At 38.9% G+C, this 123747-nt stretch overlaps 6 protein-coding genes across 6 annotated transcripts; 3 read left to right on the top strand and 3 right to left on the bottom strand.

The window, feature by feature from the left end:
* Nucleotides 1-3671: 3671 nt before the first annotated feature.
* On the top strand, nt 3672-14313 carry LOC139735667 (scavenger receptor cysteine-rich domain-containing group B protein-like). Its single transcript, XM_071646418.1, has 9 exons — nt 3672-3762; nt 6006-6326; nt 6845-7186; nt 7397-7705; nt 8497-8820; nt 10585-10914; nt 11617-11747; nt 12259-12508; nt 13976-14313. The coding sequence occupies exons 1-9, from the start codon at nt 3672-3674 to the stop codon at nt 14311-14313; spliced, it is 2436 nt and encodes an 811-aa protein (XP_071502519.1).
* An 11907-nt stretch (nt 14314-26220) lies between these two features.
* On the top strand, nt 26221-47283 carry LOC139735666 (scavenger receptor cysteine-rich domain-containing group B protein-like). The gene is made up of 9 exons (XM_071646417.1): nt 26221-26230; nt 32999-33328; nt 34181-34519; nt 35736-36044; nt 38501-38824; nt 41189-41518; nt 44637-44767; nt 45185-45440; nt 46946-47283. The coding sequence occupies exons 1-9, from the start codon at nt 26221-26223 to the stop codon at nt 47281-47283; spliced, it is 2367 nt and encodes a 788-aa protein (XP_071502518.1).
* A 5842-nt stretch (nt 47284-53125) lies between these two features.
* Nucleotides 53126-94330, top strand: LOC139735675 (scavenger receptor cysteine-rich domain-containing group B protein-like). Its single transcript, XM_071646423.1, has 9 exons — nt 53126-53506; nt 56387-56707; nt 57296-57637; nt 87298-87606; nt 88152-88475; nt 89376-89705; nt 90212-90342; nt 90557-90803; nt 92233-94330. The coding sequence occupies exons 1-9, from the start codon at nt 53416-53418 to the stop codon at nt 92568-92570; spliced, it is 2433 nt and encodes an 810-aa protein (XP_071502524.1). The 5' UTR covers nt 53126-53415; the 3' UTR covers nt 92571-94330.
* A 14940-nt stretch (nt 94331-109270) lies between these two features.
* On the bottom strand, nt 109271-110884 carry LOC139735665 (uncharacterized). Its single transcript, XM_071646415.1, has 2 exons — nt 110216-110884; nt 109271-109540 (listed from the first exon to the last, which is right to left on the bottom strand). The coding sequence occupies exons 1-2, from the start codon at nt 110882-110884 to the stop codon at nt 109271-109273; spliced, it is 939 nt and encodes a 312-aa protein (XP_071502516.1).
* A 3392-nt stretch (nt 110885-114276) lies between these two features.
* LOC139735664 (uncharacterized) lies at nt 114277-114987 on the bottom strand. The gene has a single exon (XM_071646414.1). It carries the CDS (start codon nt 114985-114987, stop codon nt 114277-114279), a length of 711 nt encoding a protein of 236 aa, XP_071502515.1.
* Nucleotides 114988-115179: 192 nt separating this feature from the next.
* LOC139735663 (uncharacterized) lies at nt 115180-117579 on the bottom strand. Its single transcript, XM_071646413.1, has one exon. It carries the CDS (start codon nt 117577-117579, stop codon nt 115180-115182), a length of 2400 nt encoding a protein of 799 aa, XP_071502514.1.
* Nucleotides 117580-123747: the final 6168 nt, after the last annotated feature.

The following is a 123747-nucleotide window of genomic DNA, read 5'->3' as shown; positions in this document are numbered from 1 at the left end:
AGTGGTCCCACCTCAAATCCAACTGGACCCCATGGAAGACCAGCTTAACGTAGCTGAATATGGGCCATCCAGCCATCTTCTCAGATGGAAAATGAACAAGCAAACAAACAGACTCCTATCGACCCGTGTCAACCCGCTTCGACCCGTACCGACCCGGATGTAAACCTTGTCATCATCCGTAGCATGAAGGCAATGCGGTATTTTGCAAGGGTCCATACGGTTTTACGCTGCGTGTTGCAGCGGGTCGATGCGAGTCAATGCGGTTCGAACCGGGTCAATTCGGATATCAATACGGAATTGAAATTCGTGAGAAAATTTTGAACATGACCAAAAATTTTTCTCCGCCGTATCGTAGCCCCCGGAATCCACCTGGATTTGACACGGGTTACGATGCGGGTCAATGCTAGGGTCTCAACGGCTAGAACCGGGACGATACAGTTTTAATTCCTTATGGACCCGGTACGAAATCCGGCCGTGTGTGACTCTAGCATTAGGCCTACATTGTATACCTCGGGAATAATAAACGGACTAACAGAACTGTGTCAGGACTCCAGGAGACTCCAATTTAAAGAGAAACGTGTCTTAATTATGCGTGTGAGTCTACGTTCTAGTTACATATATTTAGTATTTCAGGTCAAGTAGTAGTTAATTGGTGATTATAGAAATGTTAAATAGATGTTAAAAGTAATACGTCATGAGCATAACATTATATTCCAACAGGTATTGTCATCACGTTTTCACTAGTGTCCCCACCGTGGTTTAATTGAATATTTTTTTGATATACAGTGCATAATATATTAGTACCGGTAATTTTACATAGTTCTATAACAGAATACACCTCATCTATCCATGAGGATGTGTAACTCCGTAAAAACGACCATCCATAATTTGTGTTTTCTGAAAAGTCTTTCATGTAACTGCTATGCTCTTATACAACCCAAATGTGAACAGTATAACAGAGAATCGAAGATGGCTGAGTAAAAAAAAAAGGCCTTGCAGGTTATAAATCGTGCACATTTTTTAAAATCACACTAATGAATTGTTTGTTTCAAGTACATTGTTAAAAATTTCTGATTTGTTATTGTATCATGTTGGAATTTTTATGTATAAGTTGAATATTGACGATCTTCCTAGTATACTTTCCTCATGGTTTGTTTAAAACGGTAATATCCATACTTACCCTACAAGACACAGTGAATCCTATCATTTTCCACGTTCGTACAGTTTTAGCCCTTAAGACAATTACTTCGACCGGCCCTTCTTTCTGATGAGTTGTATTCTGTTCGGTTGCAATAAATTTCTCTAAGTTCCTTGAAGCCAATTTTCTAAAATCCTACGTTTAATTATTTTGCCGTGATCACGTGAAAAATTTCTGCATACTCACAATGATGCCTCGCTCCGTTGACTTTATTTGTTTGATCAATTTGCTACTTTTCTTAGCATTGATACCTTAAGTTTAATCATGAACATCATACAATACCTTGTACATTCCGCAAAACTTTATAGTATTCTCGACATGTTCTATTTTTGCATGTTACGTCATTTTTGACTTTGATATACTGTACTAAAAGCCTATTGTGTTTTTGGAACCTACTTCCTACAAGCTGTGCTTCTTAGTGGGTTCCTCATATTACACGTCAATTATATGTCCTTATACATTAATTGTGCAATTTTGTTTCAAAATGGCTGTTGTGTTAGAACATTTCTTTTTGAAAATGGCATACAACACACACATACTGAAGCTTTTCGACATGCACTCATCAGAGTAAAATCGCATGAATGAACAGAAAGCCAGAAACGAAACAATATAATAATATACAATATAATAATTTAACAGTATAATATGTTCATTAAGTGATATGAATGAAAAATAAAATGAAATATAAAATCAATATCCCCATCAACTAAGTTAATAATAAACAAAATAATAATACAACAATATATAATCTGTTCATTCATGCGATTTTACTCTGATGAGTGCATGTCGAAAAGCTTCAGTATGTGTGTGTTGTATGCCATTTTCAAGTTTTGTAGTACCAGACACTTATACATTTCTTTTTCTAAAATCTAATGGAATGTAAAACTTGTATGAAATGTGGAATATGGAACATAAAAAAGATGAAAAATAAATACTACGTGACGGTATGACACTGTCTGGAGTCCATTGCTATTTAGTCTCCAACATCTTCAACATCGTATATAGAAACGTTATGTCTGGTCGCATATAGTGCTATAGAAAGGAAGTATAGATACACCAATCACTAAACTGGAATGCATATGAAGGATTACACACACACACACACACACATATTATATACATATACGGGCACTAGCATTGGTATTCTATATTTTTTCCCAACCGGGGTGTATCTCAAAATAATTACATGTATATTGTTATAGAATAGCTGAATAGTATATCATTTACTCATTAGTTATCTAGCGATCCACGTCCGACAAGCTTTGCTTTTTAGTGGATTACTATTTTTCATAATCGAATTTATTTTCCGCTCGCCAACGAAGTATTTATACAGTGTTTTTCCTAAATATTGTACATGTTATATGTTGTTCGATAATTTGTCTCGTATATATATTACATGAATCTTTTGCAAACGTTTGAACAATATTATTTCTTCACATGTATACTTTGTACTATGTTTTTTTGATTTTCGATGATTGGAAATAAACTATGATTGAATTGAATAAAAATGTATATATATATATATATATATATATATATATATACATATACATACACACATACATACATACACTTATACCCATTATCATGTGTGCAATGATAGCGGCGCACCGAAAATGAAGACAATAAAAATTAGGGTATAGGCACCTACGCCTATTTATGTCAGTATTGATAGGGTTTGATTTTGTCCTTAGCAGGGCAGTAAGCTGGTTAAGTTTGACAATAATAGGAATGCTTTAACTTTGACTAAACGCACCGGTACCATGGATCTAGGTCAATTTGGTAAGATCTTTTTATGCAAGGTGTCTCTATATCTTACTCAAAAGGAAACGGGAACCATCATGACATGAAAAAAAAGAGGTTGATTTATACTTCGGGAGAGGAAAGTAAGGCGTAAAAGTGTTCATATCGCGCTTTATAGCGCCTCACGCTACATCGTAATTCAAAGGCCCAACTCAACTCGCCTCTCCGGAGTTTATTCCGCTCTCAATATATCAGGCCACACATGCAAGGTGTGCAATGTGCCAACGTATAGCAAACCTTTCGACCATACTCTCTTGCCAAAATAGAACCGGAACAATTAAAGCAAACCAACAAATAAAAATATAATACGCTCCCTCAAGGATACAACGCTGATATTGCGATTATTTGCCCTTGCCCCTTTTTCCCCCTTTTTGATACGTTGATGCGGTTGGGTGCCAGAAATGCATGGCGATGTCACAGCGAGGCAAAAGGCACGGTCATTCTTGTGTGATGAGCTGTACCAAGTCCTTTACAACACAGAAACACTGCTATCAAATACTGTACTAACGAGTTTGGATATTGAGGCTGGAAGAGGTGAGCATGCACAGTCGTGTTAAAGTCTGCTGAGTGACTTATGTTATCGGGTTCTATTTTCATCAGAATTAGTGTGATGCCGCCCACTACTTAGAGTGCCATTTTACCTTACACGAAAATCTTGACAGGAGCAAATATGTCAAGTGACACGACTTGGCTGCTGGTTTACTTTTGCATGTACCTGACGTGGTTGACGGTCAATGGAAATCAGGCTGAAAATACAACAGGTAAGTAACCCTGATTAAAATTGTATGCTCTCCTTCTCCGTCCTTCGACATTCTCGTCGCTTCGTCTGCTCCATCTAAAAACGAAAAATAAATATCCCCATCAACTTTGTTCCACTGTCATTAGAAGAGGGTTTTTTTTTTTCGATTGACGGCGACACATTTTGCAGAACTATCATAAAGAGTAACAGAACTGGTATTCAGAGCTTGATGACGATCAACTGACATAGCAAGAAAGAGCAACAAACTACGCTTTGCCCGTATTTGAGTCCATGCCCCCAAAGCGTCCACGCTCTTTATGCATGTATGTAATATACACATATTATGTAAATACATACTCATATGATTACATAGTATGCATATCGGTTTGCTACTATTGCCTTTTCGAGGAATAGTGTTAATTAACACGCGCACACACACACACACACACACACACACACAGACACACCCTCACAGGTCTGTAGTGTATGTTGTTTAATCATAAATGCAAACAGACATGATATAGATTATTGCAATGTGCTTCTGTATGTGTCTTAATTGGTTACTTGTGAGTACGAGTGTTTTATTTTCCAGTAAACATGGACACTCGCAAGGATTCACTTTGAACAGTCTTTGATGCGTTCGGAAAAAAAATCATGCCTGCATGTGTCAAGACTTCAGATGTCTCTGAAAGTCAGTTGCACGATGGGTGTTAACCGTCTCGTGTATGGGAGTCGACAAGGCAATATGCACAATCCTATGTGAAAACCATTGTTGTCCGTGTCAAATGTCAAAATGTTCGCACGATTTACCCTCAATCTGTCCAATGAGCATGATGAGTATCATAATAACGGTAAATGGTGTGTCGAATTGAATTTAAATCTGGCTTTTTGACGGAAGATAAACCTTTACAGATAGGTTAAAAGCACAGACGGGAAAGAGTAAGTGGAACGCTAGCTGATTAACTCATGCGCATTGTATGTACAGTATGCATATCAAACGGTGGTGTAGATAATGGTGATGAACTTAACGCACTTGACTCTGTGTCATGATAGTTCTGTAGGCGCAGGTACACGATGACGTACTCAATTAATATTCGGTATTGTGTGTCTGCGTGTATTTTCCGAGCGCTGCTCATCGATGTGTCACTTTGACCGTGAACCTGGTCGCTAAAGAGGTTGCAAGCCAACACTGTATCCGCTCTCTATTTCCTCGCTATAATGACCAGTGGATATTATACATAGTCAGTATGCCTATGGTTTTTTTAATGGTAAAATAAAAGACGGGACATGAAATAAATGTCAGAATATTGGCTGAAGTTGATGACATCGTGACGAAGCAGTTTAGATTGTCCTCGCGTGTGCTTACTGGATCTTCATAATACATTGTTGCTGAGAGAAGGGGAAATAAATGATATGAATCAATGGATGGGCCTACGTCATGTAACAACCATAATTCAATTCAATTCATATATTCATGTCGTTCGGAAATACAGCTAATGCAAAATGTTAGACCCATTAACCTTTTATATAATTTATATAGACTGTTTGGGCACACGTGCTGTTCGGAAACAAAATTTATAGATATCAGATTGATGTCACGTGTCTTTTGAGTTAATTTCATTTTGATGTTGTAGGTATTTCCTGAAAGCAGGTGTAGTAGCTAATTATGGTTTAACTAATTCCAGAAAATTCCTGTCTTATACGAAGCCTAATTAGGCAAAGCTAAAACTCAGAGGCGTCGAAATAGGTCATGCGTATATCACACAGTAATGCGAGCCCGTAGAAAGACAAACAACTTGCCTCTGCAACTGATCGACAAATTGCCCTACATTAACGTAAATATGGATAAACACTGTATTGATCAGTGTTTTAGTAGCAGCTATGACAAAAGTAATGGATGGGTTGTTCAGATCGTTTTATATCCGTCATTTTTTTTTTGGAGGGGGGGGGGTGCTATGTGCGTTTATATTTGTCTACCACCGTTTTCGCTTTTAAACATCAATTCATTTCAACATTTTCAAAACTAGGAATATCATTTCAGTCCAAACTAAGTTCCCAGAACCCGATTATGTTTTCTGCTATATTATCTGCTGTAAAGCAGCGACATGACACACGGATAATCGTTGCTGTATGGTGAGAAGAATTCAAATCTAAACCGACTTGACTTCATAAAAAATGTAATTGATAAATCAAAAAGATAACTATTCATTCTGTAAACATGACACATAGGATACAGTAGTCCTTAATTTTTCTCTTGAATTGTAGATCCCTGGTCGGTTCGACTAGTCGACGGCAGTGTTGACTCTGAGGGTCGTGTTGAAGTCTTCCTTGACGATACTTGGGGCGCGATATGTGACAACCTGTGGGGACCCGAGGATGCCGAGGTCATCTGCAAACAGCTCGGCTACGTCGGGGCGGACCTGGCTCTGGTAGCTTCTCCATTTGGGCGAGGAAATAACCCCGTACTCCTGGATAAAGTGCAATGTAATGGCCTTGAATCAAACATATCAACATGTCAGTATACCGGTGGAGGCGTCAAGAGTTGTCACGAATCTAAAATAGCCGCCGTAACGTGCACGACTCGAGGTAAAGAGCGAATTGGGTCTCAATTCTTGAATATAGTCATCTTCTTATTGATTTTACGTCTCCAAGTTTATGAAGGCATAATCATGATATTATGTAAACAGAAGCCAGTAGGTCTTTCGCCGCTACTATTCCAGCACCCCTGTCCACTTATGATGGACACGAATCTGCTTATTTTCGTATCTTGCAGTGATGTGTGTGTGTGTGTGTGTGACTCCAAAAGTGAAGAGGTAAATGAGACTTACTGACTCTCACAAACCTATGGGACATCTTAATTTGGCAGATTATCTGTAGAGTATGAATTTGATACATGATGTAACTTGATGCCCTTATTTTTATTTTTTTTTGGGGGGGGGGGGCTGTGACTTTTAAGTTGTGTATTTTGTATGCTACATATCGAGAGAGATATAAGCGATAACTTATTCAATCTTTCCAACACTCCCATCATACTGTAATCATCCATCATGTACGATTTTTTTTTTTCATTTGTGGGTTGTAATTTTATCCAATGTTATCCCTAGGAAGCCTTCGGCTGGTCAACGGCTCAGCACCTTCTGAGGGACGCATAGAAGTTCTCACCGAATCTGGAGAATGGGGAACTGTGTGTGACGACGGCTGGGATATCTCCGACGCTCGGGTCGCATGCCGAGAGTTGGGATATCCTGACGCGCTAGAGGCTCGTACAAATCCTTTTTTATCTCGCTTTGGACCACCTTTCGGTCAAGGAACAGGCCCGATTCTGCTTGATGAAGTCACGTGTGGCACCCGACAGAGACTTCTGAGAGATTGTCCTGTGGCAAAGGGGTGGGGCATCCATGATTGTTCTCACGAAGAAGACGCAGGAGTGGTGTGCGACGACACAAGTAAGCTTGGGAATTGTTTCTTACCCCTCTCCAGTCACAACTCCGATACGCAATGAGTCGCTTACCAATACAATTTATTGGTCCGTCGTTTAGTTATAATTATGTTCGTTTGCTCATGTTGGTCGCCTCATCCGTTTATTTCAATATCAATTACAGTTCTGTGCTAATATTTTCTTTGTCACTTTTATCGCTCAATTTATCGGTTCTTAGGAATTCGTATGGTGGACGGAGAGTACCCGGATGAGGGTCGAGTAGAAGTTTTCTACGGAGGCACGTGGGGGACGATCTGCACACACGAGTGGAGCATCGAAGACGCGCACGTATTCTGTAAACAGTTGGGACATCCACTAGGAGCTCGCTCGATAAAGTCTGTGCCGAGTAATGGTTTACCCGTGTTACTAGATGGTTTGCAATGTAACGGAAGTGAGGCTAGTCTTTTCGACTGTCCGTCAAGTGGATGGGCCAACAATGAAAACTGTGATCTGGAGTCATCTCAGTCGGCAGGGGTCGTATGTAACGGTAGGACGACCACACCTCCCCCTATATATTATCATAAACAATACACCTTTTATTCGCATAATAATGTGTAGGTCTCTCAATATCGTATTCGTCCTGTAAAGAGAATGACATTTTATTCAAAGACGAACTGACAAATACTATTCATTTTGTATATCAGTCCTCGATAACAGTTCATGTTGTATGACGTAGGCCACATAATGTAATTTACGGTACACAAGAACCCTGCGGCAAAGACTTAAAGGAATTAGATCAAAATGATAATTGTTTCACGTCTGGCCTGTTTGGGTTAAAGGTACTATCCGCTATTGGAATGGTGTAGTTCTGGTTAAGATGGGGCTTCGGGTTTTAACTTTTTGTGAGATAATAAGAAACCGCTTTATGTGAAAAGGTATGAAATATGAAAGTGTATACAATCGTAAGCATGGTAAGGGGGAAGTGTATTTGATGAAAATTGGCTTTGAAATGGCTGAGATATCTAGAAACAGAGAGATCCTAATAAAAGGTGAGACTCATCTGAGAACGAAATTTTGTTTTATCTTTTTTTGATATCTCAGATTCAGCTTTTTCAAAACAGATTTTCGTCAAATAATACTTTGATTACCTCTTAAAATTGTATGTTCTTTAATATTTCATAAGTGGTTTCTAATCATCTCGCAAAAAGTTAAAATCTGAATCCCCGTCTTAACCAAAAGTATACCATCTCTTTAAGTCTTATTAGGGACTTATCTATCTATACGTGTCCTATAACAATTTTTAGCGTTGCTTTGTTTGGTTTACCTTTTTATCCCCAGTGCCAACAATTGTCATAGACTTACTCAGTGGATCGAGCTCCTTTGAAGGGGTCGTGAGATATCGAGAAGACACTACTAGCGGTTTGATCTGTGACGAGGACTGGGGGGACAGGGAAGCAACCGTTGTCTGTCGCCAGCTGGGATACACGGAAGCTGCCAGCTCGAAACCAGTCTCGCTTGGGACTGTGAAGGGGACGATCTTTTACAGGGATTACCAATGTGAGGGAACGGAATCTCAATTAAGCGAGTGCGCCTACAGGACTTTAAATTTCGCGGAGTGTGATTCTGATCACATTGCACAAATCACGTGTGGACCTCCAAAAGGTAAAATCCAGTCTCCCTATTTAAGTGACAATAATAACTTAATCAACCAGTCTTCTATTGCTTTTTTGGTCTTTGGTAAGCCATAAATGGTATGCCTATGTTCATACTGCTTGTGTCGAAACATCGTACACAGCTGTATGTAAATCAGCACACCTGGCTGCAAAGTAGTTCATCTATTAACTTGCCGTTTTCTTAACTCTTATAGCACAACCATGGCAAAATCGAACCTCATCTTAATGCTGCAACAATCACCCAAAAATGCACAAATTTCATTACCTGCAATGACCGTTCTGTTTAAGTCATTGAAGTGATTCATTTTCGGCATGACTACTATATTCTCTATTGGAATCAAATATTTGTTTCGGATATACACGCTGACTCAGGGACCATGTTATAACAATGTTGTTCGTACCGGTGGATATCCCATAATACATCACGTTCCAATTTGCGTCTTCTATCACTGAATCCGTGATTGTCTAGTCCCTTTTATACCGGAAGTCTATTTGTCAAATTTGGCAATTGGATAATTCCGTATCCAATACAGTATCTAAAGCCGGAGTTGCGCACGCAGCCAGGATCAATACAGTCACTTCATAGCTATGAAATGCGTTTTACTCACACGATTCCAGATTCCCGTAATCTACAAATAAAACCGCCATGGAGGATCAGACAGGTTGGGAGAAAGCATGGACCTAATACACATGGACATTCATGGTATCGTTAATTAATTCATGCACCCGTCCATCTCAAAAGCGCCACAAAGACATTTTTAGCATGCTTCGCTGCTTTGATCCCATGATCGTCACCGCCAGCAAGCCGGGAGAAGAACAAGACGGAGATTCGAGAAATCTAAAACTAAATGCGCAGAAGAAAATAACTCACAAAAAAAAAAAATAAGTAAAGTGAACGTGCAGTTGTGGTGCATGTTAGGAAATCATACCTCAAACAATTTCGCTTGGGAGAAGCAGGCAGTGTTAAAAAGAAAGCTAACATTTTGGCAGAATGATTGTCATTTGTTATCTCAATATCTAACTTTTCTCCAGCTAATTCCAGAGCAAAAAGGGACGGTAATGGTAGAGAACAGATATGCCATTAGGCAACGTCTTATGCGTGTACGAAAATGTGCGAATCAGCAATTACCCATCTTTTGACACAAAATTTGTAATGATTTCAAGTTTGCTACTCCTCATCATCTGTATTTATTCAAAGACATTTCGGTCTGAAAAAGGCACATCATCGAAACAAGACTGAAATGAGGAAAAATATTCTTGTGTTAGTGACGATACATGATCACACAATTGTTACTGTCCAAACGCCTGAATGTACTCATTAAGATGCACATAATCAGGTGTCGGCGACGATTCTTACATCAAAGAAAGAACAGTCCATGTATATTAGGTCCATGGAGAAAGTAAACAGAATGGGACAGGTTGTCATTCAAGACATTTGTCGATAGTTCGTGATTTTCATTTCTACTGCTCATAGGTATTAAGTTGTCGACTTCAAACCGAGCTACTCAAAGTCGCTATCGTGGAGGTCATGTTAGAGCAAAATCAAAAAGACGAAGTGGTTGTTAACGATCTCATGAGGTGATTCTATTTGTCTTATTTGTTCCACGGTTGAAGTGATGAAATTACGAATGAGCCTCAAACTTATAAAGATATGTATTATGTTGAAAGAAGATGATCTCAGACACAACTCCAAAAGGCCTTCGAATTCTAATAATAATAATCTTTACTGTATTTCACGATGAATGATGTCTAGATTTCGATATTCGACTGGACGGCAGCGAGTTTCCCGAGCAGGGTCGTGTGGACGTCTTTCTGGACGGAGAGTGGGGCTTGCTCACCTCTTGGTCTTTGAGTGCCAGCATCCGCGAAGTTTGTTGCCGTCATCTGGGCTACGCCGGATCTACTGTTCGATATCTTGACGAAAACGCTTTTCAGCGAGGAGTTGGCAATATTCTTATCAGAAACATGGGATGTTTGGGCTCCGAAAAACGCATCCAGGATTGCTATAGGGTGGATCTGGTTAGTGACGGCTTTGGGTTTACTACCCCTGATGACGCCATCGAAGTGGTATGCTATCCATATGGTGAGTATATGAAGCAGTATACCATTCAACTTGATACTCCTGTGTATATGTCTACCCATTGCGGGTGGGAATGTAGGTTCATGCATAAGTATGCAGAGGTATCTTGTATGTTATGAATGACCAATGTGTTATTCTCCATCAATAAGCTACTTACACAAATATGTGCACAAGTGCGGGCTCGCACAAACTCTCAGCCACGTGCTGAAAGGCACATTAATAATCGTTTACTCATTTTTTAATGATAATTAACACGTCATCAGTCGTCCCGTCTAATCAACGGGGTCCGGCAGATTTCTTTCGTTATATCAAATTTTCGTTGTGCCACAACAGCAAAAGAAATAAAGGTGTATATAGATAAGAATGTTGGAACCTGAATTTTTACTTCATTGTAACTTGAATTTTGCTATAACCGCGTTTGTTATGACGGGAGTGCACTCTACAAATACTATAGTATAACAATTCATGTTTTTACTCGTTCAATCTATTTACTGACAATTACTAACATGAGCCTGTGGCTTATTCAAGTATATGTCCGTGTCTCAGAAACACATGCACATGTATCAATCAATTATACAAACTAGAATGAAAGCATACAATATAAACAATAAGAATGTCATATAAATTGAAAGTAAGATAACAAAACATGAAGAATGATATGGTCCTCTCTTTCTTCCCATTCCGTTTCATTGTTCCCTGTGGTAGAGTCTGTTGCGAATCATCCTGTGAGATTGATTGACGCCGATGGAAACAGTAATGTAAACTTCGGAATGGTTCAAATATTTAATGATGGCCACTGGGGTGCTGTATGTGACTCCACTTTCACCGGAACAGATGTGAGCATGTATTAGACTGGCTTATTGTTTTCATAAGCGGAAACCTAATTTATCTATACTAAAATGATGATATTATATATGTGCATATATATATATATATATATATATATATATATATATATATAATATTATTATTATTACATGACGGTCGAACAAATCCCTCCACACTTCAATAATTCAATAATGCTTCCCCTCCATCACTGTCCATTTTCATCATTTTCATCAACTTTCAGTAAATAACATATATCTATAGCCTTCTCATTTGATTGTATTTGCATTATATTTCGATCTATGTAGATTGTGTATACATGCATCTTGCTCTGTTCCATGCTATGTTATGTACACTGATACTCTTTGTTGAAAATGAAAATATATAAATGTAATGAAATGAAAATGTTCAGAAAATAAAATACCCTCCGTATCCTGGACGTCTGTACCATGTCAGACATGTTAATCAATTATCATTATTGTTCCAGATGAAAACATAATCTATCATGCATTGTTAACCTAGGTTTTGTGTAGGGAGCTTGGCCATCTCAACACAGATGACTCGAGGTACCTCTATAGCTACGAGTACGACTCAACGAAGTGGCGATACCCTAGGGTTTGGTTCGAATTTTCCTATTGCCAATCTAACGTCGACAAGATTTTCGAATGCTACCATGAGCCGTGGGGCCACACCAGTGGGTGCTCCGACATCAACTCCTTAGCCTTCGTTACGTGCGTCGCCAACACTGATCCTGTAACTAATCCTACCTCAGGTATGAAAGTTATATAGCAAGGGAAAAACTGTGCAAAAGATCTTGTCTTATTGACCAGTATAAGGTTGCAAAGACCTAAGGTTTCCTAATAAATGTTGTGCTCGATATGTTTGTGAAGATGTTAGTGTGAATGGATGGGAGGGATGAATATCAACATTACCTACGAACGGTCATCAAAACTTACATAATTATTGAAGTAAATGAAATCTCCAAACTATTTAACAGTGTTTAATATAGGATAGCATTATAAACACTGCCAATTACGTACAGATATTTCAGTTGGGAATCTACACTCAGAAAAAAATAAATAAGCGCCTTTTCCAGTGCATATTTTTCATAGAAGATTTTGACAAAAATCTTTGTGTCATATACAATATTAAATGTTATTCAACCGACCGGAAAGGTTAATACAAAGGGAAATTTTGATCATTATTGACCACGTTCGTTTTTGTCTTTCAAAGCGCAAAGTAAAAATTGCAGAATTTGCAAATTCCCTTCAAGATAACAATGATGACAAAAGGCCAATTTCACACAATGACAGACATAAATTAATGTTATGTGATTTTCACTCTGCTTTAACTGCAGTTGTAAAAATCACGTTTCTTTTAAACAGTATAGGAACGAAGTCAAATAAGACAATTGAACATGACTTCAAAATGTTGAAACAGGCTTGAGATAATGATTAAGTGGAGAGAACGAGAGAATAAAAAGAAAATGATGGATTGCTGGCATTGAATGTTGCATGGTGGATAAGACTCCTGACTACCGGTCGGATGATCCAAGTTGGAATTCAGTCCAGTATAGTATACGTCCTTGCACTATAAGTTCTATCAATCATTATGACCCTCTACACCAATATGAATAGATTAATTCCTGGCAACCCTAGGGTAATGATAATGACATGTCCTAGTAGAGTAATGACAACACTGTAGAGGCTACACCATGGAAAAGAAGACTATAATTTTTATCAGTGAGATAAGAAATTATTATTCCTTTGGTTTAATCTGCCTCTGCAATATTATCATTTTCCAGAGAGTGATTACTCCAGCATAATTATTGCAGACTTATACCCATGGATACGCCTTTGCCCAGTGGACACCCATGCATTCACCTTTGTTCAGTGGGACATTACAGATACACGCACGTGCGCTTTTGTCCGGTGGCACATAATGAGAGCAAACATGTTTTCCACGGGTTTCAGCACCAGGAACGGATACAACCAAAATTCCTTTGTTAAAGATATATTCGTATGATCCTTATCATCACAAAAATATGGGTTAAATAACCATACACACATTTGTCCAGTGGAAAGTGAGTGCAATGATATGTTTACGAAGGGTACTAGCGCCAGGCAAGGTTCTATCAAGAATCATCTATTTTCAAGTTCAAAGCCCATCGCTATATCATCATGTTTCCCCCTCAACTACGGACTTTGTCTTTTGATAGCTTTTGATTACCCGCACTCAGGTCCTGACCACTCGCGTAATCTCGGGGCGTGGCAGATAACTCTCATCACACTTGCAGTTATCGGGGTGCCACTCTTCTTCATCGCCTGCTGTTGCTGCTGCTGCCGAGAGGAAATGTCAAATCATCAGGCATCGTCCTCTGCTGTAAGAACCATCAGTGCTACATATCTGCACTCGCCGAATTCAACACAACTTGAAGTATCTCCGACGGAGGCCTCGTGTCCTCCACCAGCCTACGTGCCGCCCTCACCGGAACCGGTTGAACAGCCGCCAACGTACGAATCGGTGACACCGGAAAGTGTGCCCAAAGATACGGAAAATGACTCTTATAACGCGTAGCATCTACACGTAGATATTTCGGTTATATTACGGGTCTTTTTTTTCTTCCTGACGGATACATTTCTAGTGTAACAGCGACGTCGGTTTGAAATGATCAATTGATTATCTCGAAATATCTGCATGATCTGATTTATGACGACGTTATTTCATTATGGCTTGTTTACTATAAATGCAACGCAACACAGATTATTATGATTAGAAGTAAGCTTAGCTTTCATGGCATCAGATATAAAGTTGAAATCCCTGCGAAACACAGCCAGACGCACACACACATGCCCATATTCTAATATGCATGCATACAGACTCTGTACCGATGATTTAAATTTGTTAATGATTTAGCAGTCGTCGAATGCATGATCTTTTTTGTTCACAAACTGTGTGCTTACATAAAAAAATAATGCTGCATCAAACAGGAGATCGACATTACAATATTAAAGGATAAATATCTTTATCTCGTAAGGACCTCGAAATCGGTCCCCTTCATCGTTGTCGGCGGTCAAGACCTTAGGCAACATCTATTAGCCGACCCTACTCGAGAGGGTAAGAATGACTTTTAGTCCAAAACAAAACAAATCTAAAGTCAGACCGAATGTCATTACATATCTAATCTTATATACGCTTTCTATAGCCTCGACTCGAGGGCCAGCGCACGTTATTTTCAAGGTTATTGTAAAGCGTGATTTATATCGTTCCCTTTTCTATATTTTCTTTTTGTTATTTGTGTGTACTAATTGTAGTACGGGATTGTTGTTTCTTTCTTTTTTTTTAATTTATGAGTATTTCATAGTTGCATGTTGTGGTGTATTTGTAATTTTGTGGACCCCATGAGAGACCAGCGATATCACGCTGGCATCACTAAATATGGACTATCCAGCAGTTGTTGTTTTTTTTTATACGGAAAATGTCATCTATCGTTGAGACAATCAAATGTCTTTAAGAAGATTGATAATGAGAACATGCAATTTAACCTGAACCGACGATTACACAAAGATATGGCTGTTCATGCATTTATGTATTCACTAAATGCGGAATAAAGTACAGTTTACATTTTTTGAATATTCCTTGAATACTTCATGCAGGTCTACTAATTAGTACCACTGAATACAGAACGATAAAACTGCACCGGGATAAGCCCTACTTTCCCTCCTACACGAGGGAGATTCTGTATTCTGTAAACACTTTGGTGCACACTTTTTGTGGCATATTTGGAAAACTGTCTATGTTCAAAGTGTAGCCACCGTCTACTTGTATGCATGGGGGCGGGGGGGGGGGGCGAGCAGGGAGAAGGCGTAGGCGAGTGTTATCACCATCCTTCCCGTACGATTGAGCTTTAGCCTTTTTAAAGTTGAAATTGAGATATATCATTTACGCATATTTGATGGAATATTTGGGAAATTCTTTTAAAAAAACTGATCTGGGGGAGCTGAGCAAGGAAACGGTTGATTAAAAGGGGATATTCCCCTTGTACATGAAGGAACATTTGAGTTTTTGGAATATAAATTCTAAGTCTTGTGCACTCAGAATTATTCAGATTTTTTTTTTTTTAAATCTGAAAAATGTACTTAGGCTAGGGAAAGGGGCACAGAGGGGAGGGTTTTCGAGGGCGTATCCCCCTCCCAAGCACGAGAAATTTTGCATTTCTTAAGTGAAATTCACCGATCTGGTGCACACTTTGAGTGAAATGAGTTGAAAAAAAAATGATCTTGCTGGAGAGACTCGCTTCATCGTACATGCATACAGTATGCACGCATTTTTTTTTTCGCCTTCCAAATCCCCGGTCCAAATCTTATGGGGAGGGGGGGGGGGGGGGGGCGATTCTGGGCGGTCGCCCGTGGTACGCCAGTGGTATGAAGCAGCACAGTGGGCGACCAAAGCTCGCATCAGCTCGTACCAGCTTGCTTGAGCTCTCTTGAGTTCGCTTGAGGGCTCACGCCTGTAAATATAATGGAATGTCCCAGATCCCTTCATAAATTCGTACCAAATATACCAAAAAAATGAAGAAAAAAAATTAATTAAGAATCATAAATGCAGTTTGGCATAAAACTGAATAGCTGCAGATATTGAGTATGAATTCCGCTACAAACAGCATTTTGGTTTAAAGATGAAAGCTTTTCTCTTGGAATTTTAAGGGACTATTTATTTCATTGGGTGCACGTACAGAAAATATGTGAGTTTTTGAGTGAAAGGAACTCGTAGTCTGGCTTTGCGGACCCTTGGACAGAGTTCGAGCCGAAGAACCTGCCTTTGGAAATTTTATAGATGACAGGGTATAGCTCACTTATCCAGGTTAGTGAAGATGAAACATCTCATTTCTCCAAGCTATCTTACATTTTTTTTTGAATTTTAACACATGCCTCTATGGGGAATTATTTACCCGTGTGAGCCCTTGAGCTCGCAAGGTTTTGGACATGTTCAAAAAATCTTCTGACCTGCGGTTAGCTCGTACCAACTCGCCAGCAAGTTGCATAGTGGGCGACCCCAGCTTGCAACAGCTCGCAAGCCGGGCAAGCTCGCAAGCATTCCAGAATACCTGTTCGTCCTTCCAAAAAGGTAGAAAACTTAGACAATTCGTGCAAAAGCTGAGTTTTAAAGACAAATTCAAATACAGTTATGTACTTTAGTCTCATAAGAAAGACTAAACCCTTACAAGTATGCCTAGAACGGTGAAAATTTGATCAAAATCGGAAAAAATGGGAAATCATCATATGACATTGTGAAGTGTGACTAATTTCTGCAAAACAGTACTTATAGGCTCTAGTATCTATATGCAAATGAATTGATGATGTCAGAAGTAAAACAGTACAAAAGTAATGACAACCATTCAATTTTTCTGTTATCAAAGTGTAAAATATGATGTCATCCTTGTTAGATAACTTGAATAATGATTAGTTAGATATGCTATCAGGATTTGAGACCCAAGCAAAATTGCGCTTCAATGATAAACTCAAAATGTGAAAATCTATATACAACATAGTTGTAAAAAGAAGAAGAAGAAGTGCAAACAAAACTTTGCTTATTTGCCTATAGGCCTATACACACATATTACGCTATTTCCAGCCATATGGGAAAATAATATATACAGTGCGTATATAAAAAATGTGATCCAACTTTGGAAGGCTACCATTTCATAATTGTCAGCTATGGAGAGCTCAATGTTAGTTGTGTGTAAAGAATCACTCGTCCTCTTTCCATTTTGATCAAACGTCACGCATGACTGAGCACATGAACTTTAAAGACAATGACAAATTGCACTTTTTCCAAGTTTGAGTGTCATATGAAGGAAAATGAATGTCTCGCTGTACGAATGCAGGTTTGCGTTTAGAGTTTGTGTTTAGGGTTATGTTACATTTCTCATACTCCGGAAGGGGCTCAAACTACAACAACTTCAAACTTTAGGGTTTCTTGTGACATTTTACCATTGTTATGTTACTGTCCGATAACGTGGTCACTTCAAGTAAGGCCAACGGACATAGTAAGTTTTTCCTCTCCTCGTATTCAACACATAGCTCGCAGCAACAAACCATTTCTTGAATATAAAGAGAGAAAGTGGATGATGTGTTAGCCTTTGTGGGAGTGACGAAGTTATGCGGAAAATGCCAAAGTCAAACACAGCACAATAATACACGAACACACGTTTCACTCCAAAATGAGATATAAATCTTTTTAAAAGGTATTCAATTGAAAAGATATGTGTAAGTACTTTATTGTGGGTTAACTATTTTACATCATTCATGGACGACGTGTTCATGAGTTATTTTTCAACTCATGCTCATTTTGTTATTTTGTTCGAGTAGAAAATACGCTTGACACGTTTTGGATCATCTCCAACAGGAATAATGCCATGCCAATTAATGCATCAGGAATTAGGTACATGAGTTTTTGGTGAATGTAGTTGATAACAAAGATATCAACATCGCGTTGAGCCTGTAGGCCTACATATTAAGGCATTATTTTTCAAAAAGGGCAATATTTAAATTATTTTCTGAATATTTTGAAGGTTATGGACCATTGAAGGTTAGAAGGAAACCCTAAACATAATGATAACGAATATACGTCTGAAAACGAGGTATCTTAGGGGGAATTCGTTCCAAAGGGAATTTTTTGATTCCCTTTAAGGTATTGACAATGTTTTTCAAAGCCTTTTCATTGATCTGGGGCCTCAGTACTACTCCACAGTAGGGCATAGATGGCATAGTGCGTAAAGATTGAAGACTCTGTACCATCAATACAAATCAGGGGAGATTGGCAGGGATAAAAAAAAAATGGAGTGTGTATTGGATGTGCATAGAAAACGGGTCACTCGAGGCATTTAGGTACAGTATATATCTGCTTTTTCTATAAAAGAAAAAGAATTATATTTTCTCATTAACATACATAATTTAGTGGTATAAGATGCACTTCGTGCTGTTGTCAGTTCTATTCCGCGTTGAGCCCATACATATTAAGGCATTTCTCAAAAAGGGCAATATTTACATTTTTTCTGAATATTTTATTTTTTTAAATCTTATTTCTGAATTTCTTTCTCACACATAAATGAAATACAAAGTCAATTGACCAAACTAATTGAGCACAGTATAATTTGAATCTGACATTTAAAACAAATAAATGATTGATTCAAATATTCAACTTTTTTTCCCCTGACACAATGCAAAATGAAGCTAAACAAACTATTTTGTGCATACATTTATGCAAACATAAGTTACAGTATATTTATTGCTCAAAGACAATTTAGGCAAATCTTGATGTACAGAAATTCAGGAGACATCATCATAAGCAAACGCTTGACGAGGACAATGGCCTCAGAAATTATTGTCTGCAGAATACAACATTTTAAGAATATAACGTTTAGGTCACCATTCACTGAGTGGCGATGAAGAGAAAGGAGGGAAGAATGAATGGAAAAAGTGCAGCGGTGCATTGTACAATATGACGCATTGTGAAGCGTTTGCGTATAAATGAGTTGTGAATATGTTTTAATATTCATGTTTAATTTTCTTGCTTTTTATCAAAATTCCCCTAAACTATCATTAATTCCGCATTTCCCCTTATTGCTTCGGGGCAGACAATGAAATAGGGAAAGCCCATTTTCTTCGTGCGAATGGATCGGGTGTGAATTTGTCCTGGAATTCGTGTAAGCGCGACAATGAACTCTATGACTTTGACCAAACGCACGGGTATTACTCGGCACTGGTAGGTGTAAAAGTGTGTATATGGCGTGTGCATGTCCTTCATTCTTTACTTTTAGTTTGAGATCTACCAATAGCATCAAGTGACCAAACATATATTGATACGATTTGTTTATGATGTTTAAGGTAGATGCCAATGGAGGGTAACGTATCTTATCGTGACATGATTTTATGGAAAAGTGGCGATTGTGCGTCATGGATATGCGATTGATCATTTTTTTCCCCAGCATAACTGTGAAATTGCTATGACATCACTTGTGCTGTATTCTATTAGTGCTTTTTTTTCCTTCGTTTCGATCTTTTCTTTTCTGCACATTTTTATTTTCATTTTTATTTATTCATTTTTATTCTATTTCATTTATCTATTTATTTATTGTTATTTTATTTATTTATTTATTTATTTATTCATTTATTATTATTATTTTTTTTTTTGGGGGGGGGGGGGCTACATCACAAGTTCCATAAATGATTCCAATGTAATCTTACATGGTCATTGGTCACAGGCATTTCTATCCGAAATAAATTTTGTATTTTTTTTTTTCATAGAAATCACATCTGACGTCATCTGGGGCTTCGATTCCTGGTGAGCTTTATTTGCTAAATTTTGTGTTTGTATATACGTTTGTTTGTTCGTTTATTTTTTCAGCTTTCTTGTTTTCCTTTATACATCAAGTTTTCGATCGTGTGATTTCGTCTATGTTGAAATCATCTTGCCAAGAGTACAGTTATCACGCAATACTCTCTCTTTCTCTCTCTCTCTCTCTCTCTCTCTCACACACACACACACACACACACACGCACCAGAGGCAATATCCCTTTGTTTTGTATTTATGAATATTTTTTTAGGCATGTATACTATAGAACGTTACCAGCTGATCGTGATAATTATCGCAAGTTGATACACGGATATCTGGCCGGTCAAAGTTGATATTTTAAAAGCTACATTTGACCGTCGTAATGGACCATAAAACGCTCAGTGTCATGGTTTGAATTTTAGTTTGCCAAAGTCTTCTTGCCATACATACATTTTTTTTTATACTGAGCTTGTCACATCGACACACCCTCACACACGCAATTTCGCTGTATTTCGCCGCTAAAAAAAAAAATGTAGTGTTTGCTCAGGGAGGTGGGAAGAGTCTCTTCCCACCTCCCTGGTTTGCTCAAATGCGCATAATTTGCATTCGTGTGGAACTTGACAAGATAAACGTTCCTCAAGGTAAGTCTAAGTCAATGCCGCCTCCTTGGTCTTGCCAGGGAGTCAAATTTGACGTATAAAACAGTGCGATACTGTTTATTCTGATAACAGCATGCTGTTCTAAATGAATATGTACTGGTTCCACTGGTAGTTTCCCAGTTCCCCAGTTCCCAGTTTCCCAGGTGAAATTTAGTGCTTATTGAGCCCATCGAGGTTCTTCCAGACAGATAATGCCTCCGGCTCCATTCTGGTGTAATCATCTGTTTGGGTGCACCTGCAACAACAGTAGTCATGTAGTCATACAATACATGTTGGGTAAGTTTTTGTTTTGTTTTGTTTTACACAGATGTAAACAAATTTATAACCATTAAGTGTCTTTTAAACAGGAAATGAAATAAGGCATATTACAGTGTGTCGCTCAACACGTATTATAACATTATCATCTACGAGGATCACGGTAGGATTGTGAGAGCACCATTGTTACACGGAAGACTTTTCATCAAACACAAATCAATCCTGTTGCTTTGTCACACATCCTCACAGACAGATACGGTGTATTTCGTTGTGGAATTACGTGAATTTATTATCATATCAAATATTCTAGGCAAGCCACGTTATGCATATTTGTTTGGACATGACACTATAGGGTTTCCCGGCCAATTTCGCACTTTTGTCAGTCCATTTGATAGAAGGTTCATTCAATTTAGCAAAAATCCTCGTCACTGCACATTCTGTCATTCAAAATGGCAACTTGTTCGTTCAATTTAGCATTTCGATCAATGAAATTTGCACATGTGCTTTCCGAATTCGTAAAACGGGCTTTCAAATTGGCACGTGCTCTTCAGTCATGTTATTTTTTTTTTTTGAAAAGGTGAGAACATTTAAACTTGTATTTCTATGTGACTTTTTGTTTCATCCACGCACAGTTTAGCAATAAAGGTATCATATTTTGGACCCTATATAACTCGAGTTTGTTGCTCTGTAACGCCCCTTTTCTTTCATACATGTCATTATAGGCCTACATGTACCAATACTATGTAACAGATTAACTTCATCTTCGTACAGTCATGACAGCACAAGTTAGATACAAGCGTATTTCTCAAGAAGACAGAAAAAGAATTATTGGAACATTTTGATGATCATAACCTTGACTTCCTAGAACTGGCCGACAAACTCGGAATAAAGCGCTCGACGGCCAGATAAGTTGTGGCCACATGCACTATCTTCGGCAGGAAGACTCAATAAGCACATTGAAGAAAAAAAAATTAAGAAAGAACCAAAGCATAAAGCATGCGTGCTAAAATGACTGCAAAAGATGTTAAATTGGATGCCCAAAAATGAATTAGAATGAACGAGTGCAGCGTGTCCGTAATCACGTGACTATATCATTCTAAATTGAATGAACGAATAACGAAATGGTGCTTGTTTTACGAATTTTGATTGAAAAAAGTGTTGATTAGAATGAGGCTAAGGGTAATTTGAATGCTTCAAAATGAATTTGAATGAAAAGTTCATTAAACTGAAACACCGAACATGTCATCTACGCTACAGTTTGCTAAATTGAATGCAGCAATTAGGAATTGGACTGACAAAAGTGCGAAATTGGCCGGGAAAACCTATACTATACCCTGAGGGACGCCACATTATAGATAAATTTGAAACTTGAGTTATTCTCGTTCAGAGATATATATTGTTTTCGGTTTTGCAGGTAACTCCTTAACCACTCCAAGGCCTTCCCCCTTATGCCATAATGTGACAATTTGTGAAATAAACTGTCATGATTAATTGAATCGAAGGCCTTGAAGAAGTCCAGGGGTGGTAGTCTGTAAGGATCTGCAAGAATCTTCAGTCTATTGAAGGAGGCAGACTTAATCAGAAGAAGAAGGATCCTAGGACAGCTCTCGCTCCTAAATGCGCGATTGGTATTCTGTAACACCGCGCGTAGGAGGAGAAATAGGATAGTGACGTCAGGGATCCTTATTTCTCTCCCAGTTTAGGATAGGGGCGTAACTTGATATGTTAATTAGATGTAATTAGATGTTAATGAGATCTTAAGATAAGTGGTATTCTGTAAGCACAAGTAGGATCAAGTTTAGGAGCAAAAATAAGGATAGCCTCTAGGCAATCTTTCTCTGGCGATTATGCCGGGCTATTGCGTATATAGGCCTACTGACGACTTACTGTCTCTTATTTTGTATGTTCATGAACAAGAAAATAAATACATGAATCGTATAACAGAGTTATCTGTTCCTCTCATAATGAGGATTCTAAAACTGCAGTCTATAATGTTCGAAACAATTCTATTCTTTATCTAGCTGGTATGTGTTTATTTGTTTGTTGTTCGCCATTTTCAATTCAATTCACACTTCATTAATTCGGCACAAAATAAATCAAAAGTATATCATGTACACAATAACAACAAAAGCTATTATTATAATTATTAATATGGTAACAATGATAATCATTATTAATATCATTATTATTATCATTTTCATTATTATTGTTATTATTATTATTATTATTATTATCATCATTATTATTATTATTATTATTATTATTATTATTATTATTATTATCATTATTGTTGTTATCATTATCATTATGCTCAGCGTCGGCCTGAACGTCATGCGGACGCAGTGCAAGTAGCCTACCTTCGCCGCCCTCATTACGTGACCCTCGAAGTCGTTGCTATGAAGATCTAGTAACCAAAGAAAAAAGGTCGCGTGTAGAATATGAAAAGTACTAGTAACGCAACGATCCATACGCACACATTATTGTTAAGACGTATGTATAGTATGTGACGCAACCCGGTGACCTAACAGTCTATGTGCATGGGTTAACTTTTTTTTTCCAAAATGTAGTGAACTTACGTGTTTATACAAGGATATTATGGAGCTACAGTATAGTAGCTCCGTGTTTATATCTTTGTTTAATCTATCAGTATAAATCTCCTTTATTTATTCTGTTATCATTGCCCAGCATGTAAGTCTACTAAAATAAAGATAGGGAGAGCTAGCGGGGTGAATTAAATGGGACAACAAAAAAAATTGTGATTTGATGAATTTTCTCGAATAACTTTCTGATATTTAGAATGGGGCACACATGTTAAATCGGACCCAAAGACTTTTGATGCTAGCCACATGACGGGTTGCTACGCTATATTCCTGTAAGTGTCGTATTTGTGTTGTCTTTGTTATTTTTTTCCTGGGAGAAATGGAACATTGGTTTGGTTTAAGAGGGCAAACAGTAACTATAAGCAAGACATTATTATTACAAGCATATCGATCATAAAATAATGTGAGCGCATGTGTGTGTGTGTGTGTGTGTGTGTGTGTATGTGTGCATCTATTATTATTATTTTTTTTTTATATTTAAGAAAATCTTATATATTTTATAATAACTTTGAATTAAGGGCGAAGTTTGGCATGCAGTGATGATATCCCAGTTTACCCCAACATCCTCCAAAAGTTCAAAATTTGAGCTAATTTCTGCAAAAACTTTAAATGCAAATTAATGGAACTCGTAAGGTCTACATTTATTATGGTGGGCTAAGAGCGTGCTAAAGCTTTGATAATCGAAATTGTATTCTTAACTGTAAAATTAGACTGACAATACATTTTTAACTCCTTGCACACAGTAGAGCTGCGTGAAGCGCACTCTTGAGCAATGTAGATCTTGGGCGCGCATTGCGTAAAATTAGCCAGATGATTGGCTTATAGATACTGCGTCGGGCGTATCCTGTCTTTCCTCATTAATATTCATTATTCATAAATGACTGTCCTAGGATAGGCTTAGGACAGGCTTACAGAATACCGATTTTGCCTGTCCCAAGGGTATCCTATTTTCTGTCCTACGCGCGCTCCTAGGATCGAAATAAGGATCGCGCTTACAGAATACCACCCCTATACCAACAAGATGTGAATGATTATCTATTGTATGCGCGGCATTATCAATAAACTTCAATAAAGAGTGAATAGTGTCGTGCTTCCGACGAAACCCAAACTGAGAGTTAAGGAAATTAATTGTTCATGTGAATATTCATTTCTTCTAAAATTTTAGATAAGAATGAAATTAAAGAAATGGGTCTATAATTGCTTATATCAAGATCATTTCCTTTTTTAAATAAAGGGACAACCTTAGCAATTTTCATTTGATCAGGAAAAATACCATATAACATAGACTTATTGAAAATATGTGCAAGTTCGTCCACAATTGAAGATAATCATAATACCCTTTAGAATGAAATTACTTATGTCATCATAACCTGCACTGCGTTTGTTAGTCATTCCAGTAACGATATCCATTATTTCATGTTTCGTACTGGAATTAGATTGGCCTAAAAAATGAAAAATGTGTATTAGACGGTGGTACTTCTTTCGCCAAATTCTCTCTAATCATTGAAAAATAAGAATAAAAAATATTGGCCATATCGCTAGAATCTTCAAAAATTAAATCATCTAGTCGAATTTTTGTAATACTTGATTTCTTATATATTCATCAAAATTTCTACCAATCACGTAAAAAATTATCAAATGACATATCAACATCATCGTTGTCATGAACACAGACCAATCAGCTCTGTCTAAGCTGGCACCAAGGCTAGCTAAATTTTTTGGTGTGGCTCTTCGTCTGGTTAAAGGAACATGAAGCTTAATAAACGCATGCTTAAGATTAAACAGGGAAATGATCAGTCATATCGGTTAGAATTGTAGAAGAATCTAAAAATTGAAATGAATTACCAAAAAATGTTATCAATTGACAATTTATGTTAATTGATAGGGTTGGATTTTGTCCTGAGCAGTGCAATAAATTGGTGAAGTTTTCAAAAGTTTGAGTGTGGTAGGAAGGCTTTAACTTTGACTAAATGCACCGGTACCATGGATCTATTATAAGCGAAAAAAAGTGTTTATATCGCGCTTTATGATTCAAAGGTCCTACTTTTTTCCCCGACCCCAGACTTTATTCCTCCCTCAATATATCAGGCCAGACATGTCAGATGTGCAATGTGCCAATGTAGCAAACCGTTTCTTGTAACAGGTACTTACCATACTCTCTTACGTTGTAAACGGATGCCAAAATAGAACTGGAACAAAAAAAAAAAGAAACCAACAAGCTCCCTGAAGGATGCAACAATGATTGCGATTATTTGCTCTGGCCCATTTTTCCTTGTTTATATTCACACTGTTTGCAGTTGTGTGCCAGAAATGCAAAGCGATGTCACAGCAAGGCAAACAACACGCGTATTCTGGTGTGATGAGCTGTATCAAGAACATAGAAGCACTTATGAATTTGGATACGTGGCTGGAAGAGGTGGGCATGCAGAGTCGTGTTAAGACTGCCGAGTGAATTATGATGTAGGGTTCTTTCTTCAGCAGAATTCGTATGATTCCTCTCACTACTTAGAGTGCCATTTTACCTTACACGAAAATCCTGACAGGAACAGCTATGTCAAGAGACGTGACTTGGCTCTTGGTTTACTTGTCCATGTACTTTATGTGGTTGAAGGTCAATGGAAGTCAGGCAGAAATGACAAGGGGTAAGTAGCACTGATTGTTTGCCCCCCCCCCCCCATCATTTTTTCATTCATTTCATTTATTTTATTTCCATCAGTGCAAAACTTTGTCATACGCAAAGTAACACAATATCAATACAATGTAGTAACAAAGAAAAATACTTAACAATACTGCGCATAAGAAAAGCAGATGAAATTGAATTAAAATTGAAGTTGCAGGAAATGGAGGAGACATGGTTAAAAGCTAAGCTCGTGGACAAAATGTCCACGTCCCTGTCGCCTAGTCTGCTCCATCTATTTAAAACGAAAAGAAGTATATTCCAATATAATTTGTTCAACATTCATTGGAACAGTTTTCTCGATTGACGGCGACACATTTTGCACAACTGTCATGAAAAGTAACAGAGCTGGTATTCAGAAATGGTTGAGGATCAACATACTGAGCAAGAAAGAGAATCAAACTACGCTTTGCCCCTATTTGTGACCATGGCCCTCAAAGCGTCCACACTCTATTTGTGATTTGTATAGTTACGAATATCATGTATGCATATGAATGTATACAAAATGTATTTGATTTGTTTTGATTTGATATAATTTTATTTCCGCATTCGGTCCAATAAAAATCAAATACAAATTTCAAAAGCATTTAGACGAAGAACATTGAAGAATAACAAAAGCAGTGATTTAAAATAATAATATCACATTACACAAATATGTAAACATAAGTAAATGTATCGAACAGAATACATATACAGAAACGTGCAATAAGATTTATATTTTTTAAAGTAAATAACAGAGATAAGTGAATGCAGGAGACCACCATCGTGAACGAAAGCTCGAAATGGATGGGGCCTCATGAAAAGAATAACTCTCCTGGAGGAAATTAGGTGATCAGTTGGTTGCAGTGTAGTTGAATGAAATAAAATAGAGAGTGAAAAAAAAGGGAGGAAAAACTACAGCTTAGAAATAATCCCTATGTTTTTAGAAATACATAATGTATTTAACATATAACATTATGCAAATGCTAATTCCAAGTCAAAGTTTCGTCTATATTATCATATACGGCTCAAGATTTTAAATTTGTTTTCTTTTCTGATGGTATATCAATAATCGTAATATGTATTGCCGTATGTGTTATGAGAATGAAGTTTAAAATTGAAAATACAAATGACTATTCTTATATTGAAAGAAAGTTTATCAGACTTTTATTTTATTAAGTATTACTCAAAGTCTTGAAATCTTTATGAGAATGAAATATCTAAGTGTCACCAGCAAATAAAATAGAATAAAGAAAAGAGGGGAAGATGTATTAATGATTCATCGACATTAAGAAGGAATAATAGCGAGCCCGAGATTGAACCTTTCTAATGAACACCGCATTTGACATGTTTGATAAGAAGAGGATTGGAATAAAACCCATTTAAAGTAGCTTATTGTTTTCTATGGGTTGAATAATCTTTAAATCATAAAAGTGCTTGACCCCGAATACCCATAATGACTGAGTTTGGAGAGTAAACAGCGTGGTCAAGAGTGTCGAGTACCTGACTGAAAATCACAGAATGTATACCTACAGTAAAACATAATTTTATCATTCTTTATTAGTAAGAGCACTCGTGATTTTATCATAGATTTGTTTTAATGTTAAGGCAGTTGAATAATTCCTCCTGGAATCACATTGATTTGAAATAAGTATATCATGGTTTGTTTTTTTAAACAATAATCTATAATAAACTTTTTTTTTCTAAAATTTTGGATATGCTAGACAATCAAGGAATGGAACGATAATGGCTAATTTCATGGGGATGATTAGAAAAAAATACAAACTATGTAAATTATATAATAATAGGCCTATATGTCTATGGAAGTGGACCCCTATGGAAACCAGCTCTGCTGATCAGGGTGTTTCACCCCATGAAGTGGCAATAAATTCAATCAATCAATCAATCAACATAGATCTACATTCTTCATGAAATATTGTGTTTATATGCTAAATTACCTTTTCGAGTTGTATAGTATAACGCTTGACACAAGCGCACATGATAGAGTGTTTATTATGTTTATTCATAAATACAAATATTATAAATTATTGCATTGTGCGTGTGTATGTGTGTTGTTTGGTTACTTGCGAATACGACGATTTTTTCATTATGTTTTTCACTATGCATTGACAGTGAAACTCTGGCAAAGATTCACTTCGGTCTTTGATGCGTTCATGAATATTCCATTTCATTCAATTCAATTCAATTCAATTAAATTTTTTAATTAATTTTTCGACAAGAACATTTAGACATCACTTTTTTGGGTAACAGAAAATAAGGTGCATAAAACTTTGTAGGAGAAAAGAATGTACAATGATTGTAGTACCTTACGATAATTATACATTATCATATATTTATATATTACGATATAGTTATATATGTCTGTGTCACACTTCAGATGTCTCTACAAGTAATTTGTACGACAGCAATAAAGTTCTTGTGTCTTGGAGTCGATTAAACAATAGCACAGTCCTATAAATACAAGTGGTTGTTGCCTGCATCAAACTTCAAGCTGTTCGCATGATGTACCCCCAATCTGTGCAATAGTGTGTGAAATTGATTCAAAATAGGATTTTTGATGGAATGATGAACCTTTACAATAGGTGAAGAAGACTAGTAAGGGTAAGTGGAAAGCTGAGTCATTATGCACATTTATATCAAAAGGTGGTATGCAAATATACTTTGCCTTGAGAATTTCTTGGTTAAAAATGTGGTCAAAGGTTACTCCAAAAGAACTTATCACAAAGGGGCGTAGCCACGAAGTGAATAGTTTCTTAGTGGCACTGAAGACTACAATTCTAACCAAAAACTCGAAATTAGGAAAAGCATATTTGTTTTGCATTTTGGATAAAAAAATCAAACAAAAGAAGGGGAAATAGGAAAAAACGCGAGGCGGGAAGTCGTGCCTAGGATGCGATGCTGTGTATGAATAGAAATCCCACACTGACCCTTAGAAGCAGAGCACAATGTCACAACTGCTTTGTGATGTAACTTGATTGTTTTGTTAAAAATTGTTGCATTTCAGTGACTGTACAAATCTGTGCACAATTTCGGTGAATTGCTGTGTGACATCATTTTGCAAATAGTTTACTGTTTGCAAAACGTCGTCGTAGAAGTGACGTCAATTTGCAAAAAGTACTGCATGGAATGTCAAACATGCCAACATTCTGACATATCTGACAATACATATAATCACGTGAAGCTCTTTCAACCAATCACTAGAGGATATTTTTTTAATACAAAAGATAAAGTATTTAAGACAAATACACCGATAGTTTTATAGGCGTTGCTACACGATGATATGCTCCAGTTCATATCGGTGTACAGTGTGTTGGCGTGTATATATTTTACCATCATGATCGTTGATGTGTCAGTTTGAACATAAACCTCAAAATGTATACGGTCTCTATTTCCTCCTTTGATATTGACCAATCACAGCCGGCATGACTACGGATTTCATGGTAAATAAAACACGGGACATACAATAACTGTTAGAATATTAACTCAAATTACGTCATAGTTGATGGTGAGCAGTTCCAACTATCCTCGCGTTTGCTAACTCGTTCTTTCTCTGTCGCAGAGAGAATGGAAAATGTATTATATGAATCAATGGATAGACCTATGACATGTAGCAGTCATAATTCCATTCAATTCATACTTTACAATTCGTTGGAAATACAGCTAGTATATACTATTTAATAACATGTAACAGGTAGAAAAGAAATACGTATTGCAATTTATACATTAAAATACCAAACGATTAAAGTTACTTACAATAAAGAAACAAAACACGGAGAGAATAAAATGATTTATACTAAAATACACAAAAATCCTACAAATTGAAACACAACAATGTGAAGGATCTAATACAAAATAATATAACAATATGATTTTGATTTTCCCGTTAAACCTTGATGAAAGAGCAATGATCAAATTAATATATATAATTTTTTTAAAGCTCTGAAGAGGCAGCATTTTTTTTTTCATTTCCGTAAATCCAAGATTTCCAAATATGAGACACATTAACATGTCATAGACTGTTTGGGCACTCACTGTTTGGAAACGAGAGTGATAGATACATGTGTATTAGATTGATTCCCGGATTGATGTCCCGTGTTTTTACAGTGAATTCCATTGTGGCGGTGCAAGCATAATACCGAAAGCAGGTGGTAGCTTTATGGTTGAACTTATAAATTCTTGTTTCATACGATAGTAAAGTAGACAAAGTTAAAATGGTGGTCTACAAAGATTAAACCCTGCACTGGCTTTCGGGCGGAAGCTCGGTGGTCAGGTAGAGAAGACGCTTGCGCGGATTTCAGGGGGTCGTAGGTTCGAATCCTACTCCAATAAGTATGCCCATGATCAGTGGCGTAACTACGGAGGGGGGGGGGGGGGCACTGGGGGAGGCACGTGCGTGCCCCCAATCCTCTGGTTAAAAAAAAATACAAAATACAAAACAAAACAGAACAAAAACCAAAAACTTACCAAAATGGTAATTCAAGTGTTAGTAATCTGCTCTTGACATCGACATGAAAGGGTGATCAAGAAATAAGATATTTTTTCTCAGATTTCTTTTAGCCATAATTAAAGACGTATATAGTGTGAAACACAGTTCAAAAAGCCCAGAGCCGACAAAAGATTGTGATTCAGTGGGATTCCTGGTTGGCATTCTGAATATAAGCAGGATGTGTGCAGTGTACTCAGAACATCCGAACGGCAAAAAGAGTCGCTGCAATGTGATGTAAAATGTACACCGTTGTACCTTACGCTTCGTTATATCAAAGCTAGATTATTTATTTTGCAGTGTTGCTTTACATGCCAGTCTATATTAAAATGCCTTGCATTGCCAATAATAAGACTTGACCTGGATTATTTCCTAACTTTTCCATGTATATAAAACACACAAACACAAACAAGTAGGGGATGCCCTAAAGTGCAGATTTTGACATCCTTCCCCCGCTTGGTCACTTCGACGCCCCCTCACTGGTCATACCTCCCCAAATCATGAACATAAACCGACACCTCTGACTATCAGTAGTGGATCGGGGGAGGGGGTGAGGTTCCCTCTTAATTTCCGGCCAAAGCGAACAAAATAGCTAAAAACGGCAGTTTTTTGGACTGTAAAATGTCAAAATTTTCAAGCTCGCTTGCTCCGCTCGCTCGCATTTAATCGCTATTCCATTCTTTTGATGTTGTGCCAGTAATTGCCATCAGTTGCGCCCGGTGCCCCTCCCCTTAATTTCAAAAGCGAAAAGATATAGCTAAAAACAGCAGTTTTGGGACTGTAGAATGTCAAAATTTTCAAGCTCGCTCGCTTCGCTCGCTCGCATGTAATTGTTATGCAATTCTCCTGATGTTGTACCAGTAATTGCCAGCAATTGCGCCCGGTGCCCCCCCCCCCCTTAATTTCCAAAGTGAAAAGAGCTACAAACGGCAGTTCTGGGACTGTAAAATGTCAAAAATTTCAAGCTCGCTCGCTCCGCTCACTCGTATTTAATCGCTATGCCATTCTGATATTGCTGCCAATCATTGCCAGCAGTTGCGCCCGGTGCCCCCCCCCCCTTATTTTCTTAAAGCGAAAAAAGAATAGCTACCAACGGCAGTTTTTGGACTATACAGTGTCAAAATATTCAAGCTCGCTCGCTTCGCTCGCTCTCATTTAATCGTTATGCCATTCTCTTGATGTTGCTGCTAGTAATTGCCAGCAGTTGCGCCCGGTGCGCCCCCTTAAATTCCACAGCGAAAAAATATAGCTACAAACGGCAGTTTTTGGACTGTAAAATGTCGAAATTTTCAAGCTCGCTCGCATTCAATTGTTATGCAATTCTCCTGATGTTGCTGCAGGGAGGTGTTTTCTCTCTCACACCTCCCTGGTTGCTGCAAGTAATTTGTCGTTTCACACCGTCATTCCATAATCCATGTAAGGAAAACTTACAATGTTGCTCAATGACCGCGCTGTGGAATGTATCACATTTTACGTATTGTAGTCCCCATTAAGTTTGCAGACTGACAGCGCACACACACAGGACACACACGCACGCACAAGCATACACACCCTCAAAATTACTTTTCCACGAGGTGCCACCCCCCCCCCCCCCCCCCCCATTGTCTTGGCCCGCGGTACGCCACTGCCCATGATTGGAACTTTGAAATACAAAAAAATAACCATTGCACAGGTTTGCTCGTTTGATTAATTTATGTGAACATGAATAAGGATAACAGTTCATCTATTCAAAGGAAATAAAGGTTGACAAACACAGACTACAAATCGATACAGCTACGGGACTACAATTAGACCTAAACACACTTCATTTTTCATACCCCGTTTTGTCTATACTGAATGACAAATCCTATCTGTACAGGAATTTGACTGAGTTGTTCAGATCATCATTTTGATGAGAGGGCTGGGTGCTTTGTACGTTTACATTTGTCTACCACCGTTTTCGCTTTTAAAATCAATTCATTCAACAGCTTCATGACTACTGAGTAAGACCATTTCAGACCGAACTAAGTTCTCAGAACTTGATATGATTTCTGCCATAAAGTAGCTACGAGTTGTATATGCACACACGGATAATCATTATTGTTTAGCAACTCCTTGGTAAAAAAAAAAGAAAAGAAAAGAAAAAAGAGAATTCAAATTTAATGCCGCCTTGACTTCATGCAAATAACAAGAAGATAGCTATGCATTCTGTAAAAATGACATACAGATTACAGTCGTCCTATGTTCATTTAATTAACTCTTGAATTGTAGATCCCTGGTCTGTTCGACTAGTCGACGGCAGTGTTGACTCTGAGGGTCGTGTTGAAGTCTTCCTTGACGATACTTGGGGCGCGATATGCGACAACCTGTGGGGACCCGAGGATGCCGAGGTCGTCTGCAAACAACTCGGCTACGTCGGGGCGGACCTGGCCCTGGTAGCTTCGCCATTTCCTTTGTTTTGGCGAAGAATTCGTCCCGTACTCCTAGATAAAGTGCAATGTAATGGCCTTGAATCCAACCTATCAACCTGTCAGCATGTCGGTGTAGGCGTCAAGAGTTGTCACGAATCAAAATATGCTGCCGCAACGTGCACAACTCGAGGTAAAGGTGTTATCGTGTCTTAATTCACCCGCCCGTAATATACATCTTCCCACTTGATTTTTAGTCTTCAAGTTTATGAAGGCACAGTATGCATAAGCAGCCTGTAACCCTTTCCCCATGAGTATTCTAACACCCATGTCCACATGTGATGGACATGAATCTGCTTATTTTCGTATCCTATAGTGATGTGTGTGAGTCCGTGTGTGTGTGTGTGTGTGTGTGTGTGTATAAGTAAATTTGATGACATTGTAGGGGCGGTGAGTTAGTTCAGTCAGTAGCGCGTCTGCCTCACGATTGAAAGGACACGGGTTCGATTCCCGAGTCCCACTGAGGAATGTTGTGTGTAATCATACCGTTCCCTCTAGCAAGAGGCAAAACACACTATCCTTCTGATAGGACATATTAATGGAGGTTCCGTGTGTGAGACAGCCACAACTCATGCATGTAGAATATCCCGCTTTATCTATTCATCGCAAAGAGCAAGGTATTTAACCCGGTGAAGTGGTCCCGCCTAACATCCAACTGGATCCCCTGGAAGATCAGCTATTGCAGCTGGGCTGTATCCAGTCATCTCCTCAAATGGAAAGGAAACAAACAAATAATCACACGGAAGTAAAGAGGTACTAAAACAAATCTCATAATCCTATGGAACTTCTAATTTGGTACATGCTCTTAACTTGATGCCATTTTTAGCTATGCCAATTACAATAAGTTGTGTATTATATGCTACATATCAAGAGAGATATAAGCGATGAGGTATTCACTTTTTCTAACAATCCCATTATACTGTGATCATCCGTCAGGTACGATTTCTTCATTTGTGGGTTGTAATTTCTCCAATGTCATATCTAGGAAGCCTTCGGCTGGTCAACGGCTCGACACCTTCTGAGGGACGTATAGAAGTTCTCAGCGAGTCTGGAGAATGGGGAACTGTGTGTGATGACGGCTGGGATATAACCGATGCATGGGTCGCATGCAAAGAGCTGGGTTATCCCAAAGCGTTAGAAGCTCGTACAAACCCTTCTCCATCTCGTTCTGAACCACCTTTCGGTCAAGGAACAGGTCCAATTCTGCTTGATGGGGTTATGTGTATCGACCAGAAACTTCTGAGAGATTGTCGAGTGGAAAAGGCGTGGGGCATCCATGACTGTTCGCATAGGGAAGACGCGGGAGTGGTGTGCGGCGACACAAGTAAGCTTGAGAATTGTTTCTTATCCTCTCAAGCCACAACTCCTGGGGGCATTTCACGAAGCAATTTGGTCGGATATTTTTTTCTGGCAAACTGTTACAAGCTACTAAAATCCTTGCATCTGATTGGCTTTGTCGGACGAAATGCTGCATGAAATGCCCGCCTGTACTCAGTGAGTCGCTTGCATAAAATAATTGGCCTTTCTTTCTGTTAATGTCCTGTTCGTTTGCCCATGTCGGTCGCCTCATCCGTTTATTTCATTATCTATTATAGTACCGTATGTCCCAAAAAAAAAATTACAACGGGGCCCTACGCAATGATATCTTTAAAAATGTTGCATTAATCTAAATACAAATTCAGGGTGTGAAACTATAACTCATTGCCCACATCTTACAAAAAACCCCATTCGATTTGCTTCAGTGGTCAAAGAGAAATGAGGAATTTTGTAGAGGATGTCGGGAATCTCTTTTGTCCAAGTTCTGTTTATTGTTTACACACAAAATCATCGAAGTGCTAAACTTGGAAGAATCAGACTCATGACATGCTTTACTACAATCCCCATTTCTCTGTGACCACTTAACCAAATCGAATGGGGATTTCTGCAAAATAGAGCTAAGATGTTATGTTTTAAGACCCTGAAGTAGCATTGAAAAAAATAATCATATTGAATGTTATCAATGCGAAAATCTGATTGTAATTTTTATTGGACATACTGCAGTATGTCGCTCAAAAATTACAATCAAATTTTAGAATTGATAACATCCAAAATGATCGACCTGTCTAAGTGCTACTTCGGGGCCTTAAAATGTAACATCTTAGCTCTATTTTGCAGAAAACCTCATTCAGTTTGGTTAAGCGGTCACAGAGAAATGTAGATTGTTGTAAAGCATGTCATGAGTCTATTTTTTTCCAATTTTAGCAATTCAATGCTCTAGCGCGTGAATAATAGACAGAACTTGGACAAAAGAGATTCCCGACATCGTCTACAAAACTCCTCATTTCTCTTTGACCACTGAAGCAAATCGAATGGGGTTTTCTGTAAGATGTGGGCAATGAGTTATAGTTTCAAACCCTGAATTTGTATTTAGATTGATTCACCATTTTTAAAGATATCAGTGCGAGGGGTCCCGTTGTAATTTTTTTTTTGGGGACATACTGTACACCGTACTGTACTAACGTTTCTTTGTTGCTTTTATTATTCAATTTAACGGATCTTAGGAATTCGTATGGTGGACGGAAAGTACCCGGATGAGGGTCGAGTAGAAGTGTTCTACGGAGGCACATGGGGGACGATCTGTGCACACGAATGGAGCATCGAAGACGCGCACGTATTCTGTAGACAGTTGGGACATCCACTAGGAGCTCGCTCGATAAAGACTGTGCCGAGTGATGGTTTACCAGTGTTACTAGATGGTTTGCAATGTAACGGAAGTGAGGCTAGTCTTTTCGACTGTCCGTCAAGTGGATGGGCCAACAATGAGAACTGTGATTCCGAGTCAGCTCATGTGGCAGGTGTTGTATGTAACGGTAGGACGACCACACCTTCCCTAAATACATTCTCATAATCGTATACAACACCCCTTTAATTCGCATGTATGTAGACCTCTCAATATTTACCTCCGCCAAGGGAGGAGGCTATGTTTTCGTTACCGTTGGTTAGTTGGTTTGTTGGTTTGTTTGTCCGTGTGCAAAATAACTCAAAAATAGTTCACAGATTAGGATGAAACTTACAGAAAAGGTTGAGAATGACAAAAGTAACAAATGATTAAATTTTGGTAATGATCCGAGATTCTTTTTTTTTTTTATAGCCAAAACATAGTTCTGGTACGCCTGCAAAAGTTGTCAAATTTCGCTCCCAAATGTGAACGTATATGCCTAGGAAATGTGCGGAATAGCGCTCGATTAGCAAGATATTCGATGGGTAACGACGAAAATGCGAAATATTAACCAAAAAGGTTCAGTCTCAGAACTTACCCGAAAGGGGTCAGGCTAAACTCGGACTTGGGGATAACTCTGCCTCGCTTTGACGGCGGGCGCTGAGTTGTATCAGTTGTCCCTCTGGATTGTACAGTGTTGTACTATGGGAGCGGCCTGTATAAACTAGCGCTTCGCGTTCTGGCTACTCGCAGTAATGGTCCGAGTTGTAACAACGCGTGCATCAAAAAACCTCTTTGGAATAAAAGTCGGTTTTCCGACTTTTTTTTTCTCAAAATACTCCAAAACGGCTCATCATCCCGGCAAATCGCGTCAGCCAGGTAAGTTTCTTTGTAGACTTTTTCGATATATTGCAAGCAAATAATGTAATAGTGCCAGACGGGTTCTCAAACCCCTATACCAGAACTTTGTTTTCACTTTAATTTATGAATGATTTTTGATATTTTGACAGGTATGTCAATGAACTTGGGAGTTTAGGTTACACATTTGTGAGGTTTTCAAACGCGCACTAAAGTGCGTGCTCTACTTTCTGCTAGGGCGAGGCGGGCCGCGCAGCTGAGGGTTAATGACGTAACAAAGGCTTCTTGGGAAATCGGGCGATTTTCAGCATGTATACCAATGATCTCTATTAGTGGGGCAGATATGTGAAAAAGATGCTCACATCTGGCGGAAAGAATGAAATTTTGCACATACAGTAGGTGGATTTTGAGGCGCCGATTTCAAAAATTGCCGGATCCAAGAGATCTGCCCAAGGGGTCAGTCGCCATTTTGAATTCCAATATGGCCGCCGTCAAAGATCCCTATCTTCAGTTCTGGAGGACATAAGCCATTTGAATTTGATACATGAAAGCATGGTGATATGATGACTTCAATAGCAGACTTATTTGATATGTCAGACAAACTGCACGGCAGAAAAATTGAATTTTTATACATAATTACCATGTTGGAGTGTTGGAAATCTCTATCTCGTGTTTGTAAATTAGGTTCCCTGATTGAGCGCGCGTTTGTAACTGATTGAGTGCGCGCTGCTGTATTTACATTGTGACGTCAGTGAAAGGTGCATTATGCTTCATTTTTGCTGCACTTTTTGGCATGCCGGTGAATGTTAGTCGTGATGTTTGTCTTCGCAGCCACACTGGAATTCAAAATAGCGGGAATTGCGTTTGTCAGACACATTACATAAGTTAATATTTTAACTCAGTATGTTAAAGTACTTGTTTACACCTAATTTCAGCGTCACTCACCAGTTAGAAATCGAGATAGGGATTTTGAATATTTCATCGAGGTGGCCATATTGGAATTCAAAATGGCGGCTATTCGATGTTTGTCAGACACTTCAAATCAATCTGTCATCAAATTCAATATGTCAAAACGCGCATGTGTACCAAATTTTGGTGCCACAGGTCATTCAGAACTGAAGATAGGGATCGTTAAATTTGTTTTGTGATGGCGGCCATATTGGAATTCAAAATGGCGGCTGACCCCGTGGTCAGATCTCTTGGATCTGGCAATATTTGAAATCCGCACCCCAAAATACCCCTATATGCAAAATTTCACACTTTCCGCCGGATGTGAGCATCTCGACCAATTTTTGCTACGGTAGAGAGAAGAAAAACATTTCTTTGCAAGATCTTCGGTGGAAAATAACTGCTTGGCGGAGGTCTGCGCTCTCGGAGTGCTTTTCTAGTTTAATATGTATTCAGACTTTAAAGAGAATGTAGTTTTATTCGATGACAAACAAACAAATAAAATTAATTTAAAAAATCGGTCCTTAATACTAGTATGTTCCATGACGTAAGTTATGCAACATAGCAATAAAGAGATCTTTATAAAACGTGGGGCACACCTTTTATTTGGACAGCTTTGTTTTATTTTGTTCTTGGATATGACTGTCATTAATTGACAACCGCAAACAGTTAACATCAGAATTCCCCCATTTCAACCAAAACTATGCCATGGCTTTACATTGTAAGTTTCGTAAAGACTTATCTAAAGTGTCCCAGAACAATTTTAGTGTTTATTTGTTTGATGTTCTTTTTTATAACCAGTGCCAACGGTGGTCACAGAGTTACTCAGTGGATCGAGTTCCTTCGAAGGGGTAGTGAGATATCGAGAAGACTCTTCTAGCGGTTTGATCTGTGACGAGGACTGGGGAAACAGGGAGGCAACCGTTGTCTGTCGCCAGCTGGGATACGCTGAAGCTAACAGCTCCAAGCCTGTCTCACTTGGGACTGTGAAGGGGACGATATTTTACAGGGATTACCAATGTGAGGGAACGGAATCCCAGTTAAGCGAGTGTACCTACGTGACTTTGAATTTCACGGAGTGTGATTCTGATCACATTGCTCAAGTCACGTGTGGACCTCCAAAGGGTAAGACCCAAACCTGAATGGCATTGATAATTTTATACCCTTTTCGAAAATGCGATCTCGTAGTAGATTATGCGATAGAAGTATTCAGAGTTAGCCACAGGCATATACCAAGTGTTAATATATGAATCTGTCAACCCGTCTTCTACTGTTGCTCTTTGTCAAACCCTCACATGCCGTCATATTTTCATACGGCTTAATATGTTGAATCATCGTTCACTGTTGTAGGAAAAGCAGTTATACTTCCTAGCTGCAAAGCAGTAAATCAAGTATAGTGACATTGTGCATCCTGTTAACTTGCCTTCTTGAATTTTATAGCACATCCATGGTAAGCAAATCTTCATAATGCTACAACAGTCAGTCAAAAATGTTCAAAGTTTATTACCTGCAAAGAACATCCTATGTAGTTGAGTAATGTAAGTGATTTATTTCCGACGTGTTTAGAGTATATTCTCCGTTGAAATCAAACTTTTCTTTTGTATTTCCGGTAAGCACGTTGACTCAGGGATGGTGTTATAATCGTGTTGTTCGTATTGTTGGGGATCCCCAATACCTCCTGCTCAAATCAGGAGATTACGTCTTTCATCACTGAAGCCGTACTTGTACGGTCACTTTTATTCTGAAAGTCCATTTTGTCAAATTTGACAATATAATTTATCCGTATCTGAGGTAGAAATGTTCTGTATAAGCTGAGCACGCAGCCAAGACCAATACAGCCAATCCACAGCCATGAAATAAGTTTCCTCCACAGTCATAATTTCTGATCGCCGTCGTAAACAAGGCCAGTATAGAGGTTCATATGGGTATCTCCATAAAATAGGGACCCACTTTGTGACATGCCTATTTTGCCAATAAAATCAGAAAATCATATTTTTGTTCAACATAACTTTAAAAAACATTCATATTGAGTAAGTCCCTTGAAAACTGACTGAAAATTAACATTCTAAACTGAAATTGAAGGAAGTCAGCATACCAAATTGCAGTGTATGGGGAAAAACTGGTTCACCATGTTAAAGGGACACCATTGGTGTCCCCTTACACGGTGAACCATCCATTTTGACATCTTACCACATATTTCAAACTAGCTCTGTGTTTGTTTCAATAGAAGTGATTATTTTGAAGTAAGAAATTACCTATTCTATTGAAAAAAATGACACAACCCCTATTTTGCCAGGAAAAAGATTCTTCAATGTTTCTCGTGTAAGGGGGACACCAAATATTATTTTTGCTTTTTTTTTTCAAATTAATAGAGGTCATTTTTTGATACCTGTTACAAAGAAACCACAGCTACATTGTAAAACATGCCAATGAGGAGCAATTATTGTCGTGATAAGACACAAAAAATAAGCTATCACTAAGCCCCGACGTAATATTTAGGTTGACACCAAAGCCACGTGTGTGAAAATTATAATTTGGTCTTTTTTTTCTCAAATGTATTTATTTTACCCCAATTTTCTCTTGAAATTTTTAAAACTATGTGATTGCTACCAAAATAACAACAAACAGTTCAACACTGGTCTTCAATATGGATTCCACACTCATAAATTAAGGTTTCTCGTGTAAGCAATTATATGGGGACACCAAAACTTACACGTGAAACGTCTTTCTTGGGATTTACGTGCGGAAATGTGTATCAATTGATGCATAAATTATATTTATAGTGTTCAAAATTTGCTCGTCTCTTATCATTTTTGACCCCTTAAAATAGAGTTTAATCCACAAACAAGCTGTAAATCTGTCTAACTGGTGTTACAGTAAAATGTCACACAATTTTGCCCCCAAAAGTTGTGATTTTGCACTTTTTGTCAAAATTCATGTGGAACTTTGAAGAAGCAATTTCTATATTTTACTTTGAAAAGGAAGATACTTACCTGAATAAGAGTATTCAGAAGTAAAATTGATTTAGGGTATGTAATTTTTAAGCAATGACAATATGAAGCAAATAGAAGGGGCATTCAACAAGTGGGACCCTTTTTAATGGAATTACCCATATATGAAGACACAAGCAGAGTTGTATAGACAGTAAACAAAAGGGGACTGACTCTCATTAATAACCTGTCCCTGTTTTAGCTCGTAGTTTGCAATTTGCCACTTATAGGTTTCATAAAGGTGCATACCGTGCTACAAGAAGTTGCAATCGTGGAGTTAATGTCATGTCAAAAAGAAAAAAATGGAGAGGATTCGACTTTTGCGACATTACTGTCGGATAATATTTGTTCTTTGTTCTATTTGTTATACGGAAAAGTGATTGATTTAGATATTGGCCTCATAGCCAGAATAATGTTGTGAGTAAAATAATCTCACAAAGAACCCCTGGATACCTTCTAATAACCAAGTTTACTTAATTTTACAATGCATAATGACTAGATTTCGATATTCGACTGGACGGCAGCGAGTTTTCCGAGCAGGGTCGAGTGGACGTCTTTCTGGACGGAGAATGGGGTTTGCTGACCTTTCGGTTTAGCTTTCGGTCTGTGCAACAAGTTTGTTGCCGTCAACTGGGTTACGCCGGATCCACCCGCGTTGACGATTTGGAAGAAAAAGTTTTTCAGCGAGGAGTTGGCAATATCCTTATCACAGGCATCAGTTGCTCGTTCACAGAGAAACGCATCCAGGATTGCGATGTAGATCTGGCTAGTGACAGCTCTTGGTATGCTACCCCTGATGACGCCATCGAAGTGGTGTGCCATCCGTATGGTGGGTAGGAATCAGTATGGTTCACCTTATTACTCCTGAGTACTATGTGTGTACCGACTCCAGTTATTATGTAGGTTCAAGCATAATAATGACTATGTATGAGTGGTATATTGTACACTGTATGTTGAGTGGCCAATGTGTTATTCGCCATCCCTATGACATAAGCCACTGACGTAGATGTGTTCACAAGTGCTGGCTCACGCTAACTCTCAGACACACGGAATCATTAAATAATCGTTACTTGAATACCTTACTAAAGTACTTAGTTTATGGTTCTTTTTTATTTTGTTTTTATCTTTATCGTACATGGTTTTGTTGCTATCACGTCAATCATCGACAGTTTTCTGTCGTTACATCGACATTTCCTTGTAGTGGTACAGCCAAACAAAAAAGAAATGAAGATATACGGATGACAATATTTGGAACCTGAATTTTTACTTCATTGCAACATAGGGTTTTTTTTTAAAATTACCGTGTCTGTCTTAATATGATTGCACTCTACAAATACAATATACCAATTCATGTATTCTCTCATGCAATCAACATTTTACTGATGGTTGGTAACATCAGCCTGTGGATCATTGTTATAGGTCTGGGTGCATAAAAAGATGTATCATACAGTTGCAGACTAGAATGAAAGCATAGCAAAGTAATTAATTGATATCAAGATGATTAAATATGAAGAATGTATATTTATATGGTGCACGTCACGAGACCGATAAAAGCGAGTCATACAACCCACTACTTAAACAGCCCACGTGTTCGACATTAAGTAAGATAGGCCCACGAGTTATACAGCCCACAAGTTATACAGCTCACTGGTTATACAGCCCACGAATTTGACACTAGGCATATAAAGCCTACATTGCAAAAAGTCCGGTGTTAAATAGTGAACACCGAGCTGGTGTTAAATTTTCGGTGCTCATTCATGGTGTTAAATCAACACCTCCTGGTGTCGTTTCCAAATTTTAAACTGTTTTTTGAAGAGTTTCTTAGTAACTGCACTTCTTGTTGATTTTTAATTTAAACAAGACGATCAAAAATTTTACATTAAAATACTAGATTTTTGAAAAAATGTGAAAATAAATTTACACCACAGTAACACCAGCTGGTGTGGTCTCTTATTGAAGCTGGACGGGTGTTAAACCATTGGTATTAACACCAACAAATATCAAATCAACACCATGTGGTGTCATTTTTTAATTAACACCAGTACAGTGTCAAAATAACACCAGGTACAGTGTCAAATTAACACCACGAAGTGTCAGGTGAACACTTTTCAACACCATCACAGTGCATTTTCAACACCTGTGGGTGTGGTCCTCTATTGAAGTTTGATCGGTGTTAGATTTAACACCCGTGGTGTTTAATCTAACACCGATGTTTTTACAGTGTACTAGTCCGACACAACGCAAAAGAAGCTCATGAGACCGACATTATTGGCAAAGAAGGCCCACAAGACCGGCAGAAGAACAGCGCCATCCATAATTGTATAGAATGTCCCGTCCCGGCAGTGGTATAAGGAAGAATGATTGATGGGAAAGGGGAGTTTCTAGGATGCTACCGCGCCAGTTGCCCTCCCTCGCTCCCTGGAATTCTCAAGGCATTGAGTGTGCGTGTTTGAGTGTTTGTGCAAAACTTAATAAGTTCAATCTAAATGTGCACCAAATCTTTCCACTTCATTTCCAAAAATGCAAAATTATCCTCGTTTGCGTGTTTACTTCACGACTTTTTAAAGGTATGTTCCCCCCCCCCCCTTTAAAGGAAAGAAAATCTGCGTACAGATACGGCCATTGTTATTATAGTCCCATGGGACCTATTAATATCAAAGGTTTTCAATATTGCCTCAGTACAATAATTTTTTGGTGTGGCAGTTTATAGCAGTTCTTTATGAAATAAGATTTTACCTTCGCCGTCTATTTTAATTCTTTTTTTTTAGAACGTAGAGCAATTTATCCCCCGAACCCGTCCCGTCCCTTCCAGCAGAACACACATTCACTCAGAAACATGTGCACATTCAGGTCAGCCTACTTATAGAAAAACGTCATGTTGTGAAATTAAGTTTCCAAGGAAATATTTTACAAACTGGTTAATGCGCACACCTGCTTTACATGATCTTGAGGGGAGTAGTAATCTGCGAATGTGTGGATTTAGTGTGAATTCACAGCAAATAACTCAATCGTCTATCAAGGTATTTGTAATGATCTAGTAAAAGGAGATTCATCGGAGATCCATCCATGAAAGCAGATGTATTCCTTCAAAGATTTAGTGTTTTGAGGAGAATGATAATAACTATTTTATCCCTCATGACGTAACGTTTCTTGCATTATGATTGTACAGAGCACGAAAATGGGATAGTTTTACTAGCTATCTGCGAGCAGTTGAATGAGGTGCGAAGGTTTACTGTCTAGCGTGATATACTATAGTACATTTGGGAATCCACAATCTGCACGCAATCGTGATTGTGTGATCGATATCATTATCTAACTTTCCCACATTAGAATGTACGCAGTGCGCGTAGTAGCGATACTAGCTAGAGTGGCCAGCTAGCGCGGTGCCGATGACATGACAGAAATCATGGCCCCATTTCATAAAAGATGTTAGAATGACAACTCTTGCTGGAATGACAACTTCCCACAGCAAACAGCCAATCAGGAAGCTGGATTCTTGTCGTTGCCATGACAATTGTCATTCCAGCAAAGAGTTGTCACCAAATCAACTCTTTATGAAATGGGGCCCTGTGGTGCGATGGCGTGTGTGATCAATGCAATTCAGCTTTATTGACAGAGTGACTGCTTCAGGAAGTAACGAGGAATTTCGTAAAATGAAGCAGACGCACAACATATTAGGTATGGTTTATAGAAATTATCTTAGGAAACTAAAACCGATTTTGAAGATGATTTGGGTAACGAAGCCTTTTTTGCGTATTATGTGGAACTCATTATGGGCTGTATGACTCCGTGTCTGGGCTGTACTAACTCGTGGGCTGTATTACTCATGGACCAGTTTTTTATGTCGGTCTCGTGGGCCGTATGACTCGGTTTCGTGAGATGACCCCTATTAGTCATTGAATGGTCCTTATCTTTCTCCCCAATCCGTCTCATTGTTTCATGCGTAGAGTCTGTTGCGAATCACCCTGTGAGATTGATTGACGCCGAGGGAAACAGCAATCAAGACTTCGGAATGGTTCAAATATTCAAAGACAATTATTGGGGTGCTGTATGTGACTCCAGATTCATCTACACCAATGTGAGTATGTAGACTGCAACATTATTTCATAATCGGGAGCTTACCTTATCTGGTAAATGATTTTAAAAATGCTACTACTTGATAGTGGAACAAAATTTTAGGTATTGAAGTCAATAGTACATTTTCAACTTTTTCAACATTATTCAGTAAATAGCATGTAACTATAGCCTTTTCAATTTCAATGTAAATTACATTTCAATTTGTGTAGATTACGTATAATTAAATATTGTTGTTTTCACGCTATTTCTTGTACACTGATACTCTTTGTTGAAAATGAAAATCAATGAGATGTAATGAAATAAAAATGTTCACACGATGAAATGTGTTCTGTACATATTATGTGCCATGTCAGACATGCTAATCAAGAAGTGTTATCGTCCCTGACGGGAACACATTTATCGTGCATTGTTATCCTAGAATCTGTGTAGGGAGCTTGGCCACTCCAACACGGATGACTCGAGGCATCTCCACTCTTACGAGTACGACTCAACGAAGTGGCGATACCCTAGGGTTTGGTTCGAAATTTCCTATTGCACACCTTATGTCGATAAGATTTCCGAATGCTACCATGGGCCGTGGGGCAACACCAGTGGGTGCTCGGACATCGACTCCTTAGCCTTCGTTACTTGCGTGCCCTATGATCTTGCAACTAATCCAACCCCAAGCATGCCAAGTGAGCTATATTGCAAAGGAAGTTAAATTTATTGTTTAACTAAGTGTATACTTTCCAAAATAAGATCACAGGCTTCAAACTAAATGTTGCTCTTCACGTGCCTGTGAAAATGTATGTGTGCGAAGGAGATGGAGACATGAATATAACCAACGGTCATCAATGCTAGTATATTGAAGAAAAGAAAATATTAGCTTTTTAATGTAGAACAACACGATATACATCTAAGTCACGGTTACGTGCACATCAGTTAGAAATCTGTATCTATCTGTCACTTGATTTTCACACTGCTTTGACCGTAGTTGTAAAAAAAAAAAACTCTTCTTTCAAACCTTTCAGTGCCAGTGAGACAAATATGCACAAATTTTGCACACAAAGCTATGGACAGAAACAAACGAGGGTAAACAATAGATGACCGTTGCCAAAAGATAAACATTGAACCAATAGTATAGTTTTCTTTAAATGGGGCTTCGGGTTTCAAATTCTTTTTGTGAGATAATGAGGAACCTCCAATGAAATGTTAAGAAGCCTACAATTCTAAGGAAAATTCAAAGTTTATTTGATGAAAATTGGTTTTCAAATGGCTGAGCTATCCAAAACAAAATGATCCTTTGTTTTATTTTGTGGGGTTTTTTTTTGATATCCCAGCCATTTCAGATTCGATTTTCATTAAATAATCTTTGAATTTATCTGTATGTTTTTGACACTTCAAGAGTGGCTTGTAAGTAACTCACAAAAAGTTAGAAGCTGAATTCTCATCACAACCAATACTATACCATCCCTTTAAAAGGCATAAGGTAATGACAAAATATAAATGGAGAGTTAAAAAATACTGAGAGGATGGTAAATCATTGGGCACTATGGCATAAGACTCACTCCTGACGTCCAGTCGGATGATTCGATTTCAAATTCTGTCCAGTAATTATGTCCTTAGACAAGATGTTTTTACCAATTATGTCCCTTTACACCAAAATGAATAAAATCCGCGGTGCCTGGCAACCCTATAGTGTAATAATAATGACATGGCCCTCTGAAAGAATAGTGTCAATACCGAAGAGGCTACCCTGGATTAAGAAGACTGTATAATTTTTATCATGAGATAACAAAGTATTGTTCCTCTGGTCTAATTTGCTGAGGGTATACCAAATAAAGCCTCTACAGGATAGCCATTCTTCAGGAGGGTGATTCCATTACGATTACCCTCAGCACTTTGCTAGCTTGTATATCCAATCACACACCTTTGCCGAGTGGGCACCTTTACATTCACCTTTGTCAAGTGGGACATTATGAGTGCAACATGTTTTCTGAGGATTTCAGCCCCAGACAAGGATTAGAACCAAAATGGCATGTTTTAAAGTCCATAATCGTATGTTCACAAAGATATGAGATAATCAATCATACACACATTTTTGTCCTGAGGAAAGTTAGTGTAAATAAGGTCAAAAGCCTATCCAAAATTTACCAGCGTGTTATCACTCTCGCACGACTTTGTATGTCTTTTTCTCTAGATTACCCGCACTCAGTTCCTGACCAGTCGAGTGATTTCGAGGCTTGGGAGATATTTCTCTTGGCAACTGCGGCTCACATGCCACTCACTTCTCTCGCCTTGTACTGCTGCTGCCGATTGTGGAAGTCGAGGCAACAGCCATCGTCCTCTGCTTTAAATGCCATCAGTGCTGCATACGTGCACTCAACGGATTCAGTACACTTTGATGTATCTCTGACGGAGGCCCCATGTCCTCCACCACCCTACGAGCCGCCTTCACCGGAACCTGGCGAAGAGCCGCCAACGTATGAATCGGTAGCACTCGGGAGTGTGTCCAAAGATACGACAAATTGGTCTTAGGACATAATAATGACGGGTAGCCTCTACACTGCATATTTCGGTTATATTACGGGTCTTTTCTTTTTCTTTCTTTCTTTTTTTTTTTTTTGGGGGGGGGGGGGGTCATCCCACGAGACCGACACCCACGAGACATACGGTCCACGAGACTGACATCAGAAATAGGTCCATGAGTCATACAGCCCAAGAGTTATACGGCTCACGAGTCATACAGCTCATGAGTTCGACACTACGCACAAAAGGCTCACAAGACCGACACTAAGCAAAGAAAGCCCACGAGACCGACACTACACAATAAAGGCTCACGAGACCGACAGTACGCAAAAGAGCCTCACGAGACCGACATGAGGCAAAGAAGGCTCACGAGACCGACACTAGACAAAGAAGACCCACGAGACCGGCACGAGGCAAAGGAAGCCCACGAGACCGACACTAGTCAAAGAAAGTTCGCGAGACCGACAAGATGAACAGCGCCATCTACATGTGAATTACCTGTACAGGGTGTTCCATGAAGGGGAAAATTACATACTGGCGGGTGCAATTTTGTCACGCTATCGAACGAGAGATTGTAACTACTTGAACAGCACCATCTACATATCAACGATATCAAGTAACTATGTATTTCTGGTTTGATTTTTGATGCCATTGTGGCATTCTTAATAGGCTTTCCCAATTTCTAGGTAGACAGTGTACAGGATGTTTTTTTTTTTTCCCCGCTTTCTTTCTCGCTTCACTAGTTAAGTATTCCTTATTAGATACCCTATCCTCCTGCTTATACTGCATTGTATTGTTACAATTATTCTCCTCAACACGGTACATATTTCATGAAATTTACTGTCTTCATTGATGCATCTTCTTTTTCCAAATCCTTAAAGCTACCCTAATAGACGATTATATCATTTTCTGTGAATTTGTACTAAATCAGCACCTTTGCAGATGACTATACTCCCCTTCCATATCATGTAAAGCAAGTGTGCACTGCAACATTGATCATTTTGTGAAATATTTTTCTGTAAACTACATTTCACACCTTGGTATTATTCTAGTTGGTTGATCTGAAAGTCCACATCATTTTATTTCATTATCTACCTAAACAGGTGTATACCGGTATATGTTTAGCGGAAAGGGAAACGAGGGTGTTCTGGTAGTTTTCAAATTAATGTTGAAACATCTCATGCACTTTTACTGAGTTTCGTTTATTTTTTCACAAACACTCAAACGCGTAAAAACAATTAAAAAATCTTGAACAGTTCAGAGGGTGAGTGAGGGCAATTGACGGGGTAATCCCCTAGCCACTCTTCTTTTCCATCTCTCATATCTTCCTTATGCCATTATCTGGACACCCTATACAATTAATTGGTCTATAGGTGGCGCTGTTCATCCTGTCGGTCTCGTGGGCCTTCTTTGCCTAGTGTCGGTCTCGTGAGCCTCTTTTGCTTAGTGTCGGTCTCGTGAGCTTTGTTTGCCTAGTGTCGGTCTCGTGAGCCTTTTAAGCGTAGTGTCGGTCTCGTGGGCTTTGTTTGCTTAGTGTCGGGTTCGTGAGCCTTTTGTGTATAGTGTCGAACTCATGGGCTGTATAACTCATGGACTTATTTTACTTGATGTCAAACTCGTGGGCTTTATCTACTCAGTGTCAAACTCGTGGGCTGTATAACTAGTGGGCTGCATGACTTGTGAACTGTATGACTCGTGGGCTGTATGACTTGTGAGCTGTATGATTTGTGGGCTGTATGACTCGTGGGTGTCGGTCTCGTGACGTGCACTTTTTTTCCTGACGAATACAATATACCAGTGTAACAACGACGTGCGGTTTCGAAACGGTCAATTGAACATCTCAAAGGATATGATTGTATGATCAGACTTATGACGACGCTACTTCATATGGCTTGTTTACTAATGCAACGAAACACAGTCATTATATTTTCAAGTTTAGCGTATCTTTCAAGGGGATAAGATGTAAAGTTGAAATCCCCACGAAACACAGCCACAGCCACAGGTACACACACACACCCATACTCTAATACGCATGCATACAGACTCTGTTCCAAGGATTTAAATTTGTGAATGATGAAGTTAGCCGTTAAATGCATGATCATTTTTGTTTGCAAACAGTGCACATACCTAAACAAAGAATGCGGCATCAGCAGCTTGTTAGCATTATGAAAGGATAACCAGCATCTTTACGTAGTCAGGACCTCGAAATCGGTCCCCTTCATTGTTATGAAGACATTTTATCGGCGGTCAAGTCCGTATTAAGCAATATCACCTAGCGGACCCTTATACTCGAGAGTGCAAGAATGACTTTTAGTCCAAAACAAAACAAAAGTCAGACCAATTTCATTACATATCTAAGTTTATATTACGCTTTCCATACGCTCGGCTTGAGAGCCAGCATAAGTGAATTTCAAGATTATTATCTAAGCTAGGCCTATATGGTTTGTTATTTTCTCTCCTTGTCTTTCCCTTATATCTTTTATTTATGTTATTTGCATGTACCATTTAATTTTGCGATTATTGTTTCTTTTTCCAATTTATGTATTGCATAGTTTCATATTAGACACTGATTTTTTTTTTGTATCGTCCTAATATTATTTTTATAGTCTTTTTGCACGTAGAAACATCAGTAAATAGCGCCATATAAACGCAGTTATTATTATTATCATTATTATCGTTATTATATTGTGATGTATTTAGAATTCATACCTTCTGTAACCCATGAAAGAATCGCTGAATATGGGCTATCCAGCCGTCGTTGTTGTTGTTGTTGTTGTTGTTGTTTTGTTTATATGGAAAATAATATCAATGAATCAAAAGTCTTAAGAAATGATTATGAGGAAATGCAATTTAATGGTGGGCGTCATGTTTCCCGTTCTTACACCTAGTGTATGTCATATCTTACCATATACTTATTGTATCGCTATTGAATGAATGTCATGTTCTGCAATAAATAAAGCCAAAATGAAAAAAAAAAAGGTAATAAGAGAAATCGTGGCGCTGCAACGACATAAAAAACACAAAAACGACATTAAAAATGGGTATTTTGTTTTGAGTCCTCAATATCCCCCGTTCGTAGACATAGTAAATGTCATGTATCCATTTTTTTTCTGAACCGACTACTTAACCAAGACATGATTATGTCATCACAGTTCATGCATTTCAATACATGTCACTAACTGCGGAATAGAATCCAGCTTACATTGTATATACCTCCGAAATACTTGATATACATACAGAACGATACAATCGTATCAGGAAACTCCGATTCAAAGAGAGAACTGTTTTGAATACATGTGAGTCTATGTTTTTTTCCATCGAGTCTAGTGCACGTAAAGTAATTAATTGATAATGATTAAGAATGCTACATTTTAGATGATAATAAATAAACATTTCCATTTTGAGACTGAATAATACCATGTTTAAATGAATGTGCATTGCGTAGTTTGCCTAGAATATCTATTTGATAAAGTAGTAATTTTACGGAATTCCATAACAGAATTTATCTCATCTGTCTATGAGAATGCATGAGATCGCAACATCAATGATTTTGTGTTTGATTAAAAGTCTGATTCTTTCACTATTCTACTGTGGCCCGTGTAGAGGATCTAATCTCTTTATATATGCCTGTAGAGGGCCTCACATTATCTTGTTTTATTTCCTGTTTAAAAAAACACTAAATGGATGTAAATTTACCTACATCGGTATGAAATTAAATATCCAACATGGACTGCCTAATGCATTATGGTGACTGAGACAATGATTTGGTTTACACGACTGCAAAGGAAGCAACATATGTCTGTAAGCTCTGAAAGTAAGCAACTACGGAACTATAAGTGACTATACACACTAAAAAATAAAGGTTCAAATTTGCACCCTATTAATATTGTCTCTATAGTGGCACCCTGGGGTGCACAATTGCACCTTTTATCATGCAAGTAGAAAATTAAATCTCTTAACATTTTTATCCGTACCTACAAAGATGCAGACATATCCATCAGAGTGTAATTTTGATCTTACAAGTACAACCTTGGTGCTTGTGGTCCAGATTTTCAATTCACAATGTATTGATGTTTATGGTGCATGTTTGCACCCTTGATTAGCACAAAACTGAGGTTGCAAATTCGCACCCCTTTGGGTTCAAAATTCAGCGTATTGCACTTCTAAGGGTGCAAATTGCTTATTTGTATGCAAAGTTGCACCCTATAGGGTGGTTGTATAGCGACAATTTGAGGTTCATATTTGAACCCATATTTCCTAGTGTGTAGGGCCAAATCCGAACAAGTGGGCACTTAAGATAAATCTCGTTCCAATCAGGGTACAACCACTGCTGCCATGAGACTCGAACTAAAGACCTCGTGATTATTGGACAATGGTCTTATCCACCAGAATGACTTTGATAGCAAGTGAGGTTAAATGAAGAGAACAGTAGGTCCATTTACAATCGAACAGCACATACGAATGTGTTAACTTTCACAGTTTGTTATGTTATGGCGACACAGCAATATTGGCAAGAAAACATGGAAAAAGTATGATACATTTTTCGTATCATCAAATTTCACTGTCTTGTATTGAACCCCGTCCCTCCCCCTACCCTGGGGAAAATGCTTCTTGACCAAGAAGTTAAAATCCACGGGAGCTCGCTCACTGTGCAGGTATCATCATGATGGGTCACTGGTAATGTGATAGCTAGCTATATCAGCAGCCATAACAGAAGCGACAGAAGCAGGTGAAATGCATGCTCCGGACAGCTATAGAGCAAAATGTAGAAATGTAGAAAGTTAAATCAATGTGTGCACTTCTTTTTCATTTACTTTTTAAATAGACACCAGTCTAATAATTAATCAGTCTATTAGCAAACATTTGACGAATATAGACATCTTAGACAGCTTTTGCTTTCTATGTCAATAAAACATTTCGATGATAATAATATGTATCCCAGACTTGTATATGTGTGTATGGTGTGTGTGTGTGTGTGTGTGTGTGTGTGTGTGGATGTGTGTGTATGTGTGTGTGTCGGTTTTACAAGCGTAATGATCGTTCTCTTGACAAGGGGATTAAAGCAGAAGAAACCAAACGATCGTAAGCTTGATGCACCAAGAAAACAAAAAAAAAAGCTGAAAAATAGATAATCATACAAACAAACCTAAAGATTTAACGAATGGGATTCGCTGGGAATCGAACCCCAGATGACGTCAGGAACGAGTGATATCAACGAAAACATCTTATATCGGATAGAATAAATGATATGCCTATGCGAAATGATCATGTAAAATTTCATGTGAATTATTTTTTTTTTACTTCTGCGATATACCCTGCCTCTTTTAGAAATGTGAAGAAAATGAAAGACAATAAAAAAAGACGTAAATGATGTCACAGCGATTTCACACACGCACAAAAAAGGGATACCCATAACGTAAGATAAACGATATATCGTCACTGTACCATTAAATTACCTCATAGTCAAATACCTTCCCCTCCACTGGCATTTATCTTTATCAAAATATTCTATTATGTACGGTCACTTCAAGTCCAAGTGTAATTACTTTCATGCTTCTCATTTATCAATATCACATCAAGAGTAATAGCAAAAGTTAGGGCCTACATAGTATTTTATACAGCTCTTCACTATAATAAAATAATGTGTGTAAACATACTCCCGACATCGGAGTTTACTCCGCCACCGATGTATAACGAGCAAGACATACGCCAGATGTTCAATGTGCTAACACAGCGTACGGTTCGTAACAGGTACGGATCACACTCTCGTAATGAAACGCTGCCAAAATAGAACGGGGACAATACAAAAGCAACCTAACAAATATGACACGCTCTCTCGCCGGTGCAACAATGATCGGGATTACAACTCGCTCTTTTGCGGTTGTGTATTTAAAATGAATAGGGGAGTAGCAGCAGAGACCGCACGCTCATTCTCCACATACTCGGTATACCAAGGCCTGGCGGCACTGCTAAACAAGCTGTTCGGATATGAGGCATGAGGCCCTGAGCATGCATGCACAGCACAGTCGTGTTAGTTCTGAGTTTAGAATATACTGATCCATCTTTATCATAATGAGTATGATGCTGCTCACTACCTAGAGTGCCGTTTTACCTCGCACGAAAATCCTGACAGGAATAACTATGTCAAGTGACACGACCTCGCTCTTGGTTTACTTCTCCATGTACCTGCTGTGCTTAAAGGTAATTGGAAGTCAGGCTGAAAACACAACGGGTGAGTATAGTTGAATAAAACTGAAATTAAAAATCGGATTAAAATAGTTAGATTGCAGATTGATTGAAATTGTTAGATTGAAAACAGTTTATTTTCGAAATAATTATTATTGTCGGTGTACATCATGATCAGTTTTCCGGAGGAGTTCTTGCGTTCTCCTGCTTTTGATATTGTTGGGCTAACTCACTGATTACGAATTACTGAACATGTTCATATATATATATATATATATATATATATATATATATATATATATTGTCCTTACGACAAATCACAAATGCACACAGTGCATACAATATACATAAACACATAATACATACTCACGTAATACACACAGGCACACACACATTATGATAGTGTATGTTGATATAAACATGTTGATTATCTTTATGTGCATGTATGTGTGTGTGTGTGTATTTTTGTTACTTGTGAATACAAGTATTCAATTTCCAGCAAACATGATGAACCCTCTCGCAGCCATGATCTTCAGTCCTTGATGCATTCATGATAATATATTCGGTAAAATTATGCCTGACTTAGATGTCTCTACAAGTCAAGTTATACAACAGCGTTAACCGTCTTTTGTGGGGGAGTCGAATGGCAGTATTCACAGTCCTATGTAAAAAACATTTGTTGTTGCCTGCATTCAACTTTAGCATTATTGTTCACGATGTACCCCGGATCAGTATATCATTGCATGTGCATTACACCAGATATTGTGTGGAATAAAGGATTATTTAATTCAACGTTTGCTATAATGGAATGACAAACCCTTGTAATGGGTGAAGTGAATACTGGTACGTCTAAGTGGAGAGTAGAGTCCCAAAACGCATCATACATTAATATATATCAAACGACGGTAGATAGACAACTTGTGTATTGGTCTATATCACGCAGTGGATGTTAACTACACTGCAGGTCTACACGACGACTGCATGGTATGCTGAAATTCATGGGTATTATATCTGTGTGATAGTGTACAGCATTATTCGCAGAGGTCTCACTTTGACCATGGACCTACATGTATAATAAGGTCCATACTTTGACTAGTTCTACGCGCGAGTGGTTGCGGCCTAACATTGCACACACACACACACACACACACACACACACATACACATACACACACTTCTATTTGATTAAATATCTATGCATGTATATGCATGTATATAATAAATTTTACATATAGATGTATATATATATATATATATATATCCCCTCGTTAATTATCAGTCATACAACTTGTAGCCAGTATGTGCCTGTAGAGCCTAAGGGTGAAAGACAGAGCAATGCAATTTCAGTACGAGGAACTGAAGACTTCAATGGCAATATAAATATCAGAATATTGACTCATAATACGACGTCATATAGTGAGTAAGCAGTTTAGACCGGTCTCGTGTTTGCTTATCTCCTGTGCCTTTCTTTCTCTCGCATCACAGAGAGACTGAAAAGTGATTGATGTATAAATAAATGGACATATACCATGTAACGACTAGAAAGACCTGCAGTCCACAGTCCTCTTCTAATAATGGGATATTAAAGAATAATTATTGTAAACCTCTATTGATAAAGCATAATGATACATGTACATGACGTACATGTAGGGGTTCGACCTGACGCAAAGTACAAGCGAACTGTTTGCAATTGTGGCTAACACCCGTAAAGCCTTGCAGTATTCTTTCGTAGGGCTAACACATGAATATATATTACAAATCACAAAGTAAACAAAAAAGAAAAGAAAAAAAGGAGAACACACCTTTATTGTCTTGCCGTTCTATGGAAAAAAAATCCTTAGCTAAAAGAGATATTGAATGCCTACGTTTTTCTTTCCATGTATTGTATTAAGACATCTACGCAACGTGAACATGTGATTAAGGTTGAATAAACGCAGAATGATGTTTCGAAAATTACAATAAGTTGTGAACATTTGGCAATCAAACCAGCAGAATGACATTACAGTACATCCGCTTCGCTTCATATTCATCCTCCGAATCATTATTTTGATGACGTGTACATTTTGTATCACCGTAACCTTCAGTCTTTCAACCGTGACCCCACCCCCCCCCCCCCCCCTCCCCCTTCAGCGACAATATAGCTACTTCAGAATAATGCTAGCGCAAAGTAAAGATGACTCTTCAGGGCAAGAGTGCACAAAAAGTCGGGTCTACGGTGTAAAGTTGCAGTAGGATTCCAGTAACAACTCTAAATAGGGGCTGATACAGTGAAAAATATGAATAACAGTCAAGCTTTTATGAACATGATACGAACGCCGCAAGAACGATTCAGACCATTTCGTAAGACCTTTTTTTAAGAATTACGGACGTCGCAAAAACAATGTAAAAATGCAAGATTTTGGTAGATTTCCCATATAGGATCGCGAGACAATTCTAGAAGAGTGAAATTCTTAGGATGATCACTAGAACGTTAACAATACAAAAGAGATATGATCTCACCTATAGGCACTTGGATTTCAGTCACATGGTATTGCCTATAACAAAGCTTTTCTTAAACCAGCAGTTCGGGTGGGTGGTTCAGTTCATTCACGTGATTGTATTCCCTATTTTGTTTATGGGTGTTTTGTGATTTTATTTTATAGTCTATCACCGCTTTCGCTTAAAAAAGCGAACAAACACACACACAAAAAGTTCGAGACAACAGTTTGACCACCACTGAAGTGTACGGTATGAATGTTGCTGAAAAAAAATAGCTTACATGCACACAGGAATATTAATGCTTGCTAGAGAAACTCAAATCTGTGTCGTTCATTACATGGCGATGAATTAAAAAAAAAGAACTATGCTTATACTCTGAAATTGATAGTCTGATTATGGTCGTCATAATTCACAATTCATGTCTTTTCTCTCTTTCACTGAATTGCAGTTCCCTGGTCGGTTCGACTAGTCGACGGCAGAGTTGACTCTGAGGGTCGTGTTGAAGTCTTCCTTGACGATACTTGGGGCGCGATATGTGACAACCTGTGGGGACCCGATGATGCCGAGGTTGTCTGCAAACAGCTCGGCTACATCGGGGCGGACCTGGCTCTAGTAGCTTCGCCATTTGGGCGAGGAAATAACCCCGTACTCCTGGATAAAGTACAATGTAATGGTCTTGAATCAAACATATCAACTTGTCAGCATGCCGGTATAGGCGTCAAGGATTGTCACGAATCAAAAATTGCAGCCGTAACGTGCACAACTGAAGGTAAAGTGCCAATGGTGTCTCAATCCTCTCTTCAGTACATCTTCTTATTGATTCACATCTTCATAAGTTTATGAACTCATAATGATATGCATGAGCAGCAGAAACCATTCGCTGTGAGAATTTTATTTACCCCTATCCACTTGTGAGGCATGATGCTGGGCACAAATTTGCTTATTTTAGCATGCTTCGATGTGTGTGCACAAGTAAAACTGATAACTCCACAAAAGTAAAGATGTAAACGAGTCTTGTGACTCTCATAAACCTATGTGACTTCTGAATTATGCAGATATCAATAGGGTATAAGGTTATAAATACAAATCTATACATGGTGTTCCTGATGCTTCAGATATCAGTGGGATGTGATATTATTAAAGGTAAGTTAGGCCCTATATGTTGTAACCTCATGCTTGTTTTGTTAAGTCAATTCCTCACGCCAGTAACTTGTGAATCTGTAGATATCAGAAGATACAGTATACGATCCGGTACTCACAATAATCACTAATACCAAGGCTCCAACAATATAATGATCATCCGTCACGTGCAAGTTCTTCACCAGTAACTTGGCGTTTTCCCCAATGTTATCACTAGGAAGCCTTCGGCTGGTCAACGGTTCGACACCTTCTGAGGGACGCATAGAAGTTCTCAGCGAGTCTGGAGAATGGGGAACTGTGTGTGATGACGGCTGGGATATCTACGACGCTCGGGTCGCATGCCGAGAGCTGGGTTATCCCGGCGCGTTAGAAGCTCGTACAAACCCTTTTCCATCTTACTTTGAACCACCTTTCGGTCAAGGAACAGGCCCGATTCTGCTTGATGAAGTTGCATGTGCCTCACAACAGAGACTTCTGAGAGAATGTCCAGTAGAAAAGTCGTGGGGCATCCACGACTGTTCCCATAAGGAAGATGCAGGAGTGGTGTGCGACGACACAAGTAAGCTTCTTGAGAATTGTTTCTTACCCCTCTCAATCCACGGGTGATGTTCGTTATTCTGAAGGTTTGTTAATCCATAAATGAAATATGGTTCCCTACAGGGCTTGTATAGTTTTGGTTGTGATGCAGATTCAGCTTTTTACTTCGTGCGAAATAATTAGAAGCCACTCATGAAATATGAAAGAGCATATATTCTGAGTGGCATTCAAACTTGTTTTTTTTTCTTTGAAGAAAACCGTTTTGAAACAGCTGAATTACCTCAGGTGGATCCCACCTTTTATTATTCTATCATCACTTTTTTTACATATCTCAGCCATTTCAATACCAATTTTCATCAAATAACCTCTGAATCCCTCTTAGAATTATATACTCTTTCATATTTGAAAAGAAGTTTCTCATTATCTCACAAAAAAAGCTGGCAACATGAAACCCCATCTCAAGCAAACCTATACCATCCCTCTAACCTGAAGTTTTGTCATTTCGAAACACACCAATTTCCTATACCTAGATGTTCGTTAATCAGTGAAGGGGAAAAAGTTTCGTTAATCCGAACATTTGTGAAGTTATTTCAAAGCATCGCTATTCCAAGGATTTGTTTATCAGAAAATGAAATAACCAAGGGTTCGTTTCAAATCCAGTCACGAAAGCGGTGAATCAATGTGGTAATGATGTAACACAGTGCGGCTCAAGAGGATTCACTGGTGGGTGGGAACCACGAAAGGCAATCGAATCTAGCTGAATCCTCGACGATGACTGAGTATTGCTAGATCCATGTGAATTCCCCTCAAACCATCATACAAAATGCACTGTGCAAACATTTGCACTTCTCTCTGACCATCGAGGACTAAAGCTCTCATATACGGTCGACTTAAATTCACAGCACGATGAGTTGATTATCGTGGTTGACTGAAGTTAGAAAGCGTAAGGTCACACCTCAAAACCTAACCCGATGTCAAGAGTCCTTAATGAAAAGTTATTCGTCTTGAATATACATTCGGCGAGATGTAAATGTAGGTTATGATATTTCTATGAATAAAATTGTGACATTGTTAGATATTATGTTCCATTAACAGTGTTATAAACAGAATCAGAACTTCTTGTTTTTCGAAGTCGTTATTGCCTACTTTATCTAAAATATTAGAAAAATATACTTCCCAATTGTGGAATATTTTTGGATGATGATATTTTGTTGAAGAATCAAGTTGTATTTTGCAAAAACATAAGAGGGCCTTCATCATATTATGCAGTGTCATATTTTACTGAAAAAAAAAGTATCTCGAGGCATCGATAAGTTTCAACATACTGCCGGCGTCATCTGGGTGGTTGAGAAGTGATTCGAAAGACAGTTCAAACAATTCGTTTTCTTTTAAAAGAAACCTGTACTGACATTTTCTACTTGTCTGATAATTCTAATCTACATTTTTTTGATGCCTACAACTGGAAAGAGAGGATTCTAAAACCCAGGATAAGCCTGTAATGGATTTTTGAAAAAAATGAAAACGAGCATTCCCAGGAACGATCCACACAATTTGGCATACGTCACAGGTGCCAACTGTGCTTTCCGCAAGAAATACTACACAAGTCAATTTACTGAAGTAAACATTCATGCACTGATGATGCAGTATCAAAATAAAATTGTCATACGTATATGCATTTTATGAGTTTACAATAATTACGGAAACTATTCATATTGATATGTGAAGCATATCATATCAAATATTAATTACTTTGATCTGAAAACAATCAATTTTCTGAAAATATGTAAAACTAAATTGGCATGGTTAGCCGTACGTGCTCTCGTAGAGCATGCAGTAAGAGGAATCAACGCTGGCAGCATCGAGCGGCTCAACACAGGCGAACAGCTGTTCACTGTGATGTACCGAACTCGCGAGGTGTACGTGTGGCTAGCTCCAGAAATTTTACTTTTTATGGCGACTAGACGAGATACAAATGGCCCTTCCTTATGATTTTCAGCCAACCCGACGGCAAATCTGGCACAGGAAGAACGACCGCGATAAGGATATCCGTGACTTTCCCTGTAACCAGGCCGTTGCTGGTCCCGACCTGTTCGTTCGCAACTCAAAAGCTCCACCGTCCCGTTTAACGCAGGCTGTGGATGTGTGGTGCAGTTGCTCGCACTGCTTTGCAATGCCGAGTGAGAGAGAAAATATCTGTTGTAAAGAAGTACATTTTGCAAACATTACGGACTTCTCCTCAGTTAAATGCATAACACGACATAGAGACTTCGAGAAGGTTTGCCTCAGTACTGCTGTGCTGGAAGTCGCCAACGTGATGCGACGGCATGTTCAGGGAATAAGTGGAGCCGGTGCTATGTCGAACAAGTAAAATTTAACTCCCAGCCAAGACTTGCGCTTAAGATCCTATTTAACAAAGTTGATTTCTCAAATTCCGTATTACCAATTTTCATCAAAATCAAACGAAATACTTAACATCTTGTATCCCATCGATCATGAAAATTTGATATGCATCCGATTTCGGGAACTGTTGATATACCTGCGACTATTTGGATATTATCGCTCAAAAAAAGTCGCTTTGAAGCAAGGCATACAAGCGCGTATTCCGAAACTGAAGTTAGCGATCTCCTTGTAAGCGAATTTGCCAGCTTTTGCTTGTGGGCGTGTTCTTCGCATGTGCTATCATTTTTTATTAGGTAGCTAACTTTAGCTACACGTGTGCCGATACACGTCATGATCCGATCCCATACTAGTATCGCACTAACGATATATCGAGCTTCCTGGATGCTGGCGCGGCCCGGCACGTCAGTCTTGCGTGTATGTACTGTATGTATGTTGATGCAATGTTCTTTGGTTAATAAACGTTACATTGTACTAATGTTATATTCACACGTGTACACTACATTTGACCATGCTATGCGGAAGTAGGCCTATGCCATTCATTCCTAAGTAAAGGGCTATATTGAGTACTAACGTTTATCTTGCTATTTAATGTTTCCTTATGTCTGATTTCGATTAACATTTACAAAAGTAACGTTAGGCCTAACAGTTACTTGAAATTATTTAATCTAACGTTTAATACAGGGGCTGTAGCGTATTGTTACAGTACTGGTGAATAGGTGGGGATTCATTTTTTTTTTTTTTTTTTTTTTACATTCCAAAGTGAGATATCAAATGAGAAACTAGCTTACTTAAAATATGAAGAAAAACCATAAAATAGCCTGGCCCTGGGTTTATAATTTTAAGAAGGATTCAACTGTGTGTTTTTTTTTAATGAAAACTGATTTTCAAATGGCAGAGATAGCCCCCCCTCCCAAAAAAAAAGATGATAATATTAATAAAAGACTAGGTAGGGTCTAATATTACCTAGAGACTAGATCTAGACTCTAACGTTATATGTAGAAATATCTAGCGTTAGGAAGTTCTACCCCAACTTTATTGGGAAATCTTTGTTTCACCTCGTTTCAATTTTGGATATCTCGGCCACTTCAAAACCGAATTTCATCAAATAAACTTTTGACAGCCCTTTTAGATTGCATGCTCTTTGAGTTTGACATCTTATAGATCCTACTACGTCATAGAATTGGTTAGAGTGGTTTCTGAAGTGAATATCACGCAAAATATTAAAAGCTAGAAATCTAAATGATAATCCTCACGTCGACCAGAACTGTAACACTGTTCGAGTGTTACTGTCTGTAAAGTAGGCCTACACTACACTCCTTTTTTTTTTCAACTATTAGCATCTAACAGTTAAACCTATTAGAGTCTAGAATCTAATATGGTATTTTACTACTGACTAGGTCCTAGTCCTAAAAATTGCTAGGCCTAGTGTTAGGGCCTAACGTTCGTCGTTTGATAGATCTAGATTTCTAGACCAGTCTAATTGATGTTGTGCTGTGCGTCATCCAAGCAGGAACAAGGTCAAGGAACCCCCGGGCGCGAGTCCGAGTTCCTTAAAATCATAAATGGCAGGTTGTCCTAATATATTAGGCCTAAAGCTAGCCTAGAGCCCTAACACTAGATCTAACTCGTAACTGTTAACTCTAGTCGGAGTCTAGAGTCTAACGTTGGATTCTAGATCTACTAGACTGGTTCTAGACCTAGGTCTCCTAACAGTAACAGTTGAACATAGATTGTATGTCAAAACGTTAGATTGCCGAAAAAAAGAACACAATAGCCAAGCCTTCCGTGGTACTTAACGCTCTTAACACTATAACAGCAATGTTCAGACAGGAGCACGATGTAGGCTAGAGACAGTAGAGTAGACTGACTCTGTCTCTACTCTAGAGCTCTAGGTCGATGCCGATGGCATGGATGGTCGATATAAATCCCTCGAAGTCGAACATAATGTACTACTAGTATTAGTATTAACGGTTACTAATAAATACTAACCTTGGGGTACCGGGGGTAGTGGTGTGTCAGTGGAGTGCCTGCTAGGCCTACTAATTATCCGAGGTTCGGAATGTCCAACGAAGTGTAACGGTACTCGGTGTGGACGGTAGGGCATATAGTCCAATATATTATAATCCAACATGAAGATCAGTGGATAACTGCAGAACATGTGGTCTCCACAAGTAGGTACACAAAACTCGTCGATAGGCCTAGTATAGGCTATACACTTCGTAGACGGGGTAGATCCTACAGTAGACTCTAGCGTTACTCTGTAATCAGTAGAAACTGAGAGATAGAATCTCAAGAGTCAAACATCACTGACAATCCAAGTGTGAGTAAAGAGCCTGATAATCAAGCACTCGTCAGGTCTGAGCTAAATTGAGACAGATCAAGCAAGGTGTTCACTCCATGGCATGAAAGTTACACGAGCTGTTACAGCTAGCATGCATGCAGGATTCACTAAATTTGGGGCCGCGCATGTCGTTTATAGCGTTGCAAACTAGACTGTCTACCTCTGTACTAGTATGTAGGTCTATACTACAAACGTTATCGTAGTGGAGAAAGCTACTAGTAGCTAGCCAGCGCGCGCGGGAAGCTAGCTAGTTCTCATCAATGGCCACAAAGGCAAAAACTATTTTGATTGGTTGTAAAATACTGCATACATTAAGTAACTCTGAAATGATTGGCTGTCATACAGTAATTATTCGTAACTGCCTCATTTGCATGCAAACCAGACGTCACACGACTTTGCAAACAGGAAGTTCCAGTGTTTGTCTAACTTGCAATGTTTACACACGCAAAAGCAGCCATCTACAGTAGATGTTGAATAACTACAACTGTGTAATGTATACGGTGATAGTTTAAAAACCTTCAGCATGTACATACACACACACACACACACAAACATACACACACATATATCCATGCATAATGCATGTAAAGACAAATGTTGATCTACTACAACTCTAAAGACAAATGTTGATCTACTACAACTGTGAAGTTACCCATGTCTTGTGATTTGATGCAATTAATTTGGTATCGTGGAATTTGAGATAAATGTATGATCTATTAACATTAGGCCTACAAGGTTCTTCATTCTGTGATATAAATTGTAAACAGCAAAAGCTAGTAAACACAAAGGCCTCCTTCCTAGCGTTAGCTAAAAGCCTATAACCATACCTGAAGTGAATACGTTAGATCTGACAGAGTTTCTAGTACATGTAATTACTAGTAGTGGATCTACCTTCTCGAGTAGACATCTAGCTGATGTACTTAAATAACCTGATTAAGAATACTAAATTGCAAATTAGATCTTAAGACACTGGTCACACCAATTAGAGGGCCTATGGTTGGGTTTCCAACACATCGACACCATTGCTTTCAATAGAAATTGGAAAAATTCTAACAATTTTGTAGTAATTTACTCACATGTCAAGACATTATTTTGAATTCAGTACGGACAGCAAAACTTACACTTTCGCTAAATGCTCCAAGATAACATTGCCACCATTAATTCAAGAAAATTTTCAACTTGTTTTTTTTTTTTTTTTTTTTTTTTTTTTGAAGCAATATTACCCCAAAAAAAGATTGAATGGGGATTGGAACTCCCTACCATAGCCACTCCCCACATACACACACACACACACACACACACACACACATACACTCTTGTTATCTTCACTTTTTATGTTTCTAACGAAACTGTCATTTGGACAGTACCGGTATTTACATAAGTGAATTGAACTGCATATGCATGTTTGCAATCAAATTCATTGTGCCTAGGAAGAGTAGGCATTTTTGAAAGGACAGAAATGGAGAAAACTTTGTATTCCATTAATATATGCATATATATATATATATATATATATATACTAATATTGTATACATATATACATTAATGTCATAGTCTCCTCAACACTTTATTTAAAGGAATGTTTGCAAAGTTAATATCAGTGTATTGTAAATGGTGTCATATACTCGATTGTGTCTCATATTAATGTCGCAAATATGATTGTGACATAGTACCTGTAGCTCACCAAAGTTTTTCCATGTTTGCTTCTTGTTCTTGTTTTAATTACAGGAGGTACAGATTTACATCATACCAGGCCTTCACTGCATGGACGCATGGATACCTGGGAAAGGGAAAGCGAAGAGTGATCCCGGCTTGTGCGGTTTCTAAAATACGGGCAGTCTTTCCCGCAGAGGACAACATCTACACTGGCTTTCAAGGATCTTCCGAGATCGATGAGGCATTAAATATATAGTTTGATAATGAGGCCTACTGTGTTCACTAAACATATACTAGTACACTGTAGTGAGATGTAAAAAGACTGTTATGAAGTTAAATCTTGCTATTTATTTTCATGCTACATACAAGACTAATATCTTCTGGAACTGCTGTTGTGATAGAGTGCACTCACGTTATATCGAACACTGTTGTTGTATAACAAAATTTCAGCTGCAATGAGTTAAAATATCCGGCCACAACCTTGCCTGGTTTGTATTTTTTATTGCTTATTTGTTAGGATGTGAACAAATTTTGATACAAAGAAAGAAATCTGCAGGCCCGATAAATTTGTTATAACAACAGTCCACTGTTATTCTTTTTTATGTCAATCTGTTCATTCGTGTTCACTACTTTTTAGAATTCATTCATTCATTAAAAATGTCATCACATCACAGTGGCAAAATCCAAAACATTTTAACCATTTTTTGGCGGAATTTTCTGTAGTCTTTTCCAAATTCTACATCATAAATTATGCTATATATACTTGCAACAGTTAGTCTGTAATGTTAGCAAAAATCTTCTGCAATAAAAGCCTTCTCTTCAGTTTGGCATGACATAGCGATGAGGGCACAGACTGCACTAACGTACAGTCTAGCTTGCTAAGTCATCGGATCAGAAAGTGAAAGCGCTTCTCTCATTGTGTATACTTAAACATGTCATCCAATCACAGTGGCATCATCGACAACATGCTAACCTACAAGTATTTATTGACAGACTTTTCCAAAGTATTTTCCAAAGTCTGCCTGCATATAAATTGTGCTATGCCTGCATTAGTGAGTCTGGAATCTTGCGAATATTCTACAATAAATGCTTTCTCGTTTGTTTGGCATGACATAGCGAAAAGGGCACGGATTGCACTAAAGTATAGTCTAGCTTGCTAAGTCATTTGATAATTGGAATTTATTTTCGAGTCCTTTTCTCTTTGTATTGACTTTAAAACTTCACGAGTCAAATTTCGTCTTATGCTAAGCTGTTACCATCTTCATTTCAAATAGATTTAACTTCCTAGAATATGTTAACTGTGTTGACATATTTTAACTGGCATTACCACTAAAACTTGACTTGAGCAAGTGTAGGGTACTCCCGTTGAAATGAGCTGAAGACACCACAAAAAAAAAAAGCAGGTTACATGTTAATTGAAGTTTAATTTGACGTGGTTGCATTGCACTACATATCCTATTGTCAGTAACTTTACATGTTTAGCATAGTAACGGTTGTAGCTTAATTTATCGTATCATGTACATACTAGTAACCAGTTGCTTACGTACACATTAACAATGTACAATTCATGGCAAGTCTAATGCATGCTATGGGAATGAGTCTGTATCAAGTTAAATGGTAACTATATGTTCTGTGTTGATGTACTATCATAAGTTCGGTCACAACATTACATTCAATAAATGTCCCTTCTGCAGATATATCATAATAAAAAATGTCTTCAAATAGTGTGTAGTAACACAATTTTGGAAGACAGTCTTTTCCAATAGTTTCGTGCCTATACATTTTCACTCTTTGTTTCTTGATGTAAATGCCAAGTTTCATGTTGAGGGATTGGAAGCAAGGATTTATTTTCAGCACATTTTTATGCATGATTCCAACTCTTAACACACACACACATACACACACACACACACACACACACATCTGTGGCACTTATCTAAACTAAACTCTGATGTTTTGATGCATTACGGTTGCATGTCGAGTACATACATTTTGCATCACTGTACACGAAAATGTACTTGCACATACTGTAGATGCACAAGCACTCATAGAGCACTTCATGCAATTGTTATTTAATAAGATTGTTTTTGCATCTGTGTGTGTATTTTGGGTGAAATTTTCATGTATTATATGATATGTGAGACTCTTTGTAGATGAGAGTCATCTAATACATCTCGGTGAGATGAGAGTCATCTAATCATATCGGGTGTTATCAGTGCAAAAATTGGTTGGGGGGGGGGGGGGCATGCTGAAGTGGTGAGTTTTGCCAATGATATGGGTTACAACATTAATTGATACGTGCAAATTATGCAACAACAAAAAAACAAAACAGGTAATCTGTATATTAAAATAACATCTGAAATCAGGCATTCATTTCCAAATGCTTCAAATTTGAGGTTTATTTTTTTTTTTCGATACCTCCATATATAATGGATGTTACTGCACTCTGGAACTGCAAGCAATGCATGTCACAATTGAGATGAGAATCATTTGTGGATACAGAGTCATACATTTCACCACTGCTCTGACCATATATCCTTGCCATTTATTGAAAAAAAAAAGGATCTCAAATAAATACATGTAATTTCATACTTTCATCCCTGGGAAAGGTGCATGGAGGTACCGCTTTTTGTAGTTAAAATCAATACATATGTGTTTAATTACCTGAAGTGAACGAGAATTATCACTAAAGGTCCAGCAGCTGTGATTCCCCTATGAAAAAGAATTGAACCAAGGTCTGTCAGGTCTAAAAACAAAAGGCATTTTGCGCAAATACACCTCTAGATTTTAATACAATTGTGGTATTCATTCATTAAGATATTCAAGAAAGTATATGCAGTTACCATGGCCATGCCCTGTTTGGTACAAGCGGAAACAGTGTCTCAACGTAACGACATCTAAGATTAAACATCATGTATCATACAACAGTACATACCAAATTTGAAATAAAGTGTTTAAATACTAATACTGTGGAAGTAATTTCCTACGACAAGGTTTTGGTAAAACTGTGGTTGATCATGGTAATGTTTTTTCTGGCAAACACAAGATAAGTATCTATCACATCTATACCTCACTGTCATGCTCTCCATCAAGTTTGATTTCAAATGATTCAAAAATTTGGAATTCAATCCATAACATTTTAAAGGAAATATGCAGGTATCATGTCAATACCTTGTCCTTTATACTGTATATACACTTATCCTGGACAAATTTTCACCAAGAATTCATTGTGCTACAGCTTGTTGAATTGCCTTTGGTATGTATGCAACCTCAAATTTTAAACTGGATGACATTAATACCTTGTAAAAATGAACTGTAAATAGCATTAAAGATTCAATCTTTGTACATATTATCTCTATGACAATCCATTTGTTTCTTTAAATGCAAATTGACACAACAGTCTCCGTCGAACACTAGGTCACTCAACATTATTATGTGAATTTCTCCAAGGATTCAATTCGTTGCAGCCGATACTTTGCATTATCAGAGGTGTGCCCTCCATTTTTCTCATTAGATGCCAGGATGACATCAACATACTGGGTTAAAATTGAAACATAACTTCGACGTCAGGATATTTTTTTTTCTTTCTACAACTTTGTCTGTATTACCTTGATATATAAAGACCTTACTATATCTCTTATAATTTTCACAAGTTCAATCCATGTCACATATATTACTTCATAGTAAGATAATTAGGCCAACTTCACTAGACATCATATTGGCTGTGCAAATTACTCCCAAAGTCATGTTTCATCATGAATCTTGGAAAGCACATGTCCTATCTTCCCTATATTTTGGACCCTTAAAGTCTGTATGTGTTGCAAGCTTCACTTCACAAAGTAATAATTTTCTCCTTATTCACCACCTTGCATTTGCAAATGATGATCGAAATTACAAATTTTTTATTTTGCATCTTTGTTAGTATATACCCGATCAAATGATACATTTTATAGGTTTTTTACTCGTTTTGCTTTTTGTTTTTCATGAGAATCTGAAAAAATCACATGTATGTTTGTCCGCATTCAACGATATAACGGATAGGGTTATCTGAATTGGGGTAATGGCTTAAAACATGTCTGGTTAAATGTACCAAATCACCTTGTTTGTTGGCATTGACATATTTTCAAGTCTATAGTGACAATATGTGTCAATCTCACATTGAATTAAGATAAAATTCAGTGATGGCAGCACAATTCCACTATTTCCTTACACTAATTCACTGAAAGCTATTACTATTTGTGATCGATCTGGCATCACAACATAACCTACAAGTCACCACACATGTCCCCGTCGAAATTATAGTTCTGGTGTAAAGTTACCAAGTAAAATTGCCAAGCAAGAACTATAAGCATAGTTTAGTTGCCTCGATTCCACCATCAACTTTCTAACGCTGACCAAAACACATTTACAGGCATAAGGACAGACAGAAAACCTGAAAATGTAAGCCTCTGGTGATATTTAGGCCGGTACATATGCAATAATATGCAAAGCTGAAGCCACATCTAGAATATAAACATACAATTCGTAATAACTCCCTCTGGAATAAAATGTCATGTTAGTGTATTATATGTCACAATGTGAGCAAAAGCCACTGCAGCTGGTAGCATGCTGATATAAAAGCTCAACTCTACTGCAATTTTTTGACCATGTCAACATGACAAGAATACGGTTTGTTGTCAATGAATTCACACTTACTATCCACCAACATGCAAACTAGCAGGTTGCAAAGTGATAAGTTTCAATGACATTAGTCTTATCAAAAACTGTGGAATTGAATCCAGCTGGATTCATGACAACAAGTCCTCTTCAATGACAATTGACTGCTGGCAGAGAAATGCAAAACAACCTCTACATGTTGAATCACAAGAGGAGTCTAAGTCCGCAACTTCCCAACATACTTATCTTACATCTTGGACCCCTTAAATGTGATACCTTACTGAATTCTTAAGAACCCAGTATTTGTGATTTATTCAACGCTTCCACAAGTAATCTTTCACTTTGCTTTGAATTCTACTGGTCTGAAAAGATGCAACAAATAAATTCCGGTGACTAGGAAATATTCACTTGTCGCAAATGATCTCCTCCGCGATGAGGTTAAACACACAAGCCTTCAGCGATATCACAGCAAATATAACCGTTTTGATGATAAAATCACCTCTGAGAAAGGCTGAATGCTGAGTTTTTCATCCAAGGACTCAACTGATGTCATTTTATACTGCTATTATATCACAAATTATGCTCCAAACGACATTTTCATAAAGTACATCACAACTTGACCTTTACGTCATGCTTGTGCAACACGATATCATACTTTGACCTTCATTTCATACTTCCACACATGCGATTGTCTTTATGCTGCCATTATAGCACAAACTCACCACCACAACGTATTGTTGTAGGATGCATTTATCTTTATGCTGGAATTGTAGTTGAAGTAACAGCATCACACAATATCTCCCTCCTGCGACCATTGATTTCCACTTGACAATCACAAATGCTTCAACACATATGACACTTTTAAAAAAATGCTGTGTATCAGCTTTCATAAAATTTCACTGCTCCATTAATTCACTGATGCCATATGAGCTCCATGAAGTCATCTCCTTCCAAGATTTCACAAAAGATAATGCTGTTCATTGTCTTCCTTTCAGCGATATTGATGTAATGTCTGTCATCAGGCATTATAGTCTGTTTGTTATTTCCCGAGCAACCATGAACTATGCGGTATGTTAATTCCCATCATTGATTAGAACTAGGTCACCAAAATAAAGTTAGTATCACGATGACAAACACTTCTATCCTTCCTGTAGTTGCGTCACGTACTCTCTTATGTCCAGTGCCTCCAGAAGATATCAGCATTAAAAGCTTCATGAGCAGGGAATCTCGACTCAGGCCATTCAACTTAACCTCTCCATTTCTGGGCAAAGTATTCATGGGTACGTATATCTTTCCTGCTGTTTTGAGGGCAAAATCTCAGCAAGAGGCCATGATAATAATCCAGTCCTTTTGTGTGCAATGACATATTAATCTGACGAATGTCATTGAGCAGCAAGTAAAGACAACAGCATTCAAAGTTTCATGAGAAGGGGTTCTCGACCCAAGCCGTTCAACTTAACCTCTCCATTCTTAGGTAAAGTCTTCATGGGTATATCTTTCCTGCCGTTCAGGGCAAAATCTCAGCATGAGGCCATGATGATGATCCAGTTCTCTTGTGTGCAAAGACATAGTAATCTGACGACTATTGAGCAGCGAGTCTTGTTAAAGACAACAGCATTCAAAGCTTCATGAGCAGGCGGTCTCGATTCAAAGCTTCATGACCAGGGGATCTTGACTCGTACCATTCTGAATTGAACCTCGCCATTCTTGGGTAGCGTCATCATGGGTTTATCTTTCATGTTGTTATGAGGGAAAAATCTGAGTATGAGGCCATAATACTCCAGTCCTCTTTTATGCAATGACATAGTGATCTGACAAATGATCTTGAGCAGCGAGTCTTGTTAAGGACTGCAGCATTCAAAACTTCATGAGCAGGGGATCTCAACCCAAGCCATTCAACTGGACCTCTCCATTCTTGGGTAGTGTCATCATGGGTATAACTGTCATGATAAAATGAGGGCAAAGGGGAGAGCACGAGGCCATAATAATACTCAAGTCCTCTTGCGTGCAATGACACAGTGATCTGACGAATATCCTTGAGCAGAGTCTTGTTAAAGACAACAGCATTCAATGCTTCATGAACAGGTGATGTCGACTAAAGCAACTCAAGAGTTTATGTTTACTTCACTTCAATTAACAATTACAGTTCTTGAAAGCGAGTCCTACGTGTTGCAATCATTTCCTCCATTGGTGGGCAGGGAACTGGTGCTATGTTGTGTGGAAGATTGGGGATTTCTGGATCACCCAGCTCAATGTTGCCAAATTTCAGACCAAAGACATTTGTCATCATTCCTCTTAGATAGGAAAAGTCCTTCTTGGCATACCTTGCCCTCAGTACCCATCTTTTTGTCGCTTTTTGGTACACTGCTGAGTACTTCTTTCTCCCCTCACTGTCCCTCAGATGTTTCCTGTCACTGTTGTAATTATGGTCGATGACTGCCATTTGTGTTCTACCCAGCATGCAAGGGTAGTCAAATGCCTGGCGTTTGGGGCAATATCTGAGCATAAGGCCATGGTATTGCTCTAGCCCCCCCGTGTTCAATGCCATGGTGATTTGGCGGATGTCCTTCAAAATGGTGCGATTGAAAATCACGTCATTTAGAGCTTCATGAGCAGGAGATCCTGACTCGAGCCACTCCACTGAAGCTCTCTCTTCTGGGGTAAGTTGTTCGTGGGCACATTTCCTGAAGTGATCACCATGGCACCACTCATGGGAATCTGTGACGTGGTGTGTAATCGATGTCCACATTTCCACTAGTCTGTCAGGGTTTTGTTGACAATTGCATGCACACCACCACAAATGATTTGATATTGCTTGTATCCAACCACTCAGTGCTTCACATCCTCTGTGTCTGCTCTTTTCAAAGAGCTTCTTCCTAACACTCTTAGACAAGTGCCATACATCAAACTGATGTGTTACATCTGGAAAGTCCTTCCTGATAACAGCGCGTATGCCCATGTGTCTATCTGTAGTCATGATGTTAACATTGACGCTTTTACTGGCAAGTTCTTTCATGCACCTCAAGAACCCCTCCTTTTCCATAGCATTGGAACTAGATGCTTGTGTAACTTGCACCAGAGATGTGGCTATAATCTGATGAGTTGACGAGTTCATCATCGAATACGTACAGAATTTAGCGTTGTGACCTGGTGAGTCACACCTGCCATCTCCACAAACAACAAGTTTAGATCCATCACCGACACCTTTCTGGCTATTCTCTACAGCAGCCTTTATTGAAGCTTCATATTCTGCATTAATTACAGGCAAGAGCAAAGTTCGTTGATACTTGTAGAAGCTTGACTCACTGATGTATTCAATGCCTGCACAACTCATGAAGTCTTCCACTCTTTTGTGCGTCAGCCCAGTGAACAATGTGGCTGCAGCTAAGAGAAGATTACCCACAGCAGTTCTTTGTATTTGTGGCTGTGAATCCCAACTCACAACATAGTGTCCATTTGTGCAGAATGCCTGGACTCTCAGCATTGATCCTTGCGGAATCTGTTTGACTTCTCCCACAGCTCCCTTGCAAGTAGGGCATGATAACTTAAACACCAATGACAACAGATTTTCCTCAAACACCAGATATTTCTTGGAAGAAACATATTGTTCTTCTCCTGTTGTTTCTTCACTGTCAGGTGATACAGAATCAGTGCCCGGCTCATATGGGGGATCTTCGTGAAGGTCTGCCTCTGAATCTGCACTTGGAGGATCCTGTAGACAATGATTAAGAAAATAATAAGAAGAAAAACAATGATTAAGATGGAGAGAATTAGCAGTATAAAAACAAAGATTTGCACTAGAACAAAGAAACAGCATCTAACAAAGTTAACCCCCCCCCCCAAAAAAAAAAAAAAAAATTCGAGTTCTCTTGCTCACCTGAAGATCACAGGTTCATCTTCACACATTTTTCTAGACTACGTAGTACTACCTGAATAAATTGCATTTTTTTTTTAAGATTCCAATCTCCTTAAAGATTGCAATCTTCACTATACTTACAAATTGACTTAAGAGTACCAAAAAAAAGGAAATAATGTAAATCACCCCCCCCCCCCCCAATCTTGGTTCAACTTCTGAATCTAATGTAATGAACACTGAAAATGCATTTGGTAACCTTATATCAAGACTTTTTACAGTTCCAAAAATACATTCTGGGGTCATTGTAATTTTAAAGTACTGTCAATCTTGTGATAATGCAAGTGTTATGGTGTCAAAATTGACCATGTGCTTTCAATAAGGCACTTGGGGAAAAAAAAATAGATGGTTCACCAACTGCCATTTTGAACTCTCCTCACAACCCACAATGGATCTGCTAATGTGAACAAATTAGGATTTTCAGTTAGCGATTTAATTTTTTTACTCATATGATAAATTGAAAGTTACAAATTGACTTGCATTGGTATGAAGACACACACAAGACAAAAATTTATGGAGTGACAGATGAAAAAAAAAATTGAAATGCTGCAAGGATTATACACACAACAGACCATGGATGATGACTGTTTGTATTATTTGTGAGACTTTCAAATTACCCAAAACTAAAAATATTTATGGAAAATACTTTTGGTATTGCTGTTTGCGATTCCTTGACTACAATATCATTTCAGTAAATATATATATCAATAGTCAACTTTATAAAATCCTACCAGTTGGTTAACGGAGTCATCTTGATTACTAAGCGGTGGTGCAGGCAAATGTGTCAGCAGCGGAGTATCTACCGGGGTAACAAGCACTGAAGTCTGGACTTCATCATTGGAACACTGTAGAGATTTGGGTTGGCTGCACGATTGAAGGCTTTGTGACTGTGTGCACTCCTTGCTTGGATTGCTGTATTGATGATCCTGAATGACCAATGCTCCTGGTGACAGTTCCGCAACTGGCATCTGTGTCCCATATTCGAAGACAGTAGTTGTTGTTTGTGAACTGGATTCAGCTGTGCCCACGATGGAAGATACATCTGTTTGAATACCTACATCCGCTACGGCTCCTGCTGTACAGCACCTTTTCTGCATGTTATGTAAATGAAGAAAATATTTTCTATTATATTTTGGATCAAAAATTTGTCTTTCATTGATTGGTTAAAAGAGCTTCACGTGATTAGAGGTATTTTGAACTATTTTAGAGTGTTGGTGTGTTTGACACTCCATGAAGTACTATTTGCAAAATGACGTCACTTTTATGACGACATTTTGCAAATAGTATACTATTTGCAAAATGATGTCACAATCACCCTTCTTTACAATCAAGCGTACCCGTCCGCGTCCTGTCCCGTGTATGCTAGTGTTCAGGTTTGCAGCGGCCATACGAGCGCTTGGATACATGCGACGGGCAACTCTGGCGGTGCCACGGCTACTACGTTTTTCAATTTCCGATCTCTCGCACTGTTGCGTATTGCAGGCGCTGCGCTGCCGCCACAGTGCGGATAAGCCTATAGACGGTCTATAATGATTTTTATACAAATGATGCACAGGATAGAGTGTGTTAGTGAAGGTGCGGCGCGCTCGAGAGTATTGACAATGGTGCGACATGAGAGTGAGCCGCACCTTCACTAACGCCACGAAATAATCCTGTGCATCACTTGTTTTACAAAATGGGTCGAAAACTAACAGCATTATTCACGTACCTTTGTGGGTCAATACCAGCCAGCTACATGTAGCACTCGCTCAAAAGTCAAGATGTCCGAAGATGTTCGTCCCAAACTTTTTGGCTGTGACAAAGGAATGCTACTAGATGTTTTTTTGATAAAAGGCAGTACATAATCAATACTGTCATAACCCCAACTCTGTCATGACACGCTTTGTAGAGGAAAAAACAAATGCCAATGTCTCTGCATAACCACATGTATGTAGGCAGTAACTTTCTATCTGTTTCTTAAAACATTAACGATATACCATAATGTATATGAAGTGTCTGGTTGTGTGCAATATACGTAACATGTATAGGCACTAAATAACATTGGCATCATTACCAAATTGATATTCTAAACACGACATAAACCATTACCAAATGAAATTCAATAATATCATATCCAACATTAGCTTGAATCCATGCAAAACCAGACCTAAAGATGAAAATTTTGTGAAATTTAAAATGGTTACACTTAACTAAGCCGGCGACAGAGCTAGTTGGTAAATACATACCTTATAGCTTCGATCTTGCACATCCTGAGCATCAGGGTTTGCATGGCATGCAGAAAGAATATGCTGAATAGAGAAAAATAAGAGCAGAAGAGGTGGATGTGAGAAAAAATCTGGAAGTTTTGGGTCCTACAAGAATGTATGAAGTATGATAATGTACACCAGCGAGGACAAATAAAGTTTGGAATTAATCTCAGTCCAAACCCAGACAGGTACATACCAAAACATATTTTGTGAAATGAAAAATCTGCAAGTGCCATTTAATTTTTTACATGTTTTGACAGATGGCAGGTGATTCATAAGAATAAAATTCATGAAAAAGGTGTAATTTTCAAAAACTTTATTCCACATTTATCCTTGTTTTTTCAACGATAAACGATGTATTTTGACATATTTAATATCCTTACATTGAAAAATATATCAAAAAGTTGTAAGCATGAAGTACAAAATTAAATGTTAAATCCTTAAAATTCAAAGTTTCTAATTGGTTTCCTTTGCCTATTTCTGGGGCACAGGAATAAGGAAAGAATACATGACTGTTAATATTATATCCTATGTAGGTTTGTGATCAAGTGATTGACAGACAGCCATAGGCAAGATCAGCATTTTTTCTGAATGATATATTGTAAATTCAAATCCACCGATCTTATGATCTGCACTGAATGTCAACTAGAGTACCACGTAGATCACATACAATCCTAGACGATGTACAGCGCACTGTAGCCTACTGTAAAAGAATCACCATGTGTTGAAATCAAGTTTAACCATGAATGGAATTCAATCATATAATTCAATTGATTTTTTTCTTCAAACTGTGTGTAGCACTTTCAACATGAGGTTCACATTATACGTAGCATTGTATGTAATGTGATTATTGTTGAACAAGTGAATTTTAATCTGTACCATATTTCTTGGATTGGTTTGTTTGGGAAATTATTATCATTCATTCCAAGACGTTAAATGACAAGGCGGCCTTAATTCATATAAATACATACAAGCAGCAATATTAGTATAAACACATCACTGAAAGATGGAGGAAAATAGGACATGAGCAATAGTTAAAATTTTGGAAGTATCTACTCAGACTGATACCGGATATCAAGACTACTACAGCTTGTGATGTCACATGCATGAAACGATACTAAGGAAAATATTTAAAAATTGACTATTTTCAATGTTCTTGCATTAAAACAAGAATTACTGGATAACTTCATTGTTCTTTCAGAAGCTTTGTACACGGCTAAACTGTCAATGTCTCTGCAGAATCACATGTATGCGGGCATGCATTTATCACACTCTCTTTTTCTCAAATACACCACCATACAGTAAACAGTAATGAAGTACATGGTTGTGGTCAAAACACATATGAGACACAAACTAACAAGGATTGGCATGTTAGCAATATAGGCTTGATATTTCAAACCCCACACATACAACATTGAAATTCATAAATATTATTTTCATACATTAGCTTTCATTCCCACAAAAGCAGGAATTATGCAGATAGCATCTAGAAAAGCACTCTGAGAGCGCAGATCTCCGCCAAGCATGAAGCTTATTTCCACCACTTCACTGATCTTGTTCTTCATAGAGATGTCATAGGTACACACCACATCGGTGCTAATAGTAGCCAGATTTCCAAATATAGAAGCCTTTGTTACGTCATAAGCCTTCAGCTGCATGGCGCACCTCGCCCCAGCATAAACTAGAGCATGCACTTTAGTGCGCGCAGGCAAACCTCAATATGCGCAGCCTGGCGAACTCCGAAGTTTCATTGACCCCTAACTGCCAAAACATCAAAAATCCTTCATAAATTCCCCCAAAGTTCTCGGATCATTAACCGAGAGTTAATCGTTTGTTACTTGTGTCATTCTCAACTCTTCCTGCAAGTTTCATCCCAATCCGTTCACTACTTTTTGAGTATTTTGCACACGGACAAACTAAGTAACAAACGAACACACAAACCAACGGTTAACGAATACATAACCTCCTTCCTTGGCGGAGGTAATTAAGTTATGAGAAATTGTAAATGACATGGCTCCAAGATAATACAACAGATCTATAGTGATACTTACCTTGGAGCTTCGATCTTGCACATCCCCAGCATCTGGGTTGTCATGACATGCACTCAGAATCTGATGAATAGGGGATAAACCAGATGTGAAATAAATGATAATGCAGGCTAATTTGTCTTTAATGCAGAAGAGTATTTATGGAATGATTTTAAATGTCTCTACAGTGTCATGTTCAGTTCCACAGATTGTACTACAACATGTAGAAAATGATAGACTTGCAGTGGGTACTTTCCCCGAACAAGGTACCTGAAAATTAATCTTCAATCAAGACAAATAAAAGAATCACCAATTTGCAATTATTTTCTTAGTTTGGTTTCTTTCATGCATTAAGATTTGTCAATGCTAGAAATCTTCATAAATAAACTTTTGAAGAACATACACACAATCCATATGCATTGGACGCTTCGCTCCGGGTAATTCATATACAGTGCACTCCCGTTATAACGAAATGCTCGGGACCAGGCAATTTTCTTTCGTTATAACGAAATTTCGTTATAACCGAACAAATACAATATAACGAAAACAAGAAAACCATGCATTTGTATCATATTCTGTTTGCTGATTACTCATCATACACTGGAAAGCTATGTGAAATGTGATGGAATAGCTGTATCACAATAATAAACGTAATAATAAACTGTGCGTGACACAAAGAGCGAACACACAGTGGCGTGAAGCGTTCACCCATGCAGAGGACGCTATAAATGCTTGTTCCGCTACGAAATTTCGAAAGCAATTCGCATTTCGTTATAACGGAGCACATTTCTTTTGTTTTTCTTTGTCTGTGCGCTCGGAAAAGACTTCTTTATAATGGAAATTTCGCTATAACCGTGTTCGTTATATAAGCGAATTTCTTACCATAGACTTTAACGGTGATAATTTTGGGACCAGAAGATTTACTTCGTTATAACAAAATTTCGTTATAACCGTGTTCGTTATATCGGGAGTGCACCTGTAATTTGCATAATGAAGCTGATGATCTTGTCTTACCAATAGATATTATACTATTTTATAAGTAGTCATACAGGGGTCTCGTCAATAAAGGAACTACGTGAAGATCAATTCAGCTCATTTTAGATGATAATTTTTCATTTGTTCCAAACGAAGAACTGTTTTTGATTTATGCAAATTAAGGCAGTGTTTCGTTCATAAATTTGCATAATTCAATATTTTCTATGTTGAAAATATGAAAATTAACTCGTTAATTACAACATGATAACAATATTCTTTTAATTAAATCAAAATGAATTTTAGCATCTGATGGGACATCTTCATGGACTTTGCCCTGTATTGGTCATGAAATATGAAGGTACATTTTTAAAGTTAGGTCGCAAGAAGCAAAAATTTTCTTATATGATTCTATTTTTTCTCACATTTAATTACAAATATCTCCATTTGGCAACTATGGATGTATCTGTTACTGCAAACAAACTCTTCATATGTAGATCTATAGAAAAAAAACACATTCCTTTTAGATCGATCTAACTATTTTGTATGACATTGGAAAAATGAATGGAAATAAAACAAATCACCAAAGAAACTCATGTTTATCATTGCATACGGCCCATATTTTAGTGTCGAATTTTGAGAAGTAAACACGCAGTTTTGCTGAGCATTGACTAGACCGTGTACAAGAAACCTTAGCTTTGAGATTGTCACGATTGTACTGGCTCCAGCTACAGGATGAACTGGTGTCTAATCATCACCCCCCCCCCCCTCCCCCCCCCCCCCCCAAGTCAGGCCTTGCTGCCGTGGTTGATTGTCAAGTACATGTATCTGTCTAGATCTACACCAAAGTACTATCATTGTTTTTCATTTGTTTACACCAACAAATTTTGAAAGAGACGTCTGCCTGCCAGCTAGCAAGTGGTTTCGTGGCTTTTTTCTGTTTTGTTTGTTTTGTTTTTTTTGTTTCTTCATCATAGATGGAATCGGCCCATGATGGGGAAAGACATAGTCATGCAGAGACTCCAGAGTATTTGACCATATATTATGTGCTTTCTTGTGTATAATGGTTTTCCATAATTTCCATTTGGATTATTATTTTTTTCTAATTTCAGCTTTTCATTTTGTTTTCAGCATCATGAATAAATCACCGTCCTACGTGAAAAATTTTGGTTTTCTTTTTAAGTTTCTGCTCAGTCATTGCCAGATGACAATGAAGGCTTCTATAGTTTGTGATGTCACATTTGTAGTACAATATTAAGAAAATAGGAATATAAAAAGACATTTTAGCATATTTTCACTAAATAATGCCTGACTTGCCACTTTCATGATTTTTTAGAGAGAAAAACTGCCAAGGTCTCAGCAGAACCATATGTGTGCACGCAGTAACCACGTAATCTCTGTTTCTCAATTACAACATGTTTGATACACAGTAATGAGGTGCAAGGTTGTGGTCAAGAATAAGCACTAATGAGTATTGGCATGTTAGCAAGTACCAGACGTACTTGTATATCAATTGCAAATTCAAGAATATCATTTTCACGCATTAGCTTGCATCCATGCAAAACTATACCCAAAATAGAAAGTTATGTGACTTCTAAATGGTTTCACTAATCTAGGTCAGTACGACAGATCTAGTAGATACATACCTTAGAGCTTCGATCTTGCACATCCGCAGCAACAGGTTTTGTATGGCATTTAGACAGAATCTGATGAATATAGAAAAAATAGGATCAAAAGAGGCTGATTTGAGAAAATCAGAAAATTTGGGGTCCAGCAAAATTATATGCAGAAAGGTAATGTACACAAGATGACGAATGAAGTTTTCATTTGAACTCCTTAGTTTGCAATTGAAAATTCATAGGCCTAAAGGAAAATTGTCTTTTTAGCAGTTTAATATCACAAACCAGACATATACAAATTCTAAATTCAAGAATATTATTTTCATCCAAAACAAGAATACCCCATTTTAAATGATACTTACTTCACAGAACATCGTTAGGAAATAGACATAACTTTAAAATTGTGTAGAGTATAATTTGTAGGTCATAGTCTAGACTATGTAATTTCCCTCAGGAAAGGATGAATCTTTGTACTTGGATTTCAAGATTTACTGAAAGTTCGTTATAATATTTAGTAGAGCCTATATAAACAACACATAGTACTCTAGGTATTTCTTTTTTTCTTCATCATCTATACAAACTGTATCTCCTATATTGGTAGGGCTAACCACTTTGTGCTGTATAACCACTAACAACAATAACTGTTGGAGTTCAGGGTGCAGTTATGCTAAGGTGTAGTTCTGTATGCAATCTTCTGCAAAAGCCTTATTGGGAAACTACTATTTACTGTGAACAAGTGTCACATTCAGTATGGACGCTAAAAGGTAAATTGAAGTCCTAGCTGAAATACGGGAAGTGAGAGGAAATCATCACCATGCTGAGACGTTACACAACCTGCATTCAGCACAAGTTTCAGTTATTCTCCTAGTTTGTTTAGTATGTGCAAGGATTACGTTGTATAATACTAATAATTGTCTTCTACATCCAGGGTACCCTCCATGTTGTAGTACAAGGTCCTGCCATTATCATTACATTTACATTGTCTGCGCATTTATACATGTAGGTCAAGAGGGATGTTGTAGTGTACAAACATCATGGCCTATAGGATGGAGCACTGGATGGAGATCAAACTAGGGTCATCCAGCTGGCAGTCAGGAGTCCTATCAAGTTTTATAATGTAGAAAAAGATTTAGTAGAATTAAATAACTGTTACAGTTGTCATGGCTACATTTAGAGTCGGTTAGTAATATTATCGACATAAAATATCGTTTACAAAAAAACACAAAAACAAAAACTAATAAATATCGAAATTCAGCGAAAACTCTAATTTAGAATCAGGTGCAAACAAATTGTCTCATTGACTTCAGTTAAATCATTGTGATAAATGTTCCGGCAAATGTTATTAGCAGTTCAATCAGATTTGGTTTTTTTTTTATTGTTTTTGCTTTTTTTGTGTGTGTTTGTGTGTAGATAGTCTTAGACCCATAAAAACATTGTTAGTAATGTTGTTACATCAGTTAAATGTTAAATTTGTCTAGCCTACTCCACCAGTCATTTCACTGTTAACAGTGGGCTTCATCGCAATTAACAATGTTACTAGTAGCACGTTAGTACTACTTTTCATAGCTTCATTAGATGTGAAACCTCAGATTCTCAATCCCATTTTCTCAAAAGCTGTAACCGTTAGATTGTCCGAGGGTCTGACCACACATTTACTTATAGGTACATCAAGTTCAAATCTAATATGAACTAGCTGCTTAGTAGCCTAGAAATCTGACGTTAGATCCTGTCAACCATAGTTACAGGCTCTATATTCTGACGTAACTATCGGGTAGACAGAAACCCACCTTGTACACAGTATGCAGTAATATTAACGCTTCTCGTTCGGGCTGGTCGCAGTTAGGTACATGTAAATTGCACACCTAACATGTAACGTGTACTGTGATTAGTGTTAGACCCTAGGTTTTATTAACAGGGCCACTTATAACAGTTGTTACAGTTAATGTTAACATTAGAGTTACACCTCTCTATGTCTAGATAGTCTTCTAACAGCAACATCTACCCGTAGATGTTTTAAATTTTTCTAGAGACCAGAACAAGAGTAGAATCTAATCTTAGATAAGGTCTAACATTAGAGTTCTCAGTTAGATTAGATCCAGGATAGATCTACTACTTTTTCTACTAGTAGTACTAGTAGTAGAGTTCTACTACTACTACTAGTAAATACTACTAGAACTAAATTTAGAGTTGAGACCTTACTTACGAGCTAACTAGGGCCTAACAACATATTATTGTTAGATGTAACGACCAACACGTTAGGCCTACTCTGGAATCTAAGTGTCTAACTGTGTTAGAATAAAGTTTCTAGATCTACTGTTAACTGTTACAGTGCTAGCTTACAACCTTAGTTTAAGGTTAGACTCCAGACCTAGAAATCTAGATTTGAGACTCAAGATGGGCGAATTTAAACCACTGCTATTTTTGGGTGTTACGGACTTGCCGTGACACCCTATCAACTAAACGAATATCATGGTTCGCGGTAGGCCCTAATTAGGCCTAGGTTCTGCCGCAAACATTAGATTCTAACATTACCTAACTTAGGGCCTAACGTTACTACTATTGTAAATGTTACTACTAGGCCTACCTGTAGGTACCGTTGTTACAACTAGTCAGTACACTAGACGTCTCTTACGTACTAATGTACTACTAGTACTACTACTGAATAGAAATCTACTACCAGATGTAGATGGTCTAGAACCTATCTATATCTAGTATTGTAGTAACACTGACCACAGTTAGGCCTATTTATATTAAGGGCCTATAGTATAGGAATCCTACCGACCGTTAATAGATAGATCTAGCCTACGTATTCTAGTTCCACTTCTAATAATAATAAACCCAAGCGCTCATTTCTAACTAGTGACATAAAAAGATACTGAACATTTTAACAGAATAGGCCTAACATTACATATTGTGTCACGTTTCGACAGTGTAGGCCTATCACAGAAAATAACAATAAACAAATAATAATGCTAACCGCTAGGCCAGGGCCTACAGTACAAATACATGTAGCAGGCGGCGTATGCCTCACGTACACAATACAGCTAACCTCCTTAACATTTTACAGGTTCTTCTAGATAGTAGAAACTTATTGTCAATGTGAATTTAGATACATACTTGCCAACTCTACCTTATTTGGCGGTAGACTACCGCTTTTGAATGATTTCTTTAGCATTCAAGCTAGCGCTGCTCGCATAGGCATCCTGGATTCTACCGCTTTCTCAAATGAAAATGTTGGCAAGTAGGGTCTATGTAGATAGAGTCTACAAAGAATCTAGGTTAACGTTAGTTCTAACGTTAGAGACTCTGGAAGTCTAACTAGACCGCCCTAACTGTTAACATGTCATTATAGGGATGATAGTTCATGTGTTCTCTAACCGTGGCGTTACACTTAGAGTGTAACAGCAACGATTAAGTTAACGTGAGGGCCTAACCCAAACCCGTTATCTATGCCTAAACGGTAACATTAACACGTTAGAAGTTGGGTCTAACAGTTAACATTAGGTCTATTTTAACACTATCATGGTAGGCCTATTGTTACAGTGTATTGTACAGTAACGGTTAGGTTAGAGCTGCAGGTTAGAGTTAACGTTAAACATCTAGGTTTGTTAGAGCTAGACAGAGCCTATGTCAATACTAACGTTAATTAGGGCCTAGGCCCTATTTTGTACCTGAATTAAACTGAGCGTTACTTAGATCTAGGCCTACCTACGATGAGAATCTAGCACAGTATAACGTTAGATCTGTTACGTTATATAGGGCCTAGATTCTAACTAATACCGTAACTAAATGGCTAACGTTAACCGGTACTATTACGTGTACTGTTTTTAGATCAGACGCTTTCGAACGTTAGTCGACTTATCGTTGTTGTAAAATTCTCACAGCTAACTGTATGAGTGTTAGCGTTAGATTAGACTGTCTAACGGTAATAATAGTAGTCTAGACCGTCTAGCTGTTTGTTAAATTTACATCCATGTTAGAATCTAACATTCAACACTCAGACTCTCAGTTAGAATCTAACACTGAGTTAGGGCCGTAACATTAACAAGTTAACGTTTAGATCTACCGGTAAATAGCGTTATATTTCTAGAGTCTTTGAGTTTTGTAACCGTTAACAAAAACAACTTCACAAGTTGTAGCCTGACGTTACCGGGGTAATTGTTAGAACAGACGTGCTTTCCTTACGCCGTCTCGGCAACACCACAACGTTACTACTAGTTCTATAGAAAGGTCTAGACCTACTAGGCCTAGATCTGTTAGGTAACTGTTAGATGTAGATTCTATTAAATCTTAGTTCTAACGGTTAGCTAGCAGTTAGGCCTAGAGTCTAGTTCTAGTAACAATTGATTTGTTAGATCTAACGTTAAGAATCATTGTACCAGTAACAGTTAGAAATTTAACAGGCTAACTCAGAGACTCCAACTCTCCCGTTTTCGACGGGAGATCTCCCGCCGAAAACCCATTTTTGCAAAATTCTCCCGTTCTCCCGCTTGAGATTTAATTTCTCCCGCCCTGGCTCTGTGTCTCCCGTTGGAAAGGATTTCTTACTTATTGCTATTGTATGTTGAAAAAACAAGCCTTAGCTAGATAGCACCAGAGAGCATTTAGAACCCTAGGAACTTGGCGATTCGCACACATCGACTTGGAGTCTCCCGTTTGCTGGGGGTTTCAGGCGGGAGAATCTCCAGATCAGAAGGTGCTTTGGGTTGGAGTCTCTGCTAACTGCTAGGTCTTACCTTCTGACGTGAAACTAAAAATTCAGGCTATAGACTAGTTCTATTTGATACTAAAATGATACGGTGCAACGATAGGCATAGCCCTTGCAACCAGCCCCAACGTGCTAGCCCTAGCCTAGACTAGGGCCTCTGGCTTTAGTGGTTTGCCATAAGTTTCTTTCATACAATTGCAAGAAAGGATTTTTCCTGGTCCTTAATAACAGTTAGACATAGGCCTAGGCCTACCTCATTACGCTCCTTCTTGATCTCCCTTCTGGAAGTCGAGGGTCGGGGTGCCGAGCCTCCATATTGTTTGTGCTCGAATATGGTAGGGACTGCATCAGATTTGAGGGTTTTCTTGGGGGGTTTGTAGCCGAGGTAAGTGGCTGTGCGATTTTCTTCAAATGCGGTGGGCTCAAAGTGGTCCTCACACACTACGCGATATTTTGAATACTGATACGACTTGATGTTAAATTTTGGATTACCGATGTTTCGTAGCCATATTGAGCACCTTTCCCTCTCTTTCAGTGGATCCGGTATGGCAAAAAAAGACTTAGGTGAGGATCCTTTACGTCTATTTCGGCAAAATACTGCCTGGCACAACGGCATGATTGTAGATTGCCGACGACCATGGACGAGTTAGGTACCGTGTGTGCGGTGATATCGCTATGTAACGTTGCATGCGTTACAAATCTACATCACAAGCGCGATTATCGATCGCACCACACAAATGGCTGCGGTTTGGCAGATGCGGCGCGGCCACCCGCGCCGCCAGCAGAGCATGTAGGTCCATGGTGTAGTAGACATATCAAGCCGCCGATTTCATCGATCGATATATCTGTCTGCTTTGACATGTATGATGTCAGCTTGAAGGAAAACCCAAAACGCACCCGTATTTTCTCAAGCGAGCACACATGAGGTTTGGCACCTGTGACATCACGACATCCGGGCTCGTCAGCTCATTAGCATAATTCTCGCCAAAAAAATTCAATTTTTAATATGAAATTACGGGCTAAATCGTAATGAAATTTTGATTCTATTTTCACCGCTGGGTCTTTTAGAATTAAAAGAACAACATATAAAAAGATAAAAAACCGGTACAATGCCCTTTTAACAATGAAAAATCTTCTTTCAGACAAATTTATTGTGGGGTTCGAAAGAGAAGTGTTGTTGAACCGTTACTGTTTATTATCTATATCCATTTTTTTTTCTGAATTCTTCAAATATTATCCCCTTTACAATATTTGCAAATGCATCAATCCCATAAATGTAGAACTCATGACAATAATTCAGTGGTTAAGAGCAAATAAATTACGCTCAATCTACTACAGAAAATACATCTGACGTTGTTCAGTAATAAGTTGATAAATTGACGCACGATGAACTTCTTAAGAATGAAATTATCAAACAGGTTTATTCTGTTAAATTTCTCTGTTTAAGAGTATAGATATTATTTTGTTGGAAACATGTTCTGTTGACTGCACATTGCGTATAAATTCTAGAAATTTTGGTGTAATCAATAAAGAAAAGTACCACTTCCCTGTTAAAGGGATCGTGCAGTTTTGGTTGAGACCTAATTTTAGGTTTCTAACATTTTTTTGGTGAAATAATGAGAAACCTCTTATGAAATATGAAAGAGCATGTAATTCTATGAGGAATTCAACTTTTATTTGATGAAAATTGGTTTGCAAATGGCTGAGGTATCCAAAAAAGAGCGATTCTAATGAAGTGTGGGACCCACACTTTATTACAATCGCTTTGTTTTACTTTGTTTTTGGATGTTTCAGTCATTACCAACCCGATTTTTATCAAATAAACTTTGAATTCCTCTTAAAATTATATGCTCTGTACTATATCATAAGTGTTTTCTTGGTATCTCCCAAAAAGTTAAAAGCCCAATTTTCATCTCCACCAATACTGTACCATCCCTTTAAAACGTTACTATGTTATAATCAACATTAATTTCACCTAATTCAACTTATCAAATGATAGCATAGGATACTACACATTAAATTCATTTGGATAGAATGTTTCTCTCACCAAAAATGCACTTTGAATAAGTATTGATATTTATAAATATTGTCATACTGCAATGATGACTTATTTGTGGAAAATAGTATATTGAAAAGTAGATAGCTCGTATATCTCTATCATTGAAATTGGGTCAATTTGTGTATACCTTACAAAATATTTTTGGGTCCTTAAGGTTTCGAAAAACAATATGCTTAGTAAAGCAAAAGTATTCATAAATACCATAATCGTTATACAGATGAGCACCATTTGCTCCTTACTTGAACTGTCTTCACCAGATCAACGTTTATTTTTGGTGACTCTTAATTGTGGAAGTCCCTCAATAAAAACACAAAAGGCTCTCCCAGTTTTAAACCAACCATTTTGTAGAAGTTTAATGAATTTTTAAATTTATTCCTATATATCCCATGATTAGTAAACTGGGAATTGTTCTTTTTCTACGTGCATCGAAGTTATACTAAACTTATAACTTACACTCTTTCAGCCCCGCTCCTCTCTCTCTCTCTCTCTCTCTCTTTATCTCATCGGTCGCTACCTTTCCCCCATTCTTCTGTTCTTCATCGTTCTTTACTTGGTAAACGCACTATTGTTTTCTGTCTCTCTCTCTTTTTTTTCTGGACAGTGTAGATGTGCGTGTGTGCGCCTCACGTTTACCACGATATAATGACAAGTGTTTTTTGGCACTGGTTTATTTATATGTTTACTTATGTTGTAATTTTTGTATTTGATAAAGCTGTAGTGATGTACCGTAAGCGAGGGGACTGCATTATATATGTAAGTTCACTTTTCAGCAGCCCGACAATTTTCATTTTAGTCTTTAGTGAAACATAGGGTGTTTTATGTTATATCATGTTGCATGAAATATGATATTATTTTGATGGATGTCATATTCAGGTATATTGTTTGGAGATTGAATTGAACACGGAGTAATCTAGTTTTACGTATCGATCGAAGTCTCACTATCACAGAATGAAAAGTACAAATTACGTTCCATGCTGGACTCTTATCTTTGTTATTTTGTCATCATCATGTTTGAAGCCTTGTTAGTTTCGTTCGTTATCTATAGTTTCTTTGTTGATTTTGCAATCCAATTTACCGGTTCTTAGCTGTTCGTATGGAGAACGGAGAGTACCCGGATGAGGGTCGAGTGGAGGTGTTCTACGGAGGCACGTGGGGGACGATCTGCACACACGAGTGGAGCATCGAAGACGCGCACGTATTCTGTAGACAGTTGGGACATCCACTGGGAGCTCGCTCGATAAAGACTGTGCCGAGTGTCGATACACCCGTGTTACTAGATGGTTTGCGATGTAACGGAAGTGAGGCTAGTCTTCTTGACTGTCCGTCAACTGGATGGGCCAACAATGAGAACTGCGATTCCGAGTCAGCTCAGGTGGCAGGTGTCGTATGTAACGGTAGGATGACAGGTTTCCCTATAGATACATTCATGTATACCTCCTTTAATAGGTATCATTTGTGTGTACTAATCTCTCAGTACATGTATATTGCGACTGTAAACAGAATGAGATTTGATTTGACTTAACAAACATATTCAACACCCATATATGATTTTTATTGTCAGAACTTCAACAGCATGTAAAGTGTATATCAGGACCGTGATGCAAATCAGCATGCTGATCGAGCTGTCCTGAATAAAGATATTGCAATAAGTAAGACAAAATATTAAAATACAAGTTCATTTTGTTTACCGGTCATGGATATGAAGTTAAACCACATTGTGTTTATTTATAGCACACAATTAACATGCGAAGACTTAGGGAAATTAGATCGAATAGAATAATGTTCTAAAAGTTCAGCCTGTTTCAAGATGATATATGTACATGATGATCATCGCTGCGAGATAAAGTCTCTAGAGCGTTGGAGTCTATTTATAGGTATCCTCTGACAGTTTTGCGTTCAGTTTGGTTTGTTTGTTTGTTTGTTTGTTTTTTATTCCCAGTGCCAACTGTTGTCATCGACTTACTCAGTGGATCGAGCTCCTTCGAAGGGGTTGTGAGATATCGAGAAGGCTCTACTAGCGGTTTGATCTGTGATGAGGACTGGGGGAGCAGGGAAGCAACCGTTGTCTGTCGCCAGCTGGGATACACGGAAGCTGCCAGCTCGAAACCAGTCTCGCTCGGGACTGTGAGGGGGGCGATCTTTTACAGGGATTACCGATGTGAGGGGACGGAATCCCAGTTAAGTGAATGCGCCTACAGGACTCTGAATCCCGAGGAGTGTGATTCTGATTACATTGCTCAAGTCATATGTGGACCTCCCAAAGGTAAGATCCAGTTACATTCTTACATTATGCATTCTCTTAGTAGAATTCTACCATAGTATTCTTCCGATTTGAGCACAGGTGCTCTGTGGTAGGCACTACATCATGGCAGGCGTAATTTCACTCTTCTTATATTCAATCATCATACTCTTATAGGAAAAGTATACGTATTGACTGCAAAGGAGTTTATCCACACTGTGATATGCAGGGCACACTCTGCCTGTCATTTCACATAGGTGATGATGAATTTCATTATATTTTTTGTTTTCCCTTGTTTTCAAAGGGAGAGACTAAAGAGTTATGTAAACTTAGGTGCCCATGTGCTTTGCACATGATGAACTCTTTGATGAATGAAGCACTAGCCTGATTAACTCGCAATTTTCTCAAAATTCTGAGAGAGAAATTCGTTCCAGCACCGTAGATGGTACAAAAAAGAGTTGGACCTACACGTACACCTTACGGTTGGATAGTGAAACAGCCTACTTTGTTTAGTTTGTGAAAGACTGTTATTTACATGTAGATTGTCATGTACTTTCTCTTTACATGCATCTGACTCATGTTGAATTATACCACACACCACAATTCTTTATATCGTTTGTGTCATATGTATAATCTGCAAGAATTTTATTCACTCGTCTCTCACATTATAATTTATATCATTTGTTTGTTTGTTTGTACTCTCGGATGCCCCGAGAGGAGCTCGAAAGACCAAAAAAAAAAAAAAAAATTCTGAAAATTCTACATTCACTTAGAACGAAAGTTAATGCATCTGTATTAGCGTCCGAACAAACGAGCTTCAAACTAAGAAAGAAAAACGTATTGAGAGAAGATAATCTCAAGGGAAACTCCTTAAGGTCCTTTAATGACCATCTTTTCCCCCTTTTTACGATGAATGGTGGCTAGATTTCGATATTCGACTGGACGGCAGCGAGTTTCCAGAGCAGGGTCGAGTGGATGTCTTTCTGGACGGAGAATGGGGTTTGCTGACCGATTCGCTTTTGACTGTTGGCGACCGACAAGTTTGTTGCCGTCAGCTGGGTTACGCCGGATCCACTGTTCGATATTCTTTCGGAAACGATTTTCAGCGAGGCGTGAGCAATGTCCTTATCAAAAACATTGGCTGTTACGGCACGGAGAAACACATCCAGGAATGCTATATATTGAATCTGGTGAGTGACGGCGATGCGTATACTAATCCGGATGACGCTTTCAAAGTGGTGTGCTATCCATACGGTGAGTAGGAAACACTTGGGTGTCTAGGTTCATGCGTATGCGTTTGTATAATAAAGTGTGTGCTGGCGGACCAATGTTATGTTCTCCATCCGTACCACACACAAATCACACTCCCGCGCACACACATAGTACACGCGGGGACACTGAAGACTTTAAGAATCTTTAAGAAAAAATATTTTAAATATTTCCATGCAACACTTCACATTTAATTGTCTTTACCATCACTTTGTCAGTGACGTTATCTTACAGTTACAGTTGCCAATTCATCCATTAATCAATTCATTCAATTTATTTACTGGCGGTTTCTAATAACAGCTAATGACATTGATTTGTGTTATAGTCCGTGTGTCATAAAAACACTTTAGAAATTTATACAAAAGCATAAAACGATAAGATATATCGACATATCAGTATTGAAATTAAGATGATAGAATATGAAGAATGCATATAGATTTAATGGGCGAAATATCTTTTACCCCATCCTGCTTCATTGCTCTCTGTTTTAGAGTCTGTTGCGAATCATCCTGTGAGATTGATTGACGCCGACGGGAACATCAACAATAACTTCGGAATGGTTCAAATATTTAATGATGGCCATTGGGGTGCTGTATGTGATTCCACTTTCACTGGAACTGATGTGAGTATATAGACTGCCATATTGTTTTTATCTTTTATATACTAGATACAAATGATACTTCTCAGACGAACAATTTTATTCCTCCCCGCGTTTAGATAATTCATATGTTGATAATTATATGACGATATCCGTTTTCTCACCATCTGTGGAATATCATGCCAAACATGTTTATTGCCTCTAAGGTGAATGCGTTGATCGTGTATTGTTATCATAGGTTCTGTGTAGGGAGCTTGGTCACTCCAACACGGATGACGCGAGGTACCTCTACAGTCACGAGTACGACGGAACTGCGTGGGAGTACCCTGACATTTGGTTCGAGTTTGCCTATTGCCCATCTGACGTTGACAAGATTTTCGAATGCTACCATGAGCCATGGGGCTACTCCAGTGGCTGCTCTGGGATCAACTCCTTAGCCTTCGTGACGTGCGTGCCCTATAATCCTGAAACTAATCCAACCTCAGGTGAGCTATTAGATAGCAAAGGGAAGATTTTGCGAAACAAATTGTTTGCTTGCCCAGTATAACTTTGCCAAAACCGAAAGCTTCAAACTAAATGTTGTTCTCGATGTGTTTGTGGCAATGTATGTTTAGGAAGGAATGGGAGGGGTGACCCTCGAAGATATCAACCATTGGTCATCAGTACTTGCACATTCAAGAAAAAAAAAAAAGATATCCTCGAATTATTTGGAGGAAGACAACACCACACTTGCAGTTACACCCACAGTTTAAATACATACGTTGAGTTATGAGTCTATAATATATGTGATTTGAATTTTGCTCTAATTGCAATAAAATATTTCTTCTTCTATAAGCACTTTAACATTAACATGCAAATGTAAGAATCAACAGATGATGATTGAGCACAGCTGTAAAATGTTGACAGTCCTTAGTGTGAATCTAATCACACATTATTATTTCTTTGATCCAATTTACAGAGGGTAGCTCTGCAGTATATATATATATATTATAAATATATGTTGATAAGGTAGTCCACGTGTTGGCAAGATAAAAAGATAAGTAACAAAGCTGCAACAAAGTTCATGCTGTATTCACCAACGGTTTATTTCTTCACACAAATTTTCGAGCGTCTCGCCGCCCTTTCTCAAGTGTTGATACTGAGAGAACAATAACAAAATTAAGCCATAACAATACATTGCAACCGTGTTACCAAGGTAACACGGTTGCAATATATTGTTATGGCTTAATTTTGCCATAACATACCATAATAAATTACCATAATTAAGCCATAACAATATATTGCAACCGTGTTACCAAGGTAACACGGTTGCAATATATTGTTATGGCTTAATTTTGTTATTCTCTCAGTATCAACACTTGAGAAAGGGCGGCGAGACGCTCGAAAATTTGTGTGAAGAAATAAATTGTTGGTGAATACAGCATGAACTTTGTTGCAGCTTTGTTACTTATCTATTACATATATATATATATATATATATATATATATATATGTCTGGGTTTTTTTTTTGTGTGTGTATGTGTGTGTTTCCGGAGGGTGGTTGCATTGGGGTTACCCCAAGTAAATTGCAGGCCTAATCCCATACGAGCGCCTTTGTCCACTGGAAAATATTGTGATACATTTTCAAGATTAGCGCAGGCAAGAAGAGAACAAAAAGATATCCGCTTTAAAGCCTAAAATGCCTTTTGATTCGTATCTCAAAGACATGGGACATATCGGGTACTCTTACGTTCACCTTTGTCCAATGAAACATGATGAGTGCAAGATGTTTTCCACGGGGTATGAGCGCCATGCAATGTTCGAACCAAGAATCACATGTTCTTTAAAGTCCAAAGCCTATCGAATGTGCCGTCGTGTTACCACTCAATTATGAACTTACTTTGCTCGTCTTTTCTCTTGATTACCCTTATTCAGGTCCATATTATCCCGACCAAAACGCGAGTGGTCTCGAGGCGTGGCAGATAATCATCGTCGCAGTTGTGATATTCGTGATACTCTTCTTCGTCGCCTGCTGTTGTTGGCGAGGGGGAAAGTCGCAACCAACGTCCTCTGCTGCGAACGGCATCGTTAGTGCTGCCTACGTACCCACAACGAATTCAACTCACTTTGAGGTGTCACCGGCGGAAGCATCATGTCCTCCACCAGCCTACGTGCCGCCTTCACCGGAACCGGTTGAAGCGCCGCCAACGTACGAATCGGTGACACCGTACAGCGTTCCCAAAGACACGGCAAATGACTCTGATGACGCGTAGCTACTTCGAGTTTGAGAAACTTCAGTTATCTTACGGAAGATTTCCTTGATGGATACGATTCCAAGAGATTTACGTCGCTTTTGACGTCGTGAATTGACCATTTTTTTTTTACGTTTCTACCAAAGATATCAAAGGATTTTTATCATCACATATGAATTTTATGATGATGTTATTTCATGTGCCATATTACCTGATGAAACGCAATCTTTGTGATAGAAAGTAGGCTTAGCTTTCAAAGCACAAGGTACAGTATATGGGGTTAAAATCTCCAGCGCAAACACTCATTCACTCACACACCCACACACACGCCGTATAATTATTATTCTAAGACACATGCATACAGACTGTGTGCGGAGGATCTCAAATTTGCGAATGATTTAGTTAGCCCTTGATTGGATGACCATTTTCGTGCTCTTGCAGTGTGCGTACATCAAGAATCTCTGCATCCACTGACTTCTCTGCACCACAAGACATGAAAGGATAATCAGTTTTGTTTAGTTTTTTTCACGCAAGGACCAAAAAAAATTGGCCCACTTCATGTTCATTCTTAATGAAGACATAATAACGATGGTCGATTTGCGGAGCCTATAATCGATAGGGCAAGAGTGCCCAAAATGCAAACACCTTGACAACTCATTTTGAAGCTATGATGTAGATGCTCATTTCGGAATGATTTTGTGTGTGTGATCCAAAAGGAAACAAAACTCAGACAAAACTATTTTATATCAGAGTTGTATTACATTTTCGGCAGCCCCGATTTGAGAGCCCACGTAAGGGATTTTGATATGAGCAAACACTCCCTTAATGGTGGGCATTATACTGTATAGCAATAGTTACTGCACGCGTAAAAATAATACGACTGAAAAGGATATAGCTCAAAAGAGATACATTAATGCTTGTAGTGGAAATGCTCGTGACATTTACTTAAGTGCCGGGATTTTTATTCTGAAGTTGCTTTTACTCTTTTTACAATGGACTACATGGCATTCCCTCAAAACTTTTTCTTAATGCAATCCGTACAAACGATTTATATTATGAGGCTCGATATTGACTTCATTCTCTGGTGTGGCACATTTAATTTCGAGCCACTAGAATCTGAATAAGCTTTAGTTGCTCGAAAATAGAAATGTTGTGGTCCGAAAGAAATGGAAACATAATCGATTCTGAATTTTGTTGCCCGCTCGGGCTACCAAAAGATATCCTTTCTGGAAATAAAACCCTGTTAACCCATTATAACTGTATTCTTTATCATTAACTATTTAACAGTCTTTCATCGTATCGTTGCTATATTAAAAATGAATGTTATGTGCTGAAATAAGTGAAGTGAGTGGAGATAGATAATTTCGTGGTGCTGCAATGAGATTTTAAAATGCATATTGTGTTTGAGTCCTGATATACCATGATCTAAAATGACTTTCATAAAGAGTGAGGTTACTAGACATTAGTCTATTCAAAATCAAACGGTACATAATATACGAATGTTGTCGACTTTCAGAGTTTGCAATGTTCTGACACAGTAATATTGACAACAACAAAATAAAAATATGATACATTAATAATTGTATGAACAAACTTTTCATTGTCTACTTCAACAAGGGGAAAAGGCGCTTCTTGAACATGAGGAGGAAATCCACAGTATAGAGGAGGGAAGAGGTAATAATCCACGATCATTCAACTGCCATAACAAAAGTAGATGGATCCCGGAGCAGCTGTAGAGCAAAGTGTAGAAAATCTGATAGTATATCAATGTTGGTACTTTTTAATGATATCTATAGTTATTGTTTCAGATTTCAGTCTAATCATGTATCAGTCTAGATTAGCAAATATGTAACGAGCATAGACATCTCAGACAGATTGCTTCCACTTTTTTTTTTAGGGAAACATTTTAATGATATTGTGTGTACGAGATTTCCGTTGAAGGACTATTGCATCCCTGCATGTGTTATTGTAGATCCAGGGGTAATCAAAGACAGCATGATTATACGCAGCATGTAGGGATTTTGATTCAGTAAACTGCAATATGTATTAAAATGAGACCGTAGTTTTATCACTTTCTTGTCTGCTGCATTGTCAAGTTTAATAGACATCGATTGGTGCGTGTGATTGGTGAATGAGTATTCTATCAAACGTGACAATAATTGTGGTGTCCAAGTATAAGAACAGAAAAAGAGGTTGTTATTTGTCTAGGCCCTAGGCACCCAACAGATGCACAAACACACAAGCACAAACGAACAAACTGTGTGTATACAAGGTATAATAATTATGTCAGTCGTATGGATCCTCGGATATCGTGTAGAAATGCAATTATTGCATGCGTCACACTGATATACTATTCGAATAAACGTGTTCGTGCACTCTAAAAAAGAAAATGGTATATCCAATATCTTTAAAGGACTTACTCCTCTAAACTTTTCTAAATGTTAGATTTAACACTCAAAATCGTGAGTTACCATTTTATTTCTGTTTAAGTAAAAAAAAAAGATAAAATAAGCCAAACATTTTGAAAATGCTCGTCATCTATAAAGCTGGGACGCCACCAGTGCCATCTTGGTTTTGCAAATTACGTTCAAAAGTTCAAAGACTGACCTTAAAACACGTAGTTTAATGGTTTGATCATGCCAACGTCCTCCTGCTGAACACACAGTAATGAGGTTTAGCATAGACACATTCTCACACAGGCAATATGCTTTATTTCATAGCTTCGAAAATGTGTGCCAAAATATGCATAATTTTGTGCTTGTAAAGAATTTGGCAAGATAAACGTTTCTCAGGATAAGTTCAAGTCCATTATACCATATATGTCGCCTTCATGGTCTTGCCAATGAGTCAAAAATTGACGTTTAAATGATGCGATGCTGTCTTTTGTAACGGCATGCTTTTCATAATGTACATTTAGGTCTAACTGCTGAACTGGTTCCATCGTAATCAGCTGGTCACGTTCTATACCTGCCTACATAAGTTTATACGGCAGTTGTGTATACTAAATGCGCTATCATACAAAACAAAGGGAAAACGCCTGGTGCTCGTGTGTGGTGTGTGTGTGTCGTTGTCGTTGTTACAGGCGTGATAGGCGTGATATTCTTAGCAAGAAGATTTCAACAAGGACGAAGTCGAACGATCGAAAGCTTGATGTATCATGAAACCAAGTCACCATCAGCTGGAAAAAAAGACCCCAATAATGAAACAAACCCTCATTTTTATCAAATGGGGGAGACCGGGTCCAGCTGTTACAAACACAATTAACTTAGGTCCAATGAACAAACACATTTCGCACTTCATTTTTTCTCTTTTAAAAACAATAAATGAACCTAATCATTTATCAATTTATCAATAAACTATAACGTATACCGGTAACCGCTCAGACATAGAGTTTCTCTTTCTTTGTTTAGGAAACATCTTAATGACAGTTGTGTGTTTGAGACTTCGGTTTTACCATTTGTTTTTATTCTAATTGCACGTGTTACCATTGATCCAGGAATACTTACATACGAAGTGTGAGAGATGCTGATTTAGAGAAGGGCAATTATTGAGCACTTAAATATATATGTTAGGCCCATCATAATAGTTATCGTATTCGTTTCAGCTGCATTGTCCAGTTAATAGCCATCGACGGGAGCGATTTGTGAGTGAGTGTCCCATCAGTCCTTTTAAAATGGAGTAAACGAAGCATTAGCACCGAGATCGCCGTGACTATTTTTTTTTTTTTTTTGGGGGGGGGGAGGGGCAGTTTAAAAATTGATACGGTATCCACGGCAATGAGGTCCGTCCCATTTTGTCCGCGGTGGCTTGAAACCGGACAGCCGTGGCTGCCAGGAACATGGTGCAAACGCAGCATCTAGGCAGGCAGACGCCGTGAAAAGGCGTCTGGCAAACGTGGCAGTCGTGGACAAGGAGACATGGTGCAAATCGAAATTTCAATTGAAATTATGGTGTTGGTCTTGTCCGCAAAACAACAGTCACATGGAGCAAAATGTGGAGTTCCACTTTGAGAGATTTTTTTTTGAGGAAAAAAAATACTAACACTTTGATGTACTTTACCAATAACAAAGATACACGTACTGATGTCATCACACAGATAAACTTCTTGGCAACTTCACGCGCTCATGAAGTTCTAATGAGGTGCGTCTGGTACCTAGCAGCTCGGATGTGAATGTAAAATTCAACACCAAAACATGGTTGACATAACGACACCCAAATAAACATGATAAAAGCAAAACAAATCAAAGTGAAACAAAGAAAATGTTTTAGCTTTAGATTTTCGCTAGTGACGCCGGCTGCATTTTCGCCTCGCTTCGAGTTTTGTGACTAGTGAAGAAAGAAAGCTGAAGTCGAAAACGAGACAAAAGGGAAAAAAATGACCTATTCTATGGCAGGCATTATGTCACATAAAATCACTTTTCTTAACTGGAAACTTGGCCTCCTGTGGGAAAGGATACTTCCGATGGAAAATTTTGTTCATGTAGATGGAACAGAATGAGAGAATCATAGGAAATGTGCTGGACGGTGCTCTATCAGTAAAGCTCATTCTATATCTTGACTATTTCTTTTTCAAGTTTTTCTACAATGAAAACATTTCGGCAATGTGAAAGGAAATATGTGATATCAAATTCAATAAATCCTGATGGTATTCAAAAGAGTGTTGCCACAAACTAAAATTTTCGCAAAGATTAAAAAACGGATTCACACACGACACCTGCAGGAACAGCTCTAAAAGACATTCTGGCTATCGACAGAGGATTGAGTGCATGAAATCATTCATAACTGTCTGTCACATACATCAAAATGTTAAAACTTGTTATTATTAGACGAATTAGTCAATCTCGGCTGATCCATTGCTTTGAGACCAGAAGCACTAGAATACAACAAGGCGATAGCTGTAGGTAGGACAGAGCAACGAAGAGAGAGAGAGAGAGAGAGAGAGAGAGAGAGAGGGAGACAAAGGCCACAAGAAATTCAAACAGTGACATGGAAATGTTGTTATGACAACACACTGTATGTGACCGACACAGAATTGGTTTGTGAATCATCCTCTGGTGTAGAAGTATAGTATGGAAGCTGCTATGACAAACTCATGTCGCACTCACAATATCACACCTCTGTCAATACTGCTATTATAGCAACTGCTGATTTGTGTCTACGTGGTTATTATTCTCCTCTGATTGTACTTGAGAAGAAAATCTTGTATACCCCGAATACTAACGGTCTTTTTTGATAGTTTGGTCTTTAGTTGTTACAGCCGAGCTCCTCATCCTGTTCTTCACGCTAGGCTTCTATTGGGACCTATACACTGAACAATTTTGCTTTTATGCAGGTTCCATCGTATTTCTCTATTGTATTCTTTTACTTTGATTAAAACTGACACATCGACCACTATGTTCAACGTTTGTATTTTTTCTTTTAAATTCAAGTTGGACATTATGTTTAATCATATTTTGTTGTACTTTCTGTAGGCCCTATGTTTCGAGAAATACGAAAATTAAATTGGCATTAAACTTGAAATGGAGAGCAGATTTAGATCTCAAGATAAAAACGTGATTAATAATAGAAACAAAAATGAAGGAATTGTAGAAAATACAATAAAATCTCCAGGAAAAGGTAGAAAGAATTATGAAGAAAGAAAGAAATACATAGACTCTCCCTTTCTAATTACCAATGGCAAACACTTTGTCATACAAAACGACGGACAGAGTAATGTGTTTTATCATCGCATTCCCTTATTCCTCATACTGATGTCGCAAACTGCCCTGAATGTCCAGGATTTACTAGCCCTTTTAACTGGATCCAAAATCTGAATTTGCAGTTTATGTTGTTGGTCTCCTTCGCAAAACTGCAGTCATGATAACCAAAATGCAGAATTCAAGTATTCTATACATACTAGTCTACTTCTGATTCGTATGAAACCATGGCAGTCTCCCTCTCCCCTCGAAAAAAAACAAATCTACTTTTTCAACAAAATTACACTTCCAATCATTCAGCGAAGGAACTTTAAACCTTATGAACTTCACGCTCTTTTGATTGTGATTGTATTCGATTTTGAATTGATGTACCTATAAACATCAAAGTATGGTTGTCGTAAGTCATGGGCATAAACAGTGAAAAGTAATCACAAAGGTCCTATCTTTTGGCAGGGAGCTTACGGCATATGAAGTATTCATGTAAATGTGTCTTGCAACAAATTTTCCTGTCAATGTAAATTTAAAACGCTAGTGGGGCTTTCGGTCAAAAATCCGTGTCTCATATCATTCCAAAAAATGATATCACATCCGTCACCGCCGAAAGTTGGAAACTTGGTCTGTGGTACGAAAGGGTGCATCCTTATACCACGTAAGCTCTCAAAATGATTAACCAGTGTAATGCAATAACTTGGCGCCGATCTCTCAGTTAAATCATATCTTTCATGCAATGAAAAACCTCGAAAATGTCAAAAGGAACTACTTTTTGCTGTCAAAGTTAGTAAAATATAGACATTGCATATGCATCCAGAAGAGTCGGAACTAGCTGAAATTAGTATGAATTTCCCAGTTGTTGATCCAAGCTTTTATTATCATTGTTTAATTTTTGTCAAATTTATTCTCTAACAAAGTTATATTATACCATTGCTATTCAAGGAGGAACGAAAGTGTTCAACAAAAAGTTGCAGCTAATCATAGAATATTATTTTGTGTGACGAATACATCAATTTCGAGCAACGGCTCTATGTGCGTGTGAGATGGTGTATGTCGTAAAGAGTGTTGTAATAATCAATAATAGCGGTCACCTGCCTTTCATACTACAGTCTCAAACACCTTTAATCTGAATTCTTTCTTGATTTCAGTCTCTAACCTTAACACAGATTTCAATTTCCATAATTATATGCTGGCCAAAATTACATCCACCTTGAGAGAAAAACAGGATAGCACGCTTAACAACGAGCACGTTGAGTAAATAGTTAAACTTTCATTTTGGCTCAATGCTGTATAGGCACCAGAAAGAAAAAAACATACTTATTACGTACTTTACCAAAAAGGTTACACTTAATGACAGTCACAGTGAGAGAATGTTTCACTCTATCAAAATCACGCACTCATAAAGTTCTCATGATAAGTTTTTGCTACTATCACATTGGCTATGAATACAAAACGTGATTATAACGCGTATCGTGGTTGCAACGGCACGCAAACATGAGTTGACAGTAATAATGATAAAAAAACCTAACAAAGATACAAGATTTCAGGAGCATCGAAAGCATTCTAGAGCCTCGCTTTGAGTTTTGTATTCAGTAAGGGAAGAAATCGCAGATGACAGCAGTCAGTTCGAAGGTAGGTTCGCTCGCTGGAGGTATAAATTCTCCGTCACAGCTTACATGATGATAGATGATCATTTCCGTTTGACAGAATACTAGTCATGAGAAGGGAAGAGTGTTATTCTAAATCCCCCATGGTCTATTACTCTGTATATCAGAAATATCTATACTATAATGTCATGATATTATTGTCAATATGATTTATATGACAATTTAAATATCTAACTTTTAAAATGATTTCTTCCTGTTCTCCATGTGTTTCCCCGCAGTTAACCATAAAGCCATGTGCTTTGGACTTAAATTTGGTGGTATCAAAGTACCCTGACAACTCCCCCCCCCCCCCCAAAAAAAAAAAAGATAAATATATTAACAAAAACTTGTTAAGGATTTGATGATTTAACATGTTAATTAGCTCAAATTCATTTTCTTTTACAAATCTTATCGTGAGTTTGAGTTTCCAGAAGTTCCGAATCCTCGCGTTGTGGATTTGTCCTCTTTTACCAAACTCAAAAGCTCCTTTGGGTAAGTTTGACAAATCGGAATAATATGTTCCTCCTGTTAGAAATGTGGCTACATGTTAGGATTAAGCTTGATTTGGTATTTATGTGTGTTCTTTGTGTGTCACGTTATGAAGGCATCGTAAAATATCAAATATTTTGTTGTATAAAACGCTTGCAAGCTTTCTTTATTCTGGAGGGAAATACAGCTGCGGTATTTTGCAAAGCCTGCTGTCCGGCTAGACTTGACATATACGTTGGTATTTTTTTTTCAATTGCTTTCTTCTTTGTTCTCGTTAAGTCTTCCGTATAAAAAGAAAACAAAAACAAAAACAATTTTTTGATATTTTTACGATACAAGGTTATGTACATTTCCTAGCAAGAATCCTCGTTTCTGTCATTTATAAAATGAGATGAGAAATAGAATTCAGATTTTAGATTTGCAAATCAATTTGAATTCCATGTAATTTAAGACACATTCCATTCTTTACCACATTTACCATAGCTTAGTGCGGCGGAAAACATCAACAACAACCAAAATTATTTGTTGTAATATTACTGCGTTTGAATTCACATAGTGTGCCTTCGAATCTCAAAAGCAGCAGTCCCGTCATGAAAGCGACAATTTTTCTGGTGATTGTCATCATCGTAGGTGAGTTTCTTCTATCCCTCCCCCAGCCCGTTTATCATACTTATTATATAGGCCCTATTGTTTTTAACTTTGAATGAACATTTTTCACTCCTCACCTCAATACACATAGGCCAGGGCATCAAATAGGAAATTCAAATTCAGTGTGTGGATTATGTTGATGTTATATTTCGATTGCGTAGAAACGCATGACCTTTCGCTAAAGCCAACAGACATCCACTAATGCTTATGCATGAAGGTCTTTGAGAGTACCGCTGCTAGAGAAAGAATTGCCACATATTATTGATTCAGGGTATGGGAGTATTTTAGGACTGACTATGTATTAATTAGAATGTGTCGAAAATTCTTTCTGGGCAATAACACATTTCCATCGATTTTTAAAATTTTGCCCTGTATTTCTTGGCTCGGCTGACCTCCCCTAATGTAACACATACACAATGCGTCATATTAAATGAAAGAAATTTATTATTCAGAGGGGTTCAGGCTCAGGTGTGAGTTTCTTCAATTTGTCCACCTTGGACTACTTAACACAACAACGTCGGAATTTTGAAGCTTGGGTATTTCACCGTGTCACTGCCGGTAACCAGGGACAGCCTGGTGTTAGTGTGTGCTTGCCCGGAAAGCAGTAGGCCTAGATGACAGGTTCGAGTCCCACTGCTTCATTGTTTATTAATTTACAGATCGGCAGTTGCGATCTTAACAAATTTGATTTGTAGATGGAGACAAATTAAAGAAACTCACACTTGAACCTTCACACAATAATTGGTCAATGATGATATTCAGATGCGGAGGCGCAGAAACTTACTAGTTTCGAAGAGCACGGCAGGGGTTTTGCAGCAAGTAGGCCTAGATTCCTCAATTCATCTCAAATATGAGGTGACACAAAAAGGCCATGGAGAATTATCACCTGTGTATTTCACTGTTTTTGTATAAACAAATGGGACACACAGTGGGCGTGCGGTATCTTGTTGCGGATTCAGCCTCATGCCAACTTCTTATCGGCGAAGACGGTAGTGGATTTGAACCCGTTGTAAAGCGCATGAATCGCCCGCCCTTTCGGGAACTCGTCTCTTGTCAGCCCAGACGGAAAAAGCCCGCAGGTATGCCCAACACAACATACGAAGAACATTGCAAAACATGAACCATACAGCATTACTCCTGATATATAGAACGAAAATGAATAAAAATAGAACATACGCATGAATAAAATATAGCAGATGTAATCAAGAACAATGTATTTTCCCCCAAAACTGTTGACATCTCACGTCTAAACATTGACAGTTTCCACCTATTTCACTTACAAGTATTGGGAAAAAGCAAGCTAATATTGTCCAATACTTTAGCCACAACGAATGCAAACTGAAATTGAAATGTTTTTGATATATATAAAAACGAAGTCAATCCGTGGCCATGGGATCTTAGTGGAAAAAACGTTCCTATTTTTCCCTCATGCAAAGTTGGCAGAAGTGTAAAATATCAGAGGAATCCACTCCTCTAAAACGACGACAACAACAACAAACAAACAAAGCGAAACAAAACAAAACAAATAAAAAACAACCGAGTACTTGCCAGGTTTAATCCTGTGTTTTATTTCCCCACCATAACTTCCACGCTGCCTTGTGTCTCCTTGTATTTCATCATGCTTACAGGAGACACAATTGTCATCTTGGGTGATGACAAAAACATTTATGTGGCAGCAGGAACGAAAGTGAACTTCACTATCTACCGCAAGCTTCCAGCGAGAGCCACAGATCTTACATATGATCGACAGAATCAAGTAATCTATTGGACAAACGATGCATTCGAAATCGTTCGGGCTGGCATTACAGACGGAGAGCCTGAATCGGTGTACACTGGTAAGTTCGAGTTTTGATAATGCAAGTAGATGCTATGTACAGGCAACTGATGCGGAACGAACGCGTATATTCCCCTCTGAGGACATAGGAATATTAAAGCAACTAGCAATAATAGCAGTTCCAGTGTGAACCAAAAATTTTCGAGCTGGAATTATCGACAGAAAGCCTGAAACGGTGTATTAGTATGGGTTCGAGTCTTGATTGATGTTAAAGGGAGCAATCAGATGCTTGTACAGGCAAAGACGGAACTAACGGCAATAGTCCCCTCTACCGATATAAGACTATATAAAGCATCAATCATTAATAGAGATGTTTAGGACATTTTATGGTGCAACCGATATCGCATCTCTGCATGTGCAAACATATTGTATGAAGATATGGCATTCTATGCAAGTCCACTTGTGAGGAAACGTCTTGATTTCCTTCGATTGGTTTGAATTTGAATTCAAAGTCATTCGAACATTTTGTTATGCAGAATATAGTGTTGAAATCGAGCTTTATCCTATAAGCCACAGAAACGCAAGAGACTAAACGTATTCATGTATTATATAGTTTTATCATTTCCATTTTTTATTTTCATATATTGAAAGAGGTCAAAGGCCAACAAAAGTGTGTCAGAATTATTTCTCTGACACAACATTCTCTTGGTAAAATCTTTATAGGCTTTTAAATAAACATAACTTATGATAGACAAAAATGAACATGCAGTCAGCTATTTCACATCAGTTTAAAAAAGTTGTCGAAATAGAGTAGTATATGAGGCCTCCATCCATTTCAAGCTTAATCGCTTACGATGGTGGTCTCCTGCATTCAATGATCTCTGTTGTTTACTGAAAAAAATACTGTATATCTTATTTTATGTTTTTGTGTATTTACATTGCTCAATGCAATCACCTATGTGTATCTATTTATGTACTGTTATCGATTTATTTCACTGCACTTGTTATTCTTTGTTTTTGTACTTTTTGAAGTTTGTGTTTAAATTGTATTTCATTGAATGCAGAAATAAAAACAAACAAACAAACAAACAAAATATTTGCAACTTGTAGGGAACCGTGGGCATTATGCAAAGTATATTCAATTGCTAAATGGTTAATGAGCAAATGGTATGATTCTATACGCCAAGAAAAAAAAAAGAGAGAAACTCATTCATTGTCTTTCTCTAATGTCAGACTCTTCTCTCTCTCCCCAGATGATAATTGCTATCGTCTTGCTCTTTCTGAGTCAAAACACGCTCTCTTCGTTGGCGTGAAAAGGAACGCTCAGCTTAGCCGGAAATCAGACATCATTGTCGTTTCTCTACAGAACTTCGTCCGTTTGAAATACTTTGTCAAGAGTACTCTCGAGATAAGAGACATTGCAGTTGACGACGTGCGAAGGTGTGTGTATGTGTGTGTGTGTGTGTGTGAAGAGTTTACCCATTTAAGCACTCAAATGTTACATTTATCAAGTTAAAACATTCCTAAGGGCATTATTCATACTTACATTTAAAATGAGTAAAGATTGTTTGCATGAATTATTATCAGGTTTTTGAATATAAAATACTGCCAAAGAAAGACTAAGAAAACGGAAACATGACTTATTTGTAATATGGAATTTTCATTTTCAAAGACATTTTTTATTAAAGGTAAGGTATGGAATTGATAATAATTCAGACTAAGATATGGAATAACATTATCAGGGCCAGCGGAACGTTTTTCAAAGTTGGGGGCCACCATCACCTCCCTTGGAACTATTCTCACCCCCCCCCCCCCCGAGTCGCAGATCTTCGTCACTTTTCGGTCAGTTCAAGAAGGAGAGCTCTGATCGAACGCAGGCGGGGAATGTTGTTGGAGGGGAGTCTCCTTTTCCCTCCCTGGCAACTGTGAGGCCGTGTCACACCTTTCCGGGCAAGCCTTTGTGCGACTCGCGAAGAACAATTTTTACTATCAGGTGGTCCTCGCATATGACCCGTACATGACAGTACCTGGCACGTATCTCACCCGTAGTAACCCACAGTTGCTCACACAAGGGTACCCTCTCACACCTTTCCGTGCTAGCCCAGGCGGGCTTGTTGCGCTGCGTGTGGGGATTTTCCAGCAACCAGGACAATTTTTGCAGGAGGACAGGATTTGGGCAAGTTTCACATACGTCCTACCTGCTGGACCCGGGCTACGTACGTTCTACTTTCGTGTAACCTGCGTATCAGCTGCATGGATGGCGAGTTAGGGCTGACAACTCACGAAGGAATCCCTCGGAAGGAATGGCAGAAGTTCCATATAATAACATTATCTTGGCCGCATAAAGGGACTGTGAAGTACCTGAATTACAGCTGTGAAGTATCTGCTAATAATTTGCCTTTGAAAATTTCATCATTTAGATAAATTCCTTGCAGTAATTCTTACAATGAATATCATGAACACTGTCTGTCAAACAGAAAAAGCATGAAAACGAGGGTGTAGGAGAGGGTTATGTCTCTTCCCGCACGAGTGTGAGTTAACGCATCCTCGGGCCTGACATTCAACGATCTCGTAAAATTTTTTGGTGAAAATACTTAAAATGTTATTTCAACCCGCAAAAGGAAATAAATACTTTGAAAGTTTTTTTTTTCTTTCATGGAAGTATATATATATAGCTAAATCTCGCTCGTAAGGTCGACGTAGCTTTTGCGTTTTTAGAGTCGAAATAAAGCGATCCGAACCTCACTTAAATTGGAAAATTTAAAAATTGTCATTTCACTGTGTGCCAGGGGACCAGATAATTTTCCAATATTCAACAAATTAATGGCAAATACTTATTTGAATATCTATCGATTGGAATAATATAATAATACTAGGCCTATATGATATAGGTTTTTGACAGTCCATTAAATTTTGATAGAAACTTCATTCAATTTAGCGAGAAATCTTCGTCACTGCACATTTCGTCATTCAAAATTGCAAGATGTTCGTTTAATTTAGCATTTCGATCAATGAAATTTGCACATGTGCCTTTCGAATTCGTTAAACGGGCATTCAAGGCATTCAAATTGGCAAGTGCTCTACAGTAATTCAAATTCGCCAGCACTGGCCGAAAAAGGGTATTTCGGTTATTCAATTTCGCGTACGGGCAGTCAAATTCCAAACATGTTCATTTAAATTTTTAATTAACGTCGTGATATTTCTTTTTTTGTTGTTGTTGAAAAGGTGAGAACATTTACACGCGTATTTCTATGTGACTGTTTGTTTCATCCACACATTGTTAAGCAATAAAAGTATCACCTTTCTTTTTACCCTATATACACATGATATAACTCGAGTTTGTTGTTCTATAACACCCCATTTCTTTCATACATGACATAGGTCTACACGTATACCAATACGACAGATTAACTTCATCTTTTACTGTTATGACAGCGCAAGTTAGATATAGACGTATTTCTCAAGGAGACCGAAAAAGAATTGCCGGTGAACCCAATTTGATGCTCATAACCTTGACTTCCTATAGAACTGGCCGACACACTCGGAATAAAGCGCCCAGCGGCCAGATCTTCGGACTGGAAAACTCAATAAAGCACATTGAAGAAAAAAATGTTGCCAAAATCTCTAAAATGAATACGTAAATATGAAATGTACTAACACTTGCAAAATATAACTACGTTGATAAAACCAAATAAAGACAGAACCAAAGCATAACCATGCGTGCTAAATTTACTGCAAAAGATGTTAAATTGGATGCCCCAAAATGAATTTGAATGAACCATCGGGTGCAGCATATACATAATCACGTGACGCTTATCATTCTAAATTAAATGAACGAATAACGAAATGGTGCTTATTCTACGAATTTCAATGGAAAAGTGTTAATTAAAATAAGGCTAAAGGTAATCTGAATGCTCCAAAATGAATTTGAATGAAGAGCTCATAAAATTGAAACACCAAACATGTCATCTACGCTAAATTTTGCTAAATTGAATGCAGCAATTAGGAACTGGACTGACAAAAGTGCGAAATTGGCAGGGAAAATCTATGATGATAATAATGATAATGATAATGAAAGTAATAGTAATTATAATAATACAGTCCTGTAATAGCAATAATGACAATGATATTATGACACTCTGACAGTGCAGACCTCCGCCAAGCATGCAGCTCATTTCCACCACTGTGGCCCGTTGCATAAAACTTACCATTGAATTTCAATGGTAACTACCGTAAAAATTAGGCGTCACAGCCAATCAGCATCAAGGATTACAGAATTTACCGCTAATTTGAAGACTTACCGCTAGAAAGGAGCGGTAAGTCCAACGGTAAGGGTTTTATGCAACAGGGCCCTGGGGTGGTATTCTGAAAATCTTCCTAAGTTTCTTCCTAAGTTTCTTCCTAAGTCAGAAACTTAGGAAGTGCCTAGGAAAGACAACATTGGTATTCTGAAATTTCTTCCTAGGCACTTCTTAATGCAAATTAGGCCATCCTTATCCCCGCCCACGTCCTTTCCTAAGCAAATACGTGATCTGAAATATCATGATGATGTTCGTCCTTCGCTGATGGCGAAGACGACCACAACTTCAAGTACTCACTACATTCCGTGAGTGAAACTAGGGAAGTTGTGACTTGCGCGTGAATTGGATTAAAGTGAGGAAGAGTTGCGCAGGATCATCAGCCTCACTCTCTCGTCCTGGCCCATCTATTTCCAGCGGCAAGACTTAATCAAGAAGACTGGAGATAATTCAGGATGCAGTGGATGGCCATCAGTGTCTTACGTGTCTCACTGTGCCCTTGTTGCGCTCCACAACGCATCGCTGAATCCGCCTTTCCGCCCGTTGAACAAATCTGGTAGTTTCCTCCGCGTGGTTCGCCGGATTCAGACTTCGCATGCTTGTAGGTAGACAAGCCCTATTTCTCCGAGACCCATCGGTATCCCTCACGTGCTTACTGTTGCATGCAAACAGCTATTCGCAGGAACCCCATGTGAGAGTCGGGTGCAGCCTCTGTATAGCTAGTACACTTGTAGTTGTAGGTTGATGCCATGTATAGAGCTCCAGTCAGCGTGTGATGATGAATTGCTTGATGACGTCATAAAGACAGTACGTGGATCAATCATGACAAAGTTCCGCAAGCGTGTTACACTAAATCAGTGAGAACAAAACTGCATTGACTGTAATTGGTGACGTCACAATGAGAGTTGTTGACTGTTTGCGCGCTGGTTGTGCACTGTTTGTGCGTATTTCTAACGTATACGTAAACGTATACGCCAGTTGTTGTTGATGATGATGATGTTCGTCCTTCGCTGGCGAAGACGACCACAACTTCTAGTAACACTACATTCCGTGAGTGCGAAGATGGCTTATCAGTCCGATCCTCGCCCTAAAATGCCTGGTGCAGTGTGGACACGGAAATGCCGGAGGTACGCCAAGCTGAGAGGTCGCTCTGCTTTTCCGTCGCTGCCGTTTTTGCTCCTGCTCCTCCACACGTTTCACTTCGTAGCCTGACATACCAGAGAGCTGACCACGGATCGCCAGGCAGATCGGTCTTGTGCCTTTGTTTCCCATGTGTCCGGGTTGATGCTACAGCACTTCATGGATGCTTTTAGTGTGTCCTTCGTAATAGCGCTTCCTCTGACCTCCGTGAGAGCGCTTGCCTTCCACCAGTTCACCGTAGAGCAGTCGCTTTGGCAAACATTCGTCGGACATTCGAAGTACATGCCCCGCCCATCTGAGTTGGGAGCGCTTGAGCATCGCATGAACACTCTCCATTTGGGCTCTCTGAAGTACTTCGGTGTCTGGCACCTTGTCTTGCCATTTAACGTGTAGCAGATTTCGGAGGCATCTCATGTGGAAGGAGTTCAGCTGCCTGGCATGCCGGCTGTACACTGTCCATGTTTGGCAGGCGTACAGTAGAGAGGGCAGGACGACTGCTCGGTACACCTAAAGTTTGGTTTGAAGACTTATTCCTCTTCTCTCCCACACCCTGTCTCTGAGGCTGCCGAAGGCCGAGCATGCCCTGGCAAATCTGTAGGAGACTTCTTCGTCGATGCTGATATTGCGTGTAAGGGCGCTGCCAAGATAAACAAATTTGTCTGGACCACTTTCAACTTCTCGTCGTTGACTGTGATGGTTGGCTCTGTGTAGGGAGTTGCAGGAGCTGGCTGATGCATCACCTCAGTTTTCTTTATGCTTATCATCAGACCGAAGTCGTCACAGGCGTTGGCGAATAGGTCAATGCTTTCCTGCATGTCAGACTGGGTACTAGCATACAGGGCACAGTCATCAGCAAAGAGAAAGTCACGGGCGATATCCTCCTGAACTTTCGATTTTGTCTGCAGTCTCCGTAGATTGAAGAGCTTTCCATCAGTTCTGAATCTGAAATCGATTCCGATGTCACCCTCACGAAAAGCATCTGTCAGCATGGCTGAGAACATCATACTGAACAGGGTAGGGGCGAGGACGCAGCCTTGTTTCACGCCGTTTGTGACAGGGAAGGGCTCTGAGCGTCCACCGTCATCCTGCACGCTATCTTCATGCTGTCATAGAACTGATTGACCAGTGAGATGAACATGGCAGGGCAGCCAAACTTGGCAATGATCTTCCATAGGCCTTCTCGGCATACAGTGTCGAAAGCCTTAGTCAGGTCTACGAAGAAGGTGTAGAGACCGACATTCTGCTCCTGGCATTTCTCCTGAAGTTGACGTGCTGCGAAAATCATATCCACTGTGCTGCGTCCCGCTGTCTGAACCCACATTGACTTTCAGGTAGCAAGCCTTCTGGATCACGGTAGCTCCAAAGAATTCGGCCTAATACACTCCGCATGTAGTGTATAAGTGCATATCCAATCTACATAAGCCCGACTGGCGTTGCTTGCACATCTTATTCAATTTCTATGACGGAATGCATCAGTAACTGTAGGCTCGGTGTAGCCCTCTCTAATGCATAATTCAGGACCGCAAGTCAAACTCTTGTCTCTGCGGACCAAACCGAAGCTGCAAAAACGTGTTAGCTCTCTGCCGTACTTTCAGCTGCTAACTTCAATGGTAAGGTATCTCTAACTGCACACACATATGGTGTCTTTAAAGTCAACAAAAAATTTCATTTTCCGTCTTTGCTCAATGAAACATACCTCCTTCCCAATGAGGGGTTTACCTCATTCCAAAAATATGAAAAATCATTGACAATTGAATTTTACCAGACACTTGAATACTGCTACTCTCATCAATACTTGACATATAAATAATGTTAAACTGGACTTGACATGTATAGCTGACATTACATGTAACCTCACTTGAAGCTTAATGTGAGATAACTTTCAGTCTTCATAACCTTCTGCTGGGTAAACTACATGTACTACTACTTTGGTTATCGGCCTCTTATAGTCTGACCTAGCGGTTTTCACCTTCACATTCCTTACTCGGCCATCAGATCCCGGATACACATGCACGATTCTACCTAATGTCCACTTTCCGCGCAGAGCATTAGGATCTGATACCACTACAACGTCATCGACGCGAACGTTTCGTCGTTCCACATTCCATCTCCTTCGAGGCACCAGTAGCGGAAAAACATCTCGATTCCAAGCTTTCCAAAATGCATCGACAATGCGCTGAACGAATTCGACACGGTGTCGGGGGTTCCTCGTCTCCCTGAACGGACCTTGCGACACTCTACTCGATGCGCGACCTAACAAAACATCGTTTGGACATAGGTAACTACCGTCATCTGGATCATTGGGCGCCCTGCCGATTGGATGCTGGTTTACCAGATTTGCTACTTCAACAAAACATGTGTACAACTCAGAGGGGGACAGAACTTGACTGCCTATTGCTTTCTTAAGCGCGTATTTACAACTTTTCACGAGAGCTTCAGCGCTTCCATTCTGATGCGGGGCATAGGGCGTTGTGAATTTCCATTCCACTCTGCGATCAGCACAACACTCCTTCAACTGCACGTCATCCCAACCTTTCACCATCTCGCGTAACTCGCGTTCTGTGCCGACGAACTGTGTACCGTTGTCGCTCACTATGACCTTGGGCTGACCTCTGAAGGCGAAAAATCTCCGAAGCACTTGAATGAACTCCATGGCAGAACTATCGACCGTATCCGGGCACTTACCCCCTGGGCAACTACCCCCCGGACAACTACCCTCCTAGGGCAATCACCCTCCAGGGCCATTACCCCCTAGGACAACTACCACCCGGTCATCTACCCTCCCAGGGCAACTACCCCCAAGGGCAATTACCCTTAGGACATCTACCCCCCGGATAACTACCCCCTGGGTAACTACCCCATGGATGACTACCCCCGGATAACTACCCCCCAGATAACTACCACCCGGATAACTACCCCCTGGATAACTACCCCCCCGGATAACTACCCCCTGGATAACTACCACCCGGATTACTACCCCCACCCCCGCCCCCTCCTGATACTTACCTACTGGACAACCCTCCCTCCCCGCCCCCGAAAGTTACCACCCTTTGTAATTTTCCATAAGTTCATAACACCATATCAGAAGATGCACCTTTCTCTTACACTGTCATCATTTACTCTTTTGGCTTGTCATTTTCTACCGTTATAACACATTAGAAGATAAACATAAGAAGAGGAGAGTTGATTTCACTGCCATTCATATTCCCTTAACATTAGCGAGGGACCCTTCGATATAAAGCCATAATTTCTGATAGGATCCGGTTTTATGAAGTCAGTCCTGACAAGCTGTCAGTTCCATACAATTACCAATCGTTGTAGGTCGATCAAAGCAGGTTCATGGTAACAAGTCGGTGACTCGAGCTTATCAATCAAGCAGAACCCATGGTTTTATTGAAATTATTAGAGACTAACAAGATGTCATAACTGGCAACTTTTATCAAACGGTGCCCTAATCTGTCATAAGAGAAAAATTACAGCTTGTTTTACATACAAGTAGAATTGTGCTAGTTTTCAAATTAAATGTTCTCGACACTTTAAGGGGAAATCCAGTTCAAATATAAGTTAGTCTGATTAGAAAGAGTAAAATATTACGAGTTTAACGGTATTTCTTTTTTTTTTACAAAACACCCCTAGTTAACGAAGTCCTTTGTCCTGCACCCTCTTTTTTAATAGATCTATAGAGAGTTGTAGTTGACAGAATCCTTTTTACATTATAGGGCTGCTCTGTTTTATCCCGGTCATTTCAAGAGTATTTTTTTCACAAAAACTTGAATCCTTCTTAGAATAACATGCTCTTTAATATTTCGTAAGGGGTTTCTAATTTTCTCACCCAAAAGATGTTTAAAACCTGAAGTTAGGTGTCGACCAAAACCAGACGATATGAAAAAAATGTGTTTTTTTTTTTCAATTCAAATAGCAAACGTTGTTCGAAAATAACAATGAGAGACGTAATTTTCTGGGGGAGAGTTATTGTAAGAGGGGTGACTGTTTGGAGCCTAATTTTAATAAGGAGTAATTGTCAAGGGAGGTAATGCTCTGCGGTGATCATACCAAGGAGGTGACCTCATTTCATTTTCAGATCAACGAACCTTCGGAAAATGAACAATATATTATTTTGATCTAAATTATGAACTTTCGGAATAATAATTCTTCAGAAATGCGAACCTTCAGATAAACAAACCATCGGAATTCCGGGAATGGCGAAACTTCGGAATAAGGAGCCTTCGGAGTAACGTACTTTAGTAAGAAAAGAACCTTTGGGATAGCGAACTGTAACCAAATCCTACACCGTCATTTTCTACACATGTGTGACAACACAAACAACTTTATGCTCTTTTTAAAATGTAATATTTAAACGAAATTAAAAAGGTATTCTCCCATCTCACATAGCTTTCCAGCGTATGATGAGGATTCAACAAATATAATTTTTATGCGTGGTTTCCTTCTTTTCGTTATACATTGCATATCATATTTGTTCGGTTATAACGAAATTTCGTTAAAACGAAAAAAAAAAAAACAAAACAAAAAACTGCCGGTCCTGAGCATTTCGTTTTAACGGGAGTGCATTGCACATGAACACACACGAGATAAATCCCTTGTAATGAGAGAAAGAGGAAAGGTGAGTAATGAATGACAGGAATAGACTACCTTCACGGTGGACAGAGAAAAGCGAGAGGGAAGAGGAAGATGATGGGTCAAAACCACGGCACGTGAGGCATGAGATATAAGCTCTTCAAAATAAAGAAGTGTTACATGGAGTTGTGGTAAACGATAGACGATTGTGGTTAAAAAAATATTGCAAAAAGTATAACTCATTCTGAAGTGTAACATTTCTTCAAAATGTCTTTAATTCAATGGTAAAGGCATTCAAACTTAAAACTTCATTTATACTATACTATAAAGAGAAATCCGAAATTTCGGAACAGTCAAAGAAAATACAGATTTAGCGAAAATAGTTTTGGTTAAAGGCATTGACATTTACTGGATTACCGGGTAGGATATGAAGGGACAGCTTCGTGTTTTATTAACATAGAGTCAAAATACAGAGGGAGAAATTAAGCTTGTACATAAATCGTCCTAAATGCAAACGATACAAATCGTAAATCCTTAAGATGTTGTTTTCATAAGATGATGTATCAGTATGGCATCTCCGTGATTCCTGGCAAATAATACAAAGAACTTCGTTTCCTGTATTAATGATATCCTTTTTAACAAAAGTAAGAGTCGGGGGGGGGGGGGGGGGGGGGGGGGGGCAATGACCCGGGAGGTAGTTACCCAGGGGGTAATTGACGTGGTGCACTGTCCTGGGGGGTAATTTTCCTCTTGATAGTTATAGGGGAGGGGGAGTTGTAGGCCTACTTATCCGGGGTAATCATCCATAGGGAGTTATCGGAGGGGGTAGTTATCGGATGGAAGTTATCTGGGGTCTAGTTATCGGAGGAGGGGGTAATTAACCTGGGGATAATTATCCTGGTGGTAATTATCGGGGGGGGGGGGTAGTTATCCGGAGGGTAATTATCCGGGGGGTAATTATCCGGGGGTAATTATCCGGGGGGTAGTTATCCGAGGGGTAGTTATCCGGGGGGTAGTTATCCTGGGGGTAGTTACCCACGGGGTAGTTCTCCTGGGGGTAGTTACCCAGGGGGTAGTTCTCCGGGGGGGGGGGGGGGGGGGGGGTAGTTATCCAGGGGGTAGTTATTCGCGGGGGTAGTTATCCAGGGGTAAGTTATCCGAGGGGTAGTTATCCAGGGGGTAGTTTTCCTAAGGGGTAATTGCCCTGGGGGTGATTGCCCTAGGAGGGTAGTTGTCCGGGGGGTAGTTGTCCTAGGGGGTAATTACCCTGGAGGGTAATTGCCCTTGTAGGGTAGTTGTCCGGGGGGTAGTTGCCCTAGGGGGGAATTGTCCTGGGGGGTAATTATCCGGGTGGTAGTTATCCGGAGGTTGGTTTTCCAGGGGGTAGTGTTCCTAGAACCCTATCGACAGCTACATCTAGATGTACAGCTCGCGTATTGAGACATGTGAAAATCACTCCGTATCGCTTTGCTACGTTATTTCTCCCGACCATAACGTTGTACGTCCGAAATTATCACAAGCCGTGTAATGAAAAGGCGGTGTGAACGGTGCTGTGCGTAGCTCTGGCAAATCGGCCATCAGTTGAGACTCCAACTTGCACTCCATCTTTCTGCATGTGACACAGCTGTGCTTTATCGACTTGGCAAGCTTGGTCACTCCGGTTATCCAGTACTTGTGTCTCACTTTAGCCGCAGTAGTCGCCACCCCATCATGGCCAATCTCATGAATTTGTCGTGTGATGAGCTTCGATACCCTATGCTGACCTGGTAACAGCACAGGATGCCTGTTGTCGTAAGACTCAAAGATCCTTCCTGCTCTGCCACCGACATAGATGATGCCGTCATCGACATACGGGCTCAGCGTTTTGAACTCTCCTCGTTTCATCTTGGCATGCAGTGGCTTTTGTACCTCTCTGATCCAGAACCGCGCAGCAGACTCTAATTCTGCTGGATTGAGAGGTCCTTTCCTTCCACCTTCTGCTGCGTCACTGCCTGTTTTACACCTGGCCTTTGCATTGTGAAGAAATCTCTTGACGTATGTAGTGACCCTTATTAACTTCCTCCAGCTCGAGTACCTCTCACAGTCAAAGCAATCTGGAGTTACAACTGCATTCATTACCTGTTCTGCTTTACGCCTCTCTTTGTTCTCTTCTGCATTTGGTGATGTGATTTCTCTGCACATCCACTCTTCCTCAGTCAGTTGAAGGAATCTAGGCCCATCTCTCCACCTTTCAAGCAACTTTGACACTGGCACCCCTCTGGATACATCATCTGCAGGATTTTCCTTGCCATTTACATGTTTCCATTGTTGCGGATTGGACTTGCTCTGTATCTCTCCTACTCTGGATGACACAAATGGCTTATAAGCTCTTGCTTAGCTTCTAATCCATCCCAAGACTATCATGCTATCAGTCATGAAAACTGTATCCTGCATTTCCAGTGTCGTCTCCTCTCTGATAGCTTCATCCAGTCTAGTGGCCATCACTGCCGCTTGAAGTTCAAGTCTGGGCAATGTCAACTTTTTCAACGGTGCTACTCTTGATTTGGCAGCCACAAATCTGACATCATACTGGTCGCTGTCATTTATCTGCCATCGAAGGTATGCGCATGCGCCAAAAGCATCCTCCGAAGCATCACTGAAGATACACAGCTTTGGCAAACCCATTGCCTCTGGTGGGGTAAGACATCTTGGGAACGTCACTTCATTGAGCTCCTTCATTTCTCTGAATAGCTTGACCCACTCAGCATTTTCTCTAGGTGGCAGCTCCTCATCCCAGTCTAATCCAAATTGCCAAAGACACTGCATACCTGTCTTGGCTCGCACCAAGAAAGCAGAGGCAAAACCAATCGGATCAAATATTCTGGCAACTTGACTTAAGATTTGCCTCTTAGTCCATTTGCATGAGTCATCTCTCTCAGCTTCACTCTGGAGTAGAGTTGACTTCACTTGGTATGAAAACTCATCTGTCTCATGCTTCCATACAGCGCCCAACACCTTCTCCTCCGTCAACGCTTCAAGGACATTCATCTCATCTGATTTAGTTTCATCGCCTTTCATTGGGATGTTAGAAAGCCAGCCTTCAACCTTGAAACCACCCTCAGCTAGAACTGCATCAATGTTCTTGGTTAACTCCTTTGCCTCTTCCGACGATTTGACTGACGTGCAAACATCATCCATGTAAGTGTCACGCTCAAGAACCATAGCCGCTTCCGGATGCTTTGACTTTCCTTCTTCTGCAGTTCTCCTCAGTGCCACCTGAGCTATTGCTGCTGCCGGCTTATCTCCGAATGTGACCACTTGCTTCACATACACGTCAGGCTTCCTGGTAGTTTGCATATCTCTCCAGAGGTATCGATGAACATACTGATCCTCTTCCGTCATGAGCACCCTGTGGTACATTTTAGAAATGTCACCACAGATTGCTACTTTATGCTCTCGAAATCGAAGCAAGACCCCAAACAGATCATTCAACAAATTGGGTCCTTTCAACCAGTAGTCGTTCAAGCAATGGCCTTGGTAGTTCGCTGATGCGTTGAACACAATCCTCACTGGAGTGCTTCGTTTCTCTGGACGTATGACAGCATGATGGGACACATACTGCACAGGACCTCTATGAGCAGACATCTCCTCTTCTGTTAGCTTTCTCGAAAATCCCATCTTTTCCATGTCTGTCATCTGCTGGTTGTAGACATCAGCGTACTCTGGATCTTTTGCCAGCTTTCTCTCTATAGACTCGAGCATCCTCTCTGCTTGTACTCTGTTATCTGGCAAATCACGGGGTCCTTTTTCCATGGGTATGGAACTCTCCATTGGTTTCCCACCTTTTTGCAAGAGCTGTAGATTAAGTTGTACTCTGAAATCTGACAAATCGACTGGTGGAGATATCTGAACATGTAGAATTCTGCGTGGGTTTTGCTGATTCACTCCTGATCCTCCAAACACAACCCACCCAATAGGGGACCTCCGTACTACCACGTTACCGCTCTGACAAGTTTCTCCTGAGTGCATCTTTGCATGGTCGATCCCAATGAGCAGATCCACTTCACCACTACCTCTGTTGACATCGTTTGCACTCAAGTTTACCTTCTCAGCTATAGAACAAACATCAATGTCCTGTATCTCCTCAGTGATACTGGGCAGTCCTACAGCAGATATGGTGCTCACCCTCTTGCCAGCAATAGCACATACAGGAACCTTGTACAACTTTGTACGTAGCTGTTCGGTTTCTCCTCCCACCTTGGTGATTGTGATGGTGGTTTTGGTTCCTTTCAGATCCAATTCATCAGCAAATCCTTGCCTGATCATACTGATCTGTGCTCCGGAATTCAAAAGCACATTTCCCACTCTGCTTTCTGTCTTTGACTTGATGAATTCAGCCTTGAGGATAGAAAGAATCGCCTCTTTACTTCCAACTGTGGCGATACCGACTTGGTTCGTCTCTTGATCTGGGTGAAGAAGTGGATGGTGGTAGAATTTACATGGCTGCCCCTTGCAACTCTCAGTGCATAACCTCCTCTTTTTGCACGTGCTCATGCGGTGCTCTCTACCTGCTCGTTTGAGACAACTGAAGCAGGCATGATTTTCCTTTACTAACCTCAGACGTTCTTGTTGTGGCTTGGATATGAATTCTCTGCACTGATCAGTCCAGTGCCCATCCTTGGTTTTGCACATCCAACATCGAAACTCTGAAACCTTGGCAGGAATTGAAGCCGATACCTGGCTCACTGGCATCCTCGGCCTTGTTTCATTCCTCACTGGTGCAGCGGAACGCATCCTTCTTCTTCTCCTTCTTCTGATTATGTCTGCCTCCTTCAATAGACTGAAGATTCTTGCAGACTGGTGCTATTTACATTATAATACAATTTACAGATATTTACAAGCACATAGAAAATTTGACGAAAATAACTAGCCACTGTGATCAACCGTTAGACGGTTTCGAAATGATCCCACAGATGGCGCTGAAACAATTTCTGACGACAGGGATTTCCAGTTCCTTTCAGTTCTTGGGAAGAACGAATGCCGATGCGATTCAGTTCTCGAATATGGTACCTGATAGGAGTGTGGTTGCGAGGCTCTCGTCAACTGAGTAGCCTAGCTCTCATTTCACTCTCCATCCACTTCAAGAGGGACTCTAGGGTCTGCGATGTTTCCTCATCTTGTCTCCGAAACCACAGCCTTCTATCATCCTCGTTTAGCTTCCTCTCTATTACAGCTAACATATGAGTGTTGTTCTGTCATTATCGCGCCCTACCTCATTCAGTGTGTTGTAGTTTCTTCGAACCAAGTTCACGAAGTCGCAAAACCTCTCATCCTCAACTGACAGTAATCCTTCTCCTTAATCTGAAGCTTGAGAAATGCCTTCTGACAATCCTCCATCCATTTCTCTTCGGCTTCGAACTCTGCATCATCCTCTATCATCTGCGTGTAAGCCTCATGCTGTGACTGAAGACTTGCGTAGGCTTCGCTGTAACTCCTTAAAGCCTCTTAAACTTCACAAACAGGACGGTTCTCTGACATCATGAAGTCCAAAGCATTGCCAAGACGTGTGAATTTAGCCTAGGCTCCTCTGCGTCGGTGCTTCAAACTCTCAGCGTCGTCCGCCATCTTGTATCCTCTGGAACACCAGACCCCAGGAGAGCTGAAGAAATTGAATGTATGGATCACGGTAGCTCCAAAGAATTCGGTCTAATACACTCCGCATGTATTGTATAAGTGCATATCCAGTCTACATAAGCCCGACTGGCGTTGCTTGCACATCTTATTCAATTTCTATGACGGAATGCATCAGTAACTGTAAGCTCGGTGTAGCCCTCTCTTGCAAAAACGTGTTAGCTCTCTACCGTACTTTCAGCTGCTCACTTCAATGGTAAGGTATCTCTAACTGCACACACATATGGTGTCTTTAAAGTCAACAAAAAATTTCATTTTCCGTCTTTGCTCAATGAAACACCTTCCTCTAAGTGGTCGATAAGGCGTATATGTCGTATCATAAGGAACTAACCAATGACAATCGTACATTACTATGACGTAGGGTCAAATACACGAGTGCGCGGCATGTCCCCTTTCTCACGCTCATTTCGCGCATCAAAGTACATGTGCGCGCAATGACTGACAAGCGCGCCTATCACGATGCTTGCCGTTTGCTATTCTTAAAGGTGCATGGTCCCCGTGTTTTAGTCAAATGCGTACGCGGGCGCGCGGCGCAAATTTCCTATAGAGACCTACGCTATCGACTTCTTTTGGCGCTTACGCTTTGGCCCACTTTCCCGAGTCCGAAGAAGTCCGATTCACTGTAGTCAGTGGTCCGATCACAGTTCGGCTCATGATTCGGCTGAGGGGGATGACAGCTTTAGCAAACTTCTTTTGTGATGTCATAATAACAAGCACATATGCACGCACCCTGGCATTACTACAGACTGCGCGATGCGCAGAGAAGACAACAAAGGCAACGTTACTTAGCAACACCTACGCACTTTACTCTTGATGACAGCTCTACTTCGGTAATCTTCGGCAGTATCATCAACAGCGCCATCTACACTACCGGGACTATGCCCCTTTAACAACGTACTTAGGACTGGGGTGGAGCTTTCCTAAATATTGCATTCTAGAATACCAACTTCTTCCTAAGTCAGAAATTTGCATATTCCCGCCCCCTTCCTAAGTTTCTTCCTAAGTCTACTTAGGTAGAAACTTAGGAAGATTTTCAGAATACCACTTAGGACATGCGATAATTGGAAGGCAACCGATACCTCCATCCAAGCCATCAGAATGTAAGGAACAATCAACCCTCCTTCTCATTTTGTAATGTATACATGATTTATATTACATACTTTTTACACGTATTTCCAATGACGATTGTTATTGCCTGTTGAACAACTGAATACATTCACTGATATGACTCAGATTTGTGGTAATCTAGATGTGTTTCGATTGATTGTTTGTTTGGGGTTTTTTTCTCTTCCTTCTTTCAGAAACTCGATAACTCCCCACAAATTTTATTAGTGCATCTTGCTTCTCGTAACGGATGTTAGTAGTTTCTAGTTGTTCCATCACTCAATGGACCAGTGTCATATGTAATATCTTGTATAAATATATCTACATTGAATGGAACAAATTAATATTATACTCAGTGCATGCCACTTTAGCGGGCCCATAGAACCATAGTGCTGTCCATAAGAAGAAATTTCTAGAAGTTTTAACGAAAAGCAAAAAGATATACAACTGCTCTTTAAGGCCTCAAAAAGAAATAGTTTGAGTGCAGATCAGAAAACACAATACATCTATCGAGTGTTTCCGGCAGTTCTAACATTTGAGATTGATTACGCAACCCTGCTTTTGGTTAACCCCTTACCAGTTTTTAGCGAATATTATCAGAGGTTTTTTTTTTTTTATCTTCTTCTGCTTTCTTTCATGTGACACTCCCGTTAATAATGGTTAGTTATTTCAGATTTGGCTATCCCTGTAAACGATAGTGATTATTTATGTCATTAAAATGTTCAGTATCGTTTTATGACCCAATTCATTGATATGATTTTGATGTGATAAATACTCGGAGTAGAGCCTCAACTACAATTATTGAAACCTCATCCATGATTTGTTTTGTATTTAAAGGGTCTGTAATTCCATACTAGATTCTGCCGAGCCACAGTATAATTACCTGCAATATTTTATATTCTTTAATGTAATGTTTGTTCTGAGTTATACTCATGCATGGGTTGCATGGGTACGTTTTCACCTTATAACGCACAAAACAAAAAGAACACTGAAAAACCCCGATTGGTAGACATTATTCTGATTTATGCATTACCCCTCTCCTGAATTTTTCTTTTCTTTTCCTCTTCATTTCTTTTCATGACAACTGGCATAGGTCATTACCTGGCCTTGCCCTATGTGTCACCAACTATGTATGCATGCTGAATTCCGTCTCTCATTCTGAATAATAGTCTGTGTCAAATGTGTTCTTAAAGGATTTTGAGGGGTGACTGGCCACAGGTTTGGCATGTTGTTTACGAGCAGCATGCTCTCATTTACACCTGCACGGATATGAACTGTTGTCCCAATTTTTTAGTATCTAAGAATCCGAGTCTCTAAGACAAATCAATGATTTTGTTTTTATTTTTTTCATTGTGAAAGACACTGTATTCCCTCACGCTAATACTTTGAAATTGTTGCTGAGCAGGTGTAGTGTACTGCATGGTTCCCGGCAGTCTTATTATGTTGGTTGCTGTAACATTCTTTTACAATGAATGGGTCAAATGAATTATACTCAGTACATGCCACTTTAGTGGGCCCATAGAACCATAGAACCAAATACTGAGTAGTGCAGTCCACAAGAAGAAAAATCTAAAAGTTTTAACGAAAAGCAAAATACATGCAACTGTTATTTAAGGCCTCAACAAGACATCTATCAAAACACATCTATCGAGTGTTTCCGATAGTTCAAACATTTGAGAATGATATGCAACCCTGTTTTTGGTAATTTTTTTACTGGTTTTGTATACCAGAGGGCTTTTTTCTTCTTTCTTTCACGCTACACTCAAGCCAATAATCGCTGGTTATCCCACATTTGACTATCCCTGCAAACGATAGTGATCATTCATGTCACTAAAACGTTCAGTATCGTTTTGTGACCCAATCTATTAATATGATTTTGGTGTGATAAGTATTTGGAGTTGCCAACTGGTTGCGTTTCAAGTAGTTTATTGGAACCCCATCTATGATTCGCTTCGTATAAGGCTCTGTAATTCCATAATAGATTCTGGCGAGCCTCAGTATAATTACCCACAATATTTTATCTTTGTTAATGTAATGCCTGTCCTGCGATATAATCGTTCATGGGCTGGATGGGTACGTTTTACCTGGCCCTTGCCCGATATGACATCAACTATATGCATGCTGAATTCCGTCTCTCAATCTGAATAATAGTCTGTGTCAAATGCGTCTATAAAAGATTTTGAGGGGTGACCGGCCACAGGTTTGGCATGTTGTTTACGAGCAGCATGCTCTCTCATTTGCACCTGCACTGATATGAACAGTTGTCTCAATTTTTTAGTATCTAAGAATCTGAATCTGTAAGTTAAATTAATGCTTTGTTTTGTGTGTGTGTGTGTGTGTTTTTTTTTGTTTTTTTTTTTGTTGAAAGTCTCTGTATCCCCTCACGCTTATACTTTGAAATACTTTGCTAAGCAGGTGTGATGTACCGCATGGTTCCCGGCAGTCTGAAAACGCTGGTTGCTGTAACATTCTTTTCATGTACAATTCAATTCAAGAAAAGAGTTGACACCCCAGGGCCTCGTTTCAATGCGTAACCTGTATGGTTCATCCATCAGGTCACGACTAACGTTATACCCATTCCTTCTCAAGCCACAGCTGCCTTGTTTTCATCTTCACTTTCATTTCTCAATTTATTTAACAAACAAAAAATATCCCTTTTCAGCCCCCCCCCCCCCCCCCCCCCCCGTTTTCTGTGATGGTGTGTTCGCCTCGTGCTGGGGGTTGCTGATGGGTATAAGAGGAGTAGTGGCAATGCCACTGTGGCGGCTGTGCTCCTATACTGTATGGAGTCCATGGGGCATACAATGATCTTTGTATTTCAACTGAATTTTAGCTAAAACATAGTACAATGTACCGGGTACTAGTATTCTGTGCACTCGACCCGTTGTGCGCTCTGTACGATGGGTGCACCTCCCTGGTGGGTGCGCTTCCCGCTATGGTGTCGTTTTTGTTTTTGTTGCTTGTTTCCCCCCTTCGCGACTTTGGCGAGTGGGACGTCCCATTCCTGCGGACGCTGCTTATGATGATCAATGATCGAGCAAAAAAGTCAATACCATTTTTTTTCACTGATCTCATCTCGTTCTCATTCTCTCTGCAAACTTGAAATGAATATAAAAAATAAACACTTATGTATATATGGAATAATCTTCAATTACGTTAAGCAGATAATTTGTTTCATTCTCTTCAATTTAACTTTAATTGATGTGTTGTAATGGTAGGGATGGGGTTGAAGAAAGCTTACGATGAGGTGATATCCGGGAAAGCTGATAGTATCAATCAGTTATACGCTTATTGACTAAACTCTCTTATGAGATGTTCTGTATTTGTTATTTGTTTTTCTTTGTTCTTCTCTGATTTCTTTTCCATTTTTCTCCTTCATGACATTCCCAGCGAACAAATATTCAGAATTGATTTCTACATCGTAGTTTGTCTATCATGACTTGTGAAGATATGACACTTATTGTTTTATTATGGCCAATAGGCACTTACTGTTAATATCAGAAACTACAGTGTAGGTGTATACAGTAAACATCACAGTTCTATTCGTGTCTCCCTTCGTCTCTCTCCTTCTCTCTTGATCCCCAAATAACCTATAAAAATTCATATTGATAGTTTGAATTATGCACGTGAATATATCTTGTATGAAAATGATATTTTTTGAATATCAAGGGAGCTCACTCACTCAAAATGCTGATATCATTGCTTATGCCTCGTTTTGTATTGGCAGAGCAGACGCAGGCCACGGACGTGTGTGCCCAATTTGATATCATCGGCTATGTCTTGTCTGCGTCCTTCTTGTTTCTCGTGTCTTGTGTGTGTCTCATGTCTATGTTTCATGTGTGTGGTTCTTGTATGTGTTTCATGTTTGTGTATATGCGTTTCTCTTCCTCTTCTTCCAGGTCTGTACATTCCCACATAACTACAATCTCCAGGTCTAGGTCTAAGTGGAACTTTTGTCGATTCCGGTGTGATTTTCTTTATACTTATGACTAATCCAACATTTGTTTTCAACTCTGTGAACGATGATGAATTTTATGATTCAGTTGGGCGCTCTTTTACGTCCGCGCAGGAAAACAAAACTTCCACCTTATATGAAGCATACATATCGAACAAACTTAATGCTTCAGCACAAGAATTTGAATATAATTTTGATCCTGAAGATCCTGT

The sequence above is a fragment of the Diadema antillarum genome, unplaced genomic scaffold, assembly GCF_040938485.1.
Source record: "Diadema antillarum isolate AM-2024a unplaced genomic scaffold, OU_Dant_1.0 seq00000590_RagTag, whole genome shotgun sequence".
Lineage (NCBI taxonomy): Eukaryota > Metazoa > Echinodermata > Echinoidea > Diadematoida > Diadematidae > Diadema > Diadema antillarum.
Note: the sequence above shows the minus strand (reverse complement) of the source record. Positions and strands in the feature narration are given on the sequence as shown.

What these genes read in the sequence shown, in the direction of transcription:
- LOC139735667 (XM_071646418.1), top strand. Translation starts at nt 3,672, where the DNA reads ATGTCAAGTGACACGACTTGGCTGCTGGTTTACTTTTGCATGTACCTG. An exon ending in TCAGGCTGAAAATACAACAG is followed by an intron (nt 3,763 to 6,005) that starts GTAAGTAACCCT and finishes CTTGAATTGTAG; the next exon opens with ATCCCTGGTCGGTTCGACTA. An exon ending in CGTAACGTGCACGACTCGAG is followed by an intron (nt 6,327 to 6,844) that starts GTAAAGAGCGAA and finishes TGTTATCCCTAG; the next exon opens with GAAGCCTTCGGCTGGTCAAC.
- LOC139735675 (XM_071646423.1), top strand. Translation starts at nt 53,416, where the DNA reads ATGTCAAGTGACACGACCTCGCTCTTGGTTTACTTCTCCATGTACCTG. An exon ending in TCAGGCTGAAAACACAACGG is followed by an intron (nt 53,507 to 56,386) that starts GTGAGTATAGTT and finishes ACTGAATTGCAG; the next exon opens with TTCCCTGGTCGGTTCGACTA. An exon ending in TGAAACTAATCCAACCTCAG is followed by an intron (nt 90,804 to 92,232) that starts GTGAGCTATTAG and finishes ACCCTTATTCAG; the next exon opens with GTCCATATTATCCCGACCAA.
- LOC139735665 (XM_071646415.1), bottom strand. Translation starts at nt 110,884, where the DNA reads ATGGAGTTCATTCAAGTGCTTCGGAGATTTTTCGCCTTCAGAGGTCAG. An exon ending in ATCCGGGATCTGATGGCCGA is followed by an intron (nt 109,541 to 110,215) that starts GTAAGGAATGTG and finishes ATGTGGGTTCAG; the next exon opens with ACAGCGGGACGCAGCACAGT.
- LOC139735666 (XM_071646417.1), top strand. An exon ending in AGTGGTGTGCCATCCGTATG is followed by an intron (nt 41,519 to 44,636) that starts GTGGGTAGGAAT and finishes TTTCATGCGTAG; the next exon opens with AGTCTGTTGCGAATCACCCT. An exon ending in TCCAACCCCAAGCATGCCAA is followed by an intron (nt 45,441 to 46,945) that starts GTGAGCTATATT and finishes CTTTTTCTCTAG; the next exon opens with ATTACCCGCACTCAGTTCCT.
- LOC139735664 (XM_071646414.1), bottom strand. Translation starts at nt 114,987, where the DNA reads ATGTGCAGAGAAATCACATCACCAAATGCAGAAGAGAACAAAGAGAGG.
- LOC139735663 (XM_071646413.1), bottom strand. Translation starts at nt 117,579, where the DNA reads ATGCGTTCCGCTGCACCAGTGAGGAATGAAACAAGGCCGAGGATGCCA.